The sequence below is a fragment of the Macrobrachium nipponense genome, chromosome 9, assembly GCF_015104395.2.
Source record: "Macrobrachium nipponense isolate FS-2020 chromosome 9, ASM1510439v2, whole genome shotgun sequence".
Taxonomy (NCBI): domain Eukaryota; kingdom Metazoa; phylum Arthropoda; class Malacostraca; order Decapoda; family Palaemonidae; genus Macrobrachium; species Macrobrachium nipponense.
In genome coordinates this window covers 12,790,987-12,923,486 of record NC_061110.1, presented here as the reverse complement: position 1 = coordinate 12,923,486, position 132,500 = coordinate 12,790,987, and the positions used below count along the sequence as shown (strand labels likewise).

The 132,500-nt window shown below is 38.2% G+C and overlaps 3 protein-coding genes across 7 annotated transcripts in view; 2 read left to right on the top strand and 1 right to left on the bottom strand.

The window, feature by feature from the left end:
* Positions 1-9,326, top strand: part of LOC135217892 (arginine kinase Met e 2) — a 73,575-nt gene extending 64,249 nt beyond the window's left edge. The window contains exons 2-3 of the mRNA XM_064253930.1: positions 1,875-2,062; positions 8,166-9,326. Coding sequence (XP_064110000.1) covers positions 1,875-2,062; positions 8,166-9,067 — 1,090 coding nt within the window. The 3' untranslated portion in view covers positions 9,068-9,326. The remainder of the gene's footprint in view (positions 1-1,874; positions 2,063-8,165) is intronic.
* Positions 9,327-16,572: 7,246 nt separating this feature from the next.
* Positions 16,573-65,118, bottom strand: LOC135217890 (protein abrupt-like). Of its 2 annotated transcripts, none has more exons than XM_064253925.1 (7): positions 64,801-65,118; positions 60,492-60,580; positions 59,842-60,033; positions 39,005-39,721; positions 38,229-38,513; positions 36,637-36,785; positions 16,573-24,893 (listed from the first exon to the last, which is right to left on the bottom strand). In XM_064253925.1, the coding sequence occupies exons 1-7, from the start codon at positions 64,805-64,807 to the stop codon at positions 24,599-24,601; spliced, it is 1,734 nt and encodes a 577-aa protein (XP_064109995.1). In that variant the 5' UTR covers positions 64,808-65,118; the 3' UTR covers positions 16,573-24,598. The 2 variants fall into 2 exon arrangements, with proteins under 2 accessions (XP_064109995.1, XP_064109994.1); XM_064253924.1 differs by lacking the exon at positions 64,801-65,118 and adding an exon at positions 64,463-64,768.
* Positions 65,032-111,835, top strand: LOC135217891 (transcription factor Ken-like). Of its 4 annotated transcripts, XM_064253928.1 has the most exons (6): positions 65,066-65,138; positions 80,058-80,094; positions 80,746-81,538; positions 81,899-82,082; positions 82,350-82,432; positions 86,952-94,457. In XM_064253928.1, exons 3-6 carry the CDS (start codon positions 80,756-80,758, stop codon positions 87,543-87,545), a joined length of 1,644 nt encoding a protein of 547 aa, XP_064109998.1. In that variant the 5' UTR covers positions 65,066-65,138; positions 80,058-80,094; positions 80,746-80,755; the 3' UTR covers positions 87,546-94,457. The 4 variants fall into 4 exon arrangements, with proteins under 4 accessions (XP_064109997.1, XP_064109998.1, XP_064109996.1 ...); XM_064253927.1 differs by lacking the exon at positions 80,058-80,094 and having other exon boundaries at positions 65,032-65,138; positions 86,952-94,454; XM_064253926.1 differs by lacking the exons at positions 65,066-65,138; positions 80,058-80,094 and adding an exon at positions 65,191-65,580 and having other exon boundaries at positions 86,952-94,458.
* Positions 111,836-132,500: the final 20,665 nt, after the last annotated feature.

The following is a 132,500-nucleotide window of genomic DNA, read 5'->3' as shown; positions in this document are numbered from 1 at the left end:
CTGAGTGGTGGTGTTTAGAAGCTCGTGTAAACTTGAAATTATGTGCACAGAAGATTAACAAAACTTTGACTGTTGACTTTTATTTGGAAGTTATAATCTACCAGTCATATCTGTATTGAATGCTCTGAATTGTTGCATTATTAATAGGCTAAGGTAGGGAGATAATTTTTTGGTTATATAACTTCAAGAGATATGAGATATTGTGAAAAACCTGTTGTTCTTAATCAAATAACGACCAGCAAAATAAGTTGCATCCAAGAACTTGATATGAAATTTGTAACTCTCAAAGTTCTACATTTCTAGATAATTATATGAGTTACAGGATATATGTTTGCTATTAGCATGCTTAGTTTACTTAAAAAAAAAAAAAAAAAAAAAAAAAGGAAAACCAGGAAATCTCTTCGGGGAAAACATGAAAGCAGGCAAAAGTTATTTTTTAAATCATTTATTGTGGATGTTTTCATATAAAAATAAATGTATTAGAATACTTGGTAGATCTAGGTAATAACTCCATGTCTGGTATTTCTCAGGAAATTTGTTTCCTATAGTATTTGGGTTGTTTTTTAAGAATTTACCTTTATTTTTGTGGGGTCAGCTGTTATTAACCACCAGAGGCTATTACTAAACACGGCGAAATGCATTGGGTGCCCCGATCCCTAGTGGCTTTCGTATTCGCGGGACCGTTCGTTGCAGTCCGTGTGGAGTTATAGCCTATAGTTACCAAAAGTTATTTATAAGTGTTTGTGGAGGGATTGCTGATCTTGGCTATTCATGAGGGGTTATGATACGTACTCATCCCAAATGAATAGGTACCAGGGGTCAACTGTATATCAGTACAGTGTATGTTGACTAGTAAGTTGTAATTTCTGGAATGATGGAAGTTACATATATATAGTAGAAAGGCTATTCTAAGTGATTAGATAAAATTGAACATTACTATATGTATAGTATACAGAACAGATATCCATCATAATTATGGGCACGTCATAGGGTGATGATAGATTGGGATTGGTAGGGCATTGTACAGTGTTCAAGATAAAGAGCTTTCCAAGAATCATGAAGTTCTTTTTGAAGTTTAAAGCTTTTTATTTCAAGTTATGTGCACATATTGGAACAACCCAAAAACCATTATGCTATTTATTTGATACGGACAGATGTGCACTCTACCTCTAGTATATAAACACACAAAAAGTCAGTCCTGTGTATGATGCAGATTATGGCACAATTCCAGGTTTAAAATTATTTTTAATATAGTGGCTACCTTTTATAAAGAAACTTTAATGTGGCTACCTTTTATACTTTATAAAGAAACTTTGTGGCACTGGAGATTTTGGAGTTGACTTGAATACTCCAGTAATTGCACAAACACTGTAGTACTGGTAAAATAGGCTTATACATAAAAAAGTAGTTATGCGTATTAGCAAATAAAATGTATGAATGCTAAAAGATAAACATTAAGGGAACAGAAAATTTAGATGGTAATTCGGTGGTTCTGTGTACTGATTTCAGTTTATGGAACTAGTCTGAAATTAGCTTTTAATAGGCTTCCAGTACAAGAAATTTTTACCCAAGAAATTACTTGCAACTATTTATAAATTACAACTATGTATGTACAAATTTCAGGTTAATTATCATTAGACCCCATAAAAAGTTGGGTAATGACACCCCTATGTCATGTATGTTTTGCCAGAATGATAGTACCTTGATGAAATTTTAATATCTTTTCCAATATATGACCAAGCTTAGGGGAGCTTAAACATCTCTTAAGATTTCATCATGGTGCAAAACTTTAAGGAAAGTTACAATTAAAAGCAATACAGAGGATTATTAGGCTTGAACTGTTCTGGAAGTTTAAAATTTGTTTTCTTTTTCAGTGACGACTCTGCTAGCAAGATGGTTGATGCCGAGGTACTTGAGAAACTTGAAGCCAGTTTCAGTAAACTGGAAGCTGCAACAGAGTGCAAATCCTTGCTTAAGAAATATCTAACAAAGGAAGTTTTTGATGACCTCAAGACAAAGAAGACTTCTTTGGGTGCCTCCCTCCTTGATGTCATACAATCTGGTAAGTTAGGAAACTTGAAAATTAAAGTTGCTGGCTCTTACTGTGAATACTTGTTAGTTATTGTAGATTTTCATTGTTATGACAGGTACTATACTTCATTTCCAATGTTTCTTCTGCTGCTCATTGTTTACTGTCATATACGTAGTATGAATAATTTGCATCACTACATCTTTTTGTATGTCATTGTCGGTGTGTACATATTTTCTATTTTACTGAAATGCTTTTGTTTTAGATTTTGCAAGAGCTTTCAATGAAAGGTAATCATTTTATTGATACCATAAATAGTAGAATGTCAGCAAGTAAAAGATAATTCAAGAATTTTTAAGTCAGTGTGTGATAGTTCAAGTTACATCTGCTTTTCTCAAGTTGAGAAATTGGTAAAAATACTACAACAGTAGTATAGTGTATTAATTTTTCTTTCTTGATATGTTGGTTTAAGGCTAAACATTAATTCTCATCTTTGCTTGTGTAAACCTTGCCATGTCATATGATCTCTGTGCTTTTTTATCTGGGCTGCTTGGAAGGCTCATGGTTCTACTTTTGACATAACTTGAGACAAATTCATGTCTCACTTTAACCACAAGGCCTCATTATTTACAAGACATGACCATCTCTACTATAATTTGAATTTGGCATTATGGGTATAGCTGGTAAACTTATTCTGATTGTATGTAGTCTTACTAGGGATGCTTGGGTATGTTGCTGCTGTAATTTTCACATTGTTTTGCTCACTAAATTTAGTTACCTTTATGCTTATCCAGACATGACCTTGCAACCCAATCTTGGCTGTTTGTCAACCTTATTTTGTAGCTGTCTTTATAGTTTAGAACTGTCTTTACAGTTGAAAACTTTCTGTTATGGATTAAGTCCTGATAGGTAGTTAAGATGGATTCTTTCTTAACTATTTCTGATGTAATGAAGTCCTTCCACTGACTTACACCTTGCTTTAAGGAGGCATTATCATATGTGGATCAAAGCGCCTCAGCGGCGTGGTTGGTATGGTATTAGCGTCCCACTTGGTGGTTGCGGGTTCGATTCTCAGCCATTCCATTGAGGAGTGAGAGATGTGTATTTCTGGTGATAGAAGTTCACCCTCGACGTGGTTCGGAAGTCACGTAAAGCCGTTGGTCCTGTTGCTGAATAACCACTGGTTCCATGCAACGTAAAAGCACCATACAAACAAACATATGTGGATCAGAACATTACTTCAAAGACTTTAGTCCAATAAACCATGATTAACCAAATACGTATAGTCTTCACCACATTGCCAAATCTAAAAAATGTTGACATCAGTTTAACTATACTGATCCCTGCTCATGTAGGCACTCAAGGAAAAATCTACAGAAAAAGCTGACTAATCAATTGTTCTAATAAATAAGAAAAATTTTAAGTCTGTTATAATGTATAAAGTAAAAAATGAACCAGAGTTCCTTTGGGTCTATCGAGTTTTCTGTAGTGTATAATCAAGGCCACTGTTAATAGATCCTTCGGTGGTCTCGGTTTAGTGCTGTATTGTTGTCAGATGCATAATTATGGCTAAATTTTAACCTTCAATAAAATAAAAACTACCGAGGCTAGAGGGCTGCAGTTTGGTGTGTGTGATGATTGGAGGGGGATGATTAGTATACCAGTTTGCAGCCCTCGTTAAAAAAAAGTATATCTTAGTTTTACCAGACCACTGAGCTGATTAACAGCTCTCCTAGGGCTGGCCCGAAGGATTAGATATTTTTACGTGGCTAGGAACCAATTGGTTACCTAGCAACGGGACCTACAGCTTATTGTGGGATCTGAACCACACTATTTCGAGAAATGAACTTTTATCACCAGAAATAAATTTCTCTGATTCCGCGTTGACCGAGCCGGGAATCGAACCTGGGACCACCGGATTGGCAGCCCAGCTCGAAAACCACTCGTCCAGCGTGGAACTTATGCAGCCCTCGAACCTCAGTAATTTTTAAGAACTGGGGGCAGACAGAAATAAGTGCAGACAGACAGGCAAAGCAGGCACAATATTTTTCTTTTTAAGAAAACTGAAAGCAAGATTTGTGTGTGTTCTGACGGTTTCCTGGTTGTTTCGGCTGTAAGCATACTTCGGATTCTTCTAATTCCAGTTTACATGCAAATGGGTGCTGTGTTTAGTACCAGCCCCTCGGGGAGGTACATAAAATATAAAATATTGAAGGTAAATACCATAAACATAACTCATGTTGTTTACATAACTTTGTTGTTTAGGCCATATGATTTTTTGGCTGTTTGCCAGTTTGGATGTTACAGCCTAAATGACTTCTGGCAGAATGACCAGGACCCTTCCAACTTAAATCGGAAATCTGGTTAAGACAGTTTCCTAGGAACTTTTTTCTGTTGTATCCCAAGAATGGGTGTTTTGGTGGTTTAGTAAAATTTACAACTGAACTACAGAGGGGTTACAAGACTACTAATACAGGCTAATTGGTGCAGAGCTAAATCTATCCAGGAACTAAAAGGCTTTTCCTAAGGACTTTTGAAAGTGTAGATTATGATCTTGGCTAAAATATGCTCTGTGGAGGTCCCTTAGTTTAACCTGCCAAAAGAGTTTTAGTACTGCAGTGTCTTGATACCACAAGGTACTAATATGTCCTCTTGTATTCTATATATTTTGTAAGAATATAAAAAAGCTGAATATTCTCAGTAAGTAAATTTGCTGGTGGTATTGTACTTGCTGTGTAGTGCCTATCAAATTTCATGTTCCACCTTACTTTTAACATGTTTTCCAAAAGGTTGCCTATAGTATTCCTATGTTTAAAACTTACTTTCAGGTCTGTGGTGTGGTTGCATTATAAGGGGATAAGAATGTCATTGTTTGTTGCATCATTTTTTAGGATATTGAAAATTCCAAAAATCTGGGAGCAGGTTAGAACACCACCTAAGTTTTCTCATGGGGAAGTTTTCCCATATAAAAAAAATGACAAATTGTAATTGAAGTGTTGTAAATGAAGGTAAGCTGCACTTACATCTGGCAGATGAAGTAAAATGCATTTGTCTACCTTCTGTAAATTAAAATAAGCTGCCCGTATGACTGGGAGATAAAAGTAAAATGCAATCTGGCTACCTACTGAGACCAACTTCTTTCAGCTAGAGCAGAGTTTACCATAATTTTCTTCTTTGGACCAAATTGTTTGCAAAGTCTCTAGGGCTGATATCTTGCTTTCTTAATTTTTCTTTGGGTATAAGTTTCTGAAATGTAGGGTGTGTCCATACTGGATACAGTACTGTATACCTTGGAGGAAGTTGTAAAAATATTCCGCACTGGTGACACTGGATTTTGTAGCTAGTAATGAGAATGTAGTTCAGTTGGAATTCCCTGGATAAAGTGGAAAGACATTCCTTGATATGGCCTGTATGTCAAATGCAATGGACAAGCATTTATAATGAAAAGTTTTGAACCTGTCTGACAACTAAAATTGTTGAAAGGATAATTTTAGATGATGCTGAGAGGTGTCCAAGGATAAGTGAAGACTCCCTAGACTTGTTTTGAGCATTTAGAAAGGATAGTGATGAAGTTCATCAGAATTGAGTATGTAGTAGCTACAGAAGTAGCAGGGCAGATACTGGTCAGGTTGAAGACAGACAAGATGGAAATGTGGGCAGAAATTGTAAGCTGTTGAGTATAGAAAAATCTATAAGGGGAAAGTCTCACTTCATGGTTAACTCCCTTGACCCCCTAAACTTAAAATCAGACCATCAGTAACCTTCAAAATGGGAAAAATTTATGATTACATGCAAGTAAATTCTAAATTAAGAAATTAACCAAAAATATATTTGCACAGACTAGTATACTGCTGCTACTTTAAATGCTGATTGTGAATTTTTTTTTCATCCAATTTATTTTATTGGTTGCTGTCTTTCTTCCTTATTCAATCTGTCTCTCATGCCTCCCTTTTAATTTTTCCTGCCATACACTCTTAGCACACACCCCAAAAATTAGCTGCGGTCTCCTAGTAGTCTTAGGGTTTGGATACACAAGCGCTAAAATGTTGTGATATGCTGTCTTTACGTAGAGTTTTGGACAGACTACAAGAGCGTTATTTTCAGTGTTACCGATTGTCAAACTAACATATATGTAGAATCTACTGGTCATTTTTACCATATACATATGTTTAACTCATTATACATGCTGTCCATGTAGGATGCGTGACTGGCTTGTGCCTTGTATATTTTTTCCCCCTCCATCTTGTCATTCCAGTCTGGGAACATTGCCATCCCTATTTCAGTCCAGCACTTGGCTTTTATTTCTCGGTTGTTATAATCCTTTATTTTGACATTATAATCCCTGTAGCCTGTCTGCTTTTAACTTCACAAATAAATTTGTCAGTGTTGAACATCTCTTGCTGTCTCTTCTTGGTACTACTGGTGTAGTGGCATCTGAACCCTGGTACTATTGTAGAGCCCAGAGCTCTAGCCTATCTGGTACTGTCCTAGCAGCTGGGTGCCATCAGCATCTCGTGTAGCAAGGCAAGGCGTTACTAGCTCTGCACTAATAACATCATTACTGACGTTAGAAATTCATGACTCCCAGGTAACGTGTCCTGATGTAATGCTAGAAATTCTTGTATACAGTAGCCTAAATTTGTGAAGACGAGTCCGCAGCGCAGCATTTTTAGTGCTCGTGTACCAGGCCCTTAAGCCAGTACTACATTTTTGCTACTTCCAGTGTTTTTCATTAAGTAACTGTTTTACATTCATACAAATGACATGACCAAATTTACATTTCTGTTCATTGTAGTATTCCAGTGAAAACCTTCAAAATTTTTCAGTTTATGAAAGAAAAGTCATCTCACAAGGAGTCACATTAAGTGTAGATAAGTTGAGGAGGAGAACTACCTTCTGTGTGGGAGTCTTGTCTGTCAGCTGACATAATATCAAATTAGTTTGTCAGCTGTAAAAGAACATTTTGTTCAAGTTTGGAGGCATTTTCACATTTGACTCTGGTTTAAAATCCCAACACGTACAGTGGAACCCCGACATATGAAAGTCCCTACTTACGAAAAATCCAAGTTATGAAAGCAAAGATGAAGATTTTTTGCTTCTGTATATGAAAATAATTCGGGCTGCGAAAGGGAAAAGTAAGAGATTCACCCAGACCACCGAGAACAATTTTAAAACTCGCGCACTACCAACTGAGTACTCTCCACCATCCTCCCGCTCTCCCATTGGTTCCTGATGCTAGTCACCACCGTAAGATCCTGCTCTCCTATTGGTCAGCATCATGCCTCTATGTAAAGGCATTCCTGGACCATTTTTTGTGGCAGCGTTATCGTAAACACTGGAATTCGTTCGTTCACATATACATATTTCGTTTGTTAACATAAATTCGTATTAATGATTCGCTTTCATTGTTCTGTAAGTTACTTTATCGTGTTGTGTGTGAACTTAATTACTTACGTTATTAGCAAGAATGTTGCTGAAGTTCATGGAAAGAAGAGGATGCTTTCTATGGAGAACGGAGATGGAGATAATCAAGAAGTGTAAATGTTTTCTGCCATTTGTTAATGTGTTTCGTGATGTTTAGTGTTAAATGTTTTCTGCCATTTTTTAAAGTTTCGTAAAGTTAACTGTTCATGTTTTCTGCCATTTGTTCTCCTCCTCCGTCGCCACTTTTGGAGATCGCCTCACTCGAAAGGTAAGGTTCCACATTTTACCACATGTACGTACTAAAATAAAGGTTATGTTAGGTATTGAATGGTCCAAATTGTTGTATTTCATTGTTTATTGGTCAATTTAGCTTTATTATAAAATTTACTGTGGGGCTTTTGTAGGGCTTGGAACAAATTAGGCAATTTACATGTAAAACGTAGTTCAAGATACGAAAAAAAATCAGGTTACGAAGGCCGCTTCAGAACGGATTAATTTCGTATCCCGAGGCACTAGTACTGTATTTCCATTGATGCTAACACTAATTTTTTTCACAAATATTTTCCATAATGAAAGTTGCATTAGTACAACAAACCAAATTATAATTTGATAAGCTGAAGTGAGATTCTCCAAAATTTTTTACCTTAAGGAAAACATTTTGAATAACTTACAGCAATTTATATCCTGTACTAATTTTTTCCATGACTTACAGGTGTGGAGAACTTGGATTCCGGAGTTGGCATCTATGCTCCAGATGCTGAAGCATACACCCTCTTTGCACCGTTGTTTGATCCCATTATAGAAGACTATCACGTTGGCTTTAAGAAAGAAGACCAACACCCTCCTAAGGACTTCGGTGATCTTGAGAAGTTTGTGAACGTGGATCCTGAAGGCGCCTATGTGGTTTCCACTCGTGTCCGTTGTGGCCGTTCCATGGAGGGTTACCCTTTCAATCCTTGCCTTACTGAAGCACAGTACAGAGAGATGGAAGAGAAAGTATCTTCCACCCTTTCTGCTCTTGAAGGAGAACTCAAAGGCACATACTACCCTCTCACTGGTATGTCGAAAGAAGTGCAGCAGAAGCTAATTGATGATCACTTTTTATTTAAAGAAGGTGACCGCTTCCTACAGGCTGCCAATGCATGTCGCTATTGGCCAACAGGTCGTGGCATTTATCACAATGACAAGAAATCCTTCTTGGTATGGGTAAATGAGGAAGATCACCTTCGTATCATATCCATGCAGAAAGGTGGAGATCTTGGAGAAGTCTACAGGCGTCTGGTGAGCGCCGTGGGCGAGATAGAGAAACGTGTGCCATTTTCACATCATGACAGACTAGGCTTTTTGACCTTCTGCCCCACTAACCTTGGTACCACTGTCAGGGCTTCAGTTCACATCAAGTTGCCAAAGCTTGCTGCTAACAAAGCCAAGCTTGAAGAAGTGGCAGCTAAATATAACTTGCAAGTGCGAGGTACTCGAGGGGAGCACACCGAAGCAGAAGGTGGCATTTATGATATCTCCAATAAGCGCCGCATGGGACTGACCGAATACCAGGCCGTGAAAGAAATGCAAGATGGCATCCTCGAGCTGATAAAGATAGAAAAGGGAATGTAAGTTAATGGAGACTGTGCATTAGAATTTATGAAACCCATTGGCTTTCCAGTGTTCCAGTTGTTTGTAGATCACTACGGTGAGGGGGAATGGAATGGTTGAGGGAATCTGTGATTTATCCCTCGGGAGATTCCTAATGTAGTACTACTCTGACCCATATGTGGTCTTGTTGAACTGTACATAACATTGTGTTAAAATGCATCAATACATTGTTTTTATTATATTGCAGAGATGTAAGAGATATTAAAAGTATTTATCACAATGCACTTTTTAAGACTTAACAAAAACAATTAAGGTGACTTTTGCATGGGATTAATAAAATGATCAGATCATTATCATGCATATATACAACTCAAATAACCAGGTTTTCATAAAACTTATACTCTAGAGTACTGAAGTCAAACATAATTGAAACTTGTGTAAGCTAAGTAGGGCAAAAATATTCTTGTAAAATAGGTGCAGTGCTTTAATCAGCATCCTTGCTGAATATTAATAAGCATTTGTACCAAGTGTACTAGGACTTGATTGTTTAGATGTAATTACTAGTCAAGTTGCAGCCTCAGGTGGTGTAGCAAAATGCTTCAAGGCCAATAGGGAAATCATTAAAGTGTTAGAGAGTAAAGAGCAAACTAGAAAAGTCCAAAGAAAACTACTACAGAGTGACTCGAGTGTTCCTGTTGTAAAAATGCTTTTGTACCCTGATTGAATTTCTGATATTCTGAAAGTCCAACTATACGAATAGGAGGGTACTAATTCCACTTTTTGGTCACAGCTGGAATAGTTAATATGGTGGTATTCAAACTGGAAAAAGGGCAAAACTTAACAAAAAATTAACAATTATGAATTCACATTTTATCTGCACCAGATGCTTATCATCTGGATCTCTTAGCAAATGGATGAACCCCAATAAGTTGACGAATAGAAGAGGTGTAATAAAAAACATGAAAGAGGATAAATGAATACACGGGATCAGTAAAAGCCACTAAAGTGTTGAGGAAAGCTCAAGACTGAAATTTAGATATTTTGAACACCTGATGAGGAGGGGAGATGGACAATTTGCAAAAATATGAAAAATTGTAGCAATAAGGAAATACTATACGAGAGGAGGGCCTCAAAGAGATGGAGAAACTGCATTTGAGAAGTTGAGAAAAGAATATACAAAGGGAAGACATATATACTACTAGAAAGAGCCTATTTAAAATGGTCCGGGGTCAGGCAGGTGAGTTGTGGGGCCTTTCCCCCCCTCCTTATTCGTAGTACTAAAAGTTATGGGAGCAGTCTCTGTCACTGAACCAAACTTGTGTTTCAAAGATGTTCTTGACTTGCATTTACACTATAAGGAAAAACTGCTATTTATTTTTGCACCAGATGGTTAATTTCTGTTAAATTGGGTGGCAGTCAGTGAGCTGCCGATAAAGACCAATTTTAAAATTCTTGTGGCTGGCTGAGTAGCTATTGTCACTGTCCAGTGCTTTGTAAATGTTTGCATATGTAGTTCTGTATACAGTTCCAAATTAAACTAGAAAATAATTCCAATGTGATCTTAAGATGTGATACTTGACCAGTGTTCATCTAAGATTAGTAATTAAATTCTTTATTGGAAGCCTCCATGAATATAGGTTTATAAATGATGGTGGTGGATATATACATACATCCAAAGGCTCACTCTGGAAATAGAAATATACTTAATTTTTACCTACGTAAGCCTGTAGATATATCCTCAATTTAATGTAAATTAAATTTGTTTAATAAAGAAACCTTAGTATGACACTTGTATACATCTTTTACTTTATATGGCCTTACAATCATTTTCTTTTTGCCACTGTATACAGAACGACTTAAGCAATCTATTTGCGAACCGATGTACAAATTGACAGTACCTACTAAGCCACATAACTTTGAGAAGTATGGTCCCTCAAGAATGTGCAATCAGTGGTGTTTTTTAGGTGAAACATATTTAATATCAATGAACTAATTGTGTAAAAAATTGCATTTTTCTATAGTAAATTGCATGTTCCTAGATATATACTAAATCTGTCTTGTGAGTCGTTGAAACCCAAACTGGTTCAGTAGTGTGACTTGTACCAAGATAAAGATATTAGGGTAGGAGTAAGGGAAAGGCCTAACATCTTTCAGCCATCCAGTACTCGAGACTAAAAAAAGGGAATTGGTTTAACAGTTAAGATGAAGAGATCAAGAACAGGAAGGAAATAATTTGCAAGGATTTAAAGGTATAACTGGGAGGAAATCCCACAGTTGCACAACAGTTAGTGTGCAAGACTGAAGAAACGATAGGGGAATGGAAGATAGTGTAAAAATGTAAAAGGTTAAACAGTGGGTACAGGTAGGGGGCTGAAGGGATGATGTGAATACCTGTTAAGTTGTGCCTGCACTGAACACAAGAGATGCGATGATAGCATTACCACCCTATGAAGATAAGGGCTTTGTTTTCAAGCTTCACAGCCAAGTAGAGAACCATGACCTTACTAAAAACAGAAACCCCTGAACTTAATGAATGCCAAAGAAAAGTGACTACATAGTTACCCGGGAGGGCGTGTGTACCCCACCACTCTTTACAGAGCTTGTTGCAAATAATCCTGTCGAGAGGCAATCCTTGGTATTCTCAAAGGGACAAACTAGCATGGAGGTAAGCATCAAGCTAGAACAGCGTCAAGTTGAACCAATGACTTAATTCTTGCAGGGCTGGTCTGAAAGATATCTTTCCTAATGAATGAAGTTCTAATTTGATTAAATAACTGCTCAAATTTGTAATTGAAAATAATGGGGAATCTTGACAAATTCCTGAACTGATTTGTCTCTAAAGCTTGACATTCCCAACTGCTGGGCTCTTGACAACTAGACAATCACATGATTATTATGCAAGCAGCCAAAATCTTGATGCAGAAGTTTGGATATTTGTGAAAAGAAAACTCAACTTCACACATCACACTTTTATTATGATATAAAAGATACATTAAATACATTCTGACTAGTGAAGTACATTAAACAGCCTCTGAATATAAACTGGGTCACACAGCACTGGAGTCTGTGCCGTTTTGAGAAGGCGGAAGAAATGTGGCACACGCATCAAGTATAAACCCTTGTTTGCCTTGAATGTGAAGGGATAAACTACATCTGTGCAGCATAAAACAAATTCCTACATTTTATCTTTGATAATACTGCACACCAAGATATTACACCCTTTACTGTAAGGATTCCACTTTGCAAGTACTGGATATCACAATAGGTGCATAAAATGGAAAGAGATGCTTTTCCAGCAGCTCTAGAGAAAAGAATGCCTCATTACCAGGCAACTAAATAATTTCCCCAAACTACACACCAAAATATACTGGCCCTGTTCAATATGGGGTTCCCTAACCAGTGACAACTGTCACTTAAACTCCACAGTTCTTAACACTGTTAAATGTACCCAAAACTTGATATTACATACTCTTTAATCAGTTAATTGTACTAAGTTATTATAGAACATTTAAAGTAAGGGCAGTTGAACTGGCTGTTCAGAGACAGCAAGTTTTAGATTGTGTAACGTGCAATACCGACCAAACAGAATACATCTTGAAGGACCTCCTTCATTTCAACCCAACTACTGAACTATTCAATAATTTCCTAAAAATCATGGTTCTTCTTCTTCATGTAATTCAAGAATTAAGATTAAAAAATCAACAATGGACTCCTTTAATGGGTTAAAAATTAAAAATGCAGTCTATTATGCAACTAGCACTTAGAATGCATCTTTAAAAAAATTTCTCAACTGTACTATGAAATTAACCAAATTGGGATCATTAACATGTACTGCTTTTGAAAATTGTACATCATGGAAAAGAATGGGACACTAATTTACAAGTATACTTCAAATTACTACCCATGTACCTTGGAGTGTTCATAAACTTTAAGCTACAGAAAATTAATATTTTCTTTTACAAATAGTAAGAAACAAATATCAGATTGTCGATTTCAATGCTATTTGGATAAACACATTACAAATCTAGAACTAAATTGTCCTGCTAGGAAACATACGATATTGAAAACTTCACGTAATGTCAAATGTGACGAAGTCCGATTTCGGCATGGCAATAACAGGTTAACTTTCTACTGTGCAAAAAAAAAAAAAAAAAAAGAATTTCAGTAAATGTATGTTAGTCAACTACAACAGATGAGCTCTCCAAGAGCTTGAAGACTGCATATACGTATATCAATAACTGAACTTAAAAATTATACCAAAAAATCATTTCATCCTGTAGTTTATTTATAGATCCCATTCTTATATTTAAAAAATGATATAAAATAAAAATTAAGCAACTGACACATCTTTGTACCCTACAAAAAATTAAATACCAACTAAATCACAACTCTGCTACAGAACTGTCACAAGCACTCACTCACACACACGTACTAACACAAAACTTGTATCCCCAACAATCCAAAACAAAAACTAAATCAGTAAGTGCAATTAAATATTCTGAGCAACATATTCAGCTATTCTGTTTGGTAATGATAAATATAGTTTCTCTGCTGTCAAACTTGAGTGACTTAAAAGAAAACACAAGAAGGGAAGTAGTAGTCCTGAGCCATGCTTCTTGTGAGGAAGGAGGGTCATTATCCCTTTCACCTCTCACTGTTGATAAAATGACTGTGAATACCTTCCTAAGAAGAGAACTAAACCCCTATAGAGGTATGGCAATCAGCCATCTATGATATTTTTATGGAGATCACAAGTGAGCGTTTTGACTGCCTGCCAGATAATACAGTATGTCACTTCTTTAGGAGGAGACCCAAAATCATATGATACACAAACTATACAATAACCTGAATATATGCAAATTTGATCCATTAAGCAAGTCTCCTGAACAGGATCAAGAAATATAAGCAAACGTGTTTTGACAAACATAACTTAGCTTGGGACTTCATATAGAAATAAAGTCTTATTTTTTCAAATCATAGACTTATAAACACATGCCATCACTGTTTCCAGAAGCACTTCTTGATCAAACTTACATAAGTGACAACACTATAAAACGGTAACCAAACATAGAATTATAACGACAATCACGACAAGCAAATCGTACATATACAGTAATACTAGAAAATAATACCCTAATTACAGCATCTACAAAAAGAAATTAACCTGCAACAAGTACAGCATAAAGTTTGCAATAGTATCTATAGCGCAATCAGGTATCTATGTACTCAAACACACTGGAAATACTATGGTGAGGCCTGTAAGAAATACAATGAATGTGTAATAATCTAAGTAACCCAATGATACAGAATACTATCCCAAACATCATAAGACATCAAAACCAAGCAAAATAAAAGAGAAACCTTACACATTTCTACTCAGCAAATGAACCAGCTTGTTCCTTAAGTCATTGTCTCCAGACACAAATCAACGCAGGTCCCACTCGTTCTTAAAATTAATGCTGACATTTCAAAGAAGTGCGATGTGTATTGTGAAAATGGAGTAACTACAGCAAAAAAGTCATGCCTAAAGCATAGGAATACCATACACATCAAGGTTATGATTATTATTGTTGGGACTTCATTAACATCAAAAAGTATTCAAATCAATTTCACCACAGAGGAGCCACTAACACATTCAGTTGATATCACCCATTGTCTTCCTTGTCATTAGATGTACCCGTTATGAATTTCACTTTGTTCTTTTCAAACCTCAGGGTAAAACTTTTGCATATATCAGCAATACAGTTTCAAAACTACTACATACATGCAAAACCACTGCCAAAATTCTGCTGTTCCTCCACACTACATCTGTGGTGTCAAAGGAACCAATGCCACACCAAAACCTTAATTTTTTTTTTTTATTTCAGGAGACAGAATTTATATTTCTTCAGTCAAGAAAAAATTGGAAAAGATTTCACTTCCTAAAATATCTAATAGCTGGTACAACTACTTGAAAAAATCCCTAATGACTTGTTAGTGCCAAAAGGAAAGCCACATGGGTACTCCTAATGCCACAACTACGCTTTATTAGCTACAAAATAGTTTGTGGTCGTTTCAAAACCATGGTAATTTCAATCTTGGCTATATCACTACGCAATGGAAAAAGGAACCTTAGGGGACTCCTATCTAAGGCTTAAAATTGCAGGTCACACTTGTATGTCCAGCAGCTCCTATTAAGCTACGGAACTATTATTTTAAGTAAGGCACATCATGAGCTGCGGCTTTTACACTAAGAGAAAAAAGCAAATGGCTGAATCTATAGAAAAATTTGCATCTCAAAAATTGCATGTACTGGAATCTATGAGACCACAGACTAAAAGTTATTAGTGGAATCTATCAAGATCAAAATCAAGAAATACAACAATGTCAATAAACTGCTCAGTGACATCTGTTCTGCTTGCCATCTCTTCTAATCAACCAGATCTTATCTAAACACCCAGGAGTGGTTTGGCTCATTTTAAAATCACAATTGCATATTAAATAAAATTTCTTTTCAAATTATTGAACAATTAAATGACAAGGTAAATTTCTCAACAACTATCACTCTCCGCTTTCCTTTTCAAAGCAGCTCTGTAATGGGAGAAAAACATAAAAGATCTTCCATATCTCAGCATCAGGTAAAAATACAAATTATGGCGATTCTTAACAGAATAACTAAAACACTACAGCAAATAAACACATATCACTTCTTTAACATCTCAGAAATTGAGAGGATGCTCCTCTCAAGTTTTTGAGAATGAATGAAACATACCACTCCTTTTTTTCAATATCAGTATCAAATGACATGACAATCCTTTCACTTGATAATAAGCAAGCAAAATCCTTTATGTTATGAAAAGTAAGACAACAGTCATTGCACAGTATAGCAAAAAGTTTAATACAAAAATTCTAAATTTTCTACAATTATCACATTTGGATACAAATCACTTTGTCTACAGTTAGACATGTTTGACCATACAAAGAACACAAGGCATGGAAGCGTAACAGTGATGATAAGGTCTCTTATCACAGGTGCTCCCACTGAACCATCAGAATGATGTTTAGTATGACAAAATGCACCACTTGAAGATAAACCTTCCTCTTCACTGGGAAAGGAAAACCAATGTCACAATTTGGACATACAGTATTCAACATTGCTAAAACTGTATATTACAAACAAAATTTACTTGCTCTAGCTAAACGGCAAAAGGTCAGCTTACATGCAAACTTCTAGCCTTGCATTACAATCCATTATCATTACAGTCATCTCTCTATCATAGTATTTTCTGATCTAGTTCTTCTATACCCTCTTACCATTAGTCTTCATCCTCCTACTCCCAGAGCTATTAATTTTCTGACTAACTACTACTTACCATTTCAAAACACATGTTCAACCATCTCATCTTTTGAGTCCTTTTGATTTTAATTATCACCTACTTCTATCAGAAAACTTGAGCTGAATTTCTACTTTAACAGGGCTGGACCAGATTTAATTTTTTAAAGGAAAGATTAAAAAGAAATTATAAAACATTTTAAATGCTAAGTAATTTCTGTTTTTTTTTATTTTTTCAGTGGTAAATGACTCCATTTACCACTGGCCTTTGACCAACCCACTCTAGCCTACTGACCATGGCTAAGAATCCCTTAAAACCTCTATGATATCAATCTTGGCTGGCAACAACATAACAAGATAATGTAAAGAAGTTGGAGTCCTTATGTCAATGCCCTTAGTTTCAGTGAAAACATGGTAAGTATTGCAACCCTGAATCTTATAATAAAAACAACAGTCAATGGTCAGGGGGCAACCAATGTATAATCATAACCTCTCTGAAGCATGGACTGCTTGAAATCACAGAACACTTGAGAGAGGAAAACCTTAGAAAATCTTGACTTCCTTGTCTAGGGCCACAGGGCCCAAGGAGATCTGTCAAGAGGGAGAGAACCTCCTTTTGGAGCAGACAACTGAAACTCCCTTGACTGAAGCATTTGTGGTATACTAGAAATGACCCAAAAAGTAAGGAAGATGACCTAATTAAAACCCTTTTCTGATTTATGCAGGTTTGATCCTATATAAGTGACTTCAATACAAAAACCATACCATCCTAGTAGCAATAAGTAATAAAAATAGGTGAACAAAATAACCTCAAACCAAAAGGTCAAGTAAATATAATTAAATGTAATAAACTAGAATAAAAAAAAATTCATTCAAGCTAAACCTTAGCAAAAAATACAAGTAAGAATAATGAAGGAAAGGGCAATTACAAACAGCAATGGTGGGATAATCGTCATAAAAATTAAAGAAGTAAAAACAGTAATGAAATTGAAAATAAAATACTAAATTTCCAAACCTGGCAAGTTGGGAGTTGTTGCAACCAACAATACACACTACTTCTTCCCTCTTCAAAGCTACAGAAGATATGTGTCTAAGGAATCTGACACCAAAAATTAAGCTACTTTTTGAAAATCAAAATGCCAATTTGCAGACAAACACCTACAAAATATTGGAAACAGAAAATGAAGTTGAACACATCTTCATTCGAAATAAAGATATTTTCTGCAGTTTTCTCTGTCCATATCATGAACATTATGACAAACTTAATTAGATTTACAGTTGCAATCAACACCTAGATATAAATCTGCTTGTCTCTGCATTAAGGAAATTTTGAAAAGTATGAATATACTAAACATAAATTTGTAAGATTAAGGCCAAATATTCTCCTCAATTCTATTGCTGAAGGCTAGTATTTAATACCAAAGGAGGTCAACATCAGTCCTGTAACCCCTATTGATTTTTAAAAAGGCAACCTAATAAACCTGTGAGAAAATGCATTTCTGACAGAGAGAGAGAGAGAGAGAGAGAGAGAGAGAGAGAGAGAGAGAGAGAGAGAGAGAGAGAGAGAGAGAGAGAGAGAGAGAGAGAGAGAGAGAGAAATTAATTATGCCAAGTATTCTTTGCTAAACATGGTCAAACTAGTTGCCTATTTTACTTTAGAGGATACAGGTATCTTGTTTAATTCATAATCTACATTTCTCTTAAAGTTAAATACTTCTGAAGTTCTCATGATGATAGTAAGTACTGACAGTCTGGTATTACTGCAAAAATCTAATACTAAATCTAATTCTTTCAAGACCAAAAATCCTAACATGACCTTTCAAAGCACTATTCTCAAGGCAGTGCAATGGTGAAAGTACAAAAAATACATCAGTATATTGCCTATCAAACCACTACTTTTATCACTCAAGGTTCAAGAATAAGGCCTCTAATAGGTTTGCTACTTTGTGTCCTACTTGCAGTTACCCTTCAACATTCTTTGGGAGAAATAACCGATCTTGAAATGACTATGATCACAGGGTGGGTGCACTTTCCCCGAGTAGTTCTCTCCCTAAAGGTAACAGTCATCTACAGTGATACCTACCTTACAACTAACATCAATCACCTTCAAATAAGATATTTGAGAGAGAGAGAGAAAAAAAAAAGATATTGCTACCCTGTGCTTATACTTCTGTTGTCTTACTGTTCACATTCAATGTCAATTAGCAGCAACCACAAAATACATATAACGTCAAATAGCAGCAATCATAAACTACTGTATACGTACTGTATAGCATAAACCATTTTAAGATTCTCCAAACTACATTAAAGTTCAGATGCCATCATCAACTTTCAAGCCTTAGCTTGACGTTCAACTAGTCCAAGCAAATATTATATCACTCTTCCTAATTTTGCTTATTGCAATGCTGGTGAAATATCTTCCAAATCCAATAAAGTTCAATTATAAAGAGCTCTTCAAACATGACTCCATAAAATGACCAGTTACACAGGTTTTTATACAGTACAATATATAAAAACCTAAAAATTGTGGCTTTCAATATTCTAGGAGACTGGTTTTTCAGCTGCTTACAATGACACCAGTCATTTCCTAAGAAACACTCCAGGATTATCATCTCTGTCAACCACATTCATTTTGTTAAATTGAAGATAAACATTCATTTTAATTTCTATACCCTGTCTACATTAACTATACTACTAAGTATTATACAAAGGCCATCATACACTATTATAAAACAGGACAAATAAATAAATTAAATAAATACATACATACATAATTGCATACATATATATACATATGTAAACCTTGCAATTTCTAAATTATGAATCCATCATTTTATAGTTCAAGAAACATTTCTATATGTACATGCCCAATATAATGAGAGGTCGCCAACAAGGCTAGTTAAGTGGGTGGCCTGTTTTGGGAATACATCTTTACTTATGGCATTTATGGCATTAAAGACACCATAAAAGTAAATTTTATCCCATGAAACTTATTTGGTGAACAATTAGTTTCCCACCCTTTCAATTTATAAAATAAAAAATAGCTTGGTGATTTTTTTAAAACTTCAAATGCCTACTCTTCTCATGCTACTCATTATTCATGAATTAAATTATTACGGTACAAGGACCATAATGTTTTTTGATAAACTTTAGTTTGCACAACATAAATTGAAACATTTCCCACCTTCCTCCTGTCACATGTCTTTCAATTAACAGGCTAACTCCTGTAAGAAGATAATTCAATAACTAAGTGGGATTTGCTACTAGCATCAAACATGAATGTTTCAAGACTGGTAAAAATTTCTGCTGAAATTTCTTTCTTTATGTAAAAGCAGCCTGGAGAAAGCGATGGTCATTTAATATATAACGTGTCTCATGAACTCCTATTAACATCACTGTTATTATCTTCATTATTGTTGTTGGTGAGCAATCTAATTCAGTTAATGAGTCGAAAAGCTCACTCTCAATCGAGGGGCTTGAAGGATTCACATTTGATTAAATGAAACTACATTAAGAAAAACTGACAAAACATTTCTGTTAACTCTCCCAATTAGAATGTGGGTATTTACTGTAGGTCAAGTTCTGGAATTCGACATGACAATATATTTAAAGTAAATAAAGTGTAGTTATATATAATCTCACTTTGATATATGAAATTAAAGTTCTAGATATGGTTTACATTCATACACAATGTATGCATATATGTATGCATAACATACTTGTACAAGTACTGTACGTACACTGTATGTACATAACGTACAAACCTATACATTCACACGAAGACAAACAAAAACTTCATGTCCAATACTACAATTTTAAATCATCTTTAAATGACATCAAGAGATAGCTCTTTGATGAAGCTACCATGCACATATGGAGAACCAGTGGTAAATCCAAGTCCACATTAGATATAGTTGGTTAGTTCATATCGACAGCATGTTGAGACTAGAAGTTAAAGTTATGGTTAGTTTTATCACACCAATAACTCACATTAATCAATACCAATGTGATGGGTTAGTATTTAAAACTTCTTCTGACTAGCATTTAAATCCAAAGTTCATTCCAGCTTGAAAAACACTTCACTTTCTTGCAAAGGAAATTTAAATAAAGAGTAATTACAACTGCTCACTTTGCAGACATTGTATGGAGTGGAGAAGTGCCCATTCAAAATGCTAAAACATCTAAGAACAATTCAACAACTGGAATTTGCACAGACCTCCTGACTGTATTATCAGCAAGAGTGAAGTATCTTCAAACCTTATAAGTACAGTATATATGAAATGCGTAAAATTGTTACCACCGATGTCCCATTTGAACTAAAGATAAGGATAAACTTATTTGTAATACAGGACTATTTTGGAAAATTATATTTCCACAATAAATTACTCTTTCAATATACATAGGACACTTGATAAGAACGGACCCAAAGAGAATTAAATATCAAACACAGTGAAAAGGTAAGAAGAGTTTCATTTCAGAACTACGCATTCATACTTGGGTAAATTCTATAGACCTAGATTAAACCTTACTGTACAGTTATTAAGTACAAATTTAGACAAATAAATACGTATTACCAATCAAATACAATTCTAAATACATTAATAAATAACACCCAAACAGCAATTACCATCACATTCACATAAAATCCCTTGGGATGTTTTCACTGGTTACGATTGTAATTGCTATGCAGTGCATAAAATACATGTAAGTTAAACTCCTGGATACAGGACACACCTCTCGGAATAGATGACCCTCGGACGCCAAGGTAAGGTACTCTACTTTGAGATAAGTTTATCAATCTACATCTACAATATTGAGCAGGCCGTTTGTGGGACCAACTGACACCTTAAGGCAGGGAAGGCATTTATCAGGTTGAATTGGATTATCACATTATATCTAATCTAACAAGGGAGCCACTACATCACCCCATTTGGTGTTCCTAATGTCCGAGAGTCTTCCCTCGAGAACAGCTTCAGTCACACAGTAATCAGGATACACATGAACATAAACATATACTACCAGGATGCCAAGGCCACATTCTTTCCCTATTACATACATACATCTATACTTTCAATCGGTTTCATAAAAATGCCATGCTCTCAATACATTTCTTTCTAAGATTGTCATTTGTTAAATGTCTTTTAAAATGCCCTTCCTTCAAAAGCACACTTATAATAAAGCCCTTTCTCATATTTTAGGTGGTTTCCAGCTCAGCAAAGTCATATGAATGATGTTGCTTCTTACTATTCAAGTGCAAGACTAACTGGTCGGGTAAACCAATTCACGCCTGAGAGAGAGAGAGAGAGAGAGAGAGAGAGAGAGAGAGAGAGAGAGAGAGAGAGAGAGAGAGAGAGAGAGAGGTAACATCCTGCTCTTGAAATTAGATAAAATACTATAGAAAGAATTACAAGGTCTTTGCAAGGATCATTCATGTTTCTGTATCCTTTTTCAGTAATTAACAAATTTTTTTTCCAATGACTAGGAAGATGAGGTTACTATATTTACTCATACAGAAACTACATCCAGTGTGTTCATTTGAATTATACATACCTATAAGGCCAGTATGTTAAATAAATGCTACTAGCTCTTTCAGTGGATAATTTATTATAATGTCTATTTGATCAAATTATTTTAATGTCTTTTCAACACAATTCAAGTATTGCAGTATTTCATTCTACTTTTCAACAAAACCTGCCATTTGTAGCCAAAATGCAAATTATAAAGGACTGTTTTGTTCTGTGAACCCCTTTAGGAACAACTAGTTGCAAGTTCAAGAGCATATTAGACACAAGTGTGGGTTCCATCAAATACAGACAGTATTATAAAGCTTCTATGTACAAACTTTGTACCACTGACTTTACTTTTTTAGGTGAGTTTAACTGGGCCACTGAGCCATAGCTCCTTCTTCTCCTATAGCTGGTTCATTGAATCCGGTTTTAAAAAGGGGAGGGAATTGGTGCAAAGGAATGCTAAAGAATATGGACAGACAGGCAGAAAAAGGCCGGAGGTCATGATAAGGAATCAGAAAGACTAGCAGCTGGGGCACGCTGATGCTTCAAAGCACCTTGGGTATTGGGGAATACTGAAACAAGATAAGCTGCCCTTGGGAAAAGGATATATACAACGCTAGTTAAAAAGACCCATAACTATATAGTGTGTTATTGCCTACATGATGGGCAGGGGAGTGGCACAAATTACTGAAGTTTTTGGTCAAACAAAGAAAAAATCTTTGTCCCACTTTATCAGTACTTGGTAATGCATAATTTGTTTGTTAATGCTCAGTATGAACTTGAGTTTACCTACATAAAACTTTGCGAACTAGGGATACACTGCATAGACAAAGAAAGAAAGTCTATGGTAAAAAGGCACAAAAAAATTCACAAAAAGAGAAGATGCAGGTTACTTAAAGAAATAGCTAAATATGAACTGGTAAAGATGTTATACTCCTGGGATAATAACAATGCAGTATTCTATTTATAATTAAGTTAATTCTAAGAAAATGGATCCTACTCTTAAATTAATCCTCTTCATATATTTCTAATTAAAAATGTCACTCTCCTTTGTAAATTACTGAGTCTGATGCAATATTAACCATAACATTACATTTGCATCCAAAATTTTACAGAGAGATAAACATAACTTTACTGGTTCAATTCCCCCAAAAATCCTGTTCCTTTGCTACTTATGAGATTGGCAACACTCTATTATAAGTAGTGCTTCTGGCTGGGTCTCGACAAACTTTCATGGCTTCAGAAATTAAATATTTGTTAATAAATGCTGTAATTCCACAAGAGTTAAATACATCATGGTGACAACTATGATGTAGGAACACATAAAACTCCCATATAAACATAAACGACGGACACTACACGAACGGAGTAACATTGTTATTCAAATCAAGTAGAAATTACCCCAAGAAGAACAAGATATACATGAGGCCTTTGTTTATACTGATCTAACAAATATTTGGATGACTAGTGCAGCAGAAGCTTGTCTGAATGCTGCGAGTAGGAATAACGGTAGGTAAGTGTTAGTTGGCACTTCTTACGGTTGCGTCATTATACATACAGTAACTGTATATATATATATATATAAATGTACCGTCAGCATATATATTTACATAAAGCTGCCACACTTTCACTTCAGAGCTAGACTAGTTTGATTGTCTGTGAACAGAAATGTATTCATAATTCAAATAGTTTCTATTAATACTTCATATACAGTAATTTAAAATTCTCATGATAAATGGGTATGATTAAGAAATCAAATTAAAGCTGTTGAAGACAGAAAGTATTTCTGGATAAGTCTTAAGAACTAATACTCATGCAAAAGATAAAAAATAAAAAAGACCAACTGAGCCTTTGAAGAAATTCAATATCTTGTTTTCCCACCTGAAATAACCATGGGAGACTTCGAGCTGCTGACGACAGTCCGACGACTTGACGGCAGAAAGGATGCAAACCCAAATACTGATACTAATCTTCTCTCTACTACTTCTTGTTGGATGCAAGACTTTAAGACGACAGACATTAAAAACGAGCTCAATATTGATGGTATCAAGATGAAGAGTGCAGTAAGTTGACATACAATGGAAGAAATCACAAAGTGAATTTAGTGTAACTATACCTTATGGCATTTACCAAGACTAGACTATATTATTGCAGCTTTAATGCAACCCAACAGGCATATGAAGGCATCATATGCATAGGTACACATGCACACGCACACACACGATCTAACAGACACAAAATGAACTATTTTATTAAGTTCCTTCTTGACTAGACACTACTAGGTACCAAATCTACTATCAATCATTAAATCACCAAGATATAAAAAGTACAATATACAGTGAAACATGCTAGATGTGTCTATAATCTGTACTGATATGAGCAATGAGGCAAGGCTTTTCAAAAATTTTTTTGTTGCATATAAAACTTTTCTTAAGCCTTTTAAAGAACACTATTTAAATCACTGTCAATAAGGCATTTTAAATATCAATACATACAAAAATCTTTTACCTACAACAAATTATCTAATTGCCTCCAGGCACTGATTCAATTTAGTCCACTGTAACCCCAAAGCTGCGCTGTAATCATCGTTTGTAGCTCTAATGGACTCCTGATTAACATAACTGATACATACGGTACTTACATTCTGGTCTGACATAATCAACTAGAGGATGTCAATATCTATGGGTCAGATAGCATCTCAGGTCATTCCTTAGGCAGAACGAAGAAAATTCACTGACCATCTTCGACCTGAAGACGAGAATCCTCATCATCCTCCTCCTCCTCCTCCGTGTCCTCAGCAATGACTAAGCTTTCATGGTGATCAGAGGAATCTTCCTGGTCACCATCGACACGGTCACAGTCATCATGGCTACTATCTCTCACGTTGCCACCGTTGCTTCCAAGCCCATTAAGACCTGTTAGAGCTACTTTGGCATCATCGGATCCTTCTACACCATCATTACCACCTTCACCACGCTGTAAAACACCAGCTTCTTGCGCCTCTACTTCAGCTGGGTGATGTTTTCTGTAATATAACAAATTTTCTAAGACAATTTGTATTTTTCATAGCTACAAACCTGAGGTCTTAACAATAGGATAATTTCTAGTGCCTAGCTGGATCCGGTTAAATCGCAGATGAAAGCAAGGAATCTTGTGAGATCTAGCAACACGTGCGTATATCGGGTAAAGAGTAGTCAAGGACCACGCACCTACGCCACCGCGTCAAGTCTTTCCCAACTCAGGATGTTTTAGCAGACAGAGGGATAGCTAGAGGTGGGCAGTATAATGTTAAGACCCCAGGTTTGTAGCTATGAAAAATGCAAATTGTCTTAGAAAATTTGTCATTTGTTCATAAGCGAACAAACCTTCAGTCTTAACAATAGGAAAGACTCATACTTGGAGGGAGGTACAAGACATCCTAAACTGGCTGGGGGCCTACCCACCAGTCCAGCTCCAGAAGAAATAACTTCCGGAGAGGGACTGAAGCCTGTGAGAAGCTAGATAAACTGAAATCTAACTACCCATACCCTGAGTGACGTACAATGATATATGGGAGAATCATTGTACAGGGAAACAAAGAGAAACTTTTTGACTGTCCAATAACAAACCAACACACCTGGGTTTGTTATCGCTCCGAACTTCCCCCTTGCCAAGGAGTGAAGCAAGTGCTACTGAATAGAGGGTTAGATATTTGTATACCAAGTATGACTACCTTACTCACCTTTATCAGACCAGTCCAGCGAATGACGTGTCTATTCCTTAACCCGCCCGAAGGAAGAAGGAGAGGTACAAGAGACAGAAAGAGACCAGCCAACTCTCTCACCCACACAATCATCTTAGGTAAGATACAAAAGTGCCCTGTTAAGTGCAACTATGAGTTACACAACCTGTTGGGCAGCCACCACAGGACCCAGGGAAAACGTGTCCGTAGATCTGTGGGCAACATCCTTAAGATAGAAACAGGTGAACATGGACTGGCGTAACCAAGTACTACCAGCGCTCAGCACTCTACAGCCAAGTTCTTTTTGAAAGCCAGAGAGAGACTAATACCCCATACGTCATGTGCTCTAGCCAGCACAGACGTGGTGGCAGAATCATCAAGAGTCAAGTATGCCTGTCTGATGGCATCCCGTAACCAAAAAGAGATAGTATTCTTTGACACCTCTTTCTTTGTATGTTCTGTGCTAACAAAAAGTCTGCGGCAGCCTGGTCTAAGGTGCCATGCCCTTATAAGATAGCAACGCAGGGCCGGACAGGACACAACAACAGCTCTTAAGTATCACCACCCACAAAGTCATTCAGTGATGGAAAGGAAAATGAAGTGAACCTATCATAGTGCACAGAGGGATTTTGGGTCTTGGCCACAAATTCCGGGACAAATTCGAAGGCCCCGACCCCCAACCTCTGGTATGCTTCACATCACAGCTCAGACTGTGGAGCTCTCCTACCCTCTTCAAAGATGCCAAGGCCAGGAGGAAAACTGTCTTGGGCATCAAGTTCCTTCCGTCAGATGAGCGACACAAAGGCTCATATGGATCCTTATTGAAGCTCTTGAGAACCAAGGAAACATCCCACATCAGAGGCTTGAGCTCCCTAGGAGAACTCAACTGCTCAAACCCCTTAACTAGCAAGGAAAGTTCCCTGGACCAGGAGATATAGATACCTCTAAGGCATAACAATAACTCAGGGCCACCCTGTAGTCACTAATGGCAGAAACGGACAAACGTTTCTCATCTCTGAGGAAGGTTAAAAAGTCTGCTATTTGCTGAATAGAGGTTGCAAGAGGAGAAAAACCCCATTTACAACACCAATCACAGTAGATCGCCCATAGCCTTGGTAAACCACAGAGGTTGACCTTCTGAGACTGCTGGACATATGCCCTACTGTTCTCTGAGAAAAGCCTCTCTCGGAGGTGATACTTGATAGCCTCCAACCATGAAGAGACAGGGATTCTACTGACTGGTGGAACCTTTCTGCATGCGGCTGACAAAGGAGATGCCACCAAGGGGGAATTTCCCTCGGAACTACCAACAACGACTACAGCAGATCTGGAAACCATTCCGCCTGAGGCCATACAGGGGCTACCAAAGTCATCCTGAGACCCTACAAACTCATCAGTCTGTTCAGAACCTGACAGATCAAACAAAACGGAGGTAAGGCATACACCTCCAGGTTGTCCCAGGGATGTTGTAACACATCCTCTGCTAACGCCAAAGGATCTGGAACCACTGAACAGAATATCTCCAGTTTCCTGTTGAATTGAGTCGCAAAAAGGTCCAGCATGGATCTCCCCCAAACCTGGAAGAGCTTGTCTGCTACTACTTGAAGGGACCACTGTGCCTAGGCTTTGATCCCAACGACTGAGTTTGTCTGCAACCACATTCTGTTTGCCTGGGATATACCTGGCTGAGAGCTCTACTGAATAGCTGATCACCCACTGGTGAACCTCGACGGTCAAGGCATGAAGTTGACGTGAAACCAGACCTCCCTGCTTGTTCACACAGGCGACCACCGTGGTGTTGTCCGACATGAGAACAACAGAATGACCCTCAACTTTCTCCTGAAACTCCTTCAGATCCAGGAAGGCTGCATTCAACTGCCAGTTGCTGATATGCTGCAGTTTGTCCTCCAAAATTTCAAATGCCTGAGGCAATGAGGCCGCCTAAATGAGCCCCCAACCTGCGAGGGAGGCGTCTGAAAACAGAAGGAAGTCCAGTGGTAGAGAACGCAGAAGGACACCCTTCAAAAGATTTCGGTCGTCCAATGACCAATGAAGGTCTTCTCTTACTTCCAGAGACAGAGGAACCTCTAACAGGGTGAGTCCTCACCGGAGACCAGAATTCCCCCGGCCTCCATTGTAGAGACCAAAGGTGAAGACGTCCATGAGGGACCAGCTTCTCCAGGGAAGACAAAACTCCTAGAAGAACCTGCCACTGATGAACTGATTGATGTGGTTCTGAGAGGAAATCGCGTGCCACCACTCGCAACTTCTCTAATCTCTGATCCAACGGGAAAACTCTTGCAACCGCCATATCGATGACCATGCCCAGGTAGAGAATCCTTGACTGGGTACAAGGTTTGACTCTTCGTAGTTAAACACAATGCCCAGTTCTAGACAAAAACCAAAGCAGACAATCTCTGTCCTGCAGCAGCTTTTCCCTGGAACCTACCAAGACCAACCAATCGTCGAGGTACTTCAGATATGAGAACGAAGACCCTGTGAACACTTGAGGGGCTGTGGTCAGCCCGAAGCACAGGACTTTCAACTCGAAGACTTTGTCCCTGACAGAGAAGCAAAGGAATTCCCTGGACCTTGGATGAATAAGGATCTGGAGGTATGTGTCCCTCAAGTCATTGACAGCATGAAGTTGCCTTCCCTCACAGCTGCCAACACTGACGCGGGTCTCCATCTTGAACCATGTCTTCCTGATGAAGTGGTTCATGGTGGATAAGTCGATCACAGGTCTCCAACCTCCCAACTCCTTGGGCACCAAGAAGATGTGACTGTAAAACCCTGGAGACTGACGCACCACTTCCTCTATCGCATCCTTGTCCAGCATCTTCTGCACTTCTCCCGAAAAGCCAAGAACTTGAGAGAATCTGGAGGATACGCCTTTTGAGCTGCAACTTATCCGAGAGAGGAGGAGGGAAGTCGAATGGCAGTAGATAACCCACCGGAAGGACATCTACCACCCACTTCACGCCCCACAACTCAGCCACTTGGCCCAATGGCCCGCCAAGCAACCCCCCACCCGTGGCACAGGAGAGGGAGAGGAGTCAACCTACCAACAGCCCCCTTTACCTCCAGGCAACGATCTTCGTGGCTGCTGCTGGGCAGGGGAAGGAGGAGGAGCCGGACGTCTCAGAGGATGAGACTCCGACTTAGACACAGCCTGGTGCAACAAGTTCTTGGTGTCGGCCCGGCACCGGTCTATGTATCCTCTAACTCGGTCTGAGGGAACAAAAATTGAGACTCCAACAGATCCCCATTCCTCGACGCCAGCAAGGATTCAGGATCAACAGATCTTTCCATCCTGGATAAAGCCGCATCTCTTCTAATCAGGACAAGGTTAGTCCACAAATTAACATTGAGGTGAGCCATATACAAAAACGTCTTGCCTCCGGACTGCAACAAACTGGCAAGAGAGGATGCAGTCACCAACCCTTCTCGGGACCTATCAGAAGCTATCTTGGCAATGACCATAGACCAGAAGTCCAGCCAAGAAACCGTCTGCAATATGGAGGCTGGCATAGATTCCAGTGCTGAGGTATCTTGTGGAGACAACGATGGAGCCACCGACCTCACCTGCTCCAAAGTCCATCCCAGCTTCAGATGAATGACGTCCGGATTAAGATGACGTGACATCAAAAAGGCAGAATTCGTAGCATAGTACTTCCTATGTCTCGTGAGAGGCGGGGGTAGCAGCTTGGAAGAGCCCCTAGCGCAAAGCAAACCATCCCGATCTGAAATAGAGGCGTTAACCTTATGCAAGACCGACTGGACGTGCCCCGATGAGGGAAGTTGAAACGAAGACTTGGGATCCTGCGTAGCTCCCAGCAAGGCTTCCAAGCACGAAACCACGAAAGAGATCGACGACTTCTGAAAAAGGAAGAAAAAACTCTTGCGTGTCTCCCTCCTCCTGCTCGCCAACAGACAACTCCTTAACATGGCCGCGAACAGGCATGGGTGTGGCAGACGTATGAACGTGAGCTGGGGAGGAATCTCGAACAATCGAGAATGAATGAGAATTCTCGGAGTCAAACCCTTGGAAGAACCAGGGAGAGGGGCAGGCAAACACTCCTGCTGCACCAACTCTGTGCTCACAGCCTTTGACCTCTTGACAGGTGCCTTGAGATCCTTACAGTAACAGATACGCCCTGGAGAAGAAGAAGTGGGACGACTGCAACATGTGCACGGATGGGGGAGGTTGCAAAACGCTCGTGACTCGATGCAGAGGGCGAAGCAGCCACTGCAAGTCGCACATGAGAAGATATACTGACACTCTCCAAAACACCAACACTCTCAGGAACACGGGAGTGTTGCTCCTCACTCGCAGGCAAAAAAAGGGCACAGTCCTTAGCCTTCCAACGCTTGATACGCCGACGTGGCAGAGATGGGGGAGAAGGAGAGGAAGACAATACTGGCTCCTTACACAATCTCTTTGCAGGAGGCGGGGGCGATGCAGCAAGCTTGCTTCCAGTCCTCCCAGCTGACATGGCAGCCAACTCATCTACCAAAACAGAGTCCAATCTCTTAAGAACCGCCTGGCATAAAGCCTCATGTGGAACAGCAAGAGAAGGCTCCAATGACATGGAAGGGAGATGCAGCGAACTGGATGGCAGATATGACGTCACGGCAGCAAACGATGAAGACAGAGATGAGCGAGGCAGCACAGTGTAGGCAACTGAGAGTGACGTCATGAGCGGCAATGACATCACGGCTTCCCCTCGATCTGAATGGGAAGCAGACGCCACTGGCAGAGGGATACAATATGGCCGACGCCTTGATGTCACTAGTAGGGCTTTCCTCTGACTCGAAGAAGGGGCAACCGTCACTGGCGGAGCAATATAATATGGCCAACCTCCGCTACCCACAAAGACGAGGGCAGGAGGAGGGGGGAGGGCCTGGACAGCATGAGGAGCAGGGGGGTAGTGAACATCCATGAAATGCGACAGCAAACCCTCCAAGGATGGAGAGCCCCATAGCTCCATAGTCTTCCAAAGTGCCGCCATTTTGGATGCCTCCAACTCTATGAAAAAAACAAAGACAATGATGAAAAAGCCTCCTCCCTCTTGGGAATCAAATTAACTCATGAAGAAGGAGGGGCGACATACAAAAATCAGCCGGAGGGCCTCCCGATACTTCTGACGACGAATCGACGGAAGAAAAGGAAGAGGACTAAGGCACAAGACTACTATGGGGTGTGATCGGAGCAGGAGACGAAGCATCGGGAAGTGACGAAAAAAAACCCACGAAGGGAGAGAAGAAATCCTACGATGCTCCCTCTTGCTATTAAACAACTTCCACTGCTCTTTAGGCCATGCACGGCATTCCGTACAAGGATCCGTGCAAGTGATGTGGGGGGGGGGGGGTCACAGCCGAAGGCAAAAACTAGAGCACGGAGAACCTAGAGTTCACGGGGCATACACAATGACGAGGCTGAGAAGGAGCAGATGAAGCCATAATAACAGCACACACACACACTAAACAATCGAAATGGGCAATGAACCAGGTAAAGGCCAAGAGAGGTCAATGTTATGATCTCTCGCCCAGACGGTTAAGAAAAGACTGATGCGGTGGCATAAGTGCGTGGTCCTTGACCACTCTTTACCCGATATAAGCATGCATTGCCAGATCTCACAAGATTCCTTGCTTTCATCTGTAATTTAACCGGATCCAGCTAGGCACTAGAATATATCCTATTGTCAAGACCGAAGGTTTGTTCGCGCATGAACAATGAGATTTTTGTCACAAGCTCTATCAAATACAGAGACCTCAATGTTTTGATGTCCCACCTCCAATGTGAAGGATCTTTAGCCAGTTATCACAACCCTTTCTCATATAACATTAAACCTAAAAACAACAAAATGTCACTTCCAGAGAGAGGTCAGACCAAGTGATTAGATAATAAACATGCAAGCCTCTGATTTCCCCTTCAAGTAATAAATAATATAAATTAAAAATGGAGCCTAATGCTTTGTGATATAAACCAGCTAAAGTAATAAGTTTAACCTACTTCGGTTAACCTATTAACATCTGTACCTCATTTCCCATTTGATGCCATTCTTCATATTTTTCAAGTGTTTCCCAAGTATTTTACTCATTCCAATCCTGTCAGTTGTATGCTGCTTCATTTCTGTACAACTTAATCCCAGACTCATTAAACCCTCTTACGCCGATTGGACGTATTAAACGTCGAGTCAAAATGTCTCCCGTATGCCGATTGGACGTATCATACGTCGGCTCAAAAAAGTTTTTTTAAAAATTCGCGGAAAAATACTTATAGGCCTACCAGCCGAAAACTTTTGTATCACGCGCCTTGGGGGATGCTGGGAGTTCACGGATCAAGGCGTTGTTTTGTTTACAATCGCTACGCAGCGCGCAAGCGCGAATTTCTTTCTTATCGCACTAAAAAGTATCAGTGACACATCTCGGAAATTATTTCGTCACTTGACATAATTATTGCACCATTTTAAATTATCCTTTACATGAAGTGTTATATATGGAAACAATGTGCGCCAATTTCATGCACAATACAACTAAAAAACAACTAACTCATGAGTTGTAGCTTTTATCAATTTTGAAATATTTTCATATAAAATAACGATAAGTGCAAAAATTTCAACCTTCGGTCAACTTTGACTCTACAGAAATGGCTCGAGAAACGCAATTGTAGCTAAAATTCTTATATTATAGTAATATTCAATCATTTGCCTTCATTTTGCAACAAATTGGACGTCTCTAGCACAAATATTTCGATTTATGGTGAATTTATGAAAAAACAAACTTTTTCCTTACGTTCGTGCGATAACTCTTCCGATAAATTTTTTCGTGCGATTGTCCTAATGTTGGCACCCTTTTAAATTGCCGTTACATAAAGTTTTTATATATGGAAATGTGCGCAATTTCATGCACAATACAACAAAAGACAACCCAATGGTTGTAGCTTTTATCAGTTTTTGAAATATTTTCATATAAATAACGTTAAGTGCAAAAATTTCAACTTTCGGTCAGCTTTTGACTCTACCGAAATGGTCGAAAAATAAACGCAATTGTAAGCTAAAACTCTTATATTCTAGTAATATTCAATCATTTACCTTCATTTTTGCAACGACTTGGAAGTCTCTAGCACAATATTTTGATTTATGGTGAATTTATGAAAAAAAAAAAAATTACGTTCGCGCGGTAACTCTTCCGAAAAAATCAGAATTTTTTTGTGCGATTGTCGAAATGTTTGCACCATTTAAAATTAGCTGTTTCATAAAGTTTTATATATGAAAATGTGCGCAATTTCATGTAGAATACAACTAAAAATGATTGAAGGTTGTAGCTTTTCTCTTTTATCGAAATATTTGCATATAAATCACGATAAATAGAAAAAAAACCACGTTCGGTCAAATTTGACTCTACCGAAATAGTTGAAAAACGCAATTGTAAGCTAAAACTCTTACGGCCTAGTAATATTCCGTCATGTTTCTTCATTTTGAAACAAATTTGAAGTCTCTAAAACAATATTGTGATTTATGGTGAATTTTTGAAAAATATATTTACCTTCACTCCGCGCGCCGATTCGCGGCCGCAAGTCTCCGAAATACGTACATGGCATTATCCTAATATTTGCTCCTTTTCATATTAGCCTTTTTATAGAGTTTCATATATCAAAATGTGCGCAAATTCATGAAGAATACAATAAAAAATAATTGAGGTTGTAGCTTTTCCATCTTCGAAATATGTGCATATGAAAAATATATATATTAAAATTTCGACATTCGGTCAAATTTAACTCGTCCGAAATGGTCGAAATCTGCAATTTCTAATCTAAACTCTTACAGTATCGTAATATTCAATCATTTGTCTTAATTTTTGAAACAAATTGGAAGTCTCTAGAACATTATTTAGAATTACGGTGAATTTTTGAAAAAAATATTTTTTTGCGTCCGCGCGTTACGAATTCGTACATCATTTTGTGATAATATTTTTCCGGTGTTACTTTTAGTTGTTTTACAATGTATTATATATCAAAATGATCGCAATTTAGTGTACAATACAACGCAAAAAAAAGTAACTGGTTAGCTTTGACCGTTTTCTGCACAGCGTGATTTGAATACAATTATGTATGAATTTTTTTTTTCGCTACCATATATCGCATTATTTACATATGATAATGATATTATTTTCATTTCTGATGGTTGCATTCTAAACTTCAGGCAATACAAAAAAAAGGAGCCAAAATGAACTAATCTTCAAAAGTACGCGCGCTGTAATTTTTTGAAAAAAATTATTTTTTCCACTTCCGCGCTCACTATCCAAAACCAGGCCCGGCATACGGGAGACGTTTTGATTTTTAGGGCTCCGCTTAAGAGGGTTAATTTGTTCTGATCAAGACTGAAAAAGCTCATACTACACATATCTAGACTTGAATATTTGAGTTCAAACATAACTTCTCATTCCACGCTGTTAAAAGGTACTTTACATTGGTTCCCAGATTTACAGAATGCCTTGTTGTTGTGTTGTGTGTGTGTTTTTTTCTTTTTTTTTTCAAATGAGCAGTTTTCTCCCTGCCAGGTTGCTGAGAGTATCTGCTGTATTATTTTCCTTTTCTGTGTTTTCACTCATTTTGGTTAATCTTATTTTATGAGCATTCTTTTCCTGTTATGAACTGACACGAACACTGTCTTCTCTTGTTCATTCTTGATTAAGACAATTATGTACTGATGTTACAGTAACCTGGAGCTTTTGGTTTAATATTCATAACTATCATTACTGCATTTGCAAAACAATTTGACATGTAGATGAATTTTGGTGAGGTGTAAATGTTTAAATCTGATGTTTTTTCTCTGTTTAAATATACTAACACCCTGGTGGCAGAATTTGAGTTTCTGCAGGAAGACCAATGCAGCTGGGCGATTTATTTTTAGGTAGGTTGTTATGACATTGCTGATGTCACCTGGCGTAATACAATCTGTGAAATGAAATTGAATGTTATCAGTAAGGAGGCTATCTACATCCCTTTGGGAGTCTTGGTCATTTATGCAATTCAGGATTTTGCGATCGCCCAACAAACTTGCAATAGCCTCATTACCAACAGCTTCTCCTACTCTGTGATAGCTTTTTAGTTGAGATTTAATGATTGAATGTCTTTCCAAAGAAGATAATCACTGGATTCTACATTCTATACATTGCATCAGCTCTTAGTTACTTTTCATTTAATCTACAGTGCTTATGAGCAAGTTTGAACTGTGCTCTCGCCTGTCTCATTAATAATGCAAAGTGTCCTTCTCTTGGACTACCAATTTGCCTCCACAGTAAAAACATTTCTCGTGAATGTGTATATAGATCTTTAACCAAGTCATTCCAGCCAGTTATATTATAAGAGATACCTTGACAAAACCTTAAGGTAGCACTGCTGGAAGCAAGCATGGCAGAAATTATGTTTGAATACAATTCTTTCAGATTTCTCCTGTGGTGGTTAGTTTTACATTTTGTTTGTACAAAGTAAGGCATCTGCCGGTTGAACTATTGACCACAACCTGGTTTCCATGGTCACCCTAAAGTATCTGGTTTTCTGTTGGTTTTTAAGATCCCAGTTTACAGCTGGTGGGTAATCAGTTAGGGGGGTTCAAGGTAGGGAGGGATGGGGTACTGAATGACACCTGTAAAGGGATGTGAGCATAGTCCGTTGCAAGATCGTAGCGAATGTTGCAGACCACAATAGAATTGTGAAGTTGTGGAGATGTGATGTAGAGTCCAGCCAGGAGGTTGTAATTATGTCCGTTCTATTCAAATGTTTTGTGGGATGAGAATTAAGGTCCTTGATTATACAAATATGATCAGCAGGAGGAGGATCATAAATAATTCTATGTAACTCACCTAGGATCATGCAGTATTGATCAAATTTATTGTTATTTTCCTAGGCCATATCAACAATCTATCACTCCTGTAGGTCATCACATATACCATATTGTCTCATGATTTGTGCCATAGGAAAGAAAGGCTCCCTTTCGGGAGACCGGCTACGATTTGATATGTAACTTGCATCAATGAAAGTCCTCATGTACTATATTGCAGATGACAAGGTCATGCAGCCAGAGGAGTGCTGCTTGCAATGCAATGATGCCTTTAAAGTTTTTCCAGAACATGTTCAGGAGAGAAATGTTCTGCTTGAGGCCAAAAATATTCCAAGAAATTATATCTAATGTATCCATGGCAACTCATGAAGATGGGAGATGAAAGAGTTGATCATTTGGGTGGATGGGGGGTTAGCCACCTAGAGTGGGCACTGTATGGCTTTTGGTCGCAGCCCGTTTTCCCGGGTTCCTCATGGGGTGGGTCTGCCTTCTCCCAACCTTCTAAATTGCTATTCAGACATTGTGTAATTAACACAGTTGTGTGAAAAATTATTTTATATTCCAAAACATTTTTTAACATAAATCCATTTATCCTTACTTGCCCTCTGGTGTTCTTTTTCTCAGTGAAGAGATAAATGAAATATAGCATCAGAATAAGTTGGTGCATGGGTTTGTATTGAGAAACATAGTGTGTGTAAAAACACTATATTCCTGCTTAAGTCACAGGTACAGTAAACTGGATGTTGTTTTGCGAGATTTGCATTAAAAAAAATTCTATGCCTATATGATATGACAAGTAGAAAACTCACAACTACATTTACATAAGACATATGGTTTACTATATGCTTAAAAATTGACTAGTATTATAATTTCCTACAGCCACACAAGTAAATGATATTTCAAGACACTAACAAGACTGGATTCAAATGACAAATTTTTAATCAATTTGTAATTTTCATAGCTAACAAACCTGTATGGGGTCAAAACATACAAAAGAAAATCATCGAACCTGGAAATGACAATAGGAACGTATTATATATGACAGCAAGAAACACAGCTGAAGAACATTGCAAAAAAATGTAAAAACACACAAAAAACATATAAATAAATAAATAAATAAATTCAGTATGCCTACATTTTGCTACATTAAGTATGTGCATTGTACTTAGTAACCCACATAGGAAATTTACAGGGCTTACCTTGTATGAGTTTTCAAATTGTCCTTCCGACCAAAAGCAGCTGAACACCATGGACAGGGGAAACGTCTTGGATTTAGATGTTGTTTCATATGTCTTCTGAAGTTTGCAATGTGCTTGATGGTTGCACCACAGAGGTGACATGTCAAACTCTGTGTGCAAAGTCATGGGCTATACTATTTGGTAGTTTAACAAACATAAATCAGATTTATAAAATAAACCCCTCAGCCATTAATGTCAAATAAAATGTCAACTATACCAGAAGCAGAGTCCTGTAACCACCCTAAATTACAATGTATACATTGCATTAAAAATAACCTGATGAGGATGGTCGTGGCAATGGTGAATTCAGCCTACTGTTACTACTGGGTAAAGCATACAACATTAATACTTCCTTGTAGAAGACATCATTATATTGTCACCAGACATCATCCTATTCCGATGTTCAGTATCACTGGTTGCTGGAAAATTTCAGCAAGCTTCAGCATACCTTTGGACTTTTCCTTTCAGCATTTTCAATTTTTCAACATACGTACATGTATTCAAATGCAAAATACATAGCACCAAACCGAGCTTTATACCATGAAAAATAAATTCACAGCTATATAACACTGGGTTAATTGGTAGTACCCTCATCTTTCACTTGATTGTTTGGTTCCAACCAGATGTGAGTTATAAATTTGTCTACCACATACGTAACTGTGAGTTGATTATTTCAACAACATAATTAAAAAACTCATAGTAGCACGAGTCTTGAAAAGGAGAAACGAATCCACAGTTATGAATATGTAGTACACATATTTAAAGATAAATCTATACAGAAAACCTCAGGGAAACTGTGGAATCAAACAGTTTCCCCAAAACTTTCTGTACAGGTTTATCTTTAAATAAATAAATAAATAAATAAATAAATAAATAAATAAATAAATAAATAAATAAATAAATAATAAATATATATATATATATATATATATATATATATATATATATATATATATATATATATATATATATATATATATATATATATTATATATTATATATATATATATACTTTAAAATTATAATCTAAAGTCTCACGTGGTCCTAAGCCCAGGTCTGTGTGTATCTGTAGGTACTTGCACGTTTTTGTTTCTAAAGTAATAACTGTCTAATACATGTATTTTAATTTACATTCTCAAAAGTCTTTGTCTGCCCTAAATTCTCAATTAGGATTTTTGGTCTTTAGAACCTAACAATGTCAATAAATGAGAAGTGGAAACAGCCTTAATTTCTGACAAACTGTTTTCTGTAATCATGTCTTCTTTGTTACTTAGTTCATTTTTTACTATTCTGCTTTGGTACCTAAGAGACAATGCTAGTGTGTGTTTTCTAGCTGGTGGCACACAATAATATGCAGAACTGAACTGAAGAGCATTTTTGGGCTTTAGTCTGGCATCAAAGGGATAGTGAAATCAAATCTCACATTAGACAATGTGCTTAGGAAACTGAAACATAAACATTTCTTACAGTAAACCAGTTTTAAAAATGTGAGGTTGTCTACATATATTGCATGTACCCTTAAATGAAATCAAATAGTACTACAGTTATCTTACCCGTGACTCCCTGCCAGTTGGTGATGGGGCTTGTTGCTGCTCTTGTACCGTTGTTGGAATAAGTGGCGAATATGAACGATCTTCATTACTTAGGCCCAGCATGTGGCGGTAGCTGGCTAACAAAGGGTTTGCCAAGTCTGATATTCCTCCACTAATTTCATTCCCATCATACATAGGCAATAAAGGATTGTCTGAACCCTTTTCAGACTCCGTGGTGCAGGTGGTGGTGGCGGCTGCTGCACACGTCTCAGTACCAGGCTCAGTTTTAACAATCTCCTTGGGGATCTGAAGAAATAAAATTTAGGCGCTAAAATAAATTTTCAAACATTATGCTACAAAATAACACATATCAGCAAGTCTAAAATTCATATTATTACTGCCAGTTTCATTGGACAAGTCTGAAAGATTCATTCTCAAAAACCGAACAAAAATGAGAGTATGGGAAAGGTGAGGTAGTTGCACAGACAGGTGGACAGAGACACTATGTGCAAGGAAAATACATAATAAGTACATAAGGCTGTTGTAACTGGGGATGAATGGACACTACTAGGAACCTTCAGGTCTGCCTACACAGCACACCACAAGGAACAAAGGCAATATAAGCTAAGCAGATCTAAATCCAAAGATAACTAGGATAATGACAAATCCTTACAGAATAAAATAATCTTATACAAATTTAGGATTTCCAGAACCTGAGGTGATAGATCAAAGCCAAATCTGGCTAAAAAACTTGGATTCCCTTTAATCTAAAGAGTAAAATAACAAGGATAACTAACCTTTGCTTCTTTTTCACACTCTTGACTGTTGGATGAAATGTGGTGAGCTGAGGAAGTTCTACCTCTCTTACTTTCACTTGCCTCATGGTGCTTTCTTCGTGAAGATCCACGGCTTCCCTCTTTTACTGAATCACTTGCCTCCTTCCTTGCTGATGAGACTTTGGTAGGAGTAGAAGTAAATAGTGCCCTAGGTACAGTAATGGACTGAGCGACTGTGTGAGCAACAGACTGAGCAAGAGTTTGAGCAGAACTCACAGAATCCAAACCTTCGAGACATGACCGTAACTTTGATTCTGAAAGGGAAGTGTCCCACACGATGTTAGGGGTGCGATCTTCTTCCAGGTCATGGTCAGATGGCTCCGGACAACCAGAATCCATCAACTGGGCAAATCCTTCGCTGTTTTTGTTGTTATTGTGATTGTTATTATTGGTGGACTTGTTTATGGCATGGCCATAGCTATTTGCTGGTGATAAGAGAGATGCAAAACTAGTCTCCATTCCTTTGGAGTCCCCATTACCAGATGATAAGCGTGCAGCTTTTTTGGGGCGAGGATTAGAGTTATGATTTATGGGTGATGATGGTGAAAATGGAGGCGATGGTCTCTTTTCTCCTGGATGGGGATGCTGATCTCTCTGAGACACATCTCCAAGGCCTTTGATGCGTAAACTCTCAGCTATCTTTATCAACCCAGTAAGTTCGCTGTTTGCAACACTTACCTGTTGGAAGATGACAAAGTGTCAATGACATTTTTCAATTAAATCAATCAAAATTAATTTTTTTTTTTTTTAGAAAAAAAGTGAACAAAATTCAAACAAAACAGCCATCCCTCAAAATATTTCAGCACCGCTGAACAGCATTAAAAGAATATATCTTCTTCAGCTCCAGCAGGAAATCCATCACCAGTATCAACAATAAATTTCCAACTCGGTAGTTATAATAAAAATGCTTGGTATTTCAGTGCTAAATAGTAATGAAAAAATTATATATATTTTATTTCTGGATGTTGGTATGATTGTGAGTAAAACAGAGCCCTATGGAATGAACTTCTGACAACAGAATTTACCTGTGTATATGGTGTACTAAAATCAACCATCTATAATACTTTAAAGTCTTTTAAATATAAGATATCCTGCCATATCCACTAGTTTTTTTTAACTATTCTTGGGATTATTGAACAAATATGGAAAAAACACCATATTTTATCATTTATTCTATGAAAATAATAATTGCAAAAGCAAAGGCTACATGAAAACATGGTAACAATGATAAATTAAGGACTTCCAAAATATCCAACAGCCATTATTTGTTCACTTTAATAAATTAGTCATGAATTGCCTTAATTCCCATGTACATCAACCTATTGGTTTATCAAAATGGAATTTTTATTATAAAATTAATATTAATAATACTTACCTGTATAATTTATCTAGCCCTAAATCCCCAAAAACCGCACCAAAATTTACCACATTGGCAACCCTGTTACCTCCTATTCTGTCCGCCAGTTGGCAACACTGCCTTTGACAGTTACAAAACCTTCCCTTGAAAATCAGTTGTGATAGGCAGATCGTGGGGAACGATGGGTGGGACTAGATAAATTATACAGGTAAGTATTATTAATATTAAATTTATATTAAAAATTCTATATTAATAAACATTACCTTAATATAATTTATCTAGCCCGATTAACCACATTGAAAAGGAGGGAATTTGAGTACAATTTCCCTTTCGGGCAGAATAGGACATAAAATAATCAAAGAAATATATATCATAGGCAGTTAACCATCTTACGCCGAAGCCCTAAAAATCAAAACCTCTCCCGTATGCCGGCGCCGGTTTGGAGTGAGCACGGAAGCAGAAAAAATAATTTTTTCAAAAAATCACAGCGCGCTTAGTTTTGAAGATTAAGAGTTCATTTTTGGCTCATTTTTTTGTCATTGCCTGAAGTTTAGTATGCAATCATCAGAAATGAAAAATAATATCATTATCATATGTAAATAATGCAATATATGGTAGCAAAAAAAAAAAATTCATAGATAATTGTATTCAAATCACGCTGTGCAAAAAACGGTCAAAGCTAACGAGTTACTTTTTTTTTCGTTGTATTGTATACTAAATTGCAATCATTTTGATATATAATACATAGTAAAACAATAAAAGCAACACCGGAAAAATATTATCACAAAATGATGTACGAATTCGTAACGCGTGGACGTAAAAAAATGTTATTTTCAAAAATTCATCGTAATTCTAAATATTGTTCTAGAGACTTCCAATTTGTTTCAAAATTAAGACAAATGATTGAATATTATGATACTGTAAGAGTTTTAGATTAGAATTGCAAAATTCGACCATTTCGGACGAGTTAAATTTGACCGAATGTCGAAATTTTTATATATTTTTTTTTATATGCACATATTTCGGAAATGGAAAAAGCTACAACCTTCAATTATTTTTTATTGGATTCTTCATGAATTTGCACACATTTTGATATATAAAACTCTATAAAACAGCTAATATGAAAAGGAGCAAATATTAGGATAATGCGATGTACGTATTTCGGAGACTTGTGGCCGCGAATCGGCGCGCGGAGTGAAGGTAAATATATTTTTCAAAAATTCACCATAAATCACAATATTGTTCTAGAGACTTCAAATTTGTTTCAAAATGAAGAAAAACGACGGAATATTACTAGGCTGTAAGAGTTTTAGCTTACAATTGCGTTTTTCAACTATTTCGGTAGAGTCAAATTTGACCGAACGTGGTTTTTTTTCTATTTATCGTGATTTATATGCAAATATTTCGAAAAAAGAGAAAAGCTACAACCTTCAATCATTTTTAGTTGTATTCTACATAAAATTGTGCACATTTTCATATATAAAACTTTATGTAACAGCTAATTTTAAATGGTGCAAACATTTCGACAATTGCACAAAAAAAATTCTGATTTATTCGGAAGAGTTACCGCGCGTACGTAAGGAAAATGTTTTTTTTTTCATAAATTCACCATAAATCGAAATATTTTGCTAGAGACTTCCAAGTCGTTGCAAAATGAAGGTAAATGATTGAATATTACTAGAATATAAGAGTTTTAGCTTACAATTGCGTTTTTTTACCATTTCGGTAGAATCATGGTTGACCAAAAGTTGAAATTTTTGCACTTAACGTTATTTATATGAAAATATTTCGAAACTGATAAAAGCTACAACCATGGGTTGTTTTTTGTTGTATTGTGCATGAAATTGCACACATTTCCATATATAAAACTTTATGTAACGGCAAATTTAAAAGGGTGCAAACATTAGGACAATCGCACGAAAAAATTTATCGGAAGAGTTATCGCACGAACGTAAGGAAAAAGTTTTTTCATAAATTCACCATAAACCGAAATATTGTGCTAGAGACGTCCAATTTGTTGCAAAATGAAGGCAAATGATTGAATATTACTATAATATAAGAATTTTAGCTTACAATTGCGTTTCTCGACCATTTTGGTAGAGTCAAAGTTGACCGAAGGTTGAAATTTTTGCACTTAATGTTATTTATATGAAAATATTTCAAAACTGATAAAAGCTACAATCATGAGTAGTTTTTTGTTGTATTTTACATGAAATTGCGCACATTTTCATATATAATACTTCATGTAAAGGATAATTTAAAATGGTGCAAAAATTATGTCAAAGTGACAAAATAATTTTTGAGATGTGTCACTGATACTTTTTAGTGCGATAAGAAAGAAATTCGCGCTCGCGTGCCTGCGTAGCGATTGTAAACAAAACAACACCTTGATCCGTGAACTCCCAGCATCCCCCAAGGCGCGTGATTCAAAAGTTTTCGGCTGGTAGGCCTATAAGTATTTTTCCGCGAATTTAAAAAAAAACTTTTTTGAGCCGACGTATGATACGTCCAATCGGCATACGGGAGACATTTTGACTCGACGTTTAATACGTCCAATCGGCGTAAGAGGGTTAATGTCCCATGTCGGAGGAGAACACTGCAGACTTGGGTCGAGATAGGGAAAAGGATCAAATTAAATCTCTAATGACATAAGATGAAGAGATTTCAGGGAGCCTCGCCTTAAAAACATAGGAAAGCACCGACCTATAACCCTTAATGCACGAAGGTGACAGGGCCGTCATGATGTAAATGAACTAAAAACTCCATTACTTTCGGTACGGAAGGTCTAGAAATTGAATGTCCTTGAGCCTTACACCAACGTCTGTAAACTGACCATTTAGCCTGATAATTTACTCTGGTTGATTGCCGTCTGGCAAGAGCCAACTGTCGCACCACTCTGGAGGAGAACCCTTCGTGCTTGGAGAATCTCCTGACAGTCTCCAGGCATGAAGATGAAGCATGTGGAGCCTCTGATGGAACCGATGAAAATGGGGTTGTTTGAGAAGATCTGGTCTCTCTGTCAGACAAATGGGGGGCTCCACCAGAGCTTCCAGTAGGTCGGGAAACCACTCCTTCTGTGGCCAGAAGGGGGCGATTAAGGTGAGATCCAGACGCTTGGTTGCCCTCACTTTGTTGAGGACTGACCTCACCAGAGCAAATGGAGGAAATGCATAGGCTTGAAGGCCCTCCCAGTCCTGCAAAAGAGCGTCTGTCCTGGCACTCTGAGGAGTCTGGTAAGAGGCAAAGAAGATCTGGCATCGAAAATTCAGTGGGGTGGCAAACAGATCAACTGTGACAGGCCACTTCTTCCTGAGGCTGTCGAAGACTTCCTGGCAAAGTGTCCATTCTGACCCTTGAACTTCGTTTGGTCTCGACAAGGCATCTGCTAAGACGTTGTGATGACCCAGGATAAACTGAGGGACCAACGTTATCCCCATCTTCTGCCCAAGACAAGATTGATCGCGCTTCTTGAGTGAGAAGGTCCAACTGTGTGCCACCTTGGTTTCTTAAGTACGAGACTGCTGTGGTATTGTCGATGAAGATCGTGACAACCGACTCCAACAGTTGATCCTGAAATGAAAGAAGGCCTAGGTACACTGCCCTTAGTTCCCTCCAATTTATTGACACGATCCTCTCTTCCTCTGACCAAAGGCCCGAAGCGGCTTCGGAGCCCAGGTGGGCCCCCCAAACCTCGATCCGAGGCGTCTGACCAAAACATTAGGTCCGGCGGAACTGAAAGAAGAGATGTCCCTGACTTGAGGCGGTGAACTTGCATCCACTAACGGAGATTCTTCCGACATTGTGGAGAGGAGGCGACTATCGTGTCCGACTGGCGAAGTGTTGACTGAAGGGACCTCATTCTGAGACAACCTCCGGGAACCAGTTGGATGAGGAATGACAAATGGCCCAGGAGAGTCCTCCAAAGAGAAACTGGCTGCATTACGGAGGACAAAAATTCTTCGACAAGACTTAGAAGCTTGTCTATCCATTTTGGAGAGGGAGAAGCCCTCAAAATCTGGGAATTCAAAACAATCCCCAGATAAGTCATGATCTGGCAAGGGATTAGACTGGACTTGTCGAAGTTGATACGAATGCCCAACTCGACACAGAGACAGAACTATCTCCCTCGACCGGAGACATTTCTCTAAAGATTTGGCCTGGACCAGCCAATCGTCCAGATACCGAAGCATCCTTACATTTAACCGATGCAGAATTGCCGAACCAGGAGCCATCACCCGAGAAAAGACCAGTGGAGCAGTGGTGAGGCCAAAACAAAGGGTCTTGAACTGGAAAACTCCCGAGTCCGTGAAAAACCGAAGGTAAGGTCTGCTCTTCGGATGGATGGGGATTGCAGATAAGCATCCTTCAGATCGATGGAAATCATCCAGTCCCCCATCCTGACGGATGAAAGAACAGTCTGAACCATCTCCATCCGGAACTTGGACTTTAGAATGAACTTGTTCAAGACTGAAAGATCTATGATGGGGCACCAGGCACCAGAGGCCTTTAGAACTACAAACACCCGTGAGTAAAACCCGGGAGAAGGAGGAGCTTGCTCTATGGCATCCTTCTCCAAGAGAGCCGAAAGCTCCTTCTCCAAGGCTTGACCCCTGATTGAGTGAGGGGAATAACTGCTGAACTCAAGAGGACGACTGGAAAGTGGAGGTCTCGAAACAAAAGGGATCTCGTAACCTACCTTCAGGACCTCCACTACCCAAGCATCCACTGCTCTCTCCTGCCAAGCTGACCAATGGCGAGAGAGACAAGCTCCTACTGCGGTCTCCGGGTGAGGTAATGACTCCTACTTCCGAAAATTCTTACGTAGAGGCAAGGAAGAAGAGGAAGAAGGTCCTCCTGGAGGTTGAGCTCTTCCCCTGCCCTTAGTAAGCTCCAGAAGAGGAAGCCAAAGCGCCGGAAACCTGAGATGTACTCTGGAAAAACGAGCCAGAAGGAGGAGGTTGTTGGGCTGGAGCAGAAGGTACGGATCTGGTACAAAACTTACGCTTACTCCTTGGAGGAATGGGAGGAAGACCAGAGGAAAAAGCCCTTGATAAGGCCCAGTGAGCTTGGGAAGAGGCATCACCTTGATGTTCCTTCAAAACCTCAGAAAGCACAGACATATCAAATAGGGAATTGCCAAAAGGAGGAGAGGACAACAAACGGTTTCTCTGAATCGCCGATACAGAGGAGGGTAACTGCGACAAATACAGGCTACGCCTTAGAGAAACAAGAAAGGCCTGCACTGAAGCGGCAAGCTCGTTCTGATGTACAGAAGCGATTGAAATAGACGAGCAGAATTTCTCAAAAAGAGGAGCATCGGGAGGAACAAACCCGGAGTCCTTGATATACATTAAAAGACCTCCGAGGACCCACATATTGAAGGATTGAGCTTCTTGTAAGGAGCTCATAACAGACTCCATGGTAATAAAGTCTTCGATTGAGACAGAGACCGAAGCCTTGGAAAGCAAAGGTTGACCCGAAAGTCGCACAAAATCAGGATTTGGTTTGGGGGGTCGAGAGAATGAAGTATCATCCGCCACCTGATAAACTCCTCTCTGGTGTCGTAGAAGAGAGGAGAGCTTCCTCTTCCCTTCCCTGATCACCTTCGAAAGTTTAGTGGCGACATCCGCCCTCACTCTCGCGAACCTCTGAGCAAAGGGAAACGTAAAAATTCCAGCGACCGGGAAGGACCATCAAGAAAAATCCCTTCTGTAATACAACGAGGCGGAGGCTGCTTCTGCTCTTTAGGCCTCGCCAGAGGAAGAAAACTCAAAATTAAATTAAAAGTTTCTTGAACTCTACATCATGGCCGCCGTTCAAAGAAACATCAATATCACACGAATCCACGTCAATGTCATCATCATCGTCAGATCCTAACTGAGAAACTTTCCCTGAAGTAAGATCCTGACGACTAGCTATCTTAGGTCTAACACTCCCCTCTTCTCCTAAATAAGCGCCCTTTGGCACTGTTACGGGACTAACAGGGGAGACATTGGGTAAAGAATCGTCAGGCACCTGCCCGGACCGCATCCCCCCTAGGCCTTCGCCACGACAGGGTTCACAAGCCCGGGTATCTGTTGCACCGTTACCCATGGTGCTGTCGACAGGTACCTGACAAGGAGCTGAAATTGAATCTAAAAGAGTGTTAGACATTCTAGTAAAAGCTTCTTCAAAATTCTCTGTCAGCTTGTTAAACTTGGCTGAAATGTCTCTATCTAAACTAAGCTGTAATTTTTCAAACTTTTGTTTCCAACTAGTTTCCATTGCCAAAATCTTTCAATCAATATCAGAAACGACTTCACTATTTACCGGTTGTACAAGTGGCAAAGCATCAATTAATTCGGAATCGGAATCACACGATACCAAAACCGAAGAGCCAGAACCATGAGCGCACAAATCAAGGAAATCATTAGATACAGGTCTAGCTACCGATTTCTTTTTCTCCTTAATAAATCTGTTATGCTGCAAGATTCTTTGATGTTTCATATGAGTTGTCATGTCTTCGTCAGACCAAGGCTTACATAAGTCACAACGAGAAGTCAAGTCACAAACCTGTCCACGACAAAAGCTACATATGTCATGGGGTTCATACTCCCTGCTACTCATTCTTGTCCCACAAGCCGGGCAATTCTTCCTGACATTGCTGGCAGAAGGAGGCATCGAATTATCTTGGCAATCCATTGGACTGTTGGACAGGTCACGTAATTCCGGGTCACACAAAAATTTGTAATATAATATAAATACCACAATAGAAATAAAAGTTAATTCACTATTTCGTGGGTGTAATACGTGAGTGGTAATTAACATAAAGTTGCATTAACAATTAATGAAAGCTTTAAAGGCACAAAAAGGTTTAGGAAATTTATAACGAGCGGCCGCGATGTAAACAACACAGGTGCTCGTTAACAACTGATTTTCAAGGGAAGGTTTTGTAACTGTCAACGGCAGTGTTGCCAACTGACGGACAGAATACGAGGTAACAGGGTTGCCAATGTGGTGCGGTTTTTGGGGATTTAGGGGTAGATCAATTATATTAAGGTAATGTTTATTAATAATAAAAGCATCCCTTCTTGGCATTCACAACTTCTCCACATCATTCTGCCAGCTTGCCTTTTGCGATTTTTTTTTAATTGTGCCAACCATTCCCTTACAACTATTGTTTTCCATTTTACTCCTTTTTTTTTCGTCACAATGTTGGGTATTTGGGAAAAGGATACCAATTTCCCCTTACAGAAGTCTTACCATCTACTTTGTTCAAACATTCCCCAACTCAGTGGCTTGACCCCTCTACTGCTTCTCTTGACATTAGTGGTCTCTGTGAAAGTTCCAAGTCTCTCCTGAGAAATTAAGAAAACTCATGGCGCTGTCTCATCTTCAGTCTATAGTGGCAGAGAAACAAGTAATGAAACTCACTGGAGTTTACACCATACTAGTGGCTCTGAATGAAAATGTCCTCATTCATGTGGTATAAATAGGAGTTAGAATAGAATATAAAATTTAGGCCAAAGGCCAAGTCCTGGGACCTGTGACGTCATTCCAAGCTGAAAGGGATACTGACAGGAAGAGGGTTTGAAAGGTGTAACATGAGGGAAACCTCAAAGCAGTTGCACTATGAAACAATAGTTAGGAGAGGGTGGAAAGTCAGATGGAAGAGAATATGCATGGAGTACAGTAAAAGGAATGAAAAAGATTGTAGCTAGGGACCGAAGGAACACTGCCAGCACCCTTAAGTAATGCCTATACACTGATGGCACTAACCCCCTATGCAGTAAATAGGGATTGCACCAATCTTCCACCTGACACAGCAAAAGTACCTTCATCTGGTCTTGGTACAGAAATGAAAAGTTGTCTTCGCCAAGGATTCAACCAGGTCCAATTATGCAATTGGTGGCCCCCAAAACCAGTTCCTCCTCAGACTCCCACTGGTCCATAAAGCTACCTCATCCTTTGAGTAAACCATGAGATCATTATACTCCAAAATATGAAGTTTTTATTGTAAAACTAATATTGTAATACCTACCTGAACACCTGAACTAGCCCTGGTCACTTACCAGCCCGAACCATCATTTATTAAAAATTTACCAAATCTTTGGTTAAAATAAACGATCAGTGTTGCCAATCTCCTGGCAAACACCCTCGTTACCTAGTTACCAGCCCACCGCTAGTAGCCCTGCCTCACGGGCCGGTCACACCTGCCCTCTCACGTCAATCATAACTCAATAACTCTGTATGAGAGGGGAGGAGGGTGGGAATCATTCAGGTGTTCAGGTAGGTATTACAATATTAGTTTTACAATAAAAACTTCATATTGCAATACACCCCCTGAACACCTGAACTAGCCCGATTAACAACATTAATTTGGAGGTGGGGAATCAAATCTGCCCGGCCCTCCACTGTACTAGTTGTCAGTCAATATAATTGAGTACGCGAGTCAGTCTCAAGTTCATTTGTCACTCGTCCAAGCTAATCTCCCATGTGTGGCCTTCTAGGCCTGCCCATGATGTGGAGGCAAAAACTCCCTGCACCTCTACCCTAAGGTCAAAACTCATTGAGTGCGGAAGGGATACAAACCTGTTTCCTCTCAGCTGGCTATGTGCCTCACCTGAGTAGAGGAAAAACTGAAGACCTCCCATGTGGCTCTCGGCCTCTCATGTATGGAGGGAATCTGAAGACCTCCCATGTGGCTCTCGGCCTCTCATGTATGGAGGGAATCTGAAGACCTCCCATGTGGCTCTCGGCCTCTCATGTATGGAGGGAAACTGAAGACCTCCCATGTGGCCTTAGGCCTCTCATGTACGGAGGAGTCCGAGGAGACAACGGTGTCGTCGATCGTAGTGATGTCCTCTCTTGTAGTGTTGTACCTGCCTGTCTGTACTCTGCCTGGTTGGCACTTGGAAGAATACCCTCAGATAGACCCAGGACATGTTCTTTCCTATCTTTCCTAATACTTAAAATCCTCTTGTGATATATCATATCATGAATACCTTATACATATCCGAATATTCGCTCCCTACTCTAATACTAACTCAGACAGCAAGATTGTTGGGTTTAAAAATAGAATTTAGGCCAAAGGCCGAGTATTGGGACCTATGAGGTCAGTCAGCGCTGAAGGGAAATTGAGAAAGTTTGAAAAGGTGTGAAAGGAAGAAAAACCTCTGTTGCACAATGAGTCCAGTGTTAGGAGAGCGTGGAAAATAGGATGAGAGAATATGGAGAGAATATGAAATCAGAAAGGTGAGAGGAGAGGAGAGAGAGAGAGAGGAGAGAGAGAATGAAAGAGAGAGGACGAGAGACGAGAAAACACAATCGTTCTAGGATAAAGAGAGGAATATTAAAATCAGGGAAAAGAGAGAGAGAGAGAGAGAGAGAGAGATTACGATCGTCTAATATCTCCACCTCCGCAAATTGCAGCAAGTTAAAAGGGTATTATCTTAACGATAATACTCGTATAACTCCGTACAGCTATGAACAACCGAACGAGAACTTGTTGCTAATGCGATCGACTCCTATAACATCATCACTTTATTGTATTGATCAGCGTGTGACAGTAATCGAATCCGATAGCAACATCCGTTATTGTATTCATCCGCGTGGGACGGAATTACTGTATTCATGTTATAAATGCAGCTGAAGCTAATAAGGCAAAATTACGTTCATCAGCAACCTGGACAGAAGTCCCGAGCTTATGTATGAATTCCAACGCAGCCGTGGTAAAAGAAACTAATAGCATGAAAGAGCTCATTACTGTTGTTTTCACACAGACAAAGGATTAATAACGTATATAAAGTGTAAGGTTCGTAATACCTATGAAAACGAGTGAAAAACTAAAAACGAACGGAATCCTAAATTTAACGCCATCTAACCCGAGGGAAAAACTAGCTTCCGATGAGACGTATCAGTCAAATTTTGGTCTTAAATTACATCGTAAGACGAACAGTATGACTTCGTTACATAAGTTAAGTATCCAGATATTCATTAATATGCTAACTAAGGACAAAAACATTAGCCGAGACCAAGTGATATGGTTGAATCTGAAGCCAAGGAGAAAAAAAAAATAGACTAGCCGGCATCCTTGTCTGTCTAAACCACACCTCCTTACAATAGTGCTGTTTGACGACAAGCTAGTGTAATTATAATTTAATTGAAAAGTAATAAAATAATATTTAAAGGTAATTAAATTAACTTTATTAGGCCTAATATTAAATTTCAGTTGTCATTGTAATTTGATAATACGACTGGTAATAATTTGTAACTGTAATTGACATAAGCTCAATGTAAATACTGACGGCAATAGTCTGTTAAACGTATGAAGACGTCATACATACAAATTCCTTATATCTGACATCTGATTATATGCCCCAAGATAGATACCTCATTGACTATATTAAATGTCAACATAGTTGAAGACACGTCTCCTTTAAGACGTTTGTACAAACTTGGCATAAGTGAGAGTGTTGTTACGTTAGTCATTTTAGTCAATCAGGAGAGAATGAGATGGATACGGCGACGCAAACCCGTATTCGTCATCCGCTGATTCCAGCGTGAATGACTGCCGAGTTTAGTGTTTATACTACGCCAATATGATGATACACATAATACAATTATAATGCTTTAGTCGGACAGAATCCGATCTTCATTCTGTTCGATTACATTCATATTAATTATCCTCGGATCGGATTCTCGTTCGTTTTCAATTACACCTGTATTGAATTATCCGAAGTCAAGAATGCCTTAAGCCTACAGCGTTAGCCAAAATAAAAATAACTACCGATATGTTGTACAGCGAATACTTTAGGTTAGGCTAGGCTACTGAAATAGCATACGAGATATCATCGTGAACACTAGGCTAACCGTAGTTAATTTTATTCGATTTCTCTTCATACTGAATATCGTAAGTCAATATGCATTGAACGGAGAGATTAGTTGATATTAACAATTATCGTATCGTATACGTAGAGGAAAGTAACCTTAAAGACGAAGGAGCATATCTGAAAAACCAACCCTGGCCTAAAAGCTTCTGATGCAAGGAACTCGAAGCAGGAAAAAGCCTAAAGATGCTCTAAGGACACTGTGCCTCTAAAAACTACTACTTTTAATAGAAAACCGACCCGAAGAAGCCTGCACTTCTCTTCCTAAACTAAACACTATGTAGCCTATTATCCCTACTCGTCTATATCTGACCTAAGTTTTTATCATCCTGAGAACTTACACATCGAGGGAAGGGGAATCTGCTGCCAACACTGCCTGCTCCGCGCCAGGGGGACGGCGGATCCTGCCCGTGGGCTTGCGGATCCCCATAACCCCAGCACCGGTTAGGGCTGATTCTGGAACAGGCAGGGGAGCTGAACAGAACGATTAGTAATTTCAGTATCCCTATTGCTCGATCTATCCTCACATAATCTTGACCTAAAATCGGTAACAGAGATGTCATCGAGGGAAGGGGAATCTGCTGCCAACACTGCCTGCTCCGCGCCAGGGGGGACGGCGGATCCTGCCCGTGGGCTTGCGGATCCCCATAACCCCCAGCACGGTTAGGGCTGATTCTGGAACAGGCAGGGGAGCTGGAAAAGAACGATTAGTAATTTCAGTATCCCTATTGCTCGATCTATCCTCACATAATCTTGACCTAAAATCGGTAACAGAGATGTCATCGAGGGAAGGGAATCTGCTGCCAAACACTGCCTGCTCCGCGCCAGGGGGACGGCGGATCCTGCCCGTGGGCTTGCGGATCCCCATAACCCCCAGCACCGGTTAGGGCTGATTCTGGAACAGGCAGGGGAGCTGGAACAGAACGATTAGTAATTTCAGTATCCCTATTGCTCGATCTATCCTCACATAATCTTGACATAAAATCGGTAACAGAGATGTCATACTCGATGTCAGCGTACTCTCAAGTCTCTTAAAGAGCACTGTCTTTAAGTCTTTATCTTGATCTACGTTAGTCTCTTCCTGCCTACAGTTACTTCTTAATACAAGACCTTTCCTATGTTTGAGATACTAACATCTGGTCCAAAGACCACTCCTGACATTCCAAACATCTGGTCTTTACATTATATTGAACAGGCCTACAATTTACGCATAAGGAATGACTATCGTGTCATAGGGTACTCATCCTTTTCTTGCATTGTTGGCAAAGACGATACGTTGTTGAACTCCCGCTCGTCGTTTTCTGTGATGTCGTGGCCGAGGATGCAGTAGTCGTTGTCGTAGCCTGTGTTGTTTCTTCCTTTGCAGAATCAATGTCTAATGACAAGGTATTAAGAGCAATCCAACCGTAATCCAAAGGGATGCGTAATTCGTCACCAAATTCAATCAAATCAAAGGTGCAAATGAAGGCCTGGCAAGACCAAAAAGGAGTTCGCTGTGGATACATCTGTACTCCAACCGCGAACGATAAGTGATGATTGACGTGAGAGGGCAGGTGTGACCGGTACCCGTTGAGGCAGGGCTACTAGCGGTGGGCTGGTAACTAGGTAACGAGGGTGTTTGCCAGGAGATTGGCAACACTGATCGTTTATTTTAACCAAAGATTTGGTAAATTTTTAATAAATGATGGTTCGGCTGGTAAGTGACCAGGGCTAGTTCAGGTGTTCAGGGGGTGTATTGCAATATGAAGTTTTATGTTAAAACAAAGTTTAATGTATACTTACCTGGCAGGTATATATATAGCTATATTCTCTGTTCCACCTGGCAGAAATTTTCAAAACAAAAATCGCGGCAAACGCTAGTAACCTATTAGTAGTTCAGGCAACCACCACCCCGTTACCGTGGCGCTAGCGCTAGGAACCGTTCCCAATTGGGCCAGATTTTTCTCTGAACCCTGTCTCCTGAGGGGAGGAGGGTGGGAATTAAATTATATATACCTGCCAGGTAAGTATACATTAAACTTTGTTTTAACATAAAAACTTCATTTTAATGTATGACACTTACCTGGCAGGTATATATATAGCTGATTGACACATTTGGAGGTGGGTCAAAGACAGCAACATTATTAGAGTATAAAGATATTATTAAAATATTATTAAAACTCTAGGTTCCTTACCTGCTAAGGTAGCTGACTTCATAGGTCTGCCTCTAAGCCTGCTTAAACCTTAGGAGCTCTCAACAAGGAAGTGTCCTGTATGTTGAAGAAGCTAAGACTGGAACTGACAACTGGACGTGACCAATGTGTTGACAGAACCGTACAGCCCTCTTATGACGGCATTCAAGCTAGTAATAGATCATTTACCTGAACTACACACACACCATCACAAGATAATACTCACAAGACTGATAAAAGTACTGAACACTTTTCTCAGACGACCAAAAACACAAACACCATCACCTAATAAAATCAACTAGCTTAAAAGAAGGTTATGGGGTAGTAACTCCTTTGCCCAATACTGTACCAGAGGACACGTATGGACCTAGCGTTTGACAATTATCAAAGGTTGTCTGAATATCCCTAAGATAATGAGACGCAAATATTGAATTAGTTCTCCAATATGTGGATTCAATAATTTCCTTGAGGGCTAAATTCTTTTTAAAAGCTAATGAAGTCGCAACTGCCCTGACTTCATGAGCCTTCACTTTCAAAATACCAAAGCTCTGCTCTTGACACAACATATGAGCTTCTCTAATCAACTCTCTCATGAAGAAGGCTAGAGCGTTCTTCGTCATGGGTCTACTGGGTCTTTACTGAACAACACCACAGAGCATCAGAAATTCCCTCTGATATTTCTTGTTCTTTCCATATAAAAACACAATGCTCTCACTTGGGCAGAGAACCCTTTCTTGCTCGTGACCCACTAACTCAGACAGACCCAAAACTTCAAAGGATCTTGGCCAAGGATTAGCTGGATTCTCATTCTTGGAACCAAAGAACCTTCTTGGAATGAACACACTGCGTTGCCATGTCTCCATCCCACCTTCTTCGATATGGCCTGAAGCTCACTAGCTCTTTTAGCGTTGCCAAGCTACTAAAAAGATAGTTTTCTTAGCAACATCTCTCAGAGAGGATTTCTCTAAAGGCTCGAATTTGCTAGAGGTTAAATACTTCAAGACCACATCGAGGTTCCAAGCAGGTGGCCTGCATTGGGGTTGTTTCTTGGTACCAAATGACCTAATCAGATCTCTAAGGTCTAAGTTATTCGAGATGTCTAGATCTCTGTGTCTAAACACTGAGGTTAGCATACTTTTATAACCTTTGATTGTCGAAACTGACAAACCCAATTCCTTCCTCAAGTATAGAAGGAAATCTGCGATTTGGGTCACAGAGGTACTGGATGAAGACACTTTCCTGTTCTTACACCACTTCCGGAAATTCTCCCACTTTGACTGATATACTGTGATTGTGGAGGTTCTTCTGGCTCTAGCCACTGCACTGGCCACCTCTCTAGAATATCCCCTCGCTCTGACAAGACTTTCGATAGTCTGAACGCAGTCAGACCAGAGCGAGGGTATTTTTGTGAAACCTGTCGAAGTGGGGTTGTCTGAGTAAATCTACTCTTAGAGGAAGAGTCCTTGGCGTATCTATTGTCCATTCCAGTACCTCTTGTGAACCAACTTTGGGCCGGCCAAAACGGGGCTATTAAGGTCCATCCTCGTTCCTTGGCTCTCCCTGAACTTCTTCATAACTTTCCCCAGTACCTTGAACGGAGGAAAAGCGTTACACATCTAAGGTTTGTGTCCAAATCCATCAGGAATGCGTCGACCGCCAATGCTTCCTGATCTGGAACCGGAGAGCAATAGGTTGGTAACCTTTTTGTTCTGGCTGTCGCAAACAGATCTACTACCGGACGGCCCCACAACTTCCACAGGCTCTGGCAAACCTCCATGTGCAACGTCCACTCCGTCGAGAGAAGTTGTTCTCTTCTGCTCAACAGGTCCGCACTCACATTTTTCTCTCCTTGTATAAACCTGGTGAGCAGCACGACGCTTTCCTCTTCCGCCCAAAGCAGAACTTCCTTTGCCAGCTTGTAAAGGGGAAAAGAATGAGTCCCTCCTTGTTTGCGGATGTATGCCAGAGCCGTGGTGTTGTCCGAGTTGATCTGCACTGTCTTGTCTCGAATCAACTCTCTGAAGTGCTTCAAGGCCAAGAAAATTGCCATCAGTTCCTTCCTGTTTATGTGCCAACTTGTTTCTTCCTTGCTCCAAAGTCCCGACACCTCTTGAGGGCCTAATGCGCTCCCCAACCCGCGTTCGACGCGTCGGAATACAAGATGAGGTTTGGGCTCTTCTGCTGAAGTGACATCCCTCTTGCTAACCTGCCTGGAGTTAGCCACCACTTTAATTCCTCCTTCACTTAGGCAGGAATTAGAAACTGGAAGGAATCCGGTTGCAATTTTCTTGGCCATGAATCCTTCAGGAAAAACTGTAGAGGTCTCATGTGCAGTCTTCCTAAAGAAATGACCTCTCTAGCGAAGAGAGTGTGCCCAGTAGACTCATCCACTCTCTTGCTGAGCATCGGTCTTTCTTTAGAAAGTCCTGCACCTTCCGAATGCATAGGGCTTGCCTTTCGGGGGACGGAAAAGCCCGAAAAGTCACTGACGATATCTGAATCCCCAAATAAACTATCTGTTGTTGGGGATTCAATTGAGACTTTCCCATGTTTACCACAAGACCTAGGTCTTTTGCTAAGCTCAATGTTTGATTCTAGTCCTCCAGACATTGACTTCTTGATTGGGATCTTATCAACCAGTCGTCCAGATAAAAAGACACTCTGATCCCTCTTAAATGCAACCATCTCGCCACATTGGACATCATCCTCGTGAACACTGGGGGGCTGTGCAAAGGCCGAAGCACAGGGCCTTGAACTGAAAGACCCTGTCCTGAATCACAAACCTTAAATACTTCCTGCTTCCTGGATGAATCGGAATATGAAAGTATGCGTCTTGTAAGTCCAGGGTCACCATCCAGTCCCCTGGACGTACCGCTGGGCCAGTACTGAATCGTTCGTCTCCATAATGAACTTGGTCTTTTCTACGAAAAGATTCAGTTGACTTACATCCAGAACTGGCCTCCAACCTCCCGAGGACTTTGCAACCAGGAACAACCGGTTGTAAAATCCCGGAGATTCGTGATCCAGAACAGGCTCTATGGCTCCTTTCTCTAGCATGGAAGCTACTTGCTCCCACAGAGCCGCTTTCTTCACTAAATCGTTGTAATTTGCCCCGAGGGCTCTCGGAGATGTTGCGAGAGGAGGTCTCTTCAAGAAAGGAATCTTGTACCCTTCCCGAGCTACGTTGACAGCCCAGGGATCTGCCTTCATGTTCTGCAAAACTTCCAAAAACCTTGAAGTCTGGCTCCCACTGTCGTCTGGAGGACTGAAATCTCATTCTTTAGAGGTGGTCTTGGCTCCTCTTTTAGTGGTACTCTCTTACCCCTAAAGGCGGGTCGAGCGAATGTTCTGCCTCGAAAGGGCTGTTGCGAAGGCCTAGTTTCCTTAGGCGTTTTCTTAACCAACTTGGATGGTAAGAACTTCTTAACTGAAGACGAGAGAAGATCTTGAGTGGCCTTCTGAGAAAGGGAGAGAGCTATATCCCTAATCACCTCTGAAGGAAACAGCTGTTTCGAAAGGGGAGAGAACAGCAACTCCGATTTCTGAGAGTTTGAAACCCCTTTTGAAGCGAAAGAACACAACAGCGATCTCTTCTTTAGTACTCCTGCTGTGAACAAAGAAGCCAGTTCATTCGTTCCGTCTCTCAGAGCCTTGTCCATGCAGGACATAATGCTCTTAGCTGCTTCTACATCCTGCGAATCTTCTTCTTCTAGGGAGTTCGCCAGTGCTCCCAAAGACCAATCTAGGAAATTGAAGACTTCGAAAGTCCTAAAAATCCCCTTAAAAAGATGGTCAAACTCGGACGAAGTCCACCAGACCTTAGCAGACTGTAACGCTGTTCTGCGTGAGCTGTCCTACTATACTGGAAGAAGTCCCCCTGGGAGGAGGCAGGTACTCCCAGGCCTAGACTTTCTCCAGTAGCGTACCATACTCCTGACTTCGATGCTAACTTAGCTGGTGGAAAAGCAAAAGAGTATTTTCCCGCTTCTTTTCTTATCTTTCATCCAGCCATTCACACGTTGAAGGGCCTTCTTCGCCGAAATTGACAGAGTCATCTTAAGGAAAGAGGACTTCTTTGGAGTCCTAGTATTGGAAAACCTGCGATAAGGGAGATAAAGGAGCTGTCGGTTTGAATTCCCCTTCAAAAATAGAAGAAGACGTGAAGTCAGAATCTTGTAATCTGAAGAAGGTTCCATATTCTTTTTCCTCAACTAATTCCAATTCCTCTTCTGCTGAAGAAATGTCTTGCAAATCACTGTCGTGTTGACGCTTCGCTGACGGAATAACGTCCTGCCGCCTGCGTCCTGCGGCTAACGAAGAATCGGCGTCCTGCCGCCTCTCGATGTCCTGCCGCCTGCGTCCATCGTAGACACATCTGCTTCCTGTCGCCTGCGTCTTGCGTCCACAATTGATCCCGAGTCCTGACGTTTGCGTCCTGCTTCTTCCGAAACTATTTTCTTCTTCCTGCGTTCTGCGTCCTGAATAACCAAGCGATCGCCCTGTCCTCGTAGCGCCAGTGCGACCTGCGTCCTCGGCGAACGCGTCCTTGTCTTCCCTCTTAGAAGACTTAACGGGAAGGAAATCGTCCTTCCGCCTCGAAGATGCCTGCACAGGCGCATCCCAAGACTTCACCAGAACTGCCAGCTTAGACTGCATTTCCCTTAAGAAACCCTTCGTGCTATCTTCCTGAATGGCAGAGGACGAAGGAGGAGGATTACGAGCGGGACTGCGACGTAACGGAGAGCGATCTTGTACTCTACCCGACGGAGAGAGACGAGGGGAAGACAAACAAGAACGATGGAGGAGAGTCTCTCATCGAAATCCAGGACGAGAAAGGCCGTACTAAGGTCCTCTTTAGCACGAAAAATCCTCTTCCTCTTGATCGGAACTGCGTCCCCGTCCTTCCGAGGAGGACAAAACCTAGGACTACTCCAAGTCTCACAATCTTGAGCATGTCTCTCGAGAGCGGTCGATGTCCTGAAAGTCTTCTTGAGGGGGCAAGACACAAACCTGCATACCGACGTTCCCCAGCTCGGAAGTCGAACCATCCGAGGACGCACACTTCCCAGTTACGCCTTTTCTGCGGCGAACTGCAACAGCCTGGGAACTTGCAACAGGACTGTTCGAAGGGACGCCTGACCGCGACAAAACCTCTCTCGCCTCCCTTCGACTGTCGACATGCCTTCTCCCTTGGGTCTGGGAGCTTGACAGAGGTCTAGGTCTAGGAGCACGAGAGAGACGAGCAGACGCCCCCTCCACTACACTTTCACTGACATCAAAAGCACTAACTTTATCCGTAAGTCGCTGTATCTGGTCGCCCATGGACGCAAGGGCAGCGAACACCTTCAATCTGTGTATCGTTCGCCTCCTCCGATACAGCAGCGGGCGCAGGAGATACCTGGGGAGAAGGAACTACCAATTCTACGTTAGAAGGAGCTGGAGAGGAAATACATTCACTCCTTTTGCTAGAAGAATTTGACTTCTCACTACGAGAAACTGATCTCCTTACACGATCTTTCTCAAGCCTTTCAACATATTTCATAAATATCTTCCATTCCTTCTCTTGATAAATTCTCACATTCAAAACACTTATTCTCCCAAGTACACACATTCTCTCTACACTTCTTAGAAATGGTATGAGGGTCGACCGAAGCTTTCGGCAACCTTACCTTACACCCCTCTTTTACACAAACTCTAAACATACTTCCAGTATCAGACATCTTTAAAGAACAATCCAAAGCGAATGCCAAGCTAACGTTTCCGAGTACAAAGTCAGCAACGAGAATGAAAATCCTAGCAGGGAACCACCAACAATGTTGCCGGTTCGGCTGGCAGAGAAAATCTGGCCCAATCCATGAAAAGTCAGCAACGAGAATGAAAATCCTAGCAGGGAACCACCAACAATGTTGCCGGTTCGGCTGGCAGAGAAAATCTGGCCCAATTGGGAACGGTTCCTAGCGCTAGCGCCACGGTAACGGGGTGGTGGTTGCCTGAACTACTAATAGGTTACTAGCGTTTGCCGCGAGTTTTTAAAATTTCTGCCAGGTGGAACAGAGAATATAGCTATATATATACCTGCCAGGTAAGTGTCATACATTCAAATTTTACTTCAAAGAACCAAGTCCTGCTGGTAGAAGATTTTGACAATAAACCTGCAAAAGATCTCTTCTCAGCTGGATGTCTTCCTATGCTGAATATGATCTGAGCTGATCATCAATATTTGGCCTGATAACCTAGCATCACCATTTCATGGGAAAGTACCACTGCTGAACACTAGCAACATCAGAAACTCGAATGCATAGTGATAATCATGTGGAAATCTTTCACATTGCCTGCTTACTACACATGAAACATTTTAGTAAGTTACGAGTCTACTATATTACTAATCACTTGTGACCTTACCTCCCCACGATAAATGAACTCAAGAAGTGCTTCTAGTTCGGCTTGTTTAACATCCCTGAGGTAAATGAGCGGATGCTGGGTGGGTAATCGTGTGAATAGTTGGTGGAAGTAAGGTGAGCAGGCTGCCAAGACAAGGCGGTGGGCTGGGTATGATCCTCCATCACAAAGAAGCGTTACATCAACAAGTTGGTCCTATAATGAGCAAGCAAAAATCAATCAGAGGTAGTTATAATTATGATTCATGATGCAGGATACTCATCCTTAGATATAAGACTGGAAATCCATTTGCTTGTCCTTGTTAACCAAGCTATCACAGAATTGTCCATGAGAGAAAAAATAACTCTAATTCAAAAGTATTATACAGTAAAAATAAAAATATACTACCAAAACTGCATGCAAAGACTTCAATACATACACTGACTGTACATTTCAAACGGACTAATCTAAAGAAATGAGATGGCATCTACATATTTTAACCCAATGTAGTTTTACAGTAACCAACATTTTACTTTTAAAAAGCACAAACTTGAGGAAATATTTTTTGTCATTCTTCAACTTGTGATGGCATAGTGTAACCCCCTTACTGATGAGACAATTACATACATTGTAAAACTAGTACTAATCCCATGAAATTAAGGAAATGGTTTTACCTGAACGCGAAGTTGTGTGAAGACTTCAGCAAAATTGGAGCGGTGGTTGTTCCAAGTGAGGAGGAACTGGTCCGCCCCCATGACTAGATCTGGAAATGATTTTACTCGATTAGTATTAAACTAAAGGCAAAATTTTCTGGCATTTTAATTAAACATAAAGCTACATATACAAAAATGGCCACCTCAAACATTTTTGCTTTGTGCTACTATTCAAGAGAGTAACATACTCGCTCCATGTCGTTACAACTTACTGACTTTTTAGCACTAAAAAGACTGTAGAGTGAAACTCTCGCACGCCATCTCATAAGTCAAAAGTTGATAAATTAATTAATATTAAATTAATTAATTGGCTATCGTATATAACACTGTAGGCAAACTTGCCCCTTCAACTTTTCTCTGAACACTGCTTTTGGGAGAAAATACCTTAATCCTCTTTCCTTGTTCAAGTTGATTGCTGAAGACCTTAAATACCCAGTGCGGACTCGGAAGCAATGCAAATCCTTGCCCATGGTAAGCCAGCTGGCAGAGAGGCAAAGGAATGACCATGTGCGCAGCAACATCTTGGAACTTGGGCCACGTTGTTGCCCAAGCCCGCACAAAGTACCCACACCAATGCTATCTGAGAGGAACATCCTCATAATCTCCAGAGGCCATATAAGGCCTCAGACGGGTAGACTCGGTCTTAGAATTTGTCGGATGCTTGTCCAGGACTCCTACCCTCCCATTTGCTCTCTTGAACTGCCCCATCTCACACACATGGCTGTAGGGGTCTCTAGTATATTTTTTCTGTGATCTCATTCACTTGCCCTCTCATGTTGGCCCCCCTGAAGTCTTCTTCTATCATACCATTATCCCTACATTAAGGGGTCGGTTGCCTGATGTGCCTTCTCCACCGCCTTCTATCAAAGGAATCATCCTCCCCCAAACCTCTTCTCTCCATATCTTCCTTCAATTTATCTCGCCATCTAATTCTCTGTCTCCCTCTCAATCTTCTTCCTCTAACAGGTTCCTCCCAAGCCTTCTTCACTCCCTCCCCATCATCCGTCCTCAACACATGCCCATACCACCTCAATCGTGGCTCTCTTCATCACCTCTGTAATCTTCACTAAGCCTGCCCTTCTTATTTCGTCATTTTCCAATATCTCAAGCAGCAATATTCCCACAATCTACCTCAGTAATTCTCATCTTTGCTCTCTCAAGCTTTACTTCCTGCTTTCTTCCAAAACCCAATGTTTCTGATCAATACATTAACACTGTGCTGTACATCTTGACTTTTAGCTCGATTGACATTTTCTTATCACATAATACTCCACCTACCCCTCTACACTTCCCCCATGCAGCTTTTATCCTACTGTCAGCTTCAGTCTCACATCCTCCCTCTTGGCTTACAGTAGAGCTTAAGTATCTAAACTTTTCCACCTGTTTTATAAGCCTCTTCTTTCTTGTATTACTTATCTGCCTCTATCTTCTCTACTACTCATCAAATCCTCTCTTTTATTCACATTCACCTTTAAGCCACCCCTCACTAAAGACTCCTGCCACTCTCCAACCCTTTCCTTTATTTGCTAATAAATATACCAAGGGGTTACTGTTGGCTTTAGTTCTTATCTTTTATGATGTATGTCTGTCATAAAAATAATTTTACATAGAAAAGTGCAAAGAAATATTAGAAAAAAAGCAGTCCAAAAAAGTGACTGTATCTTTGATCTCAGTAAATTTATGTAAATATTCTACAACAAATTTACTCTAAATTTGTTACTGATTTTAGTGCTAATCGGTTTTGATACTGTGTGAGCTGTAATTAAAATTTCACAAAATGAAACAACATTAATTATAAGAAAAAACATGCATAACTTGGTAAAATTTATGATTGTCTTGTAAAAAAAGACCCCACAAGGGTTTGTAATTATACGAGTAATTTTCAACTTGTGGAAAATAGGAAGAATTTTTTATAATGTTTTTTCTTACACTGCATTTGCATATCTTTCTCTTTCCACTGATGTGTTTTTCTTAAATTGGCTGGCCTCAAAGTTTGCCCGATCTGGGTTCTTTTTTTTTCAAACCGGGCTCTTGAGGATTAATCTTCAGACAGGTGTTTAGTTGTAGAGCCTAGCTCTCTGCACTCACAGGGCCAGTACAAACACAAAAGGAGTGGGAAAAACTAAACAACAGTTGAGCAACTGCTGTAAAGCCTAAAAGAAAGTGTCTAAAGGTAACTCTTTTAGGCAAAGAAAGGAAGTAGTATGTCAATCAGAGTTCTGCCCTCAATACCTACCCAGGATGCACAAACGAGAGGAACCCAAACTTTTCTCTTGCAAGAAGACTGGAGATTCCACTAAAGGACACAGGGTCATAAGGAGAGGTACCAACCTTGCCTTATAGTTAGCTGGTGCTCTATTGACAGCCTCCCTGGCAGAAGTGACTGAGTCAACCTCAACGTCAGGGATTGAGGTATGGTAATCATAAGCATGGGAAGACAAAAACAAAAGAATCATGATAAACAGTCTTTTCCATAAGCTAAGCTCTGAGAGAGAGAGAGAGAGAGAGAGAGAGAGAGAGAGAGAGAGAGAGAGAGAGAGAGAGAGAACACATAAGACCACAAGGAAATTTGCATATAGTGATTCTTACTTTGATTCAGTATGTTTGCACATTCGTTAAAAAGTTAGGTCAAGATCTCTTATTTCTTTCATGCACTAGCTAAGGCTATTGAGAAGTCAAGTGAACTGGCACCAATTCACTAAAGATTAAGCTTGCCATTAAGGAACCACTGCCACAAATGGCAACAATGAAAACACTTGGGGATTCCCTGTGGAGGAAGGTAAGTCAAAGCTCCCTTCCAAACAAGGAATCTGTCACCTATGCCCAACCAATGATTGCCGAGTACCCAAGACCCTCTAGCAAAGAGAGGGGAACAAGGATAGAGTAATTACATGAATTACTTCCCACAATTAGCAGAGGACAAGGATGGTGATAGATAATGGCAGTGCTGTACCTCTATAAATGCTTCTTACAGAAAAAATACAGGTCTGAGTCAAAGCCAGGACCCACAGATAAGAGATCTTGATTAAGGCCAAAATTCTCAAGCCCAAGGCTGCTGGTGCAGCTGTTCCTGAAGGCTTGGAAGCAATCCCCTCCACAGGTCTAAAGAAAACTAACGGAAACTGCATGATGAATAATAGAGTCCTAAGCATCAGACCTCCATTTCTCCTCACTATCAATAGGATTAACAAACTTGCATTTCACTTGTTTTGAGCTTTCCCCATAAAAAAAATAACTCATTACCCACTGTTTTTCCCCGGACAGTAGAATATAAGGTGGGGGTTCACTAACTCTACGTGCATTTATTTGTTAACAAAATGTCAAAAGTGTTCAGAACACATTAAAAAAAAACAGTAAAATTATTTTTTCAACTTCAACATGCAATATTGGTTTAAAGTAAAATAATACCATAAAGAAATATAATCACCTTTACAATATATTAAATTTCATTCTTTTTTTTTTATTTCTTTTACAAAAGACTAGGAATAACCAATTATAGCTATCTAGGCCACTGCGCTTTACGTAGTCTTGCACTGTCAGGAAATACATTCCATAAATTGTATAAAAAGTAAGCGGAAATACCGCTTACAAGATAACAAATTTAATATTCAGACTGGATTGGCAACATATCTGGATGCAACACTTAGCCTCATGTGGATTTTCTGACTAGAAGGCGTTTTGATAGAACAGCGTCTTTGCTGAGCTCAACCCTACAAAAAGTAATAAAAAGAACGTAGCCTAAGCTAATTTATAATAACATATTCAAAGCTGTTCTTTGTGAGAATAGGCTGCGACCAACTGCTACACAAGTCTAGCCTAAACAGCTACCTTTGTTGGATGTGACTGTTGCCTAGGAAAATTCTGAAAAATACTTCATTTTGATCAATATTACCAATCACTGTGTTAAGACGAATCAACGTGGAATCTCTAACCAGGTTTTGGCATAAGGCTAGCAGACGAAGGCTAGCCTTCCCAACCGAAGGAAGGCTTCGGACATTTAACGTGAAAAATGCAGTCCCAACCCATCACAGCGGCATCCTAATATCGTTAATTCACTTTCAGGATCATTTCCGTCAGCACCAGACACGATACACGAAGGGGAAAACTGAGAATAACGGTATAAAAGGGTTTGTTTTGATTATGGATACGGTCGCACTTCGAACCCAAACCCAACATTAGGCCGGATAACCCGATTATCCTGCAGGAGGGGCGGATTCGGGGGTGCCCTTGGCCCCCTTCGCCTTTTATTCGGCCTTCCTTCGCCACTCACCATTCATTGACGAGATAATTTTGCTGGAGATGTCGGTATTTTTCACATTTTTGATGATGTTTCCTTTCAACCACAGCTTTTGTTGTGGTTTTTGTGGTTATAGGGAGGCGGAAAATAATCACGACGCTTATGACAAGAACAGGAAAGGCGCGGGAGGAGGCTCCGATTCCCCGCTAGTGGGATCCAAGTGTCCTCTGATCCCCCGCGAGGGAGGGAGAGAGGATCGGGCGGCGGGGAGTCGGGCGTCTATTCAGTCTGAAGTGAGGGCAGGGAAGAAAATCGCTTCTCCAAATGTTTCTCCAAATATTCCAGGATCTCCGCCTTTGATTTTGGACCGAGTGAGTATCCCGCCTCCGTCGGCGCCCTCGGGTCGAAGGAGGCCCCCCCACTGTCCCGAATGAGGTTCCTACGCGCCCTACATGTGGAGAAAGTGATGGGCGGAGGTGGGTGGGTGGCTTGCGTGGCGCCCGCATTCCGCGCACGGACCGCCCCTGGCCGCCTCCGCCCGTCGCTGCCCTTCACCCACCCTACCCGACACATTCCCACACGCCCATGGTCCTTGCTTGGACGGCGTTCTCGCATTCGCCGCCTCTCTCGACCCCTTGACATTTGGGGGCAGATTTGCTTCGTTATCCAGCTAGGCTAGGTTACCTAGGGGTTGGCTGCACACCGCCCACGATTAGCTACTACCTAATCTCCCACATTGGCGAAACTCATGCTCTCCCACCCACCCTTGGGCGCACCCAGTCTTTTCCTTCATTCCGCCCCTGAGACGTGTAGGTGAGTAGATATCAGTTAAACCATGTTACTTGTGTCCAGTGAGAGGCCTCCCAGGGACCCCATACCTAGGTGTCAGTTTGAGAAGAAAAAAGAAAAAAACACACGCACGATGTTCAAGGATTTGTATGTTTGCCTCCTTTGACAATACCGCATTATTTTGGTATGTTACTCTTTCTGTTTTATATAGGGATAGGCTATATTGGAAAATTAAAGAAGTTACCCAATTCAGCAACTAGCACCTACACAGATCAGGCATAAGTAGTATTTGTATATAGGTATTATAATTAGGCAAACTCATAATTGGTCACTTAGCTGACTAAGACTGTGTGTGTTTTGTATGAAGAAGCGACACTTCAGTTTCAGTACAGCCTAGGCTCGTCCAAATTTGACACCAAATGAAGATCCAATTAATGTTCGTTCATACGAGTATTACGACAAAATGTATGCTGTATAGGCTATGCAAGGTTTATTAGTTTGATAAGTTTATAATTTGGTCAACAAGGGCATAAATTCTCCTCGTAATGTAACGACGTACATTTTTTTTTCAAATAAATGGATTAAATTCATCAGAAATACTATATAACAGAATAAACAGTGAAAATGTTTTGAAAATATATATCCGTTTGTATAGGTTATTTTTAGTGTATTATGAGCTGTAGTATAATAAAGCATTATTTTTCATTATGACATCAAGAAAAAGTTTTACTTTCATTAATAACATAAACATAAAAGAACCTATGCAAGGAAGTATCTTTGGATGTGACTCATGCTAGCACTTGAATACCACAGACTAGATTTTCCTGTGAACAAGTAAAAATATTGTACTGTCAAAGGCACCTTATGTATGCTTTCTTGTACAGTATTTTTTTTTTTTTTTTTTTATTTACATTAAACTAAACGTTACTTTAGAAGGGTAAATTTTGACATCAGATTTCAACTTGATTTGACAAAATTTACTAAACATTTAGCCAGATATGAAAGCAGAATCAATAATTCCATTGGCCAGATTAATTGCCATAAGTAGGGTGACCATTTATATGACTTGCGAAAGGGGGACAAAGGTATATGTATAGTAAGCCCATGCTCACTTGCACTTATGTTGAGTCGTTATAAATTGAGAAGTTTATTACATAAGTAGCCTATATTCAGTTACAGGTGATGATAAATGAGAAAGTCTATCAATCAGTGTTTTTATTCAGACATTGTCGCTGACATTTTAAGGTCTGTCAATTAGTGTTTTTATTCAGACATTATTGCTGACATTTTAAACAGAAAATGATTCTTTAAATTTTAAGGAAAATTACAGCCATTATTTAAAAAGAAAAAAATCTTACATCATTCTTTTGTCATATTTTTTTTTTTTGCTTGATTTGATCTTTACTAAGTATATTCAATAACAGAAAATGATAAATTAGGTTTATCAATGACATTGTTTTTATTCAGATGTTATTTATTGCTGACATTTTAAACAAAAATTAGTCTCTAATTTTTAAGGACAATTGTAGTAATTACATAAAAAAAAGAACGGCTGAAAGGGTGACATTAGGGCATCCCCCCCAAGACCGCAGTTTTTGGGGAGATAAAGAGTCATAAAGAGGGACTGTCCCCCTCAAAGGGGGACGTATGGTCACCCTAGCCATAAGCACCACAAACATTGTTTCCCATAGGCTAGATAACCAAGACACTTAAATGTTTGTAATTGAAGATCGAGTCTTTCATGTAATTTCTAAGATCAAACTAGATTTCCTTTACACTGTTAGCCAAACAGTTGGAAAATTGAATGGTAAATAGGAGAGCAAAATTGTGGTTAAATCATTTTTTTTCGTATGGAAACATTCCTTTAAACTTGGTAACAAGGGTAAATTGACAGTGAGTGAGGAGGTCCCCACTCACTCGCCATAAGTGAGCAGGTCCCAACTCATCTGCCAGAAGTGAGTGCTTTCATTTGTATAAATGTTTGTAAACATGTCTGTCTGCCTGACTAGGAAGTTAAAACTGTTGCTTTGTTTTATTCACGATATGGTGTGCCTCTTAATTTATTGTACTGCCATTCCTGCTTAGTTTATTCATCTTGCTGTCCAACTTTCCTAACTAGGCTATTCCTTTTTGTGCAACTGTGGCGTTTTCTTCCAGTTTCACCTTTAGATCCCTACCTATACGTATTCTTTGCTTGGATATCTTTTATCTTGTTGTCTAACCACTCCAACTCTCCTTTTCACTGTTTTAAATTTTGTAGGTGAAGAAGCATTTACAACAAAGGTATCAAGGCTGTGAGCAGGTGTGTGGGTGCTTTATAACATCTGGGTCTCTTGGTCCTTGTCACTTTCGTTCTGCAAGGGTAGGTCCTGCAGTCCTGTACAGGTGTCTTCAATAGGAAATAACTCACCCTTGACACTCTTGAATCTTTACGGCTCCATCCTCGTGGATTGCCTTGTGGTTGTAAAGGAAGGTGACTATACTCTGTTTTTTTCCATCTGTCATCTGCCTGTGGTGGTCGTGCATGGTAACACTGCGTCCCGGGCTTTAGATGGTTACATTCAGCTTACACTCAACAATAATAATAACCCTATTTCGAATATTAATGGTGTAATTCGCATACAGTAAATTATTAAAACACTTTCCAGTTGCAAATGTACGCCCAGATATCCTTTTATTTACCTAAAACTTACACATAGTGTAACTATCTAAAGCCCAGGACGCAGTGTTACCATACGCAAACACCACAGGCAGGTGGACAGATGGATAAAAACAAGAGTATAGCATGCAATCTCCTGCAGTGACAAAGCAAGTATGCATACCAATCTTTCCCCAGGTAAGACTGCAGTGCAAATACATGATTTGTCTCTGGCCACCCCTGCCTAGTCTTCTGCTCTCGGTGATGCCTGTGTATTATTGGAATACTGTACCTGCATAAGAATTGACTGACCTTCAGTGGTTCAGTGTTCTTTTTGATAATTTCGGTGACCTTTTGATAGTTTCATGGACCACTTAGCTTTAGCAAAGGAACACAGGCATGATGAGCTTCCTTTAGTAGCTGTCCTGCTCATGAGATATTCTTCCATGGTGTTGGATATATGCTGTACGCCAGTGAATCTTGTACTAGTACTTACCTCGACCCGTTCTGCTGCATCAGGAATGTAACTCTTGGATTGAATCTGGCGAAGAAATGCAAGGGCGCATGTGTCTCTTTGTCCTCATTCCTCCTCTTCTGCCCCATTTCCTGCCTGTCCAACTTTGAGTAAGTTCCCTCATTCACTTAGGGTTCTCACTTCAGCCTTTGGTAGGGTTGACTCAGGGTTTTCTTAGCATGCTTTTTACCCAGTGTTTCCCTGTCTTTGGAGTCCCAAATACTGCCTCAGACTCTTCCTTTTGTTTGTACGTATTGCACTTGCAGACTGACAGTTCAAATAGGATTGGGTAACTTGGTGACCTTTGTGTGCGTGACCATGTAGGCCCATAGGGTGTTCCTGCTTTGCCCAGGACTCTTAATGTGCTTTTGCACAATAGCTTGCATTAGCGTTCACCCACAACCTCAACTAGTTTATTTTCAGCCATTTAAAATCTTTAGTTCTACATGAAAGTTAACAGGTATTTTTACCATACTGATTCTCAATCCTTTTGGTCTGGGTCAACACAACCCACGAATGAATCACATTAAAGTGTCATGGATGGGGCAAGACCTGCATTAACTTCTTGAGATATTTAATGGCTTAGGTACAGCTCTGCCTTCACCATTGCTTTGTCTGTTCGGTTGATATTTGTTCCATGTGAGAATAAATGTTTACAGCCTTGCTTTATTGTTCACTGAGAACCTCACTCCCGTCTCTTGTTCTCTTGCTACTTTTAAGCTTCAGTGATGAACCTAGTTGGTGATATCTCACCCCAAACAATGTGAATTGGAAATTACCTAAAGCAGGCTTATGATTCAGTGTGATGATTTAAATTTGGAAAGATAGGTGAGGTATCTCTGTCAGGTATGGTCTTGAAGATAGTCAGTTGCTACTGTCTTTCTGTTATATCATTACATTTCTAGTATAGACTCCAATATACTGAAAACACAAATAAAAAAGCAAGTACCACCAGTAACTGGGCACTCACTTTACCAAATTATGGTTGTAAAATATATTTGGGGCTGCCTCGAATTTTCTCCATTAATAAATTTCCCATTGTATTGCTTTGGCACATTCAACCCTAAGTCAGTTAAGTTACATTTGATGGTCAACATGATTTAAAAGGAACCACTGCGATCACAAACAATGATTTGTTTCAAACTCTAATTCCATCCTGTGGATCAAAAAACACCACGAGAATAGAGGTACGGTTTATGCTTAGTTTAATGTCTGTTCATCTTAATTATGTAGAATTTCTTTAGGTGTGATGTAGCTTCCTTATTAAATTTTCAGTCGATAACAGTAACAATCAGTTTTAAAGACAATTACTACTATAAATTGTATAACTAGGTCGAGTTGTTCAAGGGTTATTTTGTTATGTTTGCTTCACTGACATTTTGCATATGTAATGAAGGTTTTGCTATTCTTACACATTTATGATATCAGTGCCACGGTTCTCTCTGCATAAAGATGATTAGGAAACCTCCAAAAATTTTAGAGGATTTTATTAGCAAAGTGACCCTTGTCACTTTTAAAGAAAACAGTTACCAGTAGAGTTCATATGTGTTAAGTTAAGTACGTATATCTTAGTTTAACCAGACCACGGAGCTGATTAACAGCTCTTCTAGGGCTGGCCCGAAGGATTAGATATTTTTATGTGGTTAGGAACCAATTGGTTACCTAGCAACAGGACCTACACCTTATTATGGGATCTGAACCACATTAAATTGAGAAATTAATTTCTAATCACCAGAAACAAATCCCTCTGATTCTTTGTTGGCGGGGGGGGATCGAACTTAGAAGTACCGTATGTATGTGTTACTAGTATTGGGAAAGACTGTATCCATTGCAAGAACATGAATCCTTTGATATGAGCTCTCTCTTTTCTCATGTACAGTGGACCCACGCATATTCGCTGCTCTGGATTTATGGCTTCATTCATTTGCAGAATTTTCTGATAGAATGTACATCTACATTATTCGTGGAAAATTTCCCTGTTCATGGAATATTTGATAGAAAAGTGTTCACTAATTACTGTATTTTCATATCATTGTGACTAAATGAATTTTTATGATAAAACTATTAAATAGTCAGTTGTAAGCATTTTTAGCATTTTAGAGGGGGTCTTTGGTGTTTGAACTATTAAAATAGGACAGTTATAAGTGTTTTTAGACGGATGTCAAGGAACTGCTATGAGAAGTTGCCGGAGAAACCTCAAAATTTGCATCTCATTTTGGAAAGGCAGTCTCAGATCCGTCATAACTTTAAGCAACTATTTTTATACCATTCTCTTCCCCACAAACTGTTACCATTAGGGCATACATATGTGAGACTATACAGTAGTGTACACAATATGAAAACTAAAAGTTTAAAAAGCTTTAATTTCATATAAAGGAAAGCTGATGATGTATTCAAATTGCATGCTCTGGTATGAATAAGAAGATATCTGTAATATTTTGCTTATTTGAGAATAGTACATATAGCTTAAAAATAATATAAATGGTCAGGTGGTAAGAGAATAAAAAGTGATTCCATAAGAGGTATGACAAAAGTTTCACATGGAGATCAAATCATGATGAAAGGGAGGCGTAGATGGCTTGGACTTGCCTTAACACTGCTCACTGACTGAAGGATAATACGTGATTGTGTCAGGAGACTTGGTAGACCCAGCAAACTTAGTTGAGTAGTATACTAGAAATGTATGGAAAGGGAGGGGAGTCCCCCCAGAGATAAGTGTTGATTGATGAAAGCGAAGGAAAAGTCTTGGTTGGCAGAATTTCAAAGGGGCCCTTTTGGCATCAAAGTGTGTATGATAATGATAATTGTGATTGAATGCCAGAGTAAGTGATGGCAGATTGTGAATGTTTAGATATTTAGAGATGCTCATTGTGATCTCAGGTGACAGTGGTTTTGTGAAATCCCACTGGTTACAAGACTTTTGGATTCTTGTTCTGCAGCTGTTGTAGCTTAGTTTGTCAATCTTGTATGGTCTATCTTTTGTAAATTACTTTTGTTGTTTATCTTACATAGCTTATTGCCAGTCTTACATTCAGTAGAAATAGATTGTGCATAAGTGGAAGTAAATTAATGAAATTTGGTTCTAATTTAAATGTGTTATTTTTTGCTGTTGAGTGAGTTATGACTCATATAGCTCACCCTGGAAGGCTTGTATATTAAGCTCTAAATTATAAAGACCCACTGAAGAATTGTGTTGGGGGGGGGGGGGAATGCAGCATTAAGTTTTCAATCAAGATATGTGGAAAAGCAGACAATCAGTAAACTAAGTGAGAGAGAGAGAGAGAGGGGGGGGGGCTTCTTTTACCCACTTGGGGACATCTTTCCCTTACTCCCCACGCCACAACAACCACCACCACCACACACCACAAGAACCACACGAGGTAAATATCACCAGAGGTTCTTCCTGTGGCTGTACTTTAGTGTTGAAATCTTCGTCTCTCTGGGACCGTACGAGTATCACGTTCTTCTCTTGTTGAGTGTTCCCAATGTAAGATACACAAATGTGTGTTGTTTAGTTATGTTAAGGATTTATGTTGAAAAAACTGTTGGTCTGTAGGTGCTGATAATTGGTGTATACTGCATGTTTTTGCTGTCACAACGATAGTTGATTGATTTTGTCATGAGATTGAAGATATACCGTGTTTCTTAATTTCTCGGCACTCTGCTGTTTATTGGCCCTCACAACAACGTGATCAGAAGACATTCGTTCGTTTCAGTTCCATTTTAAGGAAGGATTTTCTCGTCTAGGGGGTGAAACTCTTAGTCCTATGTTAGTGGGCAGACAGGTGTGTTGAGTGGCTGTTTCGGTAGCAGTGACCTATTGGTTCGATAGCAGTTACAACTGCTTAAAGGTCAGAATGGTTGGGGGTGTGTTTTATTTTGTAAATAGTTAATTAGGCCCAGTCTTCTCATTTGGGGGAAGAAATATACTAATATGCCGATGCCCAGTCTTCATGCATTTAATATATGGCCTCCGTTGCTAACTTCGTGATTTGGTGCGGTTCAGATAGACCTGAGTTCCTCTTCATCAAACACCATATTTGAATCTTGATAAGTAATAGTCTCTCTCTCTCTCTCTCTCTCTCTCTCTCTCTCTGCTTTATGCAAATGTTTAACTGTACTACATCCTTCCCAAATATACCATACTGTAAGATAACCTGTTTAGAGTAGGCTTCTTATTTGGTCCTCCTCCACTGAAGGCGTTCTGTGAGACAGACAGACTCATTTGTCGTATAGTACTACATACACGAAGACAGACTACGCAATGTGTTCTTTTTTTTTTATACGGCTGTTCTCTTGACCTCAGATTAATCAATTTCTGTGTGTGACCTTTTATAAAGTGTGTTGATTTGTTTATATCCTTCGTGTTTTGTCTTTATGGGAATTAAACATGTAACATCACTGCTATTTGCGACAAAGAAATAGCGAACATTGTTTACCATCTCTCTCTCTCTCTCTCTCTCTCTCTCTCTCTCTCTCTCTCTCTCTCTCTCTTCTCTTCCTCCTCCTCTCTCTCTCTCGTCACACGCGCGCTTTGTAAGTTTCATAAGTAACATGATCGTATAATTGATGTTTCTTCTTTTGGAGTAATTGTCGAATTGTATTCTCATTTTCAGCAGAAACATTGTGCATGGAGTTGGTGCCAGCAGCGCGCCTCACATAGGAGACAGTAGGTACTAAAGTTTTGCAGCGTACCTTCGGTCCACAGATCTCACACGGGCGGAATTGTTTCATGTCAAATCAGATCAATTCAGTTCTGAAAGATGAAAAGCTTCATCGCTGATAAGCCATTGTCTCCAGTGAGGTAATTCAGCGAGCGAGAAGGAATTTGTCGATTTATTTAGAAAAAATTATAAAGTAACGATAGGGACAGCTTCGTTAGTGTAACCAGAAGTGAAAGATCGCTTGAAATTCCACTCCACTCTGCTTGGGATTTATATTATTTAATAAGAGTAGGACACACGAGGGACAGTTTCTCACTTTGATTCATTTAAGGAACCCAAGCTTCATCTAAAAGTCCTTTGGCGTTGTTAAAAAAAATATTCGCTGCCACTGTCGTACTAAATGTTAAATCCAAGCTTGGTTAAATCGTGAATGTGCGTGAGGCCTCTTTATCTTGTGAGCATTCGTACGGTTCGTGTTTATCGAGACCCTTCCTTTCCAATACCTCTCCTTCCTTAACATTTGCATATTATACAGTTATCACCGTCTCTCATCGTCCATTAGTAACTTTCTCGCTACCAAACCATCTCTGGACTGGGCCAATCCATCTTTAGACCTATGCTCAGTACTGGACCACGTCTACTTACCACCACGGTTCTCTCACCCATTCAATGATGTTACATTCATGACACAAACAATTCCATATCAGTACCTATAACCATTTTTACATCCATTTACATTCAACATACATATTTTTCTCTTGCCTCTTTTTTTTCCTAGTTACGATAAGATCTTCCGTAGGAAGCCACAGCTATCGTGGCGAACACTTGTCTTGCGCGTTCACATGTACGAACACTTTCGTAACATGAAATTTGTCCTGTAACTCGTGACGATTATTTTATAGTGATATATATATAATATACTATATATAAATATACTATTAATATATATATTATATATATCTATTTAGGCACTGATATCTAAATAGTAAAAAGCTTAAATTGGTAGCTAATAATTCAACGATTTCCCAATAGCATAACGCGTGTTCAAGCCTTGTCTTTTTATTCATTTTATTTTACTCATCGTATTTGCGGCTATTATTTTTTTTCTTTTCGTATCTTGCAATAGACCCCATTGTTGGGGGTAACGCTACCACTTGCGCCCTGCAGTTACTGTTACCAAAATTACCCAAGAAAAACAGCTGCTCCGTTTTCCAGTGAGGAAAACACTCTTGGCAGGTGTTCAATCATACACCACAAGCGAATGTTCTCGCACTGTCGTGTGTGTGTGTGTGTGTGTGTACGTGCGTTTGTATATATGGGTTCACTTGTATGGCCAATACATATACGCTCAAACGTGAGTTTATTTGAAAGTGCGTTTATACCAAAATTCGCAGAATTATCATTCCAAATCTCGTGTTTATGGAGGCATTTTCTTATCTGTTTAGCCGTATCCTTTTGGTAACGTCTTGGCTATTTTTGTATCATTATGATGACTCACGTGCTTGTAGAGCACAATGGTGTTTATTTATTAGTTTCCTCAAGTTTTGAGGTTTGAAACCCATCAACTAAGCTTTTAATTTTCGTTAGCCTCTTTTTCCACATCCTTTCTCTTCCAAATGCAACAGTGGAGTTTTCTCAAAGTTTTTTTTTTTTTTTTACCTTATTTTTTTCTTGAATTCGTACCTTGCTGTCCAACCACTCTTACATCCCTCTTTTCACCGTCTTAAACGAAGGCTGACAGAGTGGACCCAGCTCTTGGCTCTATGGCCTTAATTCCAGAATGCATTCATTCAATATTTTTCCAAGAATTAAGAACGAGCGTATTCAAGGTTTGATAAAACTAGGAATATGTGTGTGTGTGTTTATGAGAGAGAGAGAGAGAGAGAGAGAGAGAGAGAGAGAGAGAGAGAGAGAGAGAGCTCTGACTCATTGCCCTCTTGTTTTTCAGACTAATATAAGATTTCTTTTCAACACGCGTGAGCATATGCGCTTTCCGTGTTGTTATGAATGACTGCATGTGGTTGTGGCAAACGTTTTTTGTGTTGACGGTGGTTACTGAAGTAGAAGATACTTCGCACGTTCTTTCGTAGAGAGAGAGAGGCGACCTTAGGTAGTAGTTTCAGTGGAAGATGAGGATGTGGTGTGACTGGCAAGGGCTAGATAGAACGGGTGGGTAGGTGGGTGGACCTGAGACGACGTAGAGGTGCTGTGTGGAAAGTGGGCGCTTCGCTTCGGGGTTGGGGGAGAGAGAGAGAGAATGCTTGGGAGTTACAGAGATGCGGGTCCCTTCCCCTCCCCCTCATCTCCTATCTCCCCCCTTCCCTCCTTCCACCACCCTTTTACAACGGGCGTTGGGTTTGAGGGGACCTTGTGCAACGAGGGAGAAGGACAGGTGGGAATGCGGGCGGATGGATAGACCGATGGGCGGGCTGGCTGGTTGGCTGGCGCGGGCGGGTTGGCCCCCGGGACGTGAGGAGGAGGGTTGGTAGCGAGTGAGGTGGGCGTCCTAAAGGTAGGATCCGGTGAAAGGGCTTGGGTGTAGGGGTGGTTGGGGGGGGGGCGTGAGGGTGAGGGGTGAAGGCTTGCGTGGGTTAAAAGTGAGGAGGAGGGTTTTGGGCGAGGTACGAGGCGGCCCGACCGAGGGTGAGTGGGTGGTATTTCGACCGTGGGAGGATGGGTGGTCTGAAGGGGCTGTGAAAGGAGGTATATATATATACGCAGTTGGTGGATAACAAATTAAGTGACCCAAGTAACAACAACCCTATACCAACAGGAAGACCTGTGACATTATAGTCCAATAAACGCTCTAAATACTTTTCACCCGTCTTATACTAGGAATAAAAGGAGCGATTTCAGAGACAGAACAGATAACAGTCGCCAAGAGGTCGCAGCGATTCTCACTGGCCTGAATACTTTGCATTCACGAGGACCACCAAATCTAACCTTGCAGAACACCGCCGTTGTGGGAACACTTCAGAGATAGAGAGAGAGAGAGAGAGAGAGATATATCTCGGATTACTTCGTCGTAGCTTTCCTGTTGCTTTCTTTTGTGATATGATAGTTTACATTCAAATGGACTTCGAATTTTCTCTTTAAAAACCCCTATCATCTCAATCCATTTTTTTTCGTCATCTGATCTGTATGAGGGCAAAGAGCATAAATGCTCTGGTACTATTTACATATATGTATTCGATTCATTCGTGGATAACTTTAGTTACCAGTACATAATCCAAAGTGTCGTTAGACGGTCTTCCAGACGTTGATCTTTGCTGTAGGCCGAGTTATATTTGAAATCTGTTCATTTTACTTATTTTGAAATGAACTGATCGAACTCATCATATATTTTGTTGCTTATATCCACACATTCTTACGAAAGCTTTTTTTTTTTTTTACAAAGCAGGATTCTAGAATTTCCTCCAGTATATAATTGACGTTACTTATTTTATCCCTTGAACCTAACCCTATGTGCGTAGGCGCTACTGGTAGTAAACTGCATCTTATTGTCACTGAAGCCGCTCGTTAAAGACAATGCAACTATTTAACACCCATTCAGCACCCTTTGCGATTAATTTGTTGGTACCTACGTTCCTCATTTTTTCCTACTTCACCCTCCTTAACCCAGATAAATTCTCAATAGCGTCTGTTCTCGACAGAACTAAAAGATAAGACGGTGGGAAGTGGATTTTAATCCTGTGCCGCTGATTACTCTCGAGATGTTGGCGTTATCGCTGAGCGTCTGATACGACGTTCTAGACTGGTTTAGTTTTCACGTCACGTTCTCTATATCATTAGCATATTGAATTAAGAAAAACATCCATTGAGTGTAGACATGGACACATGTTTAAATTCAACTCATCCTCTGAAAAGAAAGGAAGCCTTGTTTTATGTATAGGGTCTCACGCCACGTGCACACGCGCGGTGGAGCACATTGTTGCATTCAGGTAAATGGTAACAATAGAGAAGAGGGATGCGTGTGTGTGGGCTGAACACCGCCAGCGAGATTGGGTGTTGTGTGGGTGGCGTAGAGAGAGTGGGGGGAAGGATGATTCAGCGCATGCCTTTCTCGCCCATCTGGGCGTGTGGAGGCGTGGTTGATGGTCACCGTCGCAAGGAGGGAGTTATGTGGGCGGCTAAAAGGCGGAGAAAAAAAAAAAAAAAAAAAAAACAAAAAAAAAAAAAAAAAAAAAAAAAAAAAAAATTGAACAGAAATCCAACAGCGTTTTGAATGAGGCTAATCATTTTTTTTCTTATCCCTCTATATACTTTCATCCTGAAGATAACTGTCAAAAAAAATTAACGTCTGTGTTCAGGGGGAACGATAATTACGACAAAGACAAGTTCGAAACATTACCGATGATTTCCACACCTCGGGAAACGCAAAAACTACTGTGAACAAGTCTCAACGGGAAGAGCGTCACGCGCCGCCTTGGATAAGCTTGGATATCGAAGCGGAAATTTTGACAGATTCTCTCTCTCTCTCTCTCTCTCTCTCTCTCTCTCTCTCTCTCTCTCTCTCTCGAAATAATTGGTTTCGACGGAAAAAGAGAATATGACGTCATTTCTTTTGAGTGTCGCCACTTCTAACGTGTTGCATTTCCAGCGATGTTCGTTTTATTCTTTTGTCCTTTAGTTCTTTGTTTTGGTTATCCTAACGAAGCGTTTATAAATGTTTTAAGTAATTTAGACTTACCATTGCCAGTTTCTTCCAGGTAACGGTAAAGAATCCACATTCGAGATATAACCGTGTTTTGATAACGTAGTTTGTTACTTTGAGTGAAATATTAGCGTACGTTTATGCTCTGTGTCATCAACACAGCAGCCGTCAGCCGACGCCGCGTGACTCAAAAGGCCTTTGTGGATTTATGCTCCTCTTGTCTTTCCTGTGCTTTATTTATCCTCCTGCAAATTATTTACGTATACTATACAGACCATTTTTCGAATAGTAGTAATCTTGGTTTATTGTTTAAAAATTCAGTTCAAAAGCTTAATTCAGCTTTACGAGGACTTACATTTTCTCGGTCAGATGTACTTTAACTAGACCTAATATAAAGGTGATTGTTGTTGGTAAGTCTTCAGTATTACTAATATTAATTTCTCTTTGTGCAACTCGTTAAAAAAAAATTATTTCACATTCACGCACATTGCTTGCAGCAGATGTGCTAGCCTCTCACTTACTAAACATTGTTATTGTTCATATTCGTTGTAATCATATGAATGTTCACGCTTTAGGGTAATTATAAATGTGAAAATAGTTATGTTTTTCAACGTTCAAAAGTCGACGAAACTCGCTGACCAAACCGGGCGACAAAAGCAAAACTGAAGCAAGTGGGTGGTTTCTCTTTTGGGTGTGGTTAGCATGGGCGGGAACTGCACAGTAGAAATATTCACTGTGGGGCCCTGAGGGCCTCGGGGTCGAGATTGGGATGTGTTTTGTGGGTGGGTACGCCTACGCCCACCCACTCGTTTCGTCTTGAGACCCAATGGAGGATGGTGGGGTCTTTCTTGCTCTAATTTAGATGCTGAATCTTGGATGTGGCCCGTGTGGATAAACTTCCTTAAAACTAACCACTTACACACACAAGGCTTATCAACAGCAACTAAGATTGTAGGAAGTCATATACTACCTGGCCACTGTTGTCTTAGGGGTGACATTGTCTTGGGATTCTAATTATCTATATCCTTGACAGAGGGTTGTGAACCCTTTGTAGGATTTCTCTCTCTCTCTCTCTCTATTAAAGCCAATGACAACTGTTCATGCAAGGGAGGTGGGTTTCCTTTAGTCTTTGGTGTTATGAGTGGGGTCTCTTCAGTGAGATAGACTATTGACTTCTGCCTCATACTTTTGCTCTTTCCTTCTAATCGCTCTCCACCTCACTGTCCAATGTCTTTAAAACTTTACCCTGCTCTAACTTTCACCTTATTTAAAAACAAATCCTCTGGGTAGGCCTTTTGAAAGGTTAAGAATGGGACTCATTGTTCTTGTCAAACTTTTATTATTGCAGTAATAGCAATAATGTCCTTCAGGCTCACAAAAGCGATATCTGTGTTTTCGTTTGGAGGAAAATACTTGTTTATCACTAACAATGTAATCTATTTTCATGATGTTGAGGTTTTTTGGTATTGTAAACCATCTGTTATCATAAGTATGTACGTGTTTATGCCATGTGTTTATTGTCAGGAAATTTAACCAGATCAATAGTGGAATTACCTCTCTTTTGTAAGTACCAGTTTGTTACCACATAAAAGCGCCCCCCCCCCCCCCCCCCCCCCCCCCGCACGCCCATTTTTTGTTGGCGACATACAGGATGTGAACATCTTTGATTATAAAAAAAAGTTCTATGTAAATAGGAAGTCTGTATTAAGTGTTGAATGGGAAGCTTGAGCCAAGTCTAGTTACTGATGTAAGAATTATATGATCATGGTTGTACATATGTATTATGTTGTAAGTATTATCAGGATCTTTACAAACATTTTCATGCCAGATTTGTCTTTGACATGCCAAGACAAGATTTTAGTTTATTCCTTACTATCTTATCTTTTGGCTCTTCACCTGATACCCATCTGTTACATTTTTTTATTTATGATCTTTCTCCATAATTTGTCTGTCTTCATTGTGTAACTGCCATAGTTATCTTGTGCTTGTATGTTTTTATCACCCTTTCCCTCTCTTATCTCCGTTCTATAGAAACCATCTCAGTAGATCGAAATCACAATGCCTCCAGGTGGGTTGAGCTGTCTGCATGATTTCAAAATCACGTGATATGCGTATATTACTCAGTAATATTAGTGCTAAGGTTGCAATGGATTTAGACTAGATTCCATCTGGAAGTGGGAAGTAGCACTTTGTCAGTGGCAGACCTAGAAATCTTTCATTGGGGGCCACTTAGAATTATCATATTTATATTATATGTATTATGTAACGAACGCTCAGTAGCATTTGTTGTTGTTATAGAATTGGATATTAACTAAGCAAATTTTGCTACTAATAATGATTTATTGAAAGAAAACAACCTTCTATTATTCATATCCATGGTGAGGCACATGACCAAGGTGCCCACCTTAAATCCATCACTGCACCTTTGTACAGTGCAATGTAACTGAGAGAGAATTTTTTATTTAGTTCACTTGTCATCTATAGTTAAGAGTTCTTCAGTGTTATATACTCAGGTGTGGGAAGAAAGTAAAGTGACTTTATGAAGCTCAGATTATATTTCAGTTTAATTTGTTGTAGTTTAATTTGTCTTTTGCTTATTGTGCTTACTAACATCTTACTTTTCTGTATATTGATCAGATGAGACCTAAACTTTTTCACCTTATGGGTAAGTGTATCTTGTAAGAACTTGAAAAGTAAAATATCTTGTTTCTCTTTGCAGGAAGTACGTGATGAACGAGGAGGAGTTTCTTCTGAAATGGAACAACCACCAGACAAATTTTGTAGATGTTTTCAATCACCTACTCAGAGATGATTCTTTTGTGGATGTTACATTGGTTTGTGGGGGAGAGGCTGTTCTCGGCCACAAGATGGTGCTTGCTGCTTGCTCCCCCTTGTTGCACCGTATCCTACGTGATAACCCCTGCAAGCACCCAGTCCTCATCCTCAGCGACGTCCCTGCTGAAGACATGCGAGCGATGATGAAGTTTATATATCAGGGAGAAGTGAGTGTCTCTCAGAGTGAATTGGCCAGTTTTTTAAAGACTGCTGACAACCTCCAGATTAAGGGGCTGGCAGAAGACAAAGAGAAAGACAAGGAACATAAATCGAAGGAAGAGAGAAAGAGGAAGGACAAGGAAGACAGGTCAGAATGGCGTTCAAGCAACAAAAGACAGCGTCTGTCGGATTCGCGAGCCACGGAAACGTGTTCGCCTCTTCTCTCAGGCTCATTTAAAACAATTAGTGATTCTCACTCTAGTCATAAAAGCAAGAGCAAGACTTCCAATGATGACCACTCATCAAAGAGCAGTGGGGTTGGAGGAGTAAGTACTCTACACGTTCCATCCTCCAAGCACGCATCATCAAAGACTTCCAGCTCAAAGATCGTTGTTCATGGCGTTCCCAACAAAGTTTTGAATACTTGTTCTACGAAGGAAAATTGCACTATACAGACAAACTCCAGTATCAGTATGGAAGAGAATAACTTACTGAAGGCCAATTTGTCAGAGGATTTAGTGAGTATTAAACTTTGTCTACTTAAATTTCATAAAGTAAGAGGTACTACAGTAATAGTAGTTGTAGGAAATAAATTTAGTGAGGCATACAGAAAATATATAAAGATTAGTGTCTTTTTAGTTCATAGCAAATATTGTGTAAAATCATTTTCCTCTTTATAGATCAATAGCATTACTCAATCTACTTCTCCGATTATTGCCGAACTTGTATTTATTGTAGATTTATTGCTATTCTCCAGTTTGACATTGTATTGTGAACTTTTAGATACTGTAATGACTTGTATACTTACATATTTGTCAATGTTTCTTTTTGAAGTTTTCAAATTTTGCAGTAATGTTAATGTATGTCACTTTTTTCAGACCATCAAAACAGAACCTTTGGACTATCCAGGGGAAATGGTTTGGACAGAGGGTCACGGTGCCATTAACAGCGATCTTCTGGATGATCCTCAACCCATTATGCCACTAGGTGCCATATCGGGAGCGCTTGAAAGTGTTGCTGTTGCTCTGACTGCTTCACCCAATCTACCTGTTTTGGAAACAAGTAATTAACTCTTCTCTGAATGTTTAAATACTAACCATGTTATCTGTAATACAGTACATATATGTTTATGACAATTTTGTCGCTTGTTCCCTCAATATATTTCTTTCTAATACAATGCTAGGAATACTGCAGTATTGTACAGTGGTTTAACGATGTGAAAAAACTGCAGATAGCATTAGGGTGCATTGAAAAAGAAATTAGTGAAATGTATTGAAACTGAAAGCACCGTATTATTGAAATTTGAGCTAATGTTCGGGACATTTTCAGATGAAGATGGTCGCTGTGATGAGGAGAGTCGAGGAGATATGTCCACTGCCTCAGATGACATCAATGCCAACACAACCGCAGGGGTAAGTACCCGAGTTGTTTATGTAATTGTTTCTTTGTGAATGATTTGACTGCCTGCAGAACAGATTTTGTTCACTGTGATAATTCTTACAATCGAGTGTTAATGGGCACTGGGGTTCTGATAGGTAGGTAGTTGTTTTATGGATGGCTTTGACATTTTTTACTGACTTTAGTCAGTTCATACAAAATATTTTCATGTGATACCAGAATTTGAAACTAATTTTTTTGAACTTTAATGGTGGTTTGAATTCAGTTATAATATTTTCATTGTATTTTGACTTTTTCTTGAAGATGTAAATTCAAATAAACAAGAATACCATACTCTTTTCCTGGGGAATTTAGTATTAAAAATGTTCCAATGCTATCATTCCCTGTAGTGATATTGGAGGGTTGTTGTCACCACCAAGGAAACTAATGCAGATAAACATTACCTTTTTTTTTATCCTTTATCGTCTTCCACTGATATGCTGTCTTCCTATGTTGACATATCCCAACTTTCTGTAGCCTGTGGTTGGCTTTTGCACATTTTATTATCGTTTTAAGGTCATTTGTTTTTGCTATGGACTCTATATGTACTCTTGTTTTTAGACACATTTTCACAATGATATTTAACTGGACACTTCCTCATACCTAACATGAATGCTAACCTTTATGTTTAAAACAGCTCTTGACTTTTCTGTTTTCCTTTGGTTTCCATTTCTCATGAGGTATTTATTAGCAAAGGCTGGCTAACCCCAAGATGAAAGATTTCTGCTCAGCGCAGTACAGGTAGCCATTATTCTGGTGGCCGTACTTTTATTAAAGTACCTTGAGCCATAGGTTAGTATTTGTAATGCATCCATTTCATATCGCCAACTGTTCATCCAGTGATGATTGTTGTCTTTTTTTATATCTCATTTTGTTGAATGATATTACATTAAGGTGATATAGTACGATTATGTAGCTGATATTCATTTGGTTTGGACATGAAGAACGGATAAGAAACAGTTACAAAGAGAATAGATTGACAAGTAGTAGACATAACACCCGTAGGAAGGGTCAGTAAATCTTGGGAAAGGGGTACATGAAGACTAAAACTGGATCAAATTCAGGGAGAATGTGCACAGAGCAAAGGAGAATGCAGAGAACTCACTTCATGTCTAATTCCATAAAAAGGAAAGTCAACATAGAAATGTTTTTTAACAGTAATTGGAAAATTTAATTGCCAGTGATTTTGTCACATATGGCAACATACAGCTTATACTAGCAACAAAATTCTCTGCCCTCCAAAAATGCAACTTTTGCTTCTTGGGATGCTCCAGTATGTATCCATATGCCATTTCAACATTGTTTATTAATATATCCAATTCAGAAAATTATCAGTGCAATACTATTAGATATCTTTTTCTCACTTTTAAATGGCACCGACATACTGTGCATGCTTTAATGCTATGGAAGTTTGATTCTTGACTGATGATTGTAGCTACATAATAGAAAGCTTTATTAGGTGAAACAGTTCTTGATAACCAGAACTATTCGGTCTTTGTTGCATAGACCCAAATGCCCATGACCTGTTTTATTTCCAGTAGGAGACATTCTGCTTGTTAATAGGACTACTTATTATGCTAGCTCATCTGGTAAGACATTATTACCATTAACTTTGCATCTACTTTGTCCCTGGATAATTTTAATGAACCCAGCACAATACCTTTATATGAAGAAACAAGCTACTTGGCTTTGGCAAGTCCCTCACAGTTGGCTGTTATCTTTGAAGAAGCTTGTTCTTCACAGGCGTCTCCACCAGCACTCACTTCAGTCTTGCCTGAAGTAGCTCAGGTTGGCTGCCAGCAATCTTCCTCCTCATCTCTGGCACCGCTCAGCTAGGAAGTGAGAAACTAGTCATTTTGGGTGTCTGGACTGGAGACAGCCTTTAATGGTACATAAACATCTTTCTCGGAAATGAGTGTTGTATTATTAGCCTTGCAAGCATTCCAGGATCAGCGATGAGTGACAGCATGATTGTTCTGGTATGTTTCAACAAGTGAGGGGGGAGGTGTCTTTCCTCTGCACGCTTGAAGGGTAAATACATGAGTGAGTGGTTCACCATGTTGTCAAGCTGTCAGATTGGTACACTCTGAGCAGAAGGAATGTCTTGGCACACTACCTTACTACTGGCAGATTGTTCAGCTTGTGTGGAGCAATGTTGATTGACCTTTTCATCATTCGGCTGAAAAAGCAGCTGGTGTTTTGCTGTCCCATCTTAGACACATGGATTGCTTTTGAGAACACCTTCAGCACCCATGAAACCATCTGGACATGCATGATTTACCACCAGTCAGTTTTATTTCCTGAGTGATCAACCACTTGTTAAGAGTGATGTACCACTTTTTAATCATCATTGGTCACAGATGACCCTGGTGGCTGCTCCCATTCAACTAAGTCTTTTGGTTGCTGCACCCAAAGATATTTTCCTTTTGACCCACTCTTTTTTGTCAGCTCCACAGGCTGAGGTGCCACCAATCTATGGAGGACCTTTGTTGCAGGATTGCACAGGTGTCTGAGTACCACTGGAAGCCCTTAGCAAGAGTACATTGGGAAGATGGTCATCTAATGATTTTGTCTCTTAGATGTAGTCGCTAAGGTCAGAGGCACCTTACAGTAGATTGCAGCCTTCCGTGTCCACCATTGTCGAGATGAGATCCCCTTCTCTATCTTTTCAGAGAGGAAAGGGGCTGGCATTGACAGAGCACCTCATTCAACCAGAGGGATGTTCATGGACACAATCTCTTTAGAAGCTGTGGTGGCTGCTTAATAGATTATGTAGCTACCCAAACTCCATGTGAACAGAAAAACAGATCTTAAAGTTACTGGAATTGCAAATATCTTAGGAGCTTTGGCTTATGCCCTCCTCTTCCCTTTTAGTGAACTTGGTGAAAGATATAATTGCCTGCCAGCCTGTATTTCCCATCCATTTGGAAAAGGAAAGGACTCTCCAAAGTTTTCAAAGGATGAGTTTTCCAGACAGAAAACTCACTATGGCTTAGTACTTAAGCAACCTTTGCATCCTTATGCCAGGCTGTTTAGTATGTAACATGATCATGACCAGGAAAATAACATTGGGGGAAAGTAAACTTGCCAGTTTAAAGAGTAATTTTACTTTATTTATTGGAAGTAATATATAATTTTGATGACCATTTTTCCTAGATAGACAAACCAGAGCCTTTTATCATTAGCCCAACAAGCTTCAATGATCATAGCCAGCTAGCCCCTTTTATACTTGACTCCTACATAAAAGGCTCTTCATTTGTAAAGCTAGAACATTTTAATTATCTTTTAAACTATTTATCAAAACTTTTACTATTTAATTTATTCTCTCACACTGCCAGAACAGTGAGTCTTAGAATTTTGTATTAATATGCAGGTTAACTAATAGTATAAACTATGCAAGATTTTTTTTGCTAAAGTATTAACCCATTTCATAATATGGTTTTTGAGTCAGTGGTTAATAGTAGTAGTTACTGAATGGGAGTGATTGTTATGGAAGAATGGCATGAGATTTTCAGTGATATTTTGCAGAGGAGAGAAAAGCTAAAATATGTAGGTAAGTAATGTTAGTTACGTAAGGAATTTTCAACATCATTCACATTAGACAGGAATTTATTTATGTAAGGTTACCATCTGTAAATATACTGCATCTTGCAAAACCTCTCTTCTCACCTTTCTTAAAGCAAAAGAAATCACAAACCAACAGAACAGTGCTCATCTTTATTCTTATACTAGTATTAAATTAGTGTTTTATATCAGTGTTTGTGTGCTGTGATTCACCAAATATTTTAAAAGTTTAATTTGCTTAAGCTATGATGTTTCATTTTGATTATTGATGTTTTGTTTGTCTTGCATGTATTACTCCCTATCATTATGTTTTCCTTCTTGTAAGGCTGGTCATGTATGTTTGTTTACTTCTCATTTTGTCTTTGTTGTGTTATGTCAAGTGTTTTGATAAAGCATCACTATACAGTGGTTTTTTGTGACATGTCTGCATTTTGAAAAATGTCAGAACTCGAGAAAATTTCAAAACCCCTGAGAATTTGACATCATTTTAAACGAAAATGTTTATGCAAGTCACCTTGGAATGTGGTCAAGAAACTCAGAAGAAAATCTGGGGAGCAATTTTGCATTCATTCTTAGTTTAGGATTTGCTTTCTGTGGTGAAAATGTTCAAGTATAGTCTATGAATCATATCGTTCGTTATTCAGAGATCGAAGGCCTTAGGACTGTGGCATGTGATATACTGCACTGGAGTTTCATGTTTTTGATTGAAGATAGATGAGTTTGGTTGAAAATAAATGAGTTTATACAGGGCTAGTAGGAGGCACTAGGGTTGTTGAGAAATAACAAACAGAGGGGAGGGATTGGTAGGTATATACCACAACAAAACAAAATTGAAGTATGCAGACATGCTGCCTCTTAATCTTTACGGCCTTTCAGTTACCATTCTCTCTGCCAACATGTTGTGGTATCACCTACCATTCTCTCTGCCAGGTAACCTGGTTGCCAGGTATTGTAGTCCCGAGTAGTGCATCACCAACTAATATGAGCCATCTGGATGTACTGTTGCCACCACCTCCACCATTACATCCACCACCATCATCATTACATGCAACTGTTCTGCAGTCTCTGCAAGCACCTCAGTTTAAAGGACAGTCACAGGAGCATCAGGACTCTGGTGAATTCATTCCTCTTCCAAGTACTCCATCTTCGCTCACAGTCACAGGCAGTGTCAGTTCAAGTTTTAATGACAGTCCGGTGACTGTTTCATCCTCAGTTTCTAGTTTACCATTTACAACAACTGTCACAAGTCTAAATAACAACAGTGTACACAAGTGCCAGCAGTGTCCGTTCTTCACTTCGAACCCCTATACATTTACACGTCACCTTCGCATTCATCTCGGTACTAAAGAGTTTCGTTGTCGAATGTGCACCTTTGCTTCCTCACGAAAGGATTCCTTGATTAGGCATTTCCGTTTCAAGCATTTAACGGGAGAAATGTCAGTATATCATGACCTAGAGTCAAGAGACATTGAGGAACTTGCCCTAGCTAGAAGTGCACACGAAGGATTGCGTCAGTTCAGTTAAGCTGTATTGAGCATCATGTATTTTATTTATAATTACAATTAATTTTGGAAAGATAAAAGATCAGTACAGTTTCATCTTTCAAAGTATTGGATATATTGGATAAGAGGAGTACCGTTGTTATACTGATATACTCAGAAAGTGATAGATTAAATATAGAGAAAGTATGGGAAGCACTTCTGATGGAACTGGCTATACTAAAAAAGTTTACTACGGTATCATAAAAAAAATGTGACGTAGGAACATTTTGTAATCACGTATTAGAAAGGTGAGAGGAGATCTAAGACCAGAGTGAATGTGATCTTGCAATGTTGTTGTTTACTTAAACATATGTATAAATATATATATTTTGGATACATTCAGTACTTTTATATAAATTGGCCATCTAAAATCTTTTTTATAGTGAATGTGTAAAACAGTATTGTAATAGGTTATCGTTAATATATCTCTAGTGAAATTTAAAAGTAGTTGTACTATTTGTAATAATTTTATTTTCAATTAAACTGGCCACCAGTATTTTGAGAGAAATTCACATACATAGCATACTTAATGGATTTTTTTCCCAAGAGTACTCTACTTGCATTTTGTTAGTACCATTGTGCTATGTTCTGGTAATTACTTCTTGATTAACACAGTTAGGTTTTATCCCAACTGAATATTGACCAATGAACTTGTAGAAAAATTATTAATTTCAGTTACTGTTTACCATTGTGGATAGTGTATGGAAGAGGACATTATAAAAGCAACAAGTCATTACAGCTTATAGTAGTATTTTTATAGCTATTATTTCAAAAGAGGAGAGAATTAGTACACCTTCATTTTGTTAAAGTACCTTATATTTATGAAATATTTATGAAATAGTTGACATGGATATATTATACAATAATGTATTTAGAATTGTGTTTCATTTATCAACCCATCTTTTACATAGCCTACATTCCTGATCTTCATGAGTCTTAGACATTCAATTCCCGAGTCAAAAGATTATCTGAAAGCTGACTAGAAGCATCTCCTAATTCTAGGTTTCAAGCAGGAAAGAAGCCAAGGTAGTTTATGAAGTGCAGAGCTTTTAGCCAAATTTTCACCAGTCTTAACGGGGAGTTCTATCCTCACTTCATTGGCATTATCAAGTCCAACAGACACAGAATCATCCTGAGACAATCTTCTTCTGGTAGTGTGCCACTGAGACAAGTCATCTGTTGGCTTTCCATTAGTGGCACCATCTTAGGATAATAATTAATCCTTGTCCTTCACAGAAAAACCAATGCACCCTATGTTGATGGGAACATTCTTTAAGCCCTTTCTAATGAAGTAAAATGGGTTTGATGATGTTAAAACCACAAGCTGCTGCTATTTCTAAAGATTGCCCCAAGAAGTTTTACTAAGGAGTGTTTGGGCTCAACAAGTCCCCTTTAATGATAGCAGAAGGTAGTAATCTTGTACTTTAATGTAATTTCACTTTTAATGTCCCTTTTACATTAGAGAGAACTTGTCTTTGCTTCTTTACATTAAAGTACATGATTGCTACCTTCTGCTATCATTAAAGGGGACTCGTTGAGCCCAAACACTCTTTAGTTGCCCATTATTTGTGCTTTTGCTCCTTCATTTAGGCCTGTTAGCTCTTTCATGTTGGCATCATTCAAGTTTTGAGCATTCTGTAGTAATGAATTGTTTCATATGATGAACATGGTCCTCTACTCTACATATTTACCATAGCACCTCAAGGACCTGTAGTTACAGACTTGCCAAATTTCTTAGCATTCATAGGGCATTAACTATAAAGTTATGACTCCCTGGTCTTCAAAGCATTGGACACCTTGGCCATTCTTAAACCCATGAACCCTCATTCCAATAAAATAATTCTGGGCCAATTTTCAGCAGCTCAATTTCTCCCTCTTGAATTGCGATTAAAGTTGAGTTTGTAAGTAAAACAACAACAAAATTAATATCGATACAAATCCTTTACTTACAGCCATTGACCAGGCTATAAGAGAAGTGATGCTCTTTCCTGCCTGGAACCTAAGACCACACAGGAACACATTTAAAGTGCTGCTAGCCACATTATAATAAATAGCGTCAGGATTCATGAAAACTATAGATTTGGACTATGTAATGTGGGTTTATAAAGAATTAATTTTCTTTGGTAAATTCAGTGTTTATACTTAGGACCAAATTGGTGGATTAGATCTATTTTTCATTGATTTTAGGAATTTGAAATTTTTCACTATATGTATGGTCATGATATAAATAATACTTCATAGTTAAGTTTTAACTTTAATTTGCGATACCATTTTGAATATAATTATTGTGTACAAATACTGAACTACATGCATGTTGGGAATTTAATGAAAAGTTTTGAGACTGGTTTTGGGGCGAGTTGGGAAGGTATGTTAAAATGCCTCTTATTATTTATATTTATTATTTGTTATGAACTACAACACTGTAGTATGTGTATAATTCGAAAGAATTCATTGATCATGATTTTTAAAACACATATATTTCCTAGTCTTCCCTATAAACTTTAATAAGTGTTACTTTATTATAAAATGTTATATATTGTATTGTGTTTCTTGTAAAAGCAAATAATTCAGGCTAGCCTTCTACCAAATTCTGATTTGATTTGCATATTTACTGTACATATTTAGGTTTTTGACCATTGTTTTTTATACAGTTGTGGGAGAGGAATAACCTGATCTTTATTACTTCAGTAAAATATCTGTAACTAGTAAAATTCAAATAATCTGATAAATTTAAAAGGAGTTTGACTAAAGGATTTCCCTGGTCATATTTTGGTTTCTAAAGTAATTAAATATATTTTCCTAATATTTTCCAGTTGTCTAAAATATATCCTATTTTTTGCCTGAATCAGAAAATTAATCACTGAGCTTAGTGCGATGAAGAAATCTCGCACTGAGGAAGGACAGGATAGTTTTATAGATAAAGGAAAAATCTAGGTGTTTATCTAGGACAGTAGCAAAAAACCAGCGTACAGCAATATGACTTTAGATGCTGGAAAGATGTCAACAATGAAATACATCAAAGTAATTCAGATACATCCTCACAGGATGAGCGTGCTTCTGCTGAGATATTATGAGCTCACTTCATGGATTTCGTAGAGCAATGAAAGTCATAGTATGGTGTGATTTGTGCAAGAAAAAGAATGAACTGAATTAGAGTCTACACCCGTGAAGATTTTTTAATCCAAAATTTAGTGGACCGTCATTTATGATTTCACTCCGACAACCATCGGAAGGGCTGTATGATGAGTGACTAAATAATAAGATAAATTTTCTAATTTCTATAGGCCGAAAAGATTAAAGAGCGTGAGAGGGTTAGTGATCTTAGTGTGCTCATTAAAAATGTTTAACTTTTCATTGTATTCAAATTATCTTGACCAGGCCCTTGGGCACTTTGGATATGGACTACATATCTGACTCTGACCCATCCCTTGGGGTGGTGAACCTACTACATCTTTAGAAAATTAGCCCTTATTGACTTGGAAAAATTCCTAATGACTTTTGAATCCTCAGTTCACCTTAATGTTTACTGGTTTGGCATGACTGCTTCCCAATAGTACCGGCATTCCCCAGTTATCGGCGGTGGTTCCATTCCAACAGCCTGATAAGTGAAAATCGTCGATAACCGAAAATCGGCAGTGTATGGCAACTATAACCAGTTAGTGGCGTCTTTGTTACATAATGTATTGGCCCCGAAACAAGTACCATAAAACCGGATCGCCAATAACCAAGTCCGGGGACTGCCTGTTTCATGAAAATAGCCAGGTGTCCTGATGAAGGACGTATGAAGTAGACAACAAATAAGAGGAGAGAGAAGAAGAAATTACTATGGAAATTATAATTTCCCTCTTACTCCACCTCTTTAAAAGCCTGGCATTGATGGGGTGAGGTTCCATTCCCAACAGCATGACGATAACCGAAAATCGCCGATAGCCAAAAATCGGCGATACTACCACTGATTCTCGGTTATTGGCACTGGCTAGTGGGGATTGGTGCTAATAACCAGGTACCGGCACCTATAACTGGGTACCAGTGCATATTGGCACTGAAAATCCAGTATCGTCATTGCCAGACAAGTGCCATAAAACAGGATCAATGATAACCGCGGACTGCCTGTGTTACAGGGCTTGTCCAACAGTTACAATAATGGATTTTTGGTGCCAGTCCCCACTTAACAGAGGCACCTATCCCCGGAACTGACAACTGGGGATCAGCACTAATATCGCAGATTTTCGGTTGTCGTCGATTTTTGGTTATTGTCACTTCATCGGGAGCAGAAGCCCTGTTGATAACCGTGGGCTGCCTGTGTCCGGCAAGGTTCCGTTCCGGGGGACTGATGGTAACCGAGAATTGCCGATAACCAAAATTCAAAAGTCTATGGTCACCGCAATTCACTTGACGATGCCCTAGACTGGTTAATGTTAATGATGCCTCGGTGTCACAGCCAGATACTTTAAACTAATATGTAATAATTTTTACAAAAATGTGGAATTTCTTTTGCCTAATCCTTTACTATGGTCTGCCAGGTTCGATGAACTTATGGTGGAGAGAGAGAGAGAGAGCTTTTTCATTTCCATTGACATTGTCTTTTTCTTCCTAGTGGCACTTCCTAACCTCTCTTCCTCCATCTCTTCCTATCTTGTTAAATATGGTAAAAATGTAACAGAGAATAATGAAAGTATTATTAGTAATGTTATAATCATTGCTGAAACGTGTACAGCCATAACTAACTGAATAAAACAGTTGTCTTGCTACAAACAACTGAACCAAATTGGATAATACTGTTTTGCTTGCATTTCAGCCATCGTATGATAGTGAAAAATGATCGTAGTTATGTTACAAATGATGTTAAGTAGAATAAGAATAATATATTTTTACATTATACCTTTATTCACCATGGAGAAAATACTGGCAAGGAAATATATACTGGTAAATTTAAGCTGCGGTTGTAGCTAATGCTGAGAAAACAATGTTCACACTGCTGATGACTATAAATTATCGTGCATCAGCTACATGGATGAAAGTTAACTAAATAATAGTGGAGGAAAAAAAAGTGTATTGATAAAAACACTGGGCATGAAAAAACACATTTTCCTGTTGTTTTCATGGCGATAAAAGTAGTATGTAAATACATAAAGCTCATATTATGATGAAATAGGGTGAAAATAGTGAACAGAATCTGTTAATATTAAAAAAAAATAAATACTAAGTTTAATTCACACAAGACATATATATGTCATATATCGACTTCACTTCATATAACGAAAAATAACTCTGTCCCACATAAATAGAGTTTCTAGAGATTTATTAACGCTAACTAAAAGCAAGAAAATCATTGAGTTGAGTTGAATATAGCAAAATAAACCTACCTCCACCCTCAGCTGATTTTTCCAAACTAAAACATTGATCGCTTTTTGTATTTTAGAATACAATAATAATATGAAACTACATAGTACAGTATTACTGAATACAGTAAAGTGAAACATAACTTTTTAAAAGATCCACGGAAAAAGCATATTCATTGTGTTTGTATTTTATGAGGGTGTTGTTGCGTTTTAGCCGTCAATAACCAGACAACGGCGATGTAAACCCCAGTTATGAATATACTATTGGATAAGCGCCATAAAACCGAAACGCTGATAATTGATCCCGCCGATAACCTGGGGCTGCCTATGTATAAAGATAAATTAGCCTACGATAAAATTCTCTGATAATTAACGTTTTAAGGGCCAGATTCTATTAACCATTAATCTTAAGGACCCAAGGCAAACAAATTAGAACAAATCTTCATGCTGTAGTAATCCTATTTCAACATGATGTTTCAGACCATTCAGGTTTTAACATACAAGCCACAGATCAATAGTAGGGACAAATGGATAATTTGTATAGCCACAAGAAAGTCTGCTTATTCTAAATCGGGTTGTGAGAAAAAACAAATATACTGTATTTCAACTGGCTCACATTAAATGTCAGCCAGGAGGAAACTTTTAAATGAATTCTAGTGTGAAGTATCAAACAACAACAAAAACTGGTGGAACGAAATTAAATTATGATACTTGAGGACATAAAGAAAAGAATCTAATGTGTGCTGCAAGTTATAATAATAAAATGTAGATTTTTAGTGCATTTTAGTTAATTTAACATGGTGCTCGAAAGGAATCCTAATATGAAAAAAATTGAACATTTTAATGTAAAGTGATAACGATAGGTATGCAAGTAATTTCCACATGCTATAGCAGAGGTTGTAGTATATTGTTGAATGGATGAAACTTATTTTGTTTGTAGATATCATTCTGACTAATGTTTTCTCTCTAAATTCTTTTTATTTACCATATCCTTATATAATTATAATAATTGTTCATGCTTGTACACTGTATATGGAAATATGATATACGTACTAATATCAATGTTATTCCCCTCCCCAATTTGTTAAGAGTAAGTTTGGTATTGATGAATAAATTTGTTCAAAGCTTATAGCTATTTCTCAGGTAATTAAAGTAGTATATAAGATCAAAACAATTTTACAAATCTTATTATAGAAATTTCTTTGTAACTGTGTCAGTAGCTTATTTGTATTTGTCGGAGACATCTTCACACAACAGATTTCCTGAAGTTTCCAGTATTGCGTGTTTTTTATAATATTTCTCTCGGAAAAGTTTGTACTTAAAGTACACACACACACACACACACACACACACACACACACACACACACACACACACACACACACACACACACATTATATAATATTAATAGAAGCTTGAACGTCTGGATATTTTGTACACTGAAAATTACCAAATAAAGAATTCTTGCCAGTATGAATTTATTGTTTGTATAGGATTCTGATCTTACCTTCCATTTCCATTTTTCAGTCAAGAGTACTGTACGTGCTGTATAGTTTTGCTAATAGTATTTCTAGAATCCAACCCAATACTTCTCTTTGGAAAACATGTAAAAAGCAGTTTTGAAAATAATCTGTTTAAAAGAAAATAAACTTTCTGAACTGGGAATTTGTGCTGTGATACACACATGAAAAAGTAACACTGGAAAAATACAAAATTTTCCAATGTGCTGAACAAAGATCATCCAGCTGACTATACTCTGTTTTTTTCCATCTGTCCGTCCGCCTGTGGTGTTTTTGTATGGTAACACTGCTTCCCGGGCTTTAGATACTAGTTACATTCAGCTTAAATTCAACGATTATAATATCCTATTTCGAATATTAACGGTGTAATTCGCATACAGTAAATTATTAAAACGCTTTTCAGTTGCAAATGTACACCCAGATATCCTTTTATTTACCTAAAACTTACACATAGCGTAACTATCTAAAGCCCGGGACGCAGTGTTACCATACAAAAACACACAGGCGGATGGACAGATGAAAAAAAACAGAGTACTATAGTAGCCTGCTGTCACACTATGAGGAAATCTTGAAATAAAACAGCAAAATAGTGAATAAAACTACGATAATGGGACAGTGGCATTAGTGCCTGATTATGCAGTTATTATCAGAAGTTCTATTTGAAACATGACGAGAAGTTTTACATCTACCGAGTATATCTCTGTTAAGCATGTAAAGAGTAGGTGATCATAAACGCAATTTTAATCACAGGGAGAGCTTGTAAGCAACAGTTTTGAGAATTACTGGGGTATGGCTTCAAGGGTCATGTGGTGAATATCTTTTTTAATTCATTTAAATAACAAAAGTATGGGTATTTTTAAAATTATCTTTGTATATTTATTAGGGATGCTTTATCCTGTTGGTTTTGAAGCCTAACATTACTTTTTTATATTATTAAAGTCTGATATGTATTACTGTTTTATATTATGAAGTAGGAATAAACACAATTCTTTTTAAGAATATCTTGTCATCTTGTCTGTTCTTCAGTTGCAAGACTACAAAGCTTTAAATGTGTGGAAATGTTTACTAAATTGAGAAAATAACAATTGCAGTCTTCACTAATTCCCTTTTTCTACTTGGTAGTTTGATGACAATTTGCTCACCTTTTATGATATAATTGGAAAAGAATTAAAATCTAGAAGCCATGCCCTTGCTTAGAAGCTACGCTGCTCATTCATAAGTGAAGTATCTGAATGGTTCATGATGAAGTGTTCATTTCACTCTTCAGTTATTCACAGATTATTAGCAGACATAATACTCTGTATAATAATGTTGAAACTTGGTAACTAAAATTTTAATGTTAAGGCATTGGCTCTTGCGCAAACTTCCGAACAGTTTAAATGTCTTGTATTTATTTTAACTGAGTATGGAATCTTGGTTATGTACTTCAGTTCTTTTATTAGTGATGAGTATATTGTGAATTTCAAGATACTACTGTATATGTAAATATCAGCAGGGAGGAGCAAATCTGTCTTTCTGTAAAACTAAAATATGTAATTCTGTTGTACTCTCCCTGTTTAAGGTGAAACCACAGAATTTCAGTAAATAATACTCAAATAATTATCCATCATATGATTTAACAGAATATATTTGCAAGTTGAACTGAGTTTTTGTGATAATTTTCTTTATTATTGTACTTTTACAACTTCAGGAAGTGGAAGAAGTTGAGGATGAGACCACAACCACAGGGTCGCCCAGCAAGTTCCGAGGGGGGCGTAAAGCTTGCTGCTTCTGTGGCAAGACATTCTGTGACAACTACACTTTAAGACGCCACATGGTCACCCACTTGTCGAGGGAGCGTCAGTTTGAGTGTCCGATGTGCAGTGCCGCATACTCGCGCAAGGATCACTTGATGGCTCACATTCGCCGCAAGCATCCCATTTCGGATGATGTGGAAAAAATAGAGTATAACACAGGGCAAGCAAGCTAAGTATAGCACCGTAGTGTTTATTATATCCTTTTAGTTGTTCATAGATATTCAAGGTGTAGCGATGTTCACAGTGATTGTAGTATTCCTAATTCTTGTTATTGTGAATGTATATCCTTTGCCATTCCAAGCTATCAGGGCGATACTGGTTTTTCAGTGTCACAAGATGGATATTAGGAAATATATTTGAAAAATATTGTATAGGAACTAGAAAGTTTTTGTAGACAAATTAATAGGTTACCACATTTAGAAGCTGAAAAATAAACATGACAGGGTATAGAGTATATTTTACCATCCGATGCTACCATGTTGTAATGGGTGCTGGAGTGAGGGCAATATCTCGAGTACTCTGCAACGTAACACGCGCTTTGAAATTGAAATGCAGCAATTTCCTTTCATCCTAAGGATGATGTTCAGTAGTTGTCACTTTTGTTTTGGTACTTTTCCATTTTGCACACTCGTGTAACATAGGTGTGCGTGAACTGTTTATGGCGTGTAACACGTAAACACATGAAGCATGATACGTGCACACAGTTGTAAATTGCTATGCTACATTTCACTGTCCTCCACTATAGTGGAACTATAATGTACTACTTATGTAGACTTAACAATGACTATCTTTTAAAAGAGAAAGACAACTAAGTGGCCTGCAGTTTCTAAAGAATAGAAAAAAAATTTATTGTGTTAGGTTATTTTTATTCCAGTAATCTACACAACTTTGCTGGGAAAACTATTGTGATAGCTTGCTTGGAATGCTTCTATATAAAGTATGTTTTTAAATAGGTTTAGAACAAATTCCATGATTCCCACTCTTCTCACTCTTCTCCTGCAATATCTGACAGAAAATCCCATATCACAGTTTTGTACATAGTGTAGAATAATGACCATCAATATACCAGTGTTTCGAGATTGATAGTGATGCTTAAGAGCCTAGTTTTCTACTGTGAGATATATCATAACCTAGAACAACATCCAGTGTCTTGTGGTTTGTACCAAAGTCTTACTTGCCATAGAGTAATTTTTACATACAGGTTATTTAGGACCTTGAGAAATGAAAAATAGACTACCTTTTACTTTTTTGTTATACCGTAAAACAGAAGTGGGTAGGTTTTAGTACAATATAAACCAAAATATAATGAAGGTGTGATGGGAAAAATATGCCTCGATAAAGATAATGGTTTAGCCACATATGTCATCAATGTAGGTATTTTCCTTGGTTTGTATAATGAGTAAGGGTACTTACATTACAGTAATAGGTTCCAGATTTTCCTTTAACAGAACTTGATTTTCCGGCACTGTTGTTTTTAAATACAACCTCTTTCTTTTCAATAAAATACTTTGCCAGTTTTATAGCTATTGCTTGGAAACCTGCCATTCATTTGTTGCATCATCACAAGAAAGTGTTTCTTATAATAATAATAAGTAAAGTAAAATAGTTCAAAGATTTTTTTAAGGACATGAATGGAAGGGTGGTGAGTACAGTATGTACTCATTGCTAGAATATTTCTGTTTTTTTCCAGTAACTAATAGTTAGTTGATTTCCTTGGCCTCTTTCTTAAGAGCCACAAGAGGCATTATTCAACATTATTTGCCAAACATGCATGCTACAAATAGCTGGAAGTTCTTTCACATGTCATTTGGTAACTAAAAATACTTTCTCACCCATATTCAGAAATTGTGTTAACTGATATACAATAGTTTATGAAAAAGTAAAAAAAAATATGCCCGTCAGCTACTTTTCTCCGAGATATTTTGTTAAACCTAAACATTGGATGTTTTCCACTTGATTTTAGCATTTGTGACCTCACTTGTCAAATTTTGCAGAATATGAACTGGTTTGATTATGTGGATTAAAGTCAGAATTGACAGGATTTCCATCTCCATGTTCTCATCCTCATACTCATCCAACTTCCCATGGCCTGCCACAGTCGTCCCTTTGCTCTCGTGTGCGAGTTGTTTATAAGTATTTTGCGTGTGTGTGTGTGTGTGTGTGTATATAAAATTTTAAAGTTAGTAAAGGACTATGTTACTAACTTTCAAGAATTGTTCTTTCACAGGTAAAGAAACGTTTTTATGTGTACCACCATATAAATTTATTATTTTATGATTATATTTAATTTGCGTGATTTTCAGATTAATTATGGTAAATTACTAAGCTTTGAATTTGTGTTTCAATTAAAATTTTCACCTAGGGCCTATTGTCTATCCATTAGGCTTTTCTTGCCTTTTTGAATTCCATCATTAACTTAACATTCATGTGATGGACAGTGTTTGTAAATCCATTGTGGTAGTCAATATAGATGCAAAATCTATTACAGTATTACCAACAGTAGAATAGAAACATTAAAAGATGGCAGGGTTATTGTACCCAGAGATTGTAGGGTCATGCATTCAGTTTATATAACTCCTTCCTATTTTTTGGCCTTTTTGGGGGGGAGTAGAGCATTATAACTGACATTAATCACCTGAAACAATTTCCCCACCGTATGCTTAAAGACCACGGTTTTGGGTTTTAGATTGTTAAGAGGATGTGGACTTTGTTTAAAAATGATATTAAAGGCCTACACTATGGGCAACATCCAGCAAAATCTCCATATGTGATTCAGAAGTGGCTATGTTTTCCAGGATTTGTGCTTTTTTCTGCCACATTCTGCTGCAAAGAGCTTGTGGATTTATTTTTAACATTTAAATGAAAACGTGTGCTTTGTCTACTTTCCCTGATAATGTACCAGAAATATGTTATCATCGCACACACTCTAAACACCATTATATCGTTGTTTTCCTCTCACCTTTCATTGTTGGTCATTTTATAGATGCCTTCTTGATGTAGGGTCCTTTTTACATTAGGCTGTTCTGGTGATTGTTGCAATGATTTCATTGTAACACTAGGAATTCACCATTAGTTAATAACCCAAAACTTTAATTGGCTGTCGACTGGTCAGTGTAGTGAACCGGAAAGGAACTGGAAATGTTTTGTAGCAGTGAAGAAAAATGAGAGACATCTTAGTTTCTCTATATTGTATTTAGTTTGTCATTGCGTAACCTTTTTTGACACTGCATTCATTTGTGTATAGTAAGGTTACTAGTATTTGCCTTGTTCCATTGGAAATGCCTTTGACACAAAACGGCACACATGACACTGCTGCCTTAGAGTTATAATAATCATAAAGTTTTGTAAAACAATTGTCATGATACATTAACAGCCTTTCAGTCTTACTTACTTTTAATCTGATGAAGTACAGTAGTAAAAATGAGTTGCGTAATGTAATCAAGGAACCATTCTTGAATACCATTTTGATAGGAGCTCTTAGAAACTCATTTCTGGACACATTGGCCAAGCAGATTTGATGAAACACTTTAGTGGAATAAGTAGTAGTGAGTCTGATCTGATGCTCTTTAGCATTTTTTTTCCTTTTATATTCACATTTAGATAAATTATAAAGAAGTGTATGTATGTGTTTGCTTTAAAGCAAACTCACACACATGACACTATATTTGCATTGTCTGCATATGTTTGTGCAAGTAAAACAGTCTATCTCAATGCCTTAAACCACTACCTGGTCTTCATATTTTCATACCATATTTGTAGACTTTACTCTTTTCTTGTGTCTGTATGCTTGATGTTTGTAATCCGTATAATAAATTATTTACACTGTTGCATTGCTCTGTTTTTCTCTTGCTTTGCCAATTTTCTCCTATCCTTACAATTCTCTAATATTTTGTTTTGCTGTACTATAGCTTATATTATTTACATACTTCACATTTTAGCTATGATTTTTCACATTATTCTGATTATACGTACAGGCAGTCCTCGGTTATGGGTGGGCTCGGTTAATGGCAATCCAGTTTTATGGCGGTTGTCTAACGCCATAAAATTCAGCGGTTTATGGCGCCATAACGGACTGAATTTTGGTTATCGGCGCCATAAGGTGCAGGTAAAAGAGTTATGGCATCATAACATACCTAATAGAAGCACCAAAAGTGCCATGAATCACAGAGTTTCAATTAGGGTGGGTTTTGCTTATCAGCACCCCACCGAATGCCCACAGATAACCTGGGACTGCCTGCATACATATTTCACATTCTGTATATATGTATATGTACTCAGTATACTAATTCACTATTCAGATTAATGGATATACTTGTACATACAAACTATGCTTCTTTCTACACTTGTAGATACATATATGGTATCTTCAGCTGAATATTTATATCCTATATGCTTTCATAAACTCCAACTCATTTATTCTTTGGGTTAGGGTTTTCAGGCTTTTTTAAGATTATTATTAATGCATTAGTTAATATGTACACATAAAACTGTACTGATAGTTATGTAAAAATAAAGATCATAGAATGAAATGGAGTAGTCAAAGAATAATTTGAAAATATGATATGAATTGTAGAGAAGATTCTTGTTGAAATAGTAATGGAAATGCTTAATCCTACAGTTCTTGAAGTTAACTAAATATGTTAGGTGTTAGTATAATGATATTGCTAGATTGTGGAAAGGTGTTAGTATTATGATATTGCTAGAATGTTCCACAATAACCTGTGAATTAACAAATATGAATATTGTACTGTATTAGCTGATGATGATGAACATGAATTCAGTATTTTTGTGGCAAGTGAACAAAGTACATTACAGTTTGGGACATCCATCCTCGGATTTTATTCAGAGCTTTAGCTTTCCATCAAGGATATTACTTAGTAGAAAATTTAGTCAATGACGATATCCAATGTAACTCGTATTTATTAGCTGTAAGCCTAAGAACAAGTAACAGGTTGCAAAATGACAGCATATGTGTTCTTGGATATACATTCCCTCACAAATGAAGTACCAAAAGGTGATAGGATGATAAGCACACTTGTGAAGCATGAAATATGCCCTTGACCTGAGGTAAACCTACTGTTTTGGATATTTGACATATACGGCTTAACCCAGGCACTGATTTCAGGAAGGCCACACTGCCATGCTCTGCATTTGGGTGTGTAGGATGGTCAAGTATCTTTCCTTTTCTCTCCTTTCATGGGGGACTTTTGGGCTACATAGTTACATACACACACACATACTAAGAATAACTCAGTGTTTTTTCACCATAAGCAAATTAATCATATGTATGCCTGTATTTGTTTCTCAAAATGTTCTCAGGATCACCAGTATTTTGTCTTGAGAAAAGGGTCTCGCTCTTGGTCCTTAGGTATTTCTATACTAATATGCTCACTCTGTAGTCCTGCAGTGTTGTTCACAGCTCCATATTCACAGTCCTTAAGTGTGTGTACTGCATAGAGGACTGTTATTTATGTTGATTACTAAATCGTTCTCCATTTTTTTCTCATAAAATTATTTATTTCGGCTATTTTTCTCACAAGTGCTCTTTGTAAGTAAGGTGAATATTTTTATTTTTTGTGACACTAGAAAGTTATCTATTAAAACTCAGAAGTCAGTTCCCATTATCTCTGAAACCTTTTCTATTTCTATAACCTACCTAAGAATAAATATACTATATTTTGCAGCTCTGTTTCTTGGTAAATATTTTGTGGGGCTTTCTGAGTGTACTTTTGTAGTATTAACAAGTCGTTTGGTCAATCTACATGGATTAATTCATTTTTCCTCCAATTTTTTATTCTTAATTGGTGTCTCAATTACAGATGTTAATGTCTCTAATTTCACCTATTTCTGAGTAGTCAGTTTTTGCTTGTATTCTGAGATCTGTTAATTCCGTTGAATATAACTTTTTTCAGTATAGTAGGATTTTGTTACAATGTTTCCTGGGAACATTTCAGGTTGAAATATTGGCATGTGAATAATGGGTCTGTGTGAAAAAAAGTTTATTATAAAACATGAATTTACAAGTTTTGGATGTTAACCCTGTCCTCAACACTCCCTCTTTTACCCGGGGGTTTGTGGTGGTATGAGGGGTGCTTCCTGTTTGCCCCCAACATGAAGATTAACTTTCAAAGCCTTGACGACAGGGCCCCCTAGGGCTTGAACTAAGTGTCTTCAGGTACGAGAATCCACCACCCTTCTGACCTAACTATCCGAGTCATATAAACTTGGTCATAGAAAAATCTCTTAAATTAAAATGTCAGTAGTTAAAAGTAGTTTCTGAAATTAGGCCCAAATTATCAAACACATGAGACATTGTTTCATTAATCTAAATTATGCTATGTTCTGTCCATGTAATTATTTTTTTAAGAAGGGGTATAGAAATTCTTTGCCTGCCACTTTTGCCTACAGAAAAAAGAACAATGGCCTCTCCTCTAGGTGTCTTGAAACTTGAGCCTTATTGTAGATGTTGCAATATTCTAGTTTTTGTTTGCAAATTCCAAAAAAGTCCAGTCAAATGAAGAAATACAGGAACATGTTTGTGCTGCTTAAAATTTCATTTACCCCACTGTCACTGTACTGAGCTGGTGACATGAAGGTTCAGTTTGGGTCCTGATCATGTCTTGATGGAAAATTTTATTAAAAAACTCTTGTATACATGTAAATGCATTGCATGTATATAGTCAATGTATTTTTGCAGTTGCTGCACATATTGTGTGTAATTTCTACCCACTTTATTTTAGCCAAGATGTTTATGTCAATGTCAAGGCTGGTTCTGTTATGTGACCTCTACTTGTAAAAATTGGGCTCGTGGGTTCTTCATATACTTCGTATGTTATAATTTCCTATTATCTTATTTTCATGATTCCTCATCCAGTCCATGATTCCTCATAGTGCCTCTCTGGCATCCATACTTATGGAATTAGGACCTTGGAAGAAGTGGATGACGCTTGAAAATACTGCTCTGGCTTATTAGTAAATGACAGTGATGTAACTTGAATTACTCATTGTATCTGTGATATTGGATTACTGTGGTCCCTTGTGAAATGGATGCAATTCATTGTCCAGGGGATGACATTGCTTATCAAGTACAATAGAATGCTTAGAAGAGATAAAAATAGGAGGATAACAAATAAAAAACAAACAATTTCACATCTGCTATATATGCAGTTTTGAAATTAAAACAGATTTAGAGAATGAAAGGTAGCAGGCTACAGGGTTACAAAGCATGAAAATACAAGTTAGAAGCTAAAAGCTAGAAAATAAGCTACAATAAAAAAAGACTTCCAGTACTAGACATAGAGGCAATTCAAGGTAGCATATGAATGTTACATACAAAGCTCTTTTCCCAGTTAAGTGGGGATTTTGCTCCGAAAGAGATACACTGGTAATTATGTCAATAAATTAACCCTCTTATAGAGCAAAAGTAGTATGATTATTTTCAGGCAAATATCCCAGGCAGGCTAAACAATATTAAAAATGAAAGTCATTACAATTAGGCTTGATGTTTTTTTGTGACCTCAGGCATGATGATAAAAGATATGGTTTGGTTTCACTGCATTTGGAATGCACTTTGTGCTTTCAGTGCCTAGATGGCCTAAGGCTTCTCTCATATGACAGTGAATTGTGATTTTCTTTTGCTGTAAAGACTGACATTTCATATAAAATTTTCATTGTTTTTGTGGAGTTTCAAGTTTATATAGACATTGAATGCATAACAGGAGGAACTATATAGTAGTTGTATATATATCGCTTAATTCGACACACAATGTCTTATTCATATTTGTGCCTTGACAAACCTCTTAGCTTTACTCACTCCAACTACTTCATAGATTACTCTGAAGCTGAATGTCTAAATAAGGGTTATGGCCTTTTTTTTTTTTTATCAACAAAAACTGACTGTTTTCAGGTTTGGTACTTAATTCCAGCAGTAGCATAAAACTACAAATCATAGAACAGTTTGAAATTTTGCAGCACTTACTGTGATAGTCAGTAGTGAAATTAGGTACCTGCACTGTAGGTAGACTGAGTAAAAAAAGTGAACTTCATCCAGTAAGTATGTGGTGTGTCAAGTTCTGTATGACTGCTAGAGTGAATTTGCATAAGGCATAATATTATAATATGGACGGCTGTTGGCAGACATGGTTGAAAAACCAAGAACCCTAAATACCATTAAATTTATTAAGGACTAAGGGCAGTATTTAGTTATTATTAGTAGTACACTACCAAATTCTATTACAGACACTAACAGGAGTTTGCCTCGTGAGAGGGAATGGCCAATAAAACTGAGTGATATTTAGGGTTATTGGATAATTTTCCAACCACAATTGTTAATGGTAAAGGTTTTGGGTTATTATGAAATAACTCATAGTTATAGCTGATGCTGCAGTTCTAATGTAAAGGTCTTCAGTGCTGAAACTCATGGAAGTCTTGGATGAATTGCTTTCAGAAGGAAAATTCAGGCTTATGATATTTAAGGTTTGGTGTACAGTATAATCTTATTGTCTAGAGATTAGATACTCCTGCAGCAAGATGAGCCAATAGCATTTTAGACTTGCATTTCTTTGAGGCTGCTGTCTTGACAGGTTTCAAATTCACACAATTTTAAAACAGGTCAGTTTTTTTATCGGTGGAAATGTAGACAATATACAAGCCCACCAGAAATGCCTTCTGCTATGTAATTGGGCCATACTGCTATATGCTCAAGAAATATTTTCCTATGATATTTGAATACTGATACTGTAGTGCTTTATGAAAAATTATGAGACCTCTGTCAAAAGATTCCAAAGATACCTATCACTTTATAGTTCATTCTCGTATTCCTGGTTATTTTCATCTTTTGTGGTTTGGGAACATCCAAGAAGATGACAAACACAGTAGACTGATGATGCTACCAAGTGGCATTTCAGTGCTAGGCTGCAATCTACTGTTTTTGTTATTTTGTCACTTATTTTTACTTCGAGTTAGATTACTATGGTTATCTGTGTGTCGTGTTTTCTTTCATCTCATTTTTAATGTGTCGCATTGATAAATGGACGTTTAAAAACCATATATCAGACTTGTTGTACTTATGGCATTTTGCCATGAAGGTAAAACAGAGCAAAGGAGGATGACTTGTGGTAAGGAACCGAAAGAGTTTTCATGTATTAGTCGTTACATGCAGTTTCCTTCCATTTTTTATTCTTTAAATTGTAACAGGGATATGGACATTTTATCTTAGTATCTGAAGTTTTGACATTACCCTGTACTTGCTGTAAAAGACAGTAAATACCACTTTTTAAATATTTTCAGTGATATTTTGGCTATAGTTTCATTGTAAGTTTTTGCAGTTTTAGGTTTGTATGTATCTTTGATGGTTGGATTAACAAAATGTCAATATTCACTCCTTATGTGTATGTATATACTATATATATATATTATATATGCTTGCATTATGTTTTTTTTAATGTAGTACACAGGTATGCTGTATATAATGTCACAGATTTTTTTGTTCACAGCATATAGTCAATTATATATGCAGAAATTATGAAATAATGACAAGCATAATGTAGTATACAGAATCAAAGTTCAAAATACTAAACTATGAAATATAAGTAAAAAAAACATTGCAAATTTGGAATGTTACGAATATCCAAGAGTATTCATATATATTAAAACAGCAGTTGTAGTTTTGAACATTTTTTAAATGCCAAGACAGTTTACACAAAAAATACTTTTCTTGTTTATGCACTTAATCAGATTTCATTTAACAAAGAATAATAACAGAGCGCAATAGGAATTGAGATTCAGTACTAGATGTGGGGTCAGACCAAAACCCAGTCTTCTTGATAAGCAGTTATTATAATTATCATCATTGTAATAGTTGTGTAAATATCCTTATCATTAAGACCACGGTTATAGTAATGATGACAGCCGTCACAATCTACATGGCAAGAGTGGAAACCTCTGTCATAGGACTTCAGCCATGTGTTCCATATTTTTCATATTTATGAAACTGAGCAATCTTCCTCAAAAATTGAGCATAATTTTCCTAATTTTTTTTTAGCAATTTTTCAGTTTGCTTAAATGCTCTGAATCATGCCTAAAATAGTAGCAGTGTGTATAAATACAAAAAAATTAAATCAATTCTCTCGTTCTTCATAACAGGAAACAAATGAGGAGCATTAAAGTGACCCCAAAACTTCATTGTTGGATGTTATTGCGATAAATATTAATACGTAGTAGTAATGGACGTTACCTATGCTTAATTCCTACTGCCTCTTCATGCTTATTATTTTCAATAACTTTTTCATCCAGTTGAAGGTGGTTAGTTAAGAGGGTGTTTTATGTATAATTCTGTTGAATTTTTTTTTTTTTGCAAAGTGCATCGTTCTGGTTAAATTATTGGCAAAATGCTTCAAGTCTGTAAAGGTAGCCATAAAAAAAAATCCATCATTATAATTTTGATCAGTTGAAACCTGATAAGATGAGGAGCTACCTTTGTATTGTGGTCAGGAATTTGTGAACTCTGATTTTGTATATTATATATATATATATATTTTTTTTTTTATATCTCATTAGTGAATACTATACAATATCATCATCCCTGGTGGTGGGAGGGTAATGTGAATGTAGGTTTGTGTATCATAGTAAGAGCCAATCTTTGAGAGCACTAATGTCAAATGTGATGGTAGTATTTTGCTGCATTTAGCATAAAATCTTCAGTTTTCAGTATACAGTCATTTTCTTTTATACTAGTAGAAATTTTTTTTTTCTAAGGGTAGATTTTGCATTATCGTCCAAAGTAGTGAGATCTTGTATGGTATGTAATTTCATGTTGGATTATGAGTGGCTTTTGGGTCAGTAGGCCTCATGTCTTGCTTGCAATCTTGTTTGCCGTAACATATGGTTAGCATAGCAAGTATATATACTGGGAAAGCAAGTGTGTTCTTTGCACCAGCAATGAGGTTCATACCAGCTTCCCCCACTCTCCAATGCATACAACCAATGCCACCCATGCCAAGGTCAACAAGGCTGCAAACAAAACACAACATCTACTGAATTATAAGGAAAATAAAGAAGACTTAATAAAACAAGTACAGCAGAATACTGCTGTTGCATTTAACAACAGTGCTCTACAAAAAGGGCTCATACTACAGTATACAATATGACTATATGTGCGAAAATGTTGAGTACATAATATATGTACCTATGGTATTTCCAGTTTATTATCAATCCAGCTTTTGATTTACAATGTTTATCTGACTTTTGGAAGTGCTTACAGTAGAAGGTAACAGAACTCATTTCACATCTAACCATGTCAAGGGGAAATCTTAGGTAATATTGTTAAGGATGATGATAATAGATGTGGGTGGGATTTGAATACGTGGTTACTTTCGATTGCAGGCAAGCTGCAGTATGTAACAAGTTTTCCTACTCAAAATGAGAATGCCTTAGGCAAGATTTGAGGCCAAACGCTTTCACACCCATACACACTTCTGTAGGTATAACAAGCTTATGAATTTGTCACCAGTTCAGTGTAACAAATCTTTTGACGCTTTCAAGTGCCCTACATTGGAGTTTATCCCAAGACTTTTCCACTTCCTTTGGGTAACTTTCTATCCACAACCATTGTAAGTAAGATGTTGAAATAAATGGCATAAATGCCTTGTGTGTGCTATGAATGTTTCAGCTCATGTGCACTAAAGTGCAGTTGTGATTTCTGTCGCCATTGCATTGAAAAATTGCATAAGTAACTACTTCAATATGTACACTAATGAAACAGACTTTGTTCATTTAGAATCTATATCATTTTCCTGTGCTTGAATACTGCATTTTTCCTGATGTTCAGTGAATTTTTTGTTTGTTTTCAGTATGGACAAGGACATTTGCTAAGTTTATGTTTCCTCACGAAAGGAAAATTTTAAACTACATATGTATGCGATATGATTTATATTGTTATGAAATACTACTATGTTAAGTTTTACCTGTTTTGAATCTGAACTAGTGCCTCTGTAGTACAACTCAGTTCATTTCTGATGTGATCCAGAGACCATGTGATTTTCTCACACTTGATATTGCAATGAATGGAACAATTTTCCATTATTGTCTAGATGCACAAATGTTCCATCAGTTTGTCTATTGAGACCAAATTTTCTTCCTGCTTGTTTTTTTTTATTCAAGTGTAATTGTGCCATAAAGTCCTTCACAAATTAAATTGTAATCATATTACAGTAATTTGTTGATAAACTTCGATATACCAGGCTTCAGTAAATTTAACCTGGGATGGCCATATGTATGCAATGAGGTATGTGAATGGTGTATCTGTTATGTATTGGTTTAGCGAATTATAGAATATTGGATCCTTTCGTTTGGTGCTAGCAAGTTCAAAGGGATAATGCAAAGATTTGTGTCAACCAAATTATTTGACACTGTGCCATACAAAATAGTTTGTGAAACTTTTCTTTCTGAAGTTTCAGTTGATATCAAATTTCATTTGTACCTCTGCTCATGAAATACATATCTTGTTTTGTCATTAGATTAGGTTTTTAAAGGTTGCTCAGCATGGTTGAACCATTGTTCTCAAACACTGTTCATTCACTGTGTTGTACTTTGCTTTTTTAAGGTTGATGAAGTATAGTCCTAACTATATGAAAGACCATTGAGAGGAATTTATTAAGTCAAGGGTTTTTGTACATGTAATTTGTTCATTTTTTCCTCTGCCTTCATATATATAGCTCACTTCATTGTCATAAGTGAATTTCAATCATTTTGTTTTAGTAAAACTCCTTCATTTTTAGCAGATTTTTTTCCATGGACATAAATTGTATGGACATAACATTTGAAATATTTGATTGAGAGTGATTATTTCTTCTGGGTTTTAGAAAGTGTTCATATATCCATAAGATATAAAATATGTACATTAGATCACAGTAATTTTTAATTTTTATATATAGTGCAATATTCATAAAATTGTCCATAGCCTTATTTCCACAGAGCCAGTTATTTTTAAAGTTATTTATCAAGTACTTTTTCAGGTAACCAGTTGTACTGAAACATTAAGTACATTTTATTAATTGAATTTTATTGTATTGATCTTATAAGATGGTACTTGAATTGTAGTGGCAAATAGTAAATGTAACAATATGTACCGTACAGAGTTTTCAGTCATTCTTTGTTTATTGTGTTTTGGATTATGGTCCTAAGAAAACTAATTTTGTTGACTGTCTTTATTTGAATTACCAAAATATTTATTTTAATAACAACTAAATTTTTAATCTGCAAAAGGTGAATACATGCAACTGCTGTTAGAGTACTGCTATGTTTCTTTACTTCCTGGATTTGCAGTTCATTTCTGTTCTTGATAGTTTGATTTACTGAAGTACTGGATATGAGTAATGTAATATTTTTTATAAAGTGAAAATGTGCAGAATTATGAAACCTACATAATGAAGTGCTATTTTTTTAAGGATGTTATGGGAAGTGGACTTGAATTTTCCTCACTGTCTTGTGTACGTAGTTCGATCGCCTAGTTGGAAGTCATTTGTTTGCAGCATTTTATCTTGAGGTTTTAGTCATCTCTTTTCTCTCCTCTGGCCTCACTGTCTCCAATTTTCTTTCCCCATTTTTGGGGTATCCTGTGTTTTCGAGTTTCCTCACATGGATTCGCATGTGCTCTCATTAATCCATTTATTCCCTATACTTTTTAATGGCAAAAAGGTAATTTTTCATCCAGTTGATACCCTTCTTTTCAAATTTAGGTTTCTTGCCAATGGATGTTTTTTATCCATTAGTTCAGGGTTTAATTTCAAGTTTCTAGAGCTACTGTTGTTGTAGCAAAATCTCTTCCTTGCCCTTGTTTAGGGAAGTCTTCTCTATATTTACAGTTGCCATTATGTTTTGAAGTTTTTTTCCACTTTATACTGTATTACTGAATTACATAGGCTTCTTTGCTCTTAACATTATCTTTTATGATTGAGTGTGATATGGAAGTTTGGAGCGTAAGTTAGAAATCAAGAGCCTGATGTGTACCTGATGCATGTTGTTTATTCCAAAGTTTTTTTTTTTTTTCTAATGTATATGTACTTTTCTTGTATCATACCCTTGACAGATAATTATACCCCACAAAGGACTTTCCACTTTTTGTGTATGTTCAATACTTATGTATGTTAGTATTTTAGTTTCAAGTTACAGTATGTTATTTTGTGTTGTGCGTATTGCCTATACAGGCAGTCCCTGGCTTAGGATGGGGGTTTCCGTTCTCGAGATGCGTCGTAAGCCAAAAATCACCGTAAGCTGGAAAATTGTCAAAAATCAAAAGAAAACCTTTTAATGCTTAGGGTATATTTAAAACTTTGTAAAACTACATTTTTATTGTCTTTTTTCATCAACAAACCTTCAAATATTGATTATTTTGTATTTTTGGAGTCATATTTCTTCCGGAAAATCGGCGTCGTTAACCTGGAAATAATTTCTGATGAATATACTAATTGAAAAGCGTTGTAACCTTGGAACGCCGTATGCCGGGGACTGTCTGTAGTATATTTTATGTCAATTTTCCGTATTTCTACACATTTTCATAAGCTTTGGCATGAAAGTGCCTCTAGTCACTAGCTACCAAGTTTGTACAAATGAGCCCTTTCACAAAACCATGAGATGAACATTAGTGTTTGTATGTACTGTATACTGTTAATGGATGTTATACTTTAGATTTTAGATTTAGCCTTTTTAGAGGAAGTTTTTTTTTCTTTTCAATACTGCTACTACACTTCGGTGCTTGGATCACTTCAATTATAAGTCCCGACTTAACATCATAACTTTGTACCTGTAGAAGCCCATGTGACTAGAATCTGTTAAGATTCTTTTCGTTCATTCATTTTGGGGGTCAACCACTGCCACCTTTTTGCTTTATCAGTTCTTCTTCTGGTGATTCTCTTTTCTCATTCAGTTCCTCTTTAATCAGTGAATTAATCACAACTTTCAACCCTTGCTTTCCTTTGCTGTAATTAAGCAAGACTGTGAAGCTTAATCAACTGACTTGTGATTTGGCAACTTTATATGGGCCTGGAGTGTTGGGGGACCAATGTATCTGTGCCTACAAAAGTGACCACTTAGCTATAGTCAGTAGTCTACCTGGGTGTATAATTTTTGAAAGGAATAATTTTGATGTTCAGCATTGAAAATAATTTACGCATTTCAGTACATTTACTTTTTGTAAATTGATGTACAGAAAAATAGTGAGAAAATGGCCTTACGATTTACGACACAACCTTCAAGAGTAGGTGCGCAATCCTCGTCACTTCCTTCCCTCTTCCTTTAGACTACTGACTTTATCTTTGATCGTCATCCTATTACCCTCAGGTCCTCCTATGCTCTTGTGCTCAGGGATGTACATTTCTTTTTGGACATATTTATGAATTGTACAGAAGGTGTATCTTTTATGTCATGATATTTATGAGTTGTACAGATGTAATTCTGTGTGTAAGGTGTCATTATAATTATTAGTTGTATGGTTTCGTGTTACCAGATTGTAATGTAGCTTGATCAAGCTCATGTACCTTTCAATCTTTTGTACTGTCAATACACTATACTTTGTAATCTAAGCTTTCTATGTAATAAAGTTTCAACAGGGAATCCAGACATTGGAATTTTCTTTATTTCTTTTTGCCTTGCATTATAATTCTAGGGAGAGAATAGTACTTTTTTCTTTATGTCCTAGTAAGGCAAGTCCTAAATTAATATAAAGAAATTTATTGCAGTCCTCAATGTATTACGATTTCGCACTGTAAATGCCCTTCTATAATGCAATCAATAGTATCTTTTTGGCAGTGGAGTTGAATAAATATAAATTCCTACATTTATACAAACGAAAGACAATTAATATGGTAATTCAAGGAAACTTTGTATGCACAAGCAAAGTTATTACGGTATAATGAAAGACTTATAAAAAAAGATAGTATGCCAATATCGAAAAAAAAAAAATAATGTGCCAATATCAGAACAAAACACCTTCTACAGCAGCTGAACTTTCATGTAGAAGAAAAATATATACAGTGGAAAAAAGTTAAATAAGAAATTAATTATAAACCATATTAAGTTCACTCTCGACGTGGTTTGGAAGTTACATAAGCCGTTGCGCCTCAGTGGCGGGGTTGGTTTGGTGTGTGCTTCTCACCTCGGTGGTCGCGGGTTCGATTCTCGGCCATCCCATTGAGGAGTGAGAGAGGTGTATTTCTGGTGATAGAAGTTCACTCTCGACGTGGTTCGGAAGTCACGTAAAGCCGTTGGTCCCGTTGCTGAATAACCACTGGTTCCATGCAACGTAAAAACACCATACAAACAAACAAACATAAAGCCGTTGGTAAGGTTGCTGAATAACCACTGGTTCCATGCAATGTAAAAACACCATACAAACAAACATATCAAGTCTTGGTAACAATTGTAACCCAGAAATTTTCCTAATTAAGATAACTTAACATGATATATCACAAGGTGTCCGACTGGTCTTAGGGAATCTCACGAAGACTGCACTGACCAATGTCAGTCTTGTTATGGCAAGTCCCAGGTGTTGTTGGATATTTTGTGATTATCTCAAAGATTAGAATGAAAGAGAGAGAGAGAAAAGTCACCACTACAATAGCATTTCACCTGAAACACATTCCAACTTAATGGTATTCATATGTGCAGACAAAACCAAAATGACAAGAAATTGACCTTGCTGTTGGCTGGGGGTTTCAGTAGCAAATACGTACCTAGAACTACATCGTACCCCAATCTTAGGTAGCTATTATTATTATTATTATTCAGTCGAGACGACCCCCATTCATATGGAACCCCATCAAAGGGTGGCCATTGACTTGAAATTCAAGCATCCTAAGAATATTGTGTTCATTAGAAAGAACTGACAGAAGGTAATGGGAAACACAGAAAGAAGAGTTCAATTTTTAGAAAATAAAGTTAAATATGCATATTATCAAAATACAAGGTGAGCTGTTTTAGGGTAGTACTGTTTTGGGGTAGCACTGCATCTACACTAGAAATTTCGAGGTTCCAACCTCACAAAATCCTTATGGAGACTTTCACAGGCTCCACAGCCCAACAGTGTAAGGAATAAACAACATGACAATTTCTGAGCTTGGCCCATGTCACTCCGTGAAATAGGTTCCTTTAGCACTATTTCTAAGGTATTCACTGGGCGACACTGGTCCTTCGCCCAGAAATAGATTTTTCCTACGTCAAAATCCCTTAATTCCTTCCCACTCCTTGTTTCCTTCATTGACCTGGATGGATGATTGTCGGATAACTCATGAGTGGCTTGACTTTATTATTCACCCTTCATAAAACATGAAGCAAGGTTGGTGTGATCTCAAGCAAGGTTGGTGTGATCTCAGACTGGTCGCTCAAGGGGAAGGAACTTTGCCTATACTCTGTTTCTTTCCACCTGTCCATCAGCCTGTGGTGTTTGCGCATGGTAACACTGCGTCCCGGGCTTTAAATAATATCCTATTTCCAATATTAAGGTGTAATTCACATACAGTAAATTATTAAAACACTTTTCAGTTGTAAATATACACCAAGATATCCTTTTATTTACCTAAAACTTACACATAGCGTAACTATTTAAAGCCCGGGACGCAGTGTTACCATGCGTGACCGCCACAGGCGGATGGACAGCTGGAAAAAAACAGAATATAGATCTAAGTATTAGTTTGGGCCATAAGAAAGAGGTATAGTCACTCATATAAGTTCATTGATGTCTCTGGGCATAGAGCTGAATTCCATCCAACCCCTTTCTGGACAACAGGTCTGTAGAGGGATGTAAGACGGGCACACACCGAAACTTTCTACAGCAGAGTTAGGTAGTTGAACACAAGGTCCTTTAAATATACTGAGAGTATATTTAAAGGACCTTGGTTGAACATTTGGCCAGTTTCGCACTCCCAGACATGTCATCCAGAAAGGGGTGACATGGAAATCTCTCTTGAACACCCGGACATCCAGGAACTTATGAGTGACTGTGCATCCCACTTTTAAGTGTAGCTTCACAGTTGGCAGGGTTAAAAAAAAAAAAAAAAAAAAAACTAATAAATACTGTGCATTAAGTAATATCTAATGAATACTGCATTAAATGCATCAAATGTTGAACACCAAGAAACTAAGACAGGAGTGTATGGTTGGTGGGCACGATGGAATCTGGGTACTGTACCACTGATACTGCTTGAATTATCAGAGACTGAAGTGCCATCCTTTCCTGATTGTTGAAAAGAGTTGTTTAAACCCTAAGATCTCTTCAGTAACCCTACGGGTGGCTGGCTACCTGCTATTCTTCGTCCCTTCAGAGAAAGTAGTAGTATTCCTGGATTTGGGTCTCGAGTGTCTTATATTAGCTTCATCTACAGTGTGTGTGTGTGTGTGTGTCTGGATGAATTGACCCAGTTCCTGTACTCCTGAATTCTAAGGTCTGAGAGGAATGGAGAGAGATACCATCTTGCCACTCCTTGATGAAAAAATTTGAACATTCTAAAATGTCCTTTCTAATAAATACGACCAGAGCTTGAAGCCACATAACAATGTCACACTAAAACTTACCTGCCAGGTAAAAGCAGGAAAACATCCACAGAATGGTGGTACTACAGTGCCAGTCAGCTGTTAAACCTGAGAGAAGGAAAAGAATCAAGGTCAACGGGAGATAACTCATTCAAGAGACCGTGAAAAGAAATGGGCTCTGAACAAAACGGCCGCCTAGACGCAAATCCAGACAGGAAAATAAAGCCAGACAGTGAGGGAGGCGGGATTACATCATGAAAAAACAATGGGAACATCAGCACAACAGTAAAAAAGAAAAAAAATGACTGGTACACGTTTAAGTGATTGACCGGGAATTTAAATGGTTGTCAAAGTAAAATGGTGTACCTATACTTCCAATGGTTTTTTTTTTTATAGGAATTCTAAAAGGAATGAATTATTCTATAACTTAAACTTCGACAGAAAGTGGAAGTTATAAAATCATACACAATAATACATTAATAAGCAGATAAATAAACCGAGTAAAATGAAATAAAATTAGTAAGGGAAAAAAGAGCAGTCGGTTCATCCCCTGAAAAAAAACTTAGGAATGAGAGTCTTCTATCCATAGAAAACGAAATAAGGTAAACTCAAGAAATCCTGATCCCTAGGCACCTGAAATAATGTTACAATTGGAACGATGGACGATCAATACAGATAAGTAACTATCGGAACACAGAAAAAAAAAATCCTACAATGAAAATCAGAGAGCCTAAAAACATTTTAGTTTCATAAAACTGGGGAAACTTGAATAAATAATGACTACCCAATCTTGAAATCACAGAAATCAATTTCCCTTTGAGGGATTTAGTAACCATTGCTTTGAAAAATGTAACTACCACCAATTCGTACAGCTCACATTCACATCATTTCAGCACGTGTCTCCAACAAGATAATAAAATTTTAGGTTGATGGTATGAAGTTTCTTACTTTAACCCTAAAAATTCCGAAATATCAAATGACTTAAGTTTTTGGTCTCTACCGTAGTACTGTTTTTACCTGCTTGAATGTTTCATAGTGCCGTATTGATTTGATTTGTTCTCGAATGCTACTGCGTGTTTGTAATAGCTTCAGCAACACCATACCAAACACATTTGCTTCAAGTTTCAAAGCCGTGTTTCAGTACCGTAACATGGCAATCAGAAAACTTTTTTCGGCTAGTGTTTAATGTCTTGTAACAGTTTTTTTTTATTGTAATTTACCTTTCATCTTGTTCTTTATTTTCCCATTCTTTCATCAACAAAGCGCGAATAGAAGATGACAGAACGCACGTGCTGAGAAACATAACAATATGGCATACAACGGTTAATTATACAGTTTTGTTTTTTTCCATCTGTCCATCAGCCTGTGGTGGTCGCGCATGGTAACACTGAGTCCCGGGCTTAAATAGTTACCTTATGTGTAAGTTTTAGGTAAATAAAAGGATATCTGGGTGTACATTTGCAACTGAAAAGTGTTTTAATAATTTACTGTTTGTGAATTACAACGTTAATGTTCGAAATAGGATGTTATTTAAAGCCCGGGACGCAGTATTACCATGCGCAAACACCACAGGCAGATGGACAGATAAAAAAAAAAAAAAAAACAGAGTATAGGCTCTAGGAACTAGGACTAGCTAGGTAAATGATAATGCGTGTTTTTGCTTTCTTTCGTTATTTTTTCAACACTCATCGTCACGCTTCTGTAGTTTGCTTTGCTTCGTTGCAAATCGTATGCTTTGGTTCGTTACAAATCCGATAAGTTATCGAAACAAAAAAACATAATCCTGAAACATCTACGATTGATGTACACTAGCCCAAAGACACCCAATCTGAAAACGTCTCTTTCAGCATTGCCTCCATCTGATGTGCTTATATAGTCTGCTTCATCCCTATCTTAATACCGAGCCAGCTAGAGCATCCCCCTCCAAATACAACTATATAAACTAGCCACATCTACCCGCCCTGCAGTTTTACCATCAATCTTGTCTTTGTTCACATGCTACCAAGCCTAAATATGCCCCTCTCGGGATATTTTTTTTTATGTCAATTCCCTTTCTGACTTTCTGTATTCTCTTCTGATATGGGCCTAGAAAGCCTGTGGAATTATATGAAAAAAGGACAAGAAAAGTAGATATAGGCTACATGAATGCTTCTTAGTCCAAGGTCAGGACACACACACACAAACCTGGATTAACCTTACCTAATAAATAACTTTACATGGCAAACACTACACTATATCCACAGAACACGGCGGCCAGACTGCGCCTATATAACCTCACAACAACACGGGAACTCTACCTGAATAACCTACAATCATGCCTAACCTACAACAGTTAAGACACTTCTAATCGGGCATCCTTTAACTACTACGTCTAACCTAGGGTAGGCTGTCTTACCCACAGATTTCCTTCAAAGACCACCATACAAAGGAAGGTTTTACTGTTCTATGATTGCTTCAATTGGTACCCCACAGCCCCTACAACAAAATTTAACATTAGGAATGGTCGAATGATATGGCCATTTTTTTGCGTCTTATTTCATAGGGAATAGGCTAAAAGGGGGAAGGTGACAGCTTGGATTCGTTGGATATGGGCATAAACAAGTCCTATATTTCCCGTAACATTATTACGTACCTTTTTTTATGAACAATATACTTAGTGAAAGTAAAATACTGTTAAAGACGGCTTTCACAGCAATCCAATTCTGCGTATGAATAGAGAATAGTTGTTATCGCAGTGTCAGGCAAGTGAGGCAACCAGTTGCACTGCGACTGAATCGGTTTCTTGGGTTCTTGTTTAGACATTTAGAATCACCCATATCAAGGCGATTATCTCTCTTTTTTTTTTCCATCTGCTTTTGCACCATGACAATCTGAATTGTCCTCCAACTTCTTTGTGAAAACTGAGAAAAAAGAAAAAAAAATCACCTGGATGATGAGGGCATGTAAGAGATCGGTCGTATGAAACCAGGTGGGCACGATCGAGTATATATACCAGGGCGGATGACAAAAAAAATGCATATAAAAAATAAGCATTATGATCATCATAGCAAGGTCAAAACTATTTGATGGAGAAGAAACAGTTACAGTATATAGGTATGGCTGGTCAGATTTTGGTTGATTATATTATATAATATGGTTACAAACCAGCACAATATTTTGTATTTATGCTTAGTAATTGTATGTGAAGTAGCTACTACTCACGTAGGTCTAATGACCTCATACCAAGGGTAATAATAAGGTGGGAGGTCTCACACTGCGCTAATAATCGCCGTGAATGCCTCAAGGCCAGACTGATTGCAAAATAATAACAATAATAATAATTCCTATTTAATAGACTCGACGTTGATATAATATATCTAAACGTTAACGGGTTCTTGTGGGTTAGAACTAGACCCATGCTACTCCGTAGGGAGGAGGATAGTTCAAGTTCACCCAGTCTTCCTGGTCTGTCGTGAAGACGCCATATAGATCTAAACTGATTACGATGTGATCATGCGGCCAAACTGCGGTTAGATTGTTTTATGACATTTTATTTTAAGGATCTCAGTTCCAAAATTAAGCTAAAAATTAAGAAATAGTGGAAACCCCCCAGAATTTCAAACACACTGGCATGAATGTGCACTTGTTGATCCACCGTTGCTGCGAAACAAACAAATGACAAACACATACGCAGAAAGAGCTCTCTCAGCGCGCACCCCCCCCCCCCCCACCCCCCCCCCCCCCCTCTCTCTCTCTCTCTCTCTCTCTCTTTCTTTCCGTAAAACCTAGAGTAATGTACAATCAATTCTAAGCATTTGATAGCTTTCGAATTTTAAAAATAATCGAGAGATCTTTCTGTCAGTATGTTTTTTGTTGTCTACGGATACCACTACTCTCCCTTTCCAACCGCCCCACCACCGACTCTCTCTCTCTCTCTCTCTCTCTCTCTCTCTCTCTCTCTCTCTCTCTCCACAACCGAGCACACATGAAAGGACTGAAAACAAAATAAGATTGTACGCCAAGAAAATTAGATGCTATAGGAAAGTAGGTGACCGGATACCATTGAGTCTTTTCTCGTTAGTTGCACAAATGGAGGAATTCAGTTGCTTAATTAATCATATGAGTAGGTTGCTGACACTGTTTCGCTGGTATTGGGGCCAGAACTGAAGCCAAGTAAGTTTATTGGCGTTCCCTAAGGATTAACCCCCACTCTTTTCCTTCTCCCTGCATTTTTTTCCTGCTGGTCTTGGGTTGTCTAGTCTTTTAGGAATGGAATGGAATGGAACATAAAATTTAGGCAAAAGGCTGAAAGGGAAAACGAGAGTAGAGAGGTAGTACAGCGAAAGCAATGTAAGTGGTTGAAGCCAGGGACTGAAGGGCGTTTGCAAAGAGCCTTACGTATTGCCTGCAGTGCGTCCTGTGAGGCGAACTGAAGGCGTTACCCGCCCGCCTGCCTACGTGGCCTTTTCCATTAGTACGAAGAACCACCAGCCATTAAGAAGACACTGTTGGATTGTGATAAACCTCAAGAACTTCAGAAACTTGTGCATACATATTATTATTATTATTATTATTATTATATTATTATTATTATTATTATTATTATTATTATTATTATTATTAGCAACAATACGAGGGATACCCCAAGAAAATCCACAGAAAGCACACTCACTTTTCACGTCTCACGAAAGCGGTAATTATGACCTGTTTGGAATGTAGGGTTGCCGTTTTGAGGAATTTCGTCTATTAGTGTTGCTTTCTGGTGACATCTGGCAACACTCCGTGGCTTTCCGACCACAGGCCACGGCAGTGAAGAAAAAAATTCTTCACTTTGCCTTTTTATGCTTTATTATGAAAGTAAAGATATAAAACATATCCTGCTTATTTCTACAGATGAATTTTATTGAAATCCTTTCCTTTTCTTCGTCAAAAATACTTTATATTAAGTTTGTGACGTGTAGTTTTCTAACATCACGGAAAATAATTCTGCATCGGAAAATACGCACTCTAACCATTAAATCATAAATAAAGTAAAAAAATCAGATGAACTGCCTATGGTAACACTGCTGAAAGCCAATGTTGTGAAGAAAAAACGGCATCACTGTAAATTAAATGGAATGTAGCTTTAGTTTCCTAGACTCAACCTAAAAGGTCATACATACGCTTTCCAGACAAGGCTCCTAAACACGTTTTTGATCGTGGTCATAAAGAGCTGATGAGCAAATAAACGAAAACTGCATCAAAATCCTGATGAAACTGACAGAAACCAAGCTAAAAATAACATGTACTAAATTAGCAATTGCTGAGTCGAGAAATAAATCAAGAGATAATTGGGCGGAGAAACATAATTAAAATTCTACTCATCTTGCGGAAGTCTCAAGCATTTATTTATTTATTTATTTATTTATTTATTTATTTATTTACTTCTCTAAATTCAGTGAGCAACGAAAATTTGGACTATGTCTCGGTTTACTTCCTACAGTATGAAGTATTGTTAGTTGTTACCAATTGTCATTCGAGGTAGTAGAGTATTCAGTTCTTGATCAACTGTTTGCTCTGGTAAATATCGTATATTCATTCAATTTCCCTCAATTTTATCAGATCTTTTGCTGTTTCCTTTCCATTACGCCCTTCCCACACTGCCATCCATTATTCTATTCACTCAAGCAAACCCTACTGTTATGGCCACATGAGCCTGGAAGGTTCAAATTTCGCTCTCAAGCATGCTAGACACATCTCTGAAGCCAAGGTAATGAGGGGTTATCGGTCAGGGCTAAATGCGATCTTTTATAAGGGTGGGCGGACGCCATCTGCAGGTGGGTATTCATATTTTGGTCATCCTTCTCAGTGTTCAGGATGGCAGGCAGGCTGGAAAGGGTTCCTGGTGACGCAAGTGGCTCTGGGGTCACAATGAACTCCTTCTTGAAAGCACAATGTGTCACCTGAGCAGAAGGTCTAATCTTGCTTCCTCTCCTCTTAGTCTCGCCAATTAGGCCAAGTGGTCTCGTTCTGCTGACGACACCTCGACGTCAGTTCACCGTTCTTTCCGGAAGTCTGTAACTTACTGTGGCACAAACACAACACCCTCTAGCTGCAAGTGTCATTTCAAGAAGCTGCTGATTTATCCCGTAAACACGATGTTAAGTTTTGCTGTTTAATGTCCACTTAACCTGTATTTGGTTATTGTGTATGTAGCGTGAATAGTGAGACGTAGCCGATAGGGTTATCAGTTTATTTCGATGTTATTAGTTCAAGTAGGCAACACTTACAGACGTCTGGAAACTAAGGACATAAATCCTGGAACACACTGACGCTGCCTGTTGCCATAAATAGAAATGTCCTTCTCATCCTTTTCTTGGTTTAATCTTTATATTCTTGAGGGCAAGAGCTAACATAAGTTTCTTTTCATATAGTTACAGTAAAGGTAAAATTATGAGAACATGAAAATCAACAGGTCTTTGGGTTAAAGTAGGAACATTCAGAGTATGCCTCATACGAGTCCACACTGCAGTCTGCAGCTCCTCTGCTCTTTGGCGTCTTGTTCTTGCTGTAGGTGGGCGACTGGGCCGCAGCAGCTGTGCTCTTGAGGTAGGAATCTGTGTCGAAGGAAAGCTGAAATCTGTCCAGGTCTCACAAGGTTAGAATTTCCGACAAGTCTACTACGATTCTTGGTGTTGGGTACATCATTAGTAGTACTATTGTAGGTTTTTATTTTGATGCACATTTTGTTTTTGGTTTTTTTCCCTATGATATGTTAAGGTACACGGACAGAAGTGTCAATCATTTTAACACTGATCTTGGCATCGTGTTTCTCAAAAACTTAATTTTGTCATTAGACCTTTAGCCCTTCCAATTAGACGTAAGACTGACGGGTAGTACTCTACTATTAGACTTCTGGATCTTCTATGCTCTGGAAGTAAGTTGCCTCGTGCAGTTGACATTTCCTGAAAATAATGAAACTTATACAAGGCAGTAACTTCAAATGGCTGTAGTTCTGTCATTAAAACCGAGAATGATAACGCTGTGCTCTCTCTCTCTCTCTCTCTCTCTCTCTCTCTCTCTCTCTCTCTCTCTCTCTCTCGTCGTATACAAACAATCTCACTAACACACACACACACACACACACGAAGTATAAATATGCAACCAGGAAGGGGCTGCATTTATTTTAATGGTCATAACATTCTTCGCAGCGATCGTAAAAAATCAGACAAGAAAAAAAAAAAAAAAAAGATGGCGATCGGTAACATAAGGCTAGACTGCACATTTTCACTCCATGGAGGACAATTTCATTCATGATCGTACGAAAATGATCATTATTCAGTCTTGGTGCCTAAGATATAAATGACAAACTGAAAATCAAAGGAAATGTTGTAGAAATGCAAAGAAGACCCCCGATATATTATAGTGCAACACAAGAGCCGCTGATGATGTTAGAGAACGACCTCACTCTTACGTAGTTCTATTTTGAACGAAGAGTTTTCAATCGTGAAAATAAATAAATATGCAGAGCGATTTGAGCAAAATCAGCCATGCCATTCTCCCCCAGTCACGGATCATTTTGTTATCTAACAGTTTTTACTCCATCACCATAGATAGGACACACACACACACACATACATACACACACACATCACACACCACACACACACCCACATATATATATATATAATATAATCTAATTATAAATATATATAATATATATATTATAATATATATATATATACATATATATATAATATATATTAAATATATATGTGTGTGTGGTGTTGTGTGTGTGTGTGTCACAGCAAATTAGCTGCGCAGTATACTGAGAAACTGCGTGACACAACAGACCGCACTGTGACCAATAAAGAGACAGCTGGAGAACATCTCGCCCAGCCCGTGAGAAAAAGCCAGTTACCCTTCCGACCAACCGGCCTTCAGAAAACGGCATCCCGCAAGGTCATCAGGCGTCTCTCTCTCTCTCTCTCTCTCTCTCTCGCTCTCTCTCTCTCTCTCTCTCTTCTCTCTCTCTCTCTCTCTCTCTCTTGGAGACTTCCTCATAACCGAGCGTTTGCGTGCTCTTTGATAAGCAGCGCGTTCGCAGTTGTTAAGTAATTGGTATGATCGGTGAGGATTTCGTTCGAGTGTTTTATTTATTTATTTTTATTTTTGTGTGTGGTTGAAAGAGTATAGGCTATTGACTGGGTAATTTGGGGGATGATTGGGGGTTCTGCAGTAGCAATGAACCTTTGGAATTATGTACGTACCCACGACCACACACACTTACGCACACACACACACCACGGAATTCATTTGTTATCCTATACACTGTCGTTGTTATCATTCGTGTTTTTGACTACTTCAAAGTACAGGATTTTTTAATATTTCAATTACATTTTTATCTATTTATTTATGTGTTAATTATATTTCTTTTTTAAGAGTAAGATCTATTATTCCTGTATTTCCGTTTGCATTTATGAGGACAACGCCTTTTTTTCCTAAATGTATGTGTATATAGTTTTCTTGTCCGCGTTATATCTCACATCATATGATTAAGCACTTTTTGGCCTTGCCGCCGACGTATCATTCATAAATATATATTAATCCTTTATAGCAAATAATATTCATGTAAATTAGCTTGTCAAGAAACACAAATCCGGGTCGGATCGTGTCAGTTCTGTATCAATGTCGGTCGCATACCAGTACATATCCACCCGCACACCTGTTTATAACCTGAGCTCACCTGTAATAAAGTATGTTACGGGCTGCTCTGTGAGCAAGAGCCCGTGCTGGCACAAGGCCAGCTTAATCAAAAACAACGTAATAAAGTTAGTATTGTTTCCACCTGCCTCTTTGTCATACCCTCACCCATTTCATCGTTCCTCATGAACACCGTAATATTCTCTGGTAGCTTGAATTTCAAGTCAATGGTCCTCTGCGGTGGGCTAGTTCCATATGAATAAGTCTAGTCTTCTAAATAATAATAATAATAATAATAATAATAATAATAATAATAATAATAATAATAATAATAATAATAATAATAGTTTGCTCAACTTGAGGTTGGATTGCGTCTAAGAACAACTTTAGGATGTCATCTCATTTAACAATACGTCATGAGCATCAAGAAAAAGTATGTTTCTTCTCTATAGCTCGAATAGAATGGACAGTGAAATATATTTTGGATGTAGCTACTGTCTACACATAAACAAGGATGAAATAGAAGAATCATAGCAAAACTTAGAAAGAATGGTAACCTGAAAGTAAAACGAATGGACAAAACAATCAAGAAAAGGTTTAGAGTAACGGAACAAAAAACAAAATTGTAATCGAAGATGAACACAGAAGGATTTTAAACATGAAGGCACCTGAAAACAGAAAGTGGAAATAAGGAAAGCCATAAGGACTATATATATATATATATATATATATATATATATATATATATATATATATATATATATATATGATGTATGTATGTATTTTATATATATACATATATATATATATAATCAATATATATATATATATATATATATTATATATATATGTAATATATATATTATATATATATATATATATATATATATATATCTATATATAGTGATGATATATATATTATGTGGTCAATTATTATACATCATATATATATATATATATATATATATATATATATATATAGTATATATAGATATATGATGTATGAAAATCGACCACATAATAGAAATATAAAACTAAAAGGTCCTCTTACGTATAAAAATGAGAATACACATATAGAAGACAACAAAATCACAACGGAAGGGTCCTTCGAAAATTGGTGACCATCGAATAATGGCTTTGAAATCACCAGACTGAATACTGAGTTTGCGGTTTTTATTTATCTATTATTTATCTAATTGTCTGTTCACTTATCTTTCTTTACGGACCTTCCACAGAGGGCTGGAGTTTCCAGGCAGATTCTCCAGACAGCAAGTCTTTGTACCGCTACAAATATTTCAAGGTTTTCTAAATTGAAATCTAATTTACCGCCTGGCTAATTTACGGCTTGGCTAATTTCACGTCAATTTCACGTCTTATTTGGTTCGAGGACGATAAATAATGTAAACATACAGACTTTTCTCTTAGTGGTACATGAAGAGTAGCTGTCTTAGATCAGAAAACAGTAACTATGAAGCTCTCAAAAACCTTTTTTTTTTTTTTTTTCAAAAACTGAATCGGTTTAAGATTCATAATGAAATGAATTTGCCAAAATAATAAATGAAAAACATTTATTTATTAATTTAAAGTGCACCGGTGTTATTTGAAATCACGTACAGACGTCTAACAGAACTGTTGTTAAGGGAGGATGGTATAATTCTTCTCGATGTATGAAGATAGTCAGACAGGTGACTTGTCAGCCTGAGAATTCAAGGTCGAGGTCTTACATATTCTTACTCAGGGAACTTCCACATCTTCAATCTTGTGTTGTGTCCTTTGTCTTAACGTTCAAGTCTCTTGTGCAAAATATCAGTTGTCAATAAGTCGTTGATTTTTTTTTTTTTTTTTTTTTTTTTTTTTTTTTTTTTTACAAACGTCACCTCTGCTCCTAGTTCCTCGGTGGACGAGTGCTTTTCGCGCTCGGCTGCCAATCCGGTAGTCCGAAATTCGAATCCCGGCTCGGCCAACGCGGAATCAGAGGAATTTATTTCTGGTGATAGAAATTCATTTCTCGATATAGTGTGGTTCGGATCCCACAATAAGCTGTAGGTCCCGTTGCTAGGTGACCAATTGGTTCCTAGCCACGTAAAAAAAAATATCTAATCCTTCGAGCCAGCCCTGGGAGAGCTGTTAATCAGCTCAGTGGTCTGGTAAAACTAAGATATACTTAACCTCTACACATGAGGTTAGCAGAAAAGAAACAAAATAATCCTCTCTAGTGTCAGGAGGTTTGACGATTCTGAAACCTGTAACTCTGGTACCAGCAGCGTGTTGATTTTTCCCAGCGAATGACACCTCTTCATGAAATTAAATCCGGCTACATGGTAAATTTTTCTAGGACCAAGTCCTGCAGGACTAGAGTGAGTTTTACAGGATTGAAATCTGAAGATCAGAAGACAAAAACGACGTCTTTTCTCTGAGCGCACCAAAAAGAAAATGAGTTACCTCGAGAAATGAGGTTTAAAAATTGCAAATGGCTGTCAGAATCTAAGTCAATTCTGGAATTTTTGGGTGAAGATTTATGAGGTTAGCGATCTGGTTTACATGCTGTGTTCCTTTGAAAAGTATACGAACGTATCATCCACGAATCTTTCACGAAATACAGGTTTAAAATACGAAAGACGCGGCTCGATTGATAAATTTAGCTTTAAATACTTCATATGCCGACAGAAAATCTTCTTTTGAGATTGGTTTGTTTGTTTGTTTGTATGGTGTTTTAACGTTGCATGCAACCTGTGGTTATTCAGCAACGGGACCAACGGCTTTACGTGACTTCCGAACCACGTCGAGAGTGAACTTCTATCACCAGAAATACACATCTCTCACACCTCAATGGAATGGCCGAGAACTTTTGAGATTGGCTTCATTGGTCAAGGCTTTTCTGGTTATGCAGTAGACGTTGTGAGGAGCCCAACAAGCCCTTATAATACGACTACAATCTCGCGTCATTCCTCGATTGACCTAAATATTGTGTCGACACATAAAAAAATATCGCTATTTACATTCTGTTTGTGCTGTTCAATGCTGAATGGTGGTGGAACATCTGTCAAGATTTGATGCTTCATTCTCTGTCATCATTTTTGGATAGAATCTTAGAGAGATTAAATTTTCAAATTATGGAGCTTTATCATAAACTGTTTTTCGACTTTTCGGTTGATCTCCTGGTGGAACCTCAGTATATGTTTACCGTTTTTATTATTCTGTTAACACAGCCATTGCGAGTAGACTTCCACAACAAATGAAATGAATGACTACAGGACGCATTCTAACTCAACCAGAGCATTCAAGGACCTGATGAAAATAAGTAACCTGATCAATTCGATGGCCAACGAAGTTGCGCACGGAGCGTATTGATATGAATAAAGAAGATTATGAAGAACAAAAGGGGATGAGAGAGAGAGAGAGGAGTTTAGAACCAAGGTCAGTATGAAAAGAGAAAATGTTTATATCCTCGATGACAATAGATATATAACTCTGAAACGGGCCAGTAAACAAACACACACGCTGAATAAGAGACAATATAAGGATAAAAGAAACGGAACAGTGTGATATAAACAACATAGAGAGAGAGAGAGAGAGAAAGAGAGAGAGAGAGAAGAGAAGAGCAGAAGAAATAGAGGAGGAGAGAGATTTTAATTTTAAGCAAAGTCCAACTCAGGACATGATATATCCGGGTGCACCTGATAAGGTCGAAGGTTTGTTTTTTTCCTTCTTCTTCTTCTTCTTCTTAAGTCAAGGATTTATAAGCAACATGGCTCCTCCAAGGAGAGGCGAAGGGACCTCCTTCCTTGCCACCCACCAAATATTTGCACCACCCTTGACCTACCCCTCCGTTTGCATTTGGAAGTAGCGGGGAGCATAATTATATATGCTATATAATATATATGCTATATATATATATATATATATATATATATATATATAATTATATATATATATATATATATATGTATATATATAATTATCTATATATATATAGATATATATATTATATATATATATATATATGTAATATACTCTATATATATATAGGTATATATATATATATATATATATAATATATATATGTACATATATATATATATATATATATATATATATATATATATATATATATATATATATATATATATAGAGAGAGAGAGAGAGAGAGAGAGAGAGAGAGAGAGAGAGAGAGAAATGAAGTTATAAAATTCTCTCTCTCTCTCTCTCTCTGTTGCTAGGCCTACGATCACTGAAGTTAAGCAAATTTGGTTTTGGTCAGTACTTGAATGTGAGATCATTTTGTTCTCAAAATATTACCTTCAAAAATACCACGGGAAAGCCGAGAGAGAGAGACGGCACCCTTTTGAGGTAGTTGCAACACAGCATAATTAACAAGAAACCACCCACCCAGTGGCTGATAATTAAGTGGCTTCTGGTTTTACGCGGCTAGAAATACCACCAAAAAAGAAAAAAAACGGTTACATCAGTAAAAAAGAAACATCACTGAATAGTCATGTTTTTGTCGCAGGAATCTTGTGATTAATGTGTTGAATTTGTGACCATGCATTGATTCTCCATCAGTTTTAACTCATTGAGCTACTAAGGGATATTTATCATCCTGTCCTTATTCTTCCGTAGATGTAAGGCTCTGACTGATTAAGCGCCATGTTGAATGGGGAAGCATCCATAACAAATTAGAAGAAAGCAACAGTCGGGAAGTTGAGATTTTGCAGTCAGGGTCTAGAGACTATTTTAGACTTCGGTAGCCATAATGTCAGGGATAATCCTAGTACCATACGACAACATACGTTATCAGAGGCAACTTCTATTTCAAGTTATAGAAATGAACAAAAATTCCTTCTTCTTTTTTTCGTGTCTTCAGAATTCAGATGATGGAGATGGGACTACCAGGTGGGAGAAGGTTAGGTAGACCAAAATAGCGATGGATTGACTGTCTAAGGAGAGATATAAGGGAGTTGGGATTGAGCGAAGAGGATGCACTAGACCGAGGGAGATGGAAGAGTTTGTTGGAGAACCATTACAGCTACCCTAAATAGAGACAAGCTTATAGAGAAAGGAGAAGAAGAAGAATTCATTTCGATCGTGTGACTATTTTCGCCAACCCAACACGTGAAGAACAGTCACGGTCAAGACTGGGCGAGATAAAAGGGCCTATAAAATGTCGAATGCTCAAGAGGTCTTGGTAAACAGGACGACGAACCCTCGAACTTCTTGCCAACTCACACTTTCCCCTTCAGAGAGAATCGGATGTAAACGAAGCTGGTTTGTTGGTTGTTGGTTTAGATCAAGTTGGCTTATACGCTGGCGAGGGACTTCTAAGTCAAGTGTGGTAAGGTGTGAAGGCGAGTAGGGAGCCTGGTGTGTGCCTCTGGACTCTGCCCATGACGAATACAAAATAATTATCCTCTGAAACAAGGAGGGTTGTATTATGTGCCATTATGGAATCTAATTACAACTCCCTTTTTTTGTGACGGCACGTCCATTGGTGACTTGGTATATCTTAGCAAATGTTTTACAACCTTGTATTTGTGTACTAAATCTTTTGGTAGTGTTGCCTTTACAAACAAGATACTATTGTTGAATTTTGTGCTGCTGACATCATGCCAACGCTGTATTACAAATGCACACTTTCCGTATTACTCCTACCTAGCATTAATCTTTTACTTCTGAAGATGGAAGTCAGAGTTTCCGAAAAGCTAACGAGTTGTTTGTCGTTTTACCCGTTGGTCTTGAACACTCTCGACTTCTGACATTTGCTTTGTTTACCAAGCAGTATAGCAAAGCAGAAGTTGGATCGCTAGACTAATAGACATTTTTCTGACGCTTAGCAACACAAGACGGGGAAAAAGAGACTGATCCCTTGATTTAAATTCATTGGGTTGCTACGGTATCAGCTTTTATTAAAGCATATCAATCACATCGTTACATTATTCATGAGCATCAGACAGCCCTCTCTCAATGAATCCATGACTGACATTTCTTCTTCTTCAAGTGGCAGTCAGTATGTCCTGTTCTTACACTATATTTAGGCTACTTAATCTTAGCTGCAAGTCATTTGACAGATTGTCTGCTGAAGGACAAGATGCGTTTTTTTTCTTTTGCTGCTTTCGTAATGCACATTCACTTGAACGCTTCTTAAGGTATTTCAGGTCCTCTGAGGTTATAAAAAAAAAGCTACTTGCAAACTAGGTAATTGTCAATGCAGAGAACAAAAGTGCGCGATAACATCTTTTTTGTAGACCTAAGTTTGGCCAGTTTTATGTCAAACTTGCGTGAATCTTTGATGTGGTGATGTGGAGGACTGTTTTTGGGTGTCCCATGGACTCGAGAGGGGTAACTGGCGAGTGAACATGACACAGAACGGACACAAGAAGGGAAGTGAAAGCAAGACGAAGAAGATGAGAAATCTGTGAAATCATGGCACTCACAGACACAGACAGCTTCCATCTTCTGGCTTCCACAGACCCTCTGAACCTTTTCACTGCTCTCGTTGGCTCTCTCACCGTTCTCCTCTTTGCCAACACTATCGTCTGCGGTTTCTCTTTACTATAAACAAGTAAAAATTAAGCCGAAGTTTCCTCTGCGCTATCGACTTTTCTGTACAACGTATGATGCCATATAAAACCATCAACTATTACCGGCAGCTCTCCAGTTACTCAGCAGATGCGGTAGAATTCGGGTACGTCTCTTGCCTTCGGAAAGCGCTGCCAGATGCACGGTCCATGGCTAACTTTAATCTTAAGTGAAATAAACACTACTGATGCTAGAAGGTTGCAATTTGGTACGTTTGATGACTGGAGGGTGGATGATCAAAATACCAATTTGCAGCCATCTAGCCTCGGTGGTTTTTTTTAGATCTGGAGATGGATGGACGGAGAGACAAAGACGGCACAATAGTATGTTGTTACATAAAACAAACAACAACCATCTACCTTCCATTCCCGACTTATTTTTGTAATACAACAACTTTGCTTCACTCACATTTCCAAGGCCCACGGTTCTCGCTAGGCCTATGGGTTCTTAAGTAGGCCCTGTTGTAAATGTAACCACATCTCCTGGGGCCAAGGAAAAACTTCTTACACATACACACAAGACAGCGAGAGACGAACGGCCATAGATAAACGAGCTTAAAAATTCCTTTCAAACCCACTGTCTAGACCGTGCTCAAACCATAGGCGTCAAGTCTACGTACCCCTTGACACTACGATTGTGTGTGTGCGTGTGTGTGTATGTAGCATCATATTTTCTCTATTTTTTTCAAAGTAATAAATAATTACTTTTTTTGTTAAGTCAAAGTATATAACATAACAAATAAAGTAATATGCATGTTATCGTTAACATAGTAAATGAATCAATCAATAAAACTGAAGAAATATTCTTGAATTTCAGTGCAAACTTTCAACATTGTAAGTCAAATTCTGTTAACCAAAGTCAGCGCTTTGATTAACATCTAATCGGGTAGAAGGACATAGACCGCATATAGGTACCCAGTTTTTCTTCTTAATATAACTAAAATAACATTTTCAAGGATTTCATCTTGTATATACCTGTATATGCAATGACATTTATAGAAGAAAAGGTCCAGTTTTGTGAAAAACGAACCGCCCCCACCTTTAAAAAAAAAAAACTCTAGACTTGACTGCGCTATTAGTGTAGGCTAAATTTAACGTTAGTCGAAGGAGAACATGATTGCTAACGCATATATGGAGTTCCGTATAGGAAAGAATAGAGGGGACCTTACATTTCGGCTCGGCCGTAACTGCGACACCCCCACACAGACACAACAGGACAAACACGACTTCTTCAGCCTTGAAAAGCCTGAACAGCAGCATTCGCGAGGTCTCGATACGAAGAAGCGTTACCCTTGGCAGACTTTCAAAACGTCACGGAGTCCAGTGTTGTTTATTTCATTCTCGCCTGTACACAATTATTCTCCCGACACTTCTTTTATTGTTCCCCACACACTTTCCCTACCAGGAAAGAGAGTCAGTGCCATCATCCTTTCTTGTCGTTCGGGTATAAAGAACTTCGGACTAAGTTCGCACATCTGCGGGATTAGACTCCGACTTGTTTACGAAAGCTTCTTCCTGTAAAAGTTTACGAGAAGTTGGGTCTTTTGTGATGGTCCTGGGGAGCGTGTTATCGGTGTTTACACATTTTTTTTCTATTATTTACTCTCTCGAGTGTGTTGGCGCAGGTGTTAGTGTGTGGGACACTTCTCTAATTTTTATGCTATTTTGTTTAACAGTAGTCCTATAGACTTTCTGTGACTTACAATTTAATGCTTATAATTATTTTTTTGGTGTAGAAGCTTCTTGAGTACTCATGTTGCAGGCCTATATAAGCCAATGAGATACTAACATACCTCTGAATCACATCTGAATCAGTACATATACGTATATACATTAGGCCTATCTAACCAGATTTATTAGACCTACCTGCTCCATTTGAAACAATCACATTCATTGTTACGATAAGTTATGGCATTAAACAATCGTTGACAAACGCTACGTAGTGCATTCTCCTTTTAAATATGGTCTGTTTAACTGTAGGAGTGTTTAGGCAGTTGGTTTTGGCCAGTGAGGTCATCTCAGGTGTCACAGTCGCTGTTTCCTTATTCTAAGCGATGACTGTTTGACCCGTGTTCTTAAACCTTGGCCATAGCCAACACTACGTACGTATGTATGTACATTTTTCCTGGTACTGGTTACATAATTCTCTTCCCGTAGATAATTTTTTACAAATTACATATGTTAGAGATGCTTGCATCACTTTGTACCTACAATTCTGCTGACTTAGTGCAATTTCCTTCCAATGTAATCATTCATACATACCCCAACTCTTAAGTTTTATTATTATTATTATTATTATTATTATTATTATTATTATTCCATATACGGCCAACGACCTCGGGGATTAAGCCTACAAACTATTTTGTTGTTGTTGTTCTTGTTGGGGGTTGGAGCAACGCCATCTTGAATTCAAGATGGCGTTGGTTGGAGAGCCTAAAAAGGTGTGAAAAAGGTGTTCCGCGTTGAGTTAAAGATACAGGACTTTTAGGATGGGGTATTTATGATTTATTTATTAGAATGAA

Bases quoted from the DNA above. Each gene is read 5' to 3' on its own strand.
- LOC135217890 (XM_064253924.1), bottom strand. The intron at 60,034-60,491 runs GTAAAACCATTT...TGCTCATTATAG, and splicing joins TCACACAACTTCGCGTTCAG to GACCAACTTGTTGATGTAAC. The intron at 38,514-39,004 runs GTTAGTTATCCT...TTATTTCTTCAG, and splicing joins AGTGTGAAAAAGAAGCAAAG to ATCCCCAAGGAGATTGTTAA.
- LOC135217891 (XM_064253926.1), top strand. From the start codon at position 65,516: ATGCTCTCCCACCCACCCTTGGGCGCACCCAGTCTTTTCCTTCATTCC. The intron at 65,581-80,745 runs GTGAGTAGATAT...TTCTCTTTGCAG, and splicing joins TCCGCCCCTGAGACGTGTAG to GAAGTACGTGATGAACGAGG. The intron at 81,539-81,898 runs GTGAGTATTAAA...CACTTTTTTCAG, and splicing joins CCAATTTGTCAGAGGATTTA to ACCATCAAAACAGAACCTTT.